Here is a 144,179-nt window from a genome sequence, read left to right as displayed (position 1 = left end):
GAAAGGAAACCTTACGCAAAGAACGGCCGCTGCAGGTCTGGAGGAAATGCCACCATTGATCAGAAGGTGTTGGACAATCCATGTGCATTGAGCAGTTCTCACTGACTGTTCTCAACCCCACCAAAGACCAAAACCAGTGGTGGGTTGTTTAGCAGATACCTTGCCTGGAACAAGTTACTCTCATCTGTTCCCTAACACATTTTTTTCCAGATGCTGTTCCAATGTGAAAATTCCAGTGGACTGTCTGCCATCTCTGAACGGCATTGGTGGTCTACGCAGGCACCGGGCAGTTGCTTTGGGATGCACCTACCCAAAATTGATATCCTGACCCATCTCTACTTAAGGTATGTTGGTTCACGTCGTGGAACAGCCTCAGAGCTTGAGAATTACCTCCTTTTGGGCAAAACAAAACTGTAAGATGCACACTCCAAGAGCTTGCCTTCTGCACTTCAGTGATCAAAGAATGCCCAGTCCACAGGGTGAGAATGAAGTAGCTCCTGTGAAGCATGTACAGCGTCAATAATGAATTCTTAGCACCAACTGTTTACTTGTGCGCTTCCACTATGCTGTAGATTTTGCCCTGATAGCCATTGCTTTTGGCTGGTGGAATGGCACCACTACCACGACTAGATGAACTGATGGTCTTGGGATTTCTTGTATTGCTATGTAAATACTAGGGAATTCCCTAATTCCTTTCACCTTGTCACAATCCTAAAAAAAGGAATCTGGGAAAATCTTCACAATTCTTAGTCTGCTTACATCACCAGACTGTATCACAAAATGTGCTAGTCCTCCTGTCTTCATATGATAAATTAACAGATATTTGTCTGTGAATTGTTAATAGAAATGAGCTTTACACAAGATTCTGTAAATTTTCATTTTCTTGCAATGGAAAAGCCATACATTGCAGAAAACATTGCACAATGTCTGAGTAAACATTTTCTATGAGACGTGCATAAGGAATCTTATTTTAATTGGAAAGTCTAACCCAGTAGGGGGTTTAGAAATGGAGTAGATTATAAAAACAAAGAATTGTTTGGGCTGGATTGTTTGCATTAGATTTAAAAAACAAAGAGGTTAGAAAAAATATGAATGTATTTATATTATTTCACTTCTCTCTTGCATTCTTTGTAAATAGTTTGGAAGCAGTATCCTGTTAACACATCCATTTGGTGTAATACAATTACCATATTAAAATTTATGTTGTTGATTTAAGGATGTCTGCTAAAACTGCCAAAGCCTCCCACTTGAACCTTCTGTCACCTTATGCTATTTAATGTGACATGATTATCTTAACTGATTTTGAAATTCATATATGGATACACAATGCATTTGGATTACTTCTTTCTTATATAGACAATTTGCATGAGATGGCATAGATGTAACTTAATTATGAGACAACTGTAAGCAAAATGCTAAACATGGACATAACTGTCCAACACTGGAGAACTGCCAACCAGAAACACCATATTTAAAAGAAGCTTAGGCCTCCAATTTATAGCTTAGTCTTTACTCTTGATGTAATGACATTACCGTGTTTATCATACCACTTTTGAGTCTTCCCGTACGGACTGAGGGCCCCACCAGACTGAGTGAGTAAATTCAGAAGAGATTATCTAGGTCTGTGTCTATAAGTAATGTAGAGAATCACGACAAAACAGTGAAACCAAGCTTACCATCATGATACATACTGGCTGCCTAAATAATGACCAACGTTTTGTAAGCCAAAAATATTTCTTACGCTTATTAGTTAATGACATGAATGTAAAAACAGACAACTAAGCATATAGGTCAGTAATCATCTTACAGTATTTTCCTTTATGGTAAATATACAGTTGCCTTATGTTTGGAGAGTGAGACTAGAATGAAGCTTGATGAAAATAAGTAAGCTGTGGTTCTTGTGAAGGTGCAAGCTGCAAGCAATAGATTCACCATCACTGATTCTGCACTGACAGCAATGGTCACAACCAAGATCGAAGTCTGAGGTTTGTTCAAACTTTGAAGCGCTTCAGAGTTAGGTCCTTGTATTTCATTTGCTCCCAGACCTAATTACGAGGGAGAACTGGTGGTCTATGTATATGCGTGTGTGTACATGTGTATATACACCAACATACAAATCTCAATATGTCTAAGTAAAGGAAGCATTTAATTTTGTCGATTATTACATGCCATTGCATGTGAGTTCATGTTTGACTAGGCAATAAGAAGGTTAAATCAATCCTATGATCCAATTACATTACAGCGATCTGTCAAAAAAACAAATATTATATGATAGAAAGAATATGCCACAGTAGAAAACTACAGGGAACACAGCAATGAACAACTGTGACTACTGTTTCAGCCTCACCCTGAATAATATCGGTAGGGCTCTGCTTCAGATATATTTAGGGTCCTTTCAACCACAGTCATTCTTAACATTTCTCATAATGTCAGAATCAATAAATTAAACTTCTCTCTTTTTTTTTGTGACACAACACTTAAGCAGTAATTGCATATTTCTCATTATCAATGTGATAACATTTGTGTGCATAAAAAAATCTGAGTTTAAAAATAAAAACATATTTATAGATGTAGGAAATACACTGACAAGCATTGAGTCAGTTAAACCTTCAATACTGTGACCAAAACTCAGAATATTAAACTTCATAGTTTTGTTTACTTTTAACATTCAATTAATGTTAATTATTCTGTGCAATACTGTACTTCTCTTATCAATGGTGGTAATATATTAATAGTCACAATGCACTTATATATCTGACACATTTGGAGAATCACATAATTAAAATGTAAGTAAATATATAAACTATATCAGATTCTGTAGGAGTTTCTTTCAAAATCAAAATCTCCTTTCTTTTTGCTGCGATCATGAGTAGAATACTATTCTCCCTTTAATCTCTAATTGGAAAGGCTTTCTGTTGTAGGCTTTTAGAAAAAAGCAGAATACATTGGGAAATTACCCACAGAGATCCAGATTTATTATTTCAAACTGTAGATAATGGCTTCTTAAGTAACATATAGCAAACGTGCTGAAGTATAATAATTTTTAAAAATCAAATTGAATATAAAATGCAAATATAATTATTCAGTGTTCAATAATAACTAATGCATCTGAGTTCTATCTTAATACATGCAACTTAATACAGGTGCTTCAGATTGACTCTTCTGTAATGTTAAGGGGTTTTTCTTTGAAATCCTGGCCTTACAATTATTGCAGTTATTATACTAATCAGAAAGTACAGTGTAACTGCTTATATTTATATATAACTAAATTAACTCAAGTACAGTGAAAATCCAGAGGACAAGAAAAATACCTGAATAGTTTCCATACCCTGCTTTGTGAAAATTTCAATTCCAAATTCATCTTGAGCAGATATGATCTACAAAGTCTGTCAAAAAAAAAAAGACCCTTCTATGAGACCATTCTTTTTTATCAGCTAGCTAACCTGTACAGCTCCTACTTTGGTAATGTTTTAAGAAATGTGATACAGAGTGGGACAGTTCTCAAAAATGATGAGCATTTTTTAGCACTGACATTTACTACGTGGACAAAGAAAATGTTCTTTTTTTTAACAACAGCGGCTGCACTATGGGAATGAAGTGTTGGGTGGATTTTTGTCAGGGAAATTAGTAAAATTTGAGCATGTTTTCTTTGAAATTAAAATATTTAGTTGAAAAGAGCTGCTGTTTTAAGTAAAGCCCGCACCCGTGGCAGAGTTTTTCCTGGAAAGGAGAAGATGAGGCACACGGGACTGATGCTGTCAGTCTGCAGCAGCAGCAGCAGCACCTTGGGACGTTTAACACTGTCAGGGCTCTTCCTCTGGTGAGTGCAACTGGTAAGAAGCCATGAGTACTTTTATTAGTGGAGATAGAGACTCTACAGAAATATTCTGGCAACCTTGATTTTTAAGAGGAATCCTGGTATACTTTGGTGAGGGTTTTATTTAAAATGTTGATCCTTGATACATGACATAGTCCTAGTAAAGTGCTGGTTATGTTGTAGATATGGGCTACAAGGCGAATATTGTGCCGATTCATAAACTGCCCTGTCCTTACTTGATTTGATTTGCCCCAAGTTCTTATGTTGCACTAAGACTCTGCAGCCCAGACATTTTCTGCAATACCATTCCCAACATTTGTGTTTTAGATGGTCTTGTGAAGAACAGTTTAGCAGCTACCCAGGGTTGAGGACTGTTGCCTCATTTGTCTCGGCTCTTCAGCACAAGCAGAAGGCAGCAAGTAATGTTCAAGCTCAGGTCTGTATCCTGAAGTGCAGCTCAATATAATCAGAGAGATTGGTAGGTAGCATTTTCCTGCTGATGCTGTGGCAAGGAAAAGCCTGGGGCTGAGAAAGAACCGAAAAAGACACAGAATGGGGATGGATAAGCAAGAGAATAGATTCACTATCTGAAATAGAATATATAGAAAAAGATTGGACTGTATGGAGGGAGGATTCACAGATACAGAAAGTATGCGGATGAAGATTGAAGATTAGGGAAAAAAACAGAATTCAGAAGAAACAGGCAAAAAAAAAAAAAAAAGAGCAGAAATCTTAGACTGCAGAATCTCTTTTAGGTGATGCCCTAAACCTCATCAGTTCATCAAGAAAACAGAAAAACCTTATATCCCCCCAAGAAAAAGAAATATTGCAGACGAGAAAAGTATTTATCTCTCTCCTCGAGAGCAGTTTGTCTTCTGCAAGACAGAATAGCAAAAAAGAGAAACAGAGCAACGTCTGTGCTAAGGTATATACTCACCAAGTATGTGTCACCTACTCCAGGAAGCATGAGGAAGGAAAACAAGAAGAGGCCCCATTCAGCCACATTAGCATTCAATTTTATATATGCTTAAGTATTCCTTCAACTTTTACAGGTTCTATATTTAAACATGCATTTTTAATTCACCCCAGAAATAATTTCAGTTTATATATAGTTTTTATAAGCCCGGGGCCTACCTGTCCTAGGCTTATTTGAAGACTTATCTGCAGAAATCTTTTATGAAGGAAGGAGGGAGGCTTTCATTTATGAAGGCCTAAATCCAAATGCCTGTTCTGGAATTTGGCTTAATTATTGATGTGCAGTTACACAGGGATTTCCCACACAACCTCCCAGCAGCATCAGATTACCTTGAAGTTACAGTAACCACTGTAATCTGAACAGGTCCCTTGTAAAGAGCAGAAATAGAGGTCTGGATATGAAAAAAATCTTTAATGCATCGCACACTGCCAGCCTGGGACTACACTAAAACTGTTCTTAAATGATGCAGGTAGTGCCCTTTGCTGCTTCAGATCCTTTCTTACCTATTTCTTCAAGGAAGAGAATCTCACAGGTTTAACTACAGTAGAAAGAAATGGATTTGCTTGGTAAAGGAAAATCACGTGCAACAGGATAGTTTCAGGCTGAGGTTGTAGTATATGGGGAAAGTCTTTGAAAGACATTTGGGTTGCATTTCCTTTTAAAGGCCCTACCAGGATTTCCAAAAGCATTTGGGGAAGAGTCCTCCACAGTATGCCTGACAGATACTGGCTTCCTTTCTGAGGCTTTAAGTACCTAAGTATCTATAAAATCTAGCCTGCAGTTCTTTTACCTCTTTGCTGGGGTCATTCCTATGCCCATACGGCAATGTGCCCACAATCTAAGGGCAGTATTCTTGATGATAGTCCTTGGAAATGCCCCGAACATGTATGGAAGACAAATCCTCCTGTTCTTTCTAGAGCACTGTTATTAGGACACTGGGAAAGGCTTCATTATTGTTACCCTTAAAATGAGCATAAACATGGGCGTTCAAAAATAATACTAAGCTATCATAAACTTGCATCTACCAACTTCCATGCAGCAAAAATTAAGTTTGTTTTATATATTGTGTTTTTTATATAGGGATCAGCTCGGTCACCTCTGGGGCAAAATTCAGCATCTGTTTCATAGTGGCAGCAATGCTGCAGAACAGTTTTAGGACATAAAGAGTAAAAGAATAACTTATCTAATTGAAACTGTGTGGGGAATTTAAGTAGGCAGAATGTAATTACTCAAGCTGGAATTTGGCCATTCAAATATTGAAGCCTTTAAAGAAATGTTAATAACTATTCACAGTTCTAGGAATATATCTTCAAATCACAATTTTAATAAGAATAAAAAAGAGGAAAATACATTTAGCAGCTTATGTTAGGGAAATATTGTATTAACTGTAGAGGATAAAAATGAAGGTAAATATTTAAATACATCTGTTATCATGGGATAAGACTTTGATGTATCAATCCTATCTACACTCAAGCCTCCTACTATAAAAATAAAACTCCCACATTGAAGTATGTTTCTGTTTTGCTTTTGCTATGATAAACAGCTATCACAAAAAAGGAAATGTGGCATAAAACATGGATAATAAAAGATGTGATTTAAGAAAATAACTTAAGGCAGTGGTTTTCATTACAAAAAGGTACAAAAGATGGAACAGAACAGTGATTTGTTTTGCATAAACACTTTTAAAAAAATACTGTCTTGTGACAGATGGCTTGTATGCTTGCTATTCCATTGTATTAGTGATTGCTAGCTGATGTGGTTACTCCTCAAGATCAAAAAAAATTGACAGAGTTAAAAATACAATTATATCAGAAGATAATTTCAGTATCTATTAGGTAGAATTAATTTACACTGATAATTTCTAGACAACCTAGTCTTCTTCATAGTTTCGCTCTGAAAGCTTATGTAGCAAAATTTATGTACGCTATCAGGCTATTGACAGTGATTAGAATTTTAGGAAGACTCTTTATTCTATTACATTTAAAAAAATATCCAAGCAATATTTAAAATGCAAGAGGAAATCTGTGTCAGTTGAATAGTTAGCTGAAGTCTAGCCAGACTGCACAAGAATCTGCAAGGTCTCCACTGGCAGTGGTGGTGCTTGTATCTTCCTCTGCTAGTGAGAGTGATACCTATTGTTACCTCTTGTCACTGATGGTGCCAAGCAAGCTCAGCTTGTGAAATCCTCCTAGAAATGCAAGGTTATGCAAACTAGTATGAATATCTTCCACGTGGTGCGGTGTGGTGCAGTACAGTGAATTCCTGTGCAATAGCTACCAGTTTGTCTTGTAAGCATCAGAGCTCTATTAGCGCAGTACTTTGTCTTAGCTTATTATGGCTGAGCTGATGAGCTTTATTGCCATTGGTTTGGTCACAATGGGTTTAGAGATCGCTGTCTGGTGCTCCAAAACACACCGTAGGCCGGCATCAAATTTATCTTAGGCTTAGGTACAATTAAAAACCAATAACAACAAAAAAACACAAAAGGAAACCCACAGTGCAGAGGGACAGATAAACATTTCTGTTTGAGATTCAAAACAGTGAGCATACCAACTAAGGCTGGCTGCAAGATATAAAACTAACACACTTTTATGCATCAGATGAGCAGTTAAGTGCTGTTCCTTCCTCATGACAAAGATTTCAAATCTCATCTTTCCAGTCTGCCCATGGCTCATCCACCTGTTCATGCTGAGACTGGGACTACCCGCTGGCCAGGATTTGTGGAGACCAGAGAAAGGGGCACACCTGTATTTGACATTGCGATAGTGTGGTGAGTCTGGGTTTGTCCCTTGGGCCAAACTGTCCTTCCCATCCTTCTGCCAGGTGAGAGTTGCGTGCATTCCTCTACGTAATCATGCTCACATGAGTTTTCAGTCTGAAATGGAAATAAGTGGGAGAGGAAACACTCAGGACAGTGAACAAGATCTGGAAGGCTGAATGTCAGTACCTTTTTCAGCCTCGTTCCCTGCAGTTGTCATCTGACTGCAATTATGTACTTTTCCAAATGCATCTGTGTGCCTGTCTGTGCCTCCCACATCCTCCAATAACTTTTGATAATTTCTGCATGGTACGTTGCAACCAGATTTGGTGAAAGACAGAGATAGATAGAGAAAGATAGAGAAATAATTACATGGGTTCAAGTTTTGTAGCCACAGACAACCTACAGAGAGAAACTGCACGTAGTCTTGCATAAATGTAATACTGGACACCAAAGAATCCTTCCTGGAGAGGCCTCCTATAAACACCTTTATGGCAGGGAAATCCTTAATGAAGATTTCATTTTCTATCACACTAAGGTAGACAACAGAAAACAAAAACAAACAAAAGAACCCCAAACAGCCAAATTTCCCTAGTTCTATTCGTCATGGAACTGCCTTTTTTTTTTTTTTTTTTTTTAATATGGCTTAATCATCCATAATTGTTGTAACAAGCCTCCCAAAAGGTAATAATGATATGCTATGACAAATTTTATACATTATGATACATGTCCTTTAGGCTTTATAAAGGCTCCTTCTGATGAGTTTGACAAGCTTCCCCGAGGCAACTGAGGCTCCTTTACATAGTTCATTAGTTGAAAAGAGAAATGGGCTTCAAGGTGCTTTAAAAAGATTAATATTTTTTCAGTTCACTGTTCATGGGGAAAAGTGCATGTAGAATAATTCAGGGCCAAATTGGCTTTAATCAGAAAAATATGTATTTTGGAGAAAAAATAGAAAGATTCATAGTTGGTTGCACAGATTGATAGATGACTGTTCATGACAACAGAATTTGGCTCAAACAAGACAATTGCTGTCCTTAATTTTAAAACAGAAGTAGTTTGTCCTCTTTGTGCCAGATGCTAACTTCACACTTTCTTCTCCAAGATCACTGTTTGCAACATTTATATCAGAGAACATTTATAATAAGCTAAGAGCATTTATAATAGGATAACCTAGGACAGGATAATGAGTGTTTCTCAGTCACTCAGGGAGAAAGAAGTAAAAAAACCTGACTCTCGTCTTCGGCTGCACTGCCTTGTCTACAGCTCAGCCATTAGTAAAGGCCTATGCCTTAACATATTAGCATAACCTTTCCTTCTATTGTAGGTCAGAGAAAACTCCCATTTAAAATCTCCCTCATTTGTCAAGACAATTCCTCTTTTGACATCATCCAGTTGCTCTTATTGCCATATCTCTACTATTTTTGCTGGAAACAGATTATGGGAGCAGCATCCATGGTCTTCCACATAATTACTCCCCTCCTGCCTTGCTACCGATCTTGCTTTTTTGAGCATTTAAAATGAACCATCAGCTTTTCCCGCAGATGTAAATCCCGCATAGGAGTCTCCTCAGTGGCAACCATTACAATATATCAGGGAACACTAATAAAACAGATAATTAATGTTTTTATACTCCTTCCTATTGCCGTTGCAAGTCTTATATTTATATATATCCTTAATAATGGTTTTATATTGATGCTGCAGGGCTTCAAAGGTAATATGACTGCAGTATTGACTAACATCAGCTGTTGCTGGTAATCAGTGTTCAGAAAGTTCATGAAGATTTATTCTAAGCAAGTTTAGTGTATCTAGTAACATGTACGTAACTCTGACATGAACTAGTAGCAACCATAATGGCAAAAAACATTCCACGGAACTTATGTATAGATGTGATTTATGAAAATATTCTGTAGGTATTAATAGACCGTATGTTAATATTCCCCATCGGGAAAAATTTAGAAATTTAGGTGCTAAATAACTGGCCAAGTTTTTGACGTCTGTTTTTTTCATTTATGTCATAACTGAAATGGCTTCAATGAAGTCTGACTTTTGGTTACCAGATAAATTGTAATCCATTCCTCTTACTTTCCTTCAGTCATTCTTTTGATATATTTTGTTAAAGAATTATAATACTGTAAAAAAAAATGAAAGAAAAAATCAGAAAAATTACAAGTTAAATTATTATTCTAAGAAATATCTCCAACTTATACAACTTGTATTTTTATTGTATTTAGAACATTAATGAACTGCATTGTTATCATATGCATGTTTAGTTATTGCTGATAAAATCAGCACATACAGGCATAACAAATCTGTGAGGGAAAATCTGTAAAGCTGGTCACACAAAGGATTTTTATCTCTGTCTCTACCAATATAGCTAAGTTAAGCCTGGTTAAAAAAATGAATACATGCAGCTTATAAGACAGACTAATACAGCCACAGGCTTTTGCATTCAGTGGGACAATTGTGCACCACTACTCAGATTATACAGCACTACATAAACAGGAGTGTCAATGGTTTATAGAGATCCCTGTCTTTCAGTTATGAATATATGCATTTCAAGCAAGATTTCTATCAAAATAAAACTTTAAGTAGCTTGCTAAAGATCAGTGACTGGAATAAAAAATATCCCGGTGTTCATTTTTTCCCAATGGCAGTTTCACATGACTTAGTTTTAAGAACTTATACAGCTAAAAATTCCTCCTTATTCGGTATTTGAAAATGTCTACATACTGTTTGTTTCAGTCCCAAATGTAATATTCTTTTAAGCACATCTGTACTACCATCTACTGGAAAGGTGAGTAACTATATATTCAGCCAGCAATCACTGTTTCCATTTGCTACTGAAACCAAACTAAATATAAAAATAAATTAAAAAAGAGATGAACCTTACATTTCTCCCACAAAAATTGCATCTCCGTATGCATTTTAAGTTGGACTGACACTAGAATTCTCTCACTGGTAATCTTTTGCAGAGATCAGGTTGAACTAAGGCTGGATACTTTTCATGAGGATATTTTTCAGCCAAAAGTGAGATATTCTCTATCATTTTCTTATGATAAGGTGTTGCACACCAATAGTTCTCTTTCAGTTTCTGAGATAAACAGAGGGAGGACAGGGAGCATGTGTCTGTGTGTACAATTACAGTTCCTAGGCAAATAAGGGAGTCAGGAAATTCAACAGGGCACAGCAGAGGCAGGTGCTGTGTGTGCTGGTTTATGTGCTTTAGGATTCCAGATCTCAGTTATGTTTTCTCATGATTCTGTTATGCCATCCTAGGATATCTTGAAACAGCTCTGCCAAGACTGGTGAATCGTATTCTTGTTTAGCAAGATGAAGAAACATCTTCAGAAGTGAGATTAGATTACTCTTTTTTATATATACGTAACAGTCTGCATTCTTTTCTAACCAGCTGTGCGTATGCTCGCACACACAAATGCAAACACAACAGGAGTTTTGCAAATACAGCTGGATACCATCAAGGGAATATGAAAGCAATCTCTACCTGCCTTGCATGTGATCAGCCTCCTAGACAATTACATAGTTTCTGCAACTGGCCACACACACACACTGTTACCTGCTTCCAGGCAATTAAATAATATTTGATACCGATTAGTGGCTTTTACATTTTTATTCAAAAACATGCACAGGCAGACATGGGGAGAGATGTGCAGGAGTGTAAGATGAGTGTACATAAATGAAAAGCAGAGGATGGCAGCAGTGTTATTAGTTTCTGGATATGAGGAAATGGCTGTTCACTGTACATCTATCTATTTAAAACTGTATTTAGAATACCGCATAGGAATTATTTTAAAGAAGGTCACTGTGTTGTTCCTAGGTGCATCAAGGACAGCTAAAATTATCATAATTTGTTCAAATAACATTTGGATGAGGAACTATTAACAATATATACTGTTATTAACATGCATTATTTCAGCACATGTAAAGCAATTTAACATGTTGCAAAGAAAACTTTTAAAAATCTACGACACTTTAGGCCAAGCCTGTAACAACTGGGATACAGTTTACCTTTGTCCTTTTCCCACCTACCTGTGAGTGGAAGAAGGAACCCCTCCTTTTCTTAGGAAGCTATTTAGAGACTCATTGTGTATCATCAGAAATCAGTCTAGCAGCTCATTTTTGTGTCTCTAAAAGCAGTAATAACTTATTTCTGATAATATAGCATTCAGGCCTTCTAAGAGGACATACAGTAAATACCTTCCATAAAGGTACCTTCATGACATCAGGACAGATATTGAATAATCTCCCTAAGTCTCAAAAAAAAAAAAAGAAAAGAAAAGAAAAGAAAAGAAAAAATCACAAAACAAGACAATTGTGGGGAAAAAGGAAACAAGCTAACCAAACACACTTCTATTTTTCACACACTTTGAATAATCTTTGAATAATCCTTGCTGGACTTTCACCTATTCTGCAGTGTCCTACCATACAGGGAGAACACAACATTTCATGATGATTAACTCTACTGTTTCATAGTCTTCCTTCAGCTTTAAACCTCATGTTTTCATGTTTCTGTTCAGACTTTATCAGTACCAGTTCCTTCTGTCCCTAACCCAAGACTTAAGAACGTTTTCTGATGCTAAAGAAAACATAGATGCCCATTCAGTCAGTCTCCTTTTGACTTTTTACCTTCTCAGCTGCGACATTTACCCCACCTTGTCTTGAATTTGTCCTTCATGCTTTCCTTTCTCTAAACTGGATTTTACCTTTCTCACTTCAGTGGTTGCTTTCTCATACAGTTGTGAGATCTTTCCTCCTTTAGTATACCTAAAATTAACTTCTCTAATTTTTAATCCTGTAAACCCCCCCTGCCCCACCCCCCACCCTGAGTCATCTTTCTTGATTAGCTTTCTTTGTTCCTATGCTAGTCATTCATCTTAGAAAATGTTGTAACATAATCTTTACTTGGAGTTGCTAAAATTCAGCTGCCTTTACCTTTCACCAGTTTGTATCATAAATATCCTATATTCCCTAAGGTTGCAGATACCAAATTTACTGGCAACAGTATTCACAGATGTAATACTGTTCCAACTGATAAATATGTCTAATACTTTCATTTTTCTTTGACTGTATTATCTGTGCAGGATATGACTTAAAAGTGTGAATTTTTTTCCTGATGTGATCTATAAAAATGATATCTCTTTCAAATACTTCCTCAAGACTCAACTCTGCCCTAAGGCCTACAAAATCCTAGCTGTTAATCATGTTGAGGAAAGTGATGGGCTGTAACAGTAATTGCCTTCCTTATTTCTTTGTTCTAATTAAACTCTCCATTACCCTCTCTCTAACTTTTAAGGGGAAAAATTCCCAACAACATATAATTAATAGATATATCAGTTCTTCCCTTTCTTTATTTACTTCAACATTGTAGCTGTATTTCTTACCTATCCATCTATTGCACCTTTTAAGACTGTAAACCTGCTGGAGACCAAGGTTTGCTTTCTCCTTCCTTGTTTGTACAGCTAGCACAACTGTTCCCTAAACCTGAGGAAGGTTTTTTAATACTGCTATCAAATAAAGGCAACATGTTTTCACTAGCTTACTTCTGTCAATTAGTTATGTTTTTGTTGTTTTTTTTTTTTAATGTTATGATAGAAGAAGGGAAGGGGAAGAACCTATCAGTTTTATTTCAGGCTAAAATACATGTCTAGTCATACTTGGGCTGGTTGTATCTGTTTAATCTGAATCATTTGACAAGACAAATTGTTTCGCTGATCCGCACAAGGGTTTGTACAGGAATGAACTGAACTGCTGTCTGAGAATGGGATTAATTTCTCTGCAAAATTCCAATATATATGTAAATGTCAGCATACTCATTTCCACCATGTAAATGGAAACATGTACATAGAAACATGCAGTTTCCAATCTTCTGACAGCAGTTTGGGGCTATCCTTCAAACTGTCCACAGATTTTTGACACTAACGTCCAGTCCTGTATATATCAGATGTAGTTTTGACCTGCTATGGGAAGGTGCTAATGTAGCAATGCAAGAATCAGTAAAACCCTACCATGTTCAGAACATTTCTTCCTTCAGGCATACACCACCACCACAACCAGCATGTTCCACTCACAAAAAACCCACACAAAAAACTTCCAACAACAACAAAACCCCACCCACCCACCTACCCCTGGCAACTTAACACCCGTTAAAGTCTAAAATGTGACTATACTCTCTAGTTGAACAGGGGGCCCAGCAGGAGAAGCAGTAGCAAAACAACACCCTACACCCCACTCCCGGGATGCTGCTGAATATTGCAAAACCATTTTAGCTTGATCAAAAGGAGAGTGAAAAAATCAAATAAATGCACTGAGTAGGAAAAAATAGCTCTCTAATCCATTCACAGTGAGAGGAGAAAAATATGAAGAGAGGTCCTTTTAGATAGAGAACGTTTGAGATTGGAATGACATGATTTTGCTTTGTCATTATTAAAATTCCTTGTTTTTTCAAATAGCACGTTTATACAGCTGTGTTTTGAGCCAGGCATGTAAAAAATGGAGAAAGCTATTCTTTAAATTACCTATTTCTGAACATTAAACCAATCCTATTTATTGTTCTTTATGTGGCAGGTGTGAGTGGATCCAAGAGTGAAGAGTGCCACCATCAGGACATCTGGCCAAATGGACACAATTTTTGTGAAGGCTGGTTTCTCCGTTCCTTCCCAACTTCAAGGTTTACTTGTGACAATACTCTCCAAAATTCTCTTATCTAATGTTCCTTGAGCAGCCAGACAAAGTTGATTGATTGGGTTATTTACAGTAGGTGGAGACTTCTCTGAAACCTTGCAGTCTTTCTGTTATTCCCTCCGTGTCACAGCACATGCGTTTTTTTGAGGTTTCATGTTTTTCCATTTGTGGTCTGTGTTGTCTTTTGACTCTTTCACACAATGACAACTAAATCTAACCCGTGTTTGGTGGTTGGGGTTTTTTGTTTGTTTTTCTTTTCTTTTTGTTTCTTCTTTGGACAACAGTTTCTTTGATTTCATTTATTGATATCAAGAGAATAATAATTGTTCTTTCATTTAGTCTTGATGGATATCAGAGACAAGCATGTTGAAAGCCACCTTAACCTCTGAATCGACAATATATTGCAAGACATCAACAAACATGGCAGTCTCGTTCTTCATATTTCTTTCATACTGAGACTATTTGAACTCAGAGGCATACAAACATTGTTTTTGTTCTTTCACAGAAGAAAAAAATAGTCAATCAAGTAAGTGGATTTCATTAAAAAGTTCATTAAAAGTGAAGCATACTGCAACAAGCTGAGTAACAAACTAAATCTTGCTTTGGGCAACAAGCAGAATTTATTTACTTTTTGTCCCTTTATCTTCCAACCCTCTCATGTCAGGCTGTGATGGATGAAGTGAAAAGAGTTTCCACACCAAAATCTGAATTCTCAGCAAATTGCTGACAGCTGGTGTCATTCCAAATTAAAGACAGACTATTACTACTGATCAGTTTATTCCATTAATTTAGTCTTTTTGACTGCTTGCAAATTATTTGTGAATTGGTTTTGATTTTTCATGTGCATTTGTTTGTAATTGATTTTTGTTTGAGATACTGTTTGTGTGGAGAAATGTTAATCGTGTGGGAAACTTGTTTATCCCTGCATGAGCTTTGTAGTATTTTTTAGATAACTCATTGTACTGTTTTCATTTTCATTCTAAACAAAAGAGGTTATTTTCCATTTAGCATTTATTCACTGACATTTCTTCAAGATTTTTTTGTGGGGAAAATTTACATTATGACAGAGAGATCTGCAATATAAACCATTCAACAAGTCTTGTTGAGCAAGTATACTCAGTTCTGCCTCTGTGAGAACATTCCTGAAAATGAAACCTGTCTATCAAATGCTTTATGACTGGACAGTAGAGAAAGGTCACTGGTCACAGCAAGCACCACAGTAAAAGCACATTTTCTTTACAAGAACATATAAAAATAACATTATGCTTCATTTGTGTAATTCTAATTCAGTGATCTCTTTTGCTTTATCGGTTTCTTTCAGATCTGTCAGCTCACTAGACACTACCTAGCAGTATCAGCAAAAAAGAGAAATTAAAGGATATGTAAAAACAAAATAGCACACCTGTTTCTTGTTTATATTATTCCTTCCTGATGTGAAGTAGATTGTGTCTTTCCTTTTTTTTTTTTTTTTTTGTTGGAACAGATAGAGATCATTTGAAGAAGCACATAAGCAGTAAAAATCTTCACATTAGCTTTTTATAACTTGCTTATTATTCACTCCTTGTCTCCGCTTGGCTCATTTTCTTAGGACCAGGATTCCCTCACATTTGATTTTATATTCAAAATCTGATGCTTCTCATTTTTGGCCAGAAATTGAGAAGCAAAGAAAGACTGAAGCAAATTGTGTTGTTCTGTACTGTTTAGATTATTATATACATGAAAGGAACCTTGCTGCAGTGCCGTGAAAAGGAACCTGATCATCTGGAAAATTTTGGCAGGGAGGAGAGTCTTCCCTCTAGCATGTTGCTTGGACCAGTTCTTTTCCTTACTTATTGTAGGACATTGTGTTCAACAGGGCCTTTAAATGCTTGTATACTATCTTTACCTTGCATTTCTCACAGCACAGAATTTGTATTCATCATTCCTGATCATGTTCATTAGGAGAAATAGTCCCAGAATAAAACTTTACGCTCTAATCTTTATTTTTTTAGTACATGGTAGTTTGGGAAAATTTTTTTCTCTCTCTTTTTTCCCTCTTCAGTTAGACCTAGAATCAAAAAAAAGCCCTTTCTATATCTAGCTCACAAGGGGTAAAAGATACCAGAGATCTCAGAAGACTTTTGTCTCATAGGAAGAGACAGGTCTGTATCAAAAGTGAATTCTATTTAAAATGGACTTCAGTTTGTGGAGATTTCATACACACATCTCTGATCAAAATGGAGTAATTGCTGCACCAAAGCAGCATTCATACAGAATATACATTTCAATGCAGCTGAGCTTGAGAGGGAAGATTAAAATGATTTCAGGAAGGGATATGCATGATTCAACACTGAGTAAAGGAATAATCTTTAGAGAACACAGAAAAGTGACTCTTCTCAGAAGTATAATTTCTCCTGCGTGCAAAATGCATTAACATGAGAAAAGAGGGTTGTGATAAGGTTCCATAATAGTGAAGCTACATTTGTTTGTTCTGATGCTCTTTGTGTGACATCAGTATTTATAGCCTTACTGATTTGCATTATATGTCAATATGCATGCATCGTTCTGGGGCTTCCATGAATCACATTGCTTCTTTCATTTTTCAGGTGCCACAATGTTAGCTGGACTTGTGCTGCCTCCATTCAAGGCTGACAAATTCAGCAATGATAAAGTCACCCTCCTTTTTTACCATGTATCCAAAATGTCTTTGCTAATTAAAAATGATTTATTATTCTAAAGCTACTTGTGACACTGATGTAGTTTTCATCCCTGTGAAAACTGCACCCCTTACAACACCCCACTGATAGAGAAATACTAATATTATTTTCATTTTACAGATGCAGAACTGTAAGAGACAGACAAAAGGACTTCTCCAAGGTTATACAGTAAGTCTACAGCAAAATGTGGAATTATCTCAGATTTCGAAGCTTCAGGCTAGCACTGTACCTATTGGACCAAACATTTGTCTTCTTTTCAAGAACATACTGTATCCTAAATAGAGAAGTGACACAAATCCTTAGAAGAAAGAAAACTAATCCTAAAGCACACATTTCAAATCTGTATATAACATTATGCCTACCATACACTTTTTCCCAGTACATTTCTGAAGCTTTAAGTGTATCAAGTATCAGACAAGCTTAGATACATGTACTAGTCTTTCCCCACCCCCACCCCAAATGAAAAAACACAAACCACAGTAAGTCACCAGCAAAACAGAATTGCCTGAGTTTTCAGAGCTTCAGGCTACCATTACAACTATTGGATTAAATATTCATCTCCTTTTTAGGAACCTTCAGCATCCTGAACAGAGAAGTAATAATAAGCTACTGCAAATGTGAAAGCAAGTAGGACTGTTGTTTGATTACTTCACTGCACAGTAAGTAGAAACATTAAAGCATGAAATTTTCATATATTTTGAACGGTGGTTGATCAGACTTCAAGGTAGGTGATATGGAGGTAGGAAAATCAGAAAGGGGAAATGATCTTATAATGTTTATTTTCATTGATTCTCTGTTTTGTTCATCTCTTTAAAGAAAAAAGGAAAGAACTTCAGGTTACTGTTACTACATAAAGGTGATGAAAGTTATTAAATTATAATCCTATTAATTTAATATATTTGCTTCTTTTTTTTTTTTCTTGAACTTCAGGAGTATTTTAGTTTGTCAAAGCAGACTGGTTCTTAAAAATGTGAAATCTCTTTTCATCAATCTAAAATGTAGAGAATAAAATACTTTTTTCCAATGGTTTTAGAAATGGAAAGGAACAGAACAAGCAAGACGCAACATGTGCTTTAAAGGAGGTTGGGTACCACTTGCAAAAGTCATGTAACACAACCTGTAACAGGCCAGTTTTATTCCTTCTTCGATTTAGTGGAAGAACTTGGGTTTTTCCTTTTAGCATGGGTGGTGTTATTTAAATAATCGGTAAGCTGGAAACTCTTTCAAACTCTAGGGTGGCTGTAACATAAGTTTTGGAAAAAGAAGAAATAAAAGAAGATAAAAATTATTATGAAACAGATGCTTACAGACCAATTCCAGAGACAGTTTAATTTTGGTCCTCCTTCTCAGATCTTTGACAGTTACATTTTTTAATGTGACAGTCACATTTGCACATCAAGGTAAAATGTTTGCTTTACATATTTAGTTCACTACTACATTTTATTGATGTTCATGTTTTAGTGAAATTCTTAACCTGTTAATGTAGACCTATATAAGGGTCTATCCTTTAGAAGAAAGAAGTGAAGGGATATGTGAGTAGGATAATTTTTTAGGATATTTATGCTGGCTGCTTCTGGCAAAAGAGAATAATAGAGGACCACTTCAGTACTCTTGGAAAACAAAAATGTTGCCTTAAAAAAATGGCAATTTGGCAGTGGTGTTTGCCTCTATGGCTACACTGCCCTACTGACGGCTCTCTAGAGCGGTCCTCCCCACACACTTGCTTAATGAATATATAATTATTTACATCAGAATGAGATTTGCTTTACTGTCTTCTGCTGAAATTATCTGTCAGGGAACTTCCCTAAAAAGTATTGCCTAGGAAGTGAGTCTCCATGGTGAACGTAGCCTTGTCTGGCTTTATAATCAGTTAATCAAACTTAATTTTCAAAATGACAGAGAACCCCTCCAGGACAGCCACTGTACTGCAGAGCACTCCTTAGGGATATGGGAAAATGGTGTTCAAGTCCCTGCTACACATCAGTCAGGCTGATTGCTTTGAAACGGTATCTCCCACTGTGGTGGGTTGACCCTGGTCGGACGCCAGGTGCCCACCGGAGCATGGAACGCTCGTGGGTCGGGGTAAGGACAGGGAGAGCGCCCACCAGTTACCGCACGGGCAGAACGGACTCCGCTTGGGGAAATTAGCGTAATGTATTACCAGCCAAATCAGAGTAGGGTAATGAGAAAATAAAAACAAATCTAAAACCACCTTCACCCTCACCCTCCCTTCTTCCCGGGCTCAGCTTCACTCCCGATGTCCCTCCCGCCTCCCCCGCACAGCGCAGGGGACAGGGATGGGGCTGCGGTCAGTCCCACACACGCGGCCTCTGCTGCCCTGTAGCCCCCCCCCGCTACCAAAACTTTGCCATGAAATCCAATGCACCCACGTTGCTGGGAGGTGCTTTGCCACGGCCGTTTGAGTACTCTTCTGTCTGCACAAGGAAAGTGTATGTAGGACGAGACGAATGGCTGACAGCCTTGTGCAGGAGAGAGCTCGCTGTCCAGAGTTGCTGCCTGTGTACACAGAGTAACCGTGGACTAATTGCTCAAGTGCCATGAAAGATCATGATCCTTTCTTTTTTATTTTCTGTCTTAAAGGATAAAGGATTCGTTCTACAGACCTCTAATTTGCATTGTGTACCAGCTAAACTTCCTAATACAGAGCTGGGTAGCAACTGAAAGTCACACGTTAGAATAGAGAGAAATCTTTGGAACTCCTTTCTTACAGGACTACCATCAAGAATAATAAAATACACACCTTTTTTTTTTTTTTTTCTTGTCCATTCCACTCACTTCTAAATAGGTTAAGGCAGCTAAATGAGACAGGTAACTACATCCATACCAAGCATCTTTTCTGAATGCTTTCTTTGCTACCAAACCAGGTTGTCAGAGATAAAAGTTGTGGACCTTCAAAGCTGCAATCACCTCAGAAGCACGTACAGAAAATTCATTCAACTTTGTTGTCTCTCATTGTGGTGTGCTGTTAATAAATTAAAAGAAACAAACACGGCTATTTTTCAAGTATGACTTTGGTTTTCAACTTCAGAAAGCATCCATAAAGAATTTCAAAAGGGGTATCAACATTACACTCCTAGACCAGAACTTAGCTATCGCTTCTTTTTAGGTCTGCCATAACTTAAAAGCAAACCATGAGGTACAAGTTGTAGTAGCCTATCAGAAAGATTTGAACCAGGTTTTTCCAAGTCACATCAGTTCTTCAGCCACATCGCAGTTAGTTAAAGCCTTGATTATTGCTTCAAGTGAGATGATTCCTTCAACAAGTTCAGTTCCTAAGCTTGTTGTAACGCACTGGACGTCTCCAGAGTCTCTTATTGAAAAAGCTATTTTCACTGATGTAAAATGGGTTTTGCTAATAGCAAACTTTGCAAAACTGCACTCAGCTGGGTTATGCTATATATAATTGAAACTATACTCTTCCTTTCAGTTTTCCTCATGTCAGCGAAGACATACCTCATCACTGTAATTAAGTCATTATAAATATACATCGATTATTCTGAAACTTGTGGTCTGATATAAAATCCCAGCATTACTGTGCTTGAAAATATTGCTTTGACATATTACTTACTATTACAGTATCGTACTCCAGCAAGATAGTAAACTATTCAGTATAGTACTCCCAAGGGAATGGGGGAGGGAAGAGTTATAAAACCAAAAACTTAGTACTGTATCCTTTACTATTGATTTTAGTAAAATGGTTTAGTGCTTTCTCTAAAGGGCTAAAATATTCACCTGCTTTGTTTTGGCTCTGAGAGTCAGACTTCTCATCTATCTAAACTACTGAGGTTAAATCTACAACATCATCTAAATAGAGTTTGCAATCCAGCACTTTTAAAAAAGTTTTCCTGTGGATTGACAGAAGCTGAGAGATATAAAATAGAAAGATGTGAACAGCTGGCAACAAAATTAATAGTGTGGGCAAATTTATAATGTGTATCATAGAACTGTATATACGGGATTTCTGTGTTTCATCTAAAGGTTTTGGCAGGCTCTTACTATCTTAACATAAACTGGGTGAGAGATACTTTTTTCTTCCTGATAACTAGTGAACAAATCAATTCTATCTTTTTTATTTCCTTAATCCAGCCTTACTGATTTTGCCATATTATTTTCAGTTTTCTTGGCATGAAGACAAGTTTCTTTACTTGAAAATTCATCTTGCATAAGAAGGCGGCCCAGAGCCTTAGTGCTGGACAACGCTGCAGAGACAAAGCTTAAGGATTAAGGCTGTTCTTGCTATGTCTGTTCTATCTATTCAGAGTCCTTGACTCGTTATGAAGTTGGTGATTTAGCTGTTATATTGTGCCATCTGTATTAGTATACAACTGCTCCATAACTTCATAATCTCACCTGTCAGTGACTCTCAGTTTTCTCTAACAACACAGTCCATTAAAAACCCTAGTATGTTCAGTTATATTCATTTGCTTTCAGTATGTATTGTGTAGAAAGGAAAACACAGTGTATTAATTATCGAAGACCCCACTGTACTGTGCAGTCACCATTACCTGTTACTAGGTGCTTGCCAGTAGTGCTTTTGTTCATCTGAACTTTAACAAGAGTTAACTTTGCTTGTCTTCAGATTTGTGAAGACTTCTGTTACCTACAAGTAAACTGTAGATGTTCCTCAGGAGGATGTGCTTGGTCACCTGCTGGGAAATCAGTAATGTGTGATTTTGAAAGAGGCTAGATCTCTTAGTGCTTTCTACTCAATGTCATTCTGACATCATCCAGAGGAGAAAGCTGGCTGGCTAGTTGCTTGGCTTCAGCTCTGTGAAATAACACTTGGCAAGGGGGCACAAAGAAGTGAATGCTGTACCTTTTAGACCTCTACTCACCACAAGAGTAGCTTGACTTTCCCTTCTGTTCTCTCTCCTCTGCCAGAACCAGTCACCTGGGGAATCACTTGGGGACATGAGTTCCTTCTACAATGCTGGCCATCAGAAAGGGTTGGCCATTTGATAAGCAGAGCCACATGTGTTAGGATCACCGGACGGATGTGATCTACTAAAGCAGAAATCTTAGCATGTTCATTCCTATGTAAATTTTAGAGAAGGATAGAAGTATAGGAAGGGACAGCTGTAGCTTTATCCAGCTCAGTCTTGGAAAATTCCAGGGATAGGAAGCCCACAACTGTTTGAGGCTGAGGTCTCCACAGCTTTTTGAGGGACTGTGTCACTCTCCTAGTAAAGAAGGTTTTCCTAATATCCAACCTGAATGTGATACTGTAAGGTTGGTCATGGAGAAAAACCCCTCTAAGACTTGATTTGAAGTTTTAGAAGGCAGTCATTCTTTATTACAGCGCTGGGGGCACAGAGGAATGTTTCCTCTGAGTGTGCTCACCAAGTTACTCAGGGGTACACATTATATACACTAGAGTACTTGCACATTCATAGGGTATTTGATATTCATTTTCATTCACATACAGGATTGGTTAGAAGTTTCTTGCTTCTGATGCAAACTACTATGCATCCTCAAATAGCACTACTGAAGATTTTTACTAACTACACATGCTCCTCAAGTGGGGGTTTGCTCTCTCTTAGGGGGGGACACGGGACACAGGGACGGGCTATTTGAGTCAGAGGTCGTGATCTCCCACTGCCACAATTACCTTTGTCCTATTTTCAACCAACTTTCTGTGAATTGCAACTTTATCAACTTGTCTCCTCTTGTGGCCAGAACTTCCTTCCTTGGAGGCTTCTTTCTGCATAAGTTAATGGTGTTCTTTTCACCATCCATTCTTTGTTTCCCATCCTTCCCAAGGCTGACTCCTTGATTAGAAGTCCCTTGTCACTTTTAATAACTTTAGAGAGACAGCCTGGCCTAAACTTTGTGCACAGATTTGCTTAACGTATAGCTAAACACTACATCAGAGTTTGGTAATTTGGGAGTTTAGACATCTTGTCTCTTATATGGCAAAAGTCCTTCAGCATAATCCTGAACAGATCAAAAGGTTAAGGCCTTCTGTGAGCCACCCAACCTCCCCTTAACAGATACTCTGATGTAAATGTATATACAGTGGTATCTATACAGTGGCATCAAATGTTCCAAGCCAAAACTTGTGGCCATCATCCATCATTTTACAGTTAGACTCAATGATCTTAAAGGTCTTTTCCAACCTAAACTATTCTATGAGTTTACCATCTGCTGCTACTAGGAAGTATTTGCCTTTATCATCTGCAGTTTCTATGAGTTAAATATTTGAGGCCAGTCCTTGCTCTCTGCCAACATTTTTTTCATGTTTGTTGGTGGTTTCACCAGCTTCTAGTCAAGCCTATATACAACTTCTATATCCATTTTGGTAATCTGGACTCAGCAAATTTGAATAACAGCATTAAAGGTAATTCATTGAACCATGTCTGGTTACAATGCTGAGTTTGGTTTGCAGCAAAAGAGCAGCACTGTGCTGGATTTTAAAAATGAGTATATCAATTTGCAAATCAGTAGAGGATGACTGATCATTTTATGCCTCTAAACATTTTTTCACTTGTAATATACAATTCTATGGTAAGGGTTAAAAAAAAAAGTTAAATTCATTGCTAACTAGGTAATTCCACAAAAGTACTATAATTATATGCTTTTAAAGCTCTGCATTATTGTGCCTAAATGCTAGGACAATGATTGCTTAAAATGTTCTTTATAAAGAAATAGGGTTATTTTCTGGCTTTAGCTGAGGGACAGACAAAGACACACTTAAACACCAAAAGATTTGAATCTAATGCAGCAAAACAGTTACGTGTGACCTTAATTCTAATGATGAATTTAATTCATAATATCAAAAGGATATTTAAATTTGGTCCTCTGATCCAGAGTACTACTTTCTTTTCTTTTTTTTTTTTTAGTACCTGATGTCTATTTAAAAGTGCTATTCTAGTGTTAACTTAGGATATCTGAGCTTTTAACTCACAGGTCTATTTAGCCTTCACTTAACATCTGCAGTAATTGTTTTATTAATATAATGCTAACTTAAAGTTGATCAATATTGAGCAATTCTACTATAAACAGCTGCTTTTTGAATTAGGATATAGCATCCTTAATGAGATCATTTACAGTTTTGGTAGTACTTTACAGAACTGAAGATGATGACATCTTTGTAGCTGACAACAAAAAGAGCAGGAACAAGAGTCATCAGAAAACTAAACAGCTAGCTTAAAAGAACTGGGATTGATAAGATTTTCAGAACGATATCAACGTTGTTCTTACATTAGTGTGAATATTGAGAGAAGTTAATTTAATACAGTAGAATTGCACCCATACAACTGAACACTACATCTTATCTCCAGACTTTCTGGAACTCTGCATCATCATTCAGACAAACCTGACTGTCTCTTTCATCCTTCAAAGGTAAATTAATTGAATATCATATAAATAACTTGGAGTTCTTACGGGAAGGAATAATAAACTTGTTTCTTTAGTATGGATAGGAAAACTTTTACTTCACTTTTTGTAGAAGTGCAGTAAAAGATTTGTAAAAATTTTGTAAAAATTATTTAATGTAAATAAACTGCTACTACCATCCCCATATATGACCAAGCAAGCTCCTGGGTAGTGTTTTGTGTGCTTCTGAGTGGTTGCAAACCACCCTAGTGATGACTTATATTTTAAGTGTGCTAAAGGCATGTAGTTTCTGAAACACTGAAATCCTTTAAGCTAAAGGGGGCTAGGTAAATCTAGTGTGCTTTAAAATACTTTCCCCTGTCGATGAATGCGCACATATTTTCAGACATGAAGCCGAGATTGCACTGGGAATTTTGCAATACTGGCAGGATATTGTCACCAGCATCACAGTGGATATTGAATAATACGCATACTAAAGAAGACAATTGAGACCAAAGGTGACCTGAAAGTGAAATTCCAAATCAGTTCATTGCAGCTCTTTCCAGGAACAGGAGAGATCCCATTATTTTGACCTGTACTGTCATTTGAAATACAAGCATACCCTTTAGTGAACCTTTCTAAAGCTGTTTATACTAAAGATTCACAGTCTGCTTTCCCTTGCAGCCCATTCAGGGAATATATGCTGCATGTGCAAGTCATTATGCTTTTTATTGAACTATATGCACTTCCATTTCTTTTTTTCTTTGCCTAAACTAATCATGTGTTGATAGGAGCTCCTATTGCAGTAGAAGAAACAGCCATGCTCTTTGTAAAGTTCAGTCATAGAAGGATGAAAAGGAAAGGAATGACTTAAAAGGTTTTGCTAAATATTTTCTAATAATTTCTATGCTTTATGAAAACTTTGCACTTCTTGAAAACCAAAGAAATGTCAATATATTCATGCCTGTCTTTGTGAAGAAAATTGTAAACTTCACTCGACAAATCTATTTTCTTTCTCTTCTTTCCCCATGAAAATAAAATACATTATCTGTTCACTTTAAACAAGATGTGTCTATTCTCTTAGAAAGATGCCTAAGGAAATCTTCAGTTACTAATCTAATTTTTCCCTTTTTTCCACGGCAGATAGGCACCTTCAAAAGTTATGAGAAAGTGCTTTAAACTCATATTTTAAAAAAGACATATTAAGCCATTGTGGTGATGTGTGCAGGTAGCTGCAATATTCTGCTTCCTGGAAACCCTTCAACATTGCTGCAAGACCTTGCAATACTGTATTTTTTAGTAGAAATAAATTAGTTGATCTGATCTGAAGATCGCGGTTTACCACAGGTTACACCGCAACTGTAATAGCTATCCTTCAGTTAACTTGTCACTCAGTGGAGGTGCTTTTTATATAGTATCTTAATGCTCAAACAATCTCCAAATACAAGAGCTGGATTCACATCATTCCTCTGCCTGAGACCTTGTAATCCTAGTTATCGATCTGTCCAAAGAATCTTAATTATTGCAAGGTATAGCACAGAGGGAAGCATCCTGCCTTTATTTTTGCTGAAGTTATTCCATTTTACTTAAAAGAATTCAAGATGTGTCATGCAAAGATTACCAGCTGTAGCTTGGCTGTATAACTAGTAAGAGTTATCTTGATACCTAGTCCTTGTTTGAATGATACCTTATCTATTCACATAAGGTCTATTTCATGTAAAAATACAAGAAGTTATTGAACTTTGGTCTCTCTCAAGTGAAAACTTCATCATGAGGCAGGAGTTACATCTGAAAGTGGCACTGTCTAATTGGTGCAGATTACACAGGCAGCATTCAGGCATCCTGGAATTCAGGATTACACCATAAGGTTATCTGTCCTCCCCTTGAAGTGTTAATTCATCTACATTATCTTTCTAGGTATCATTGAATCTCCTGTTAGGCTGTGATTTTTTATGAAGATAAAAAGAAAAAAAAAATCCTGACGTAATCCTATACTAACCCTTAAGAGGAATGGTGTGGGACTCGTCTTATCATGCTTCCTTAAAGTTCTTGGGAAACAGCCTAGCCATTTTTGTTGTTCGTGGTGGTTTTTTTTCATCACTGGAGCTGCCATTATTCTAGCTCACAGTACTAGATCTGTAGAGAGTCCCGTCGTTATGAATTGGGAGTAAAAATCTATAGTCATACACTGACAGTGCATATTTTTAGGTAGGAATAGATAAAACCAACCGGTTTGTATATAAACCTCTAAATTTATTTCACACAAAATAAGCTTTTACAGCTTTAACCACACAACTAACTTCTCTTTAATTTGATTTAAGGTTTTATATTTCATTTGATAGTCACTGAAATGTATTGTGTTGTGTCAAAGTGGTACTAAATTCTGAGCTGCCATCACCAACAGGGTGGTCTTAATTTATCCATCAGTAGTCTGAGAAGAGAGAAATACAATTAAATACATGGAGGAAGAATACTTTGCAGAGTTAAGGCGTCAAGAAGACAAAGGCAATTAGCTTTTTACTGTCACTGCTCAGTCAACAATTTGCAACCCAGAGGAGTGAGAAGTCAGTCATTGAATAGTGTGTCAACACATATATCTCATCTATTCTTGTGGCATTATCCTGCTGTTTTTACATTCTCAGAAGTGGACCTGCTACTGAAACTTATCATTATATGAAAATTAGGATGATTGAATAACAGTAGTTTGATTCCAGGGTTTTCTATGTAATTGGTTACTTTTTCTGTAAATCTTTATGCAACGCCAAATTGCCAGTGCTCAGTTTTCACTTGTAGCATGATTTTTTTAGAGTGCCTTTATTTTTTCTGGAAAAAATGGGTTCCTAACACTTATATCTTAGCTTTTTTAATTAAAGGGCTCTCTAAACCCAGTTAACATGGAGGCAGATCCGTTCCCACATATTGATGAGATAAATTATGGATTATTTTTCTAATTATTAATATAATCTAATATAAATAATTAGATTATTTAATCTAAAAATAGATTAATTATCTTATCATTAATAATAAAATATCTCAATTATTTAAAAAAATTAATTTTAATTCAATTTATAGATTTATTATAGGATTATTTTTTTATTACTAATAAAATTATATTTATTATAAGATTAATTCTCTTATTAATAATAATAATTGTATTATTTATATTATTAATGTAATTTAATATAAATAATTAATTATTTAATCTAAAAATTAAGAATACTTATTATTTTCTTTGTTTTTTAACTTTTATACAGGGTAGTAACAAAGTTAAAAGAGAATTGACTTCCCAGGTCTCTCTCTGAAGTCTGTAAGTGTTTATACTGCTTCCAGTGGGCCAAGGTTCCCTCCCCTAAAATTTACCTTGGAATAAGAATGAGAGGCCACTTTAAGAGCTAAACTGAAAGCTTCCTTACTGAGGCTAATTGTGGCACCTTTGTGATGTCCCCAGAAGCACTGTCAGAGAAAAAATATTTTGATCATTGAAGGAATTGGGCCTTCAGGCAGCAGTGACAGCTGTGACACTGTAGACACGGGTACAGAAGATAAGTGCAGTGAATTCAGGTGAGTGCTTTAACTTTAAAGCAAATGGGTGTAAAATTTCACCAAGTATGCTATTTTTGTAGAGTGCAGACCCAACAGAGTATTTTTCCTTTTATTAAAGCAGGTGGGCTATCTGCACAGACAGCACTGACAGTTGGAAACTACCAGATTTTAATCCCAGTTAACACTCAAATTCTGTCTGTGATCATCACAGGCTACTCACATTGCTTACTGTACTTATATTCTCATTTCCTAAAAGGGGCACATCAGAAGGTTGTTTAATGAAGAGAATTTTACATCTGAATCAGTTGCCTCTGGAGCAACATACAGAAGGAAGACATATTGAGAGATTATCATGTCGCACAGCAACAGTGCACGTTTTAAACTCATTAGTGGTCCAGGCAGTGCCTGGTGACCCCTGGCTCCCCACATTTCCCGAGACAGCACTGAACATCTCCCCTTCCCTGTGAACTCTGGTTTCTCTCTAACCCTGGAACCATCCAGTCAGTCTGTGAAGCAGGAGGGAGGCAGGGCAGAGGCAGCATGCTTGGAGAATGCAAGTGGATTTTCTTTGCTTGGAGAAGGCCAGTACCTGTTTTTCTTTTTGACAATATTGCTACTGCTGTGAGGGATTGGCATCCTCAGCCAGTCCTATCAGCACTGCAAGGTTCTTGGGCCTGAAAAGCTACCAAAATGGAGTGTTCAGCCTTGCCTGGCCTCACGCTACTGTTCTGTAATAAATGTTATAAATTGAACTTCAGCATACAGTCTTTGTGAATAAATGGTGCAGCTGATGCTATGATCTTTGTGTAGAAGGCCTTACAGTTTCTGTCTCACGAACGTCAGCTAACGCATAACCTGAGGTCAGCACCACTGACATCTTGCACATCTATTCCTATTTTGCCTGGTCTTTTCATCTGCTGACTGCTGTTCCCATTTGTGCTGGCCCATGCCTAGGAAAACATTTTCATTACTGAATAGGGGAGGCATGGGAATTCAGATGCCTTCTTCAGAGCATAACAAGATTGTAAGAGGAGTCATGAGACTGTTACCTCTGTTCATTGTTTGCATTAATTTAGACTTAGTAATGATGAAAATCCCTTTTCCCTGTTCAGTTACTGGATTCTTCGAGCTGTCAGCTTGTCCTGGTTGGAAACAGAATTTCAGGAAAACCCTCCTCGAAAGACTACAAGAAATGTTCCTAAGCCAACTTATTGTCATTAAACATTTATTAGGAAGATTCAGTTTAAAACACCATGAATTGGCCAACACTTCATTTAATTAACACTGATTCTGAAAGCATAATATAAATTTTAGTGCTTTTTTTAATCACTCTTTCTTTATATTCCAGTTGCACTGCTTCTAAAGCTTGTATGATTATAATCATCATGCTCAAAGTAAAAGGGATTTTTCCCATGCCTTCCATTCCTTAAATTGTTTTTAGATTTCCCAAGGGGCACATATTGTTTAAGATTATGATGATAAAGATTTTAAGACTATTATGTTTCTTTAGTTGGAAGCTGAAGTTAATGTTTTTGAAGGTTGCATTCCCAAGAGCCCTGGTAAAAACAGAAGCCATGATGCCCCTCCTTTACATCTAAGTCGACCAACTGCCAAAAACAAGGCAGAAAGGCTAGCCTATCTTTGTGAACCGCAAGTCAATTTTTCACTTAATATATCTGCTTTTGGTCGACTAGAAGATGTCTATAACAGAACATTAACAAACACTGTAATTTGCTGGGGTCAGCCAGGTCTGTAGCATTGTGACTCTGAGCCCTCTTAAATTATGCTATCAGCTTTCAAACCCTTATTAGGTTTAACCCATTTCGGCGCCACTGGCTTCTCGGAATCACCAATACACCTCTAATCAGAAAACCACAGAGAAGCCAATCTGCTGCTATCAGAAACCTCAGTACAATTTTGTGTATTAATATTTCAGAAAGCATGTAGGAACACATGCTCCCTGCTGAGCATTACAACCAGGCGAGCTACAGTAACAGCGGAGATTGATAGTCGGTAAACGGGGCTAGAGTAAGTTGCTGCTGTCTCTCTCTTGTCTGGCTGTGGATTTTGGTAACCAAAGAAGGGAAAATGAAATGGGTTATTTGGCTTGCGATTAATAAATTCCCATAACTGTCAAGTGAGACGACACACACAAGTTGCATCTCTTACAGGAACAGAAGGTCCCTAAAACGGTGTCTAAGGGATAAATTTTTGCACCGCCACCTTATGGGCTGCTCTCACAGACCTGTTGTTTTTCCTTTCTCTTCCCATCCCTGGTGAGAAGGCACAAGGTGCTTCTGAAGCGCTTCTTGAACGTGAACAGCAGCGCAGCCGCAGCATGGGTCTGGCTGATACTGGGCTGAACAGGCAGGCCACTGGCAAGGGGAAAAGCACCCCAAACCCAAAAACGGTTTTCCAGTGGTGGTAAACTAGACGCCTGGCTTTCCTTCCGTTTGCAAGTTCATGGTGAAACGCAAGGGGAACGTACTTGACCCCTGTCTGCGGTGTTCTGTATCGGCCCAGCCGCAGATGAGCACGGCCGGTACTGCGGGCGGGGGGCCGGGCGGGGCGAGGCCGCGGCCTCCTCCCGGGGCACTGAGGAGTGGCGAGGGGCATGGGCATGGCCGCGGCCCCTTGAGTATGGCGAAGGGCGGCAGCGTCAAAGCCTGAGGTCGCTGCTGCAGCAACGGCGCCTGCCTTTTCGCTCAGATGGTAACGGGCTTCGGGTCCTTCTCCTTTTCTCAGCTGGGCTGCGGCAAGGCGTGGCGGGTACCTGCCCGGCCGCCCGCGGCAGCCCCTGCCCGCCCCGTTTCCGCGGGGGTGGGGGGGCCGTGGCGCCGCGCCGGGCCCGCTCAGCCTCACGGCCCTGCCGGGGGGGACGCGGAGGGCGCCGTGCCTGGCCGTGCGAGTCGGAGCCGCCTCCTGACGGCAGGGTCTGCCCTTCCGTGTGCCGCCGGCGGTGGCGGGAGCTGGTGCTGGTTTGGTAAATTACTGTATTTTTTTTTCTTCGCTTTGGAGCCGGTTTGTGTCGTTCGAGGCAACTCCTGTGCGGGCGGGTGTCGCGGCGGCAGCTCTGCCCGCCGTTTGAGGAGCAATGGCGGTATTAAATCTAGTATTGCTACACTTCGGGCTCTGTTAAAGTACAGTGAAAGCTACTGAGGGTGTTGATTGTCCTGGGAGGGCTTAAGGCTTACCTATATAAAAAGAAAATAATCACCGTACAATACTTTTAAAACCAGTGTTTCACTGACTGCTGTGGTAGCAGGTGAGGTATTTTTCCTTCGGAGAAGGTGGCTGAAGGAAAGTGTCAGCTTATATTTGGCCCAGCTTTCACTTGCTTGAAAAAAACACCTCTGTGAAAAGCTTCCAAAGTAAGTAATTTTGCATACTACAAAAATATTCTTTCATTTGAAAAGAAATACATATGTACACACATAATTTGGAGGACCTAAATAATGCATTAGTGTTCAGTGTCATCTTGACCACTTTCGCACTAGAATGTAGAAATTAACAGTAACAGGAGTTGCTGTTAGGAAGTCGTCTTAAAGAGCCCTTCAGGACTGTCTCTTCAGGCTTTAATTTATTTGTTTGAGGTTTTTTTCCCGCTTCCTACAGGCTAGTGCACAGGACATGCTTTTGTGCTTTGGGACATTTGTAAATAAACAAGAAGAAAATAATAAGACTTTCAGGCAGAAACATACCTGTTGTACTTCATAGGTTATGGAGATGTACAGACCAAAAAAAAAAATTTGCAAAGCTACTGTTTACATTATAGTCTAAAAACTTAGCAGTTATGCTAAGAGTTGTCTTGACTCCTGGGAATCCAAATTTGAGATGGTGCCAAAACTGATCAAGATGTTAAAGCTAACAGCGTTCTACTTTTTTTTCCCCCATTCTTTCCTTATATTGATGTTAATGAGATTTAAAGGGGTTGTCCTGGGCAGATCAGAAATGCATGCGTTATTGTAAGAGCGAAACTTGATGGTGCTTTGTACTTCATAATCTGAAAATGTCTGCTGGAGCAGGTGGTGCTCTACAGTATCAAAACCTGGAATTATTTTTTTTTAGTACTCTTCTACATCTGTTTTTCAGACAGACTCTTCTCACCAGCAAAAACTTCCTCAGCTTTTGTATCTGGTTTTACTACTGTCTTTGTACCAAGATGGTGTGGTACGTGCACTCTTTCACTCCAATCTTTTCTGCTTTTTATGACACACTGATATTAGCAAGAGAGACAGATTTACCCAGACCTAGTAAGACAGCTGGGAAGTTGAACTGTTCATGCAGGATTTGAGAGATCTCTAGTTCTGGGACATACCTCTTAGGAGAGTTCCTGGACATGTTTTAAGCTGTTACATAAGAGGTAGTATTTGCACTTCTCTGCTCTTAAAAACAAGTTGACTAAATCTATTGAGTAATCTCGGCAGACAAAAAAGATCCTTCACATCCACACTACGTTGATTCATTTTGATCGCTCCGTAATCTTCCTGGGGATTTTTGGACCCCTTTTTGCCTTCTGACCAGTATTTTCATCTGGAAAGATATTTCATTTCGCTTCTTAGAGATAAGCACTGTCTTTGACCTTACCCAGTCATTTAATAGCTCATGTATATTCTGTATGCTTTCAAAGCACTTCCAACAACTCTTGAGTTTGTGTCAGCCAATTCTTTGCATATCCCAGAATGACATCCAAGATCAGACTATTTGAAAGCATATTCTTGCTGCCTGATTTTCTTTGGAGTTTTCAGAGTGATTGACAGTTTTAATGACCCTGGAAAATCCCTAATACCTAAGCAGGTCATTAAGAAAGACATATAGGGACACCGAACAGCAGGAACCAATGTGGAGGCAGCCTAAGGAGACCAAGAGCATCATGGGCTAGAATATAAAGAGAATAAGTGGTATCATATGCCCTTCTCCCCTGTGTGGGCACAGGTGAAATGATTGCTATTGACTGAGCAAAACTAGTTTTATCCACTGCTCAAAGACTGAAGGATGCAAAGAGTAAATCATTGCACATGTAGTATACTTACAGAAAGTTTTGTTATGTACTGCCCGTGATTCAGTTTTTATATCATAACTCTTCTTAATCTGTGAAAAGGATGTTATAATAATTAAACTTTCTGCAAAGAATTTTGAAGATGAGTGCTCAAGGTTTAATATTTATTATCTATTTATTGATCCATTCAGCACTTAGTTTGGTAGTGGCTAAAAGAGGAAGCTTTTAGGCACTAGTTTACAATGTCAAAATGCAAAAGTAATGCAGAATTTCTCATAAAGAGTGCTATCACCAGGAAGAAAAAAAGCAACTGTGTCTATCAGTAGCTAACTTGACATTCTTACCATTTCGTCAGTGACAAGAAAAAAACAAACCAACATATAAACACAGAAAAGGAGCTTACCCAAACAGATCTGATTTCGGGGTAACGACCTGTCTCTAGTGGTGCATTTTTTTGTCCGAGAGAAAAAGCCTTGATAAAACATTTTTTAGAAACATTTGCTAAACAAAGAAGCCAATTAACTCCTGAGAATGAGAAAGCTGAATAAACAGAACCTACTTTAATATTTAGGAATTTAGAATTGTTTTTCTTATTGCTAATAACACAGTTAAAACAGAGTTGTATCTACTGGTGCCATCCTTCTGATGAGTTGGAAAAGTAAGATTCTGTAAAGGAGAAGAGAAAGTTAATCTTTAATTCCACAATTATTCCACAGCATTATGAAGATAGTCATCTTAATACCAGTCTGACAAGAGAAAGACATAAAACCGTCTTACAGTGTTTGTGATTTTTTTTGTTCTCTAGAATGATGCTGGGGCAGGGGTAGTGGACTATAGCTTCTCACTGAACAAAGCTGAACCACCTTCTAATCTCTAATGCATAGATTCTCATGACAAGATTATGGAAATCCCCAGCTCATCCAGTTGTCTAAGGCTGGATCACAGAAATTCTCAAGCACACGAGGAACGTTACTGGCTATGATTATAATCATGGAACTCATTTCTTATGTGAGTAATCCTAATACAAGCAAGTAAACAATTTTTTTTTTTAATATTTTTCTTTTACCCACTTAGGCACCCTGATTCCATTTTAGGTAGTGGGACTGATGTCATGAATATGGATTAAAAGATCAAAGAAATGATGAAATGTATGAAGTCTCTCACCTGTTTTCTGGACAAGGCCCTACATGTCAGATTAATATCTTTGGAGAAATCTGTGTCTATTTCTAATCTAATCAGTGTAACTAAAATGATCTTATAGTGTAGACTGCTGGGGGGCTGTCCAGGAAGAGTCTTCAGCACACTTCACCCTCCCAGCCCCCACCCTTTTGTGCAATTTAAAAGGCTTTGAAGTAGCAAATATAGTTAAGGCATAAAACATTTAAATATAAGGAAGATCAGTATACATACGCACACTTGTTTACAGAAGTGTTGAGGAAATATGTTCTCCAGATTGGGGGGAGAGGGGTACAGATGTTGCTGGTGCTTGTAGTAATTTCATATTTTTGTACTCAAAAATTATCCTGATTTGATAGCAAGCTAGAAATCAAACCACTTCCTAAAATAGTCTTGAGGCAGAAAACTTCATGCCATGTAGTAAAATATATTTTTCTCAATTAAGAAAAGCATTTGCATTGCTTTTTTCCTAGCCAAAGAAGTTAGGCTAAGAGAAACACAGTTTTATTGTGCTTCCATGAGGATTCAGACAAAACCTTGCTTTGCTGAATTAAAAACCTAGGCAAACTTGCCTTTTCTTACAGCAAGAGGTAAAGGCCTTTTTCCAGATCTTGTTGAATCCTGAGAGGTCAGCATATCTAGATGATGCAATCTGCATGGGGGGCCTTATGTTTTTCCTTTGTCTGTGGTCTCCTCCAGGAACCCTGGTTCACTTCTAATAGGGTTCTTTTGACGAGCTGCTTGGCTTCATCTTCGTAGAACCAGAGGCAGTAATATGTTGTCTCTTCCATCAGAGTTTCTAAGCCATAGTATTTAATGCACATTTCAATTTTTTTTTTTTTTCCTTGCCCTCCACTTCCTGCGGTTTTATTTTGACTCCATTTGCTTCCCCAAATATCCTGGGAACTGTACTGTGTAAAGAATGATGGAAATTTCTTTCCCTACTGATTAGATATCTCTGCTGTCTCACTACCTTGCTTCCAGCAATGCAAAACTGATGAAAATCAATGAAGGTCTTGCACAGATTTACATAACATTGTTTTTCTGTCACCTTTCTGGAAGCCACATCTTACTTTTACAATTTTATAATAATATATAGGAAGTTCAGAATGAGTCTGTATTTGACTGGAAGAATGCAGAGAAACTGGTGTCGGTGAACTAATGTTTTGCTGTGGCTTTGTGTAATGCATTTATTACTTAAAACATAAAAGCTCATGTGGTGGTTGCATACTTCCTTCTGAGTTATTAGCATCTCATGAACTTTTTACAAGCTGAATTGTAGTTTGGGGGGGCGGGGGGGGAAGATATCCTGAAACTGAAAGCACTCCATGTGTGGACAGTACAGGTACACAGGTACAATGGTAATAAAATACGTGCTTTCTCACTGCTCATCACTTGTCCAGTCTTTCTGCCAAATGTCTGCATAAATAAACATTTCCTGCAAAATTGCTTTAATTTCATCAGTATGACTGCAAGCTTTTGGGCCTCTTAACTGACTTTTCTGCACCTCCTTCAAGCATCTCTAATCTCAAGGCTGTAAAGTTAACCCTTGTTTACAAAAGTGCCTTGCCAACTGTTCTCAAATCGTTCCTGATAACCTGTTTAGTGAAGTAAACATCCTGATAGAAGTGCATTTGTTAAGAAACTTCAAAAACCCTTGATTGTTGTTAACTATACTTCAGAATTACTCGTTTGGATATTAAAATTATGGTGGTGTCTAGCTATTTGGACAGAAGGTGGGAGATTAAAGGATTAGTTAGCTGTAAACCTGCCTTTCTAGATTTATTAGAATTAAAAGAGCTGAAAAATAGTCAGCTAGTAGCCTAGAGTTTTCGATTCTTAGAAAGTTTTAATAGCTAATAACCTGATAACCTGCATTGCTGGAGTCTTATTATTGGTGTCAACAGGTTCATCAGCAGTCTCTGTATATTTGGGAGACATTGGAAATACAAAATGGAAGCATCTATACATACATATCAGTTAGTACATATGCCCAGTTTAATGTGTGTTAGAAAAGTAATGCATATGGAAACAGACCATCGGCTGCTTTTCATGAAGGCTAAAAACATTTGTGGGTTGTACTGGTTCTTTCATTAAACCCATTTCTGAAGAAGGGATGTTTGTTTTCTTTCTTTAAAAGAAAGCAATTGGTTTATGTAATGCATTCAGGAATGCACCTAGGCATGATGTGATTTGTTTCTGTTTATGTGAAGAGGTTTAGTTACTCTTCAACAATTGGCTTTTACATGGTCTAGAAGTCGGGAGTATTCCGTACAGATACCTAATTTGTGTTAAGTTCTGTAAAACCAAGGTTTTTTTGTATGACTGATAAGTAAAAGGAATTTCAGGTAACAGAGAAGCATTCTTTTTTTTTTTTTCAGAATTTTCAAGAAGCTGTCAAAAATTATTTTGGTTTTTAGAGGATTAAAGTTGAGAAAAGTTTCTAAGCCACCTTTTTACACACTTGTTTTATGTAATACAGTGCCTAAAGCACATACCTGGCTGTTTTTTTGGTCCTGCACTTTACTTCTAAACCATAGTCGTTTTAAGTTTGGGGTTTTTTAAAATATGTCAATACTTAGAGGCAGATTGGGCCTTTGGAAAGGTGTTACATTTAAATAGGTAGGTAGCTATTTGCAGTCTGTTCCTGTTGTTACAACCTAACCCTAGGAGGATGCCAAAATTTAAAGACCATTCTCCTATATTTTTTCCCCCAAATAATGACACTGAAAAGCCTTCTAACATTATAGAGATTAAGATTCTTGCTTTTTAATTTTACTGTATGAAATAGTTCTTTTATGATGTAATACAATATTTAGTATTTTGTGACAATTAATTTGCACTTACACTGCATATGACACAACACTACTGCGTCTGGTAGGATGCTTTTGCATCATTGATTAGATGACCAGATTTTTTTCTGATTGCCAAATGTTTTCAATTGGATATGCTGCTTAAGAGAATTTGAACCATCACCCCCCCTGCCAAATCAACAAACCAAAGTATTTCTAGATGTCTTTTGTTAGTGTAGATTCTCTTAGTTGCTTAAATAACACAAGCAGCTGTTAATTATTATTTTTAAACTGATTTTTCCTATTCAAATATTCTTACTCCAGAACAAGAGCTTTATGTCTTGTTGAGGCTTCGTGCACATTGTTGACTTCCATTCTCATCAGAGGAAACCGAGTTGCATGCAGTACTCCAACAAAATTGTTCGGTATTATTCAGTATTACCTTAAAAGATAATATAACGAAATTTAGTATCCAGCTAAAGTCTGAATAACTGCTAATGGTATCCTGTCAGAGTGAATCAGAAACTCAATACTGGACAGAGCAGTAAGTGTTACTCATTTTAAACATTGCCAGCTGAAATGACAGAACAAATGGGAAGGTACAGCACTGTGAGTTATCTGTGTAATTGGCACCACCTAAAGCTGACCTTTAGGTTTCCAAAGCATAATGTATATATTGGGTACACAGCAAGAAGAGAAATAATGAAATTGACAGGCTGGACTCATCATTGAAAAAAATATATAATCCATTTTACACTGACACATAATTCTTTGAGATTCTGGAAGCCATCCAAAATCCATTTTAGTATTTTCAGACAAATGGCTGACACTTTAATGATCAGCTATTTAAGGTCAACAGTTTAAAACAGAGTGGTCTACTTGTTCCAAATGAAATTAATGTTTGAAAAGGAGATTAGTGTAGAGCTATATGTGCAGCATCTGAAAACATAAATTGATCTCCTAGAAGGAACATGTCTGCCTACATATCTGTTTACATGCACATCTCGTGATGTTAATAGTAATGTACACAGTGGTATGCGCATTATCTTTTTAAAGTTTTACTTTATGAAAGGCAAGCTGGTTATAAAATGTTCTGTCTGCTGTGACATATTGAAAGACACATGGTGTGTATACCCAAATCACATATCAGGTCTTGCTTTTCTAATTAATAAACATTGTGGCAAAATTTTGCTCTAGGCATGTTTTGACTTTTACTGCATATGTTTTTAAAAGTATGTTCCAAATGCTGGTCTGTCGTGTTGCATCATTCTTTATTTCATAACTTAGTAATTACAACAGATTTTTGTAGGTGTACTGCCTACTGAAAACCAGCATCTTTGTCAACAGAATTAGTTTAAATGCAGAGCAGGCATGAGCTGTGTTTAATATCATTCTCAGCATTACACATAACTGAACCAATGCTTTATTATGCTCTAGTGGTGTTATACAAAATAATACCTACATCAGGATGAGGTATAGTTCGCAGCATTGCACAGTGCTTTTAACATGAATAAAGATAAAGCTTAAGAGAATTAATTGCAACATTGGATGTAGAGCACTTTGGATTATCTTTCTTGATCATTTGATTGAAAAAACATTTCCTACACATGCTTTCTCAATACAAGATCAGAATAATTACAGCTCAGTAAATGCCTCAAAAAATCCTCTTGTTTACACTGAGTAAAACAATATGCTGAATTGCCCTTGCCTGTGCTTATAGTTTCTTCCTGCTTGCCCCAGCTGTTTTAGTGAAGAGTTTAATATGAAAAATTTGTTCAGAAAAAGCTGCTTCTCTGAGACTTTTTGGTAATTGTTTTTTGAAGTTATCAGTCTTGAAAGATTGTAATTGCTCAAGAAATAACATTATAAAAAATTGCTTGATTGCTTGGGCCAGTCATACTATAGATCACATAGTGAATGTCCAGTCCTGATTAAAGACATAATTAGAGATAGACACTAGGTTAGATGATTTGATAAATATTATTCAAGTATGCTAGCCAGAACTGCCGCCACACATCGGGAGAACACTAAATGGGGAAAAGGTGAACAGTTCCTTAATCTGCTTTCTCAGAGATGGTGCCAGATTTTCACTCCGAGCCTGGAGAAAAGTTGCATCGTGGGCCTGCCCTTGGTGTCCCCCTCTCATGGTCGCTCAGCTTGAAGTGATGGTGCTTTGAGCAGAGGGCTGAGCCAGGGGACATCCAGAAGTCCTTTCCAAACTAGATTATTCTCTGATTTTGTAGTTACCAGCTCCCACCCTCATAAACCAAAATCTTATCATTGATTTTGCTTCATTCTTCAGAATCTGCCTTTTTTTCTCACTTGCTGTTCCATTAACCCAACTTGCAAATTAATACTCCAGCGCCGCTGTTCTGCTGGTGGGACTCACAGAGGCAGTTGAGGTGGGTTAGGCTTTGTGGAAACTTGCTTGAACCACAGCAGTTACCAGCCTGTTGTTTTAAGTTGTGAAACAGCACATTATTTGTCTGAGTGTTTGATGTACTTAATTTTCGTCCTGTTGCAGCACCTGGGAGGAGTAATCATATCCTTTTAGCTGACAGCATTTAATTTAATTGCCCCATCAGGATCCTAATCGCACCCTGTAGCTGATGGTGTGTCAGCACCCTCACTCCTGCCTGTGCTGGGAACTGGGTGCGGGGATCTGGCAATCAGAAGCTCCTGCAAATGCATAGTGGTCTTGTATAGTACCTTCTGGTGGTAACTGACCTATCTGGAATTAAGGTAAGCTTTGCAAATGTATCCTTCCCAAAAGCTCAAAATAGCTCACATGCATCAAAATGCAAATGAAATGCTGCAGTAGATGGACTTATTCTTGAAGACCTTGACCAGATTAGGAGGTTACTGCTTTCAAATGGTTCTGTACTGATGCAGGGAACCTGTTTAGTTTATTAATTGCTCAGCTGGTATGAGGTAGTAAGCAGTTGTGTGTGGAAGCGTGAGTGGAAATGACCTGCAGCACAAGGCAGGAGGTACAGCACTCCCTGATAGCACCTACCTGTGACTGCCAGCAGGATGACTGCCTGCATCTTCAAGGTTCTTTAAACAAGGGATGTCTGTAGTAGGGTAAAGAGTGCTAACAAAAGCTTAACTATTCCTGTTTGAAACAAAAAACTTCTGCAACTTTCTGTGCCTTGAAGAAGCAAAGAAATGGACAGGAGAATCTTATTTCTTTTGTGATATAGAATGGATGAGTCAGCAGGTAAAAAAAAAATGAAAAAAAATGTGCAAACACCAGGGTTTGATTGAGAGGTTTTACTATCTTAATTCTTCTTAGAATATTATTAATTCAATAAAAACCCTATAGGTAGATACACAAAGGCGATGATAGCTATAAAAAAATCTTTCTTTAGCATTTTACAGTCTTATCTTTGATGTTAAATATGTTTTTTCTTTTTAGCATGACGATGTTAGCTGGGAGCAAAAGATCCATCTCCATGAAGTAGATAAGCAGGTACTTCTTTATTGTAGTGCTGGGTGCTCGGTCGAATCTCCACAAATCAAGCATGCCTGTGCTGATTTCACCGTTACATTTATACACAAAAATTACAAGGTATTACACTCCCAGTTACAATGGCTGGTTATTAATTTGCATTTAATTATAATATCTGCTGTGTCATCCTTTTTGATTGCTAAGCTTGCGCAAGGAAGGGTCTTCATCTGGGCAAGGGTCTTCTTGACCTGTGGTGTGTTCTTTAGTATTATAATGAAGGTAGTTCACTTCAGGACACCTTAAAAGTAAGTTTTGTTGCCAAGTTAGGTGACTAGATGCATGTCTTGCCAAGTTGTCCAATAATCTATCCCATAACCAATAGAACCCAGGTGCTCTGGTTATGGTCTAGAGAATAAGGACTTCAAGTAACACAGACTCAAATAATAAGTAGCGCAACAACCCATACATCACTTGTTAATAAGTGTTAACATAATGCTAATGTAGAGGCTGGCTTCTTAAAATCAAGATGTTCCTATAGTTAACTGTTTCACAAATAAACTCAAAATGTAGAAAGATTCAGTAAAACTTTTAAGACAATCTGCAACAATGATATGCAGTCTGTTTAACCTCTCAATACAAAAAGGACTAAGAACTCGTGGAAAGGAAGTTATTCACTATATTTCCCATAACCACGTATCTTCTTCAGTTATTTACACCTATTCACAGTGGATGCAAAACAGTGTTAGATTATAATTATCTCCTTGTGTGAAACAGTGCTAGCGTTTTATCATTTACACTTTGCCAGGGTGTAAATTACACGGTCAGTCCCAGAACATTCTCTCAGGAGCAGATTACATGAAGAAAACTTGAGAATGAGGTCATCAAAGTAGTAGACTCTTAATTCCTAATTTGAGTGTCAGTGTTCTACTTTTGTTGAAAATAGTGTTTGTGGTTTTTTTCCACTGTCAGTGGGGAAAAATTGAAAATGAGGGGCTTATTTGTGCTGCCTGAAGGGGTTTATAAAGAAAGGAAAAAAGAAGTTATTTGCTGGATTTGCATCAGGTACAAGTAGTTTGCTCTGCAGTTATATCCCAGTCATGCTTTATAATTGATATTGCTTCACTTTCTGCATATGGAGCTACCTCAGTGCTCCACTGCCAACACTATTGTAAGCTATAGTGAGATTCTATACGTCATAGGAGCGAATGTGTTAGTCTCACTGAATACATCAAGCAGCTCAGGGGCTGCAAAGCAAGTTGATGCTTAATTACTTAATTATCACCTTTTTTTTGTTCACCCGGACCCTGTTATAGTTCCACATTGTAAAGGACTGCTTAGGGACAGACTGTACTAAGAAAAGTGCAGATGCTGCCTTATGTCAGTGCTGTAATTCCTGTTTTCTCACCTTACATTGTAAGAAATAATAATCTTTATTACTGGAAATGCTTTTGGTCTTTGTTTTCATATCACATCTTTGATTTAAACAACTCTTCATTTGAAAAAAGGGGCTTGGACAGTCAACAGGTGTTGATAAAGGTATGTGAAGAATTCTGCAGTGTGTTCAGTGGTGGTGCTTGGTCATGGGTAAACTTGGTTGCTGTTGGAAGCTCTCTGAATACACAAAAAGGACTTCAGTATCACAGAGTTAAGTGACATGTCCATGAAGAATATGAGCAGTTCTGCTTTTGGGAATAATGTTGAGGATAAAGCTATTTTAGACTTCTGATGAACTAGTTGCAATTGAACAACTTGATCAAGGTTAGTAATTAGGATGAAAGTGATTGTGAAATCAAAGACACCATATCTAGAGAAAGAAAATCTGTAGAACAGTAAAAATTTGGATTAAATAAATTCTATGAAGTTAGTATTACTAGCTATAGTTAGTATGTATTAGTTGGTATATGAAGAATTCCCTGAGGAAGACATCCCACTGGGAGTAGAAGAACACAGGGTAGACAAATGGCAGTTTTGAAAAGGAAACATCCTAAAGGCACAGCAATGGTCTGTTCAGTGTTGAAAAGGAGAGCAAGATACCAAATGTATTTACTAAGGCCTTTCAGTCACCTGAAAATCAAAATAGAATTGTACCAGAAAATGGAAGAAGAGATGGTTAGAAATGTATATAAAATAATAATGTAAGAATGTTTGGACAGTTAATGAGTATTAAGGATTCTAGAAATACTCTGAAATCACATTTGGAAACAGGGAAAGCTAAAGGAAAGTATGGTTCCAGTGCCTAGCCAAGGGAGTAAAGAAATAATGAGTGAAATAAATGAGGCTGAAATGTTTAATGTCTTTGCTTTCTAGTCTTTAAATTATTGGTGATGTGGTCACCAGCATGATCACAAAGTTCTATTAACTATTAGGGCAATGAAGATAATACGTCTAGAATATTTAAACAAACTGCACATCTAAATCAGGGTAAAGTGATGAATTTTATAGTAGGTTAGTTGTGGAGTTGTCTGAAAAACTCCCTAATTCTTATTACTTGGAAATGATCATATGGTCCATAGAACTCTACATGAATGGAAGTCATCTGGCACACTTGGGGAGGCAGAAGAAGGAAGGTCTAAAATTCTGAACTACTCAGGCTAATGTCAATAACAAGGAAAACTTTGAAATAACATTAAGCAGTTTAAAAGCCTTCAAAGGTAGAAAAGAAACAGACCGAGCTGTTCTGTCAAAAACATTATGTCACAAGCATTCTAATTTCTGTCTTGACAGAATATTATTTTTAATGGGCCTCTTAGGGAGAAAAAGTTATGAATTATGGCAGTTAGACTATAACATTCTTACAAACAAGGAGGCAAAATAGTAGCTGCATTAAAGTTAAGTGCACAATGGTGTATTCGTAGATTAGCTCCTACAGTATAAATAGGCAAACATAAGTGGAGCATATGAAGTATTATTTTTTACTTCTGTTAGTGATTTGATGACAGAATGAGGAAAATATTCTAGTAAGAACTGAGCCCCAATACTTCTGTGATTCTTGTTAGTGTCAGAAAACCTGGGGACTCCAAATGTATAAATAACACTTGTACAAGGGAGAGAACTCTGCTCTGGTTCCCTGCCAAGGGAGTGCTACACCCCACCTCAATACTGTTTCAGCAAAAAAGGAAAGGTGGTAAACCCCAGTCATTTAGATGTTAACAAAGCAGGTATCCATCCCTGGGAGCCATAGGCTCCTGAAGTAGCTTGCTAACTGCCACAGTTGGGGGAAGGAATGAAGCAGAAGATAACATGACAATAGGGTGAGAGGGTTCTCAGTGAAGCCTGCGAGTGGCACACCCAGCTTAGCTCAGAAGTGGGGAGTTAAAAACAATAACAGATTCTTAGCTTTTAGTCAAAGGGAAAGTTCTTTTAGTGAAGATAACTTCCTAGCTAGGCCTCTCAATCTTAAAGATTAATTTTTTTACCACCGCATTAGTTAAAGCAAAATTTGAAACTTTCTATGAGAGAAAATAGCGTTTACCCTTGGGGATCTTGCCAACATAGAATACCATTTCTATCCACAACTGGAGAATTCTCTTCTAATATAAGAATATGTAGGTTTTCTGTAGTGCTTTTCCAAAATGACATAAAACTGTTCCTTCATGTTTCCTTATCTGTAGTGTAGGACAGTAGAGAAATCTGCTTTATTAAATGTAATTTATTTTTCTCAAATGGGGAGTATTCCAAAATGCAAAGAACATAGGATTACATGCCAGTAAAAACTGAGAAACTTACTCAAACTTTTTTCCCCTTCTTCCATTCTAGTTTGAATTTGTTTATTTCTGATCCATTTTTAAATTTCAGTAGGTAGAAACTCCGAGTCCCTGACTTGAGGCCTGAGATTTGTAGTGAATCCATCCATTTTTGCTTTCACTGCACTGTTATCTTGGAATACATAGGGTAGCTTAGGTCACACCTCAACAGCCCAGCACGTATTTTAAATGATCTTCCTATTATAAGCTCTTGCAGCCTTAGCGTCCTGTTGAAGCAAGAAGGATCCTCTTTCCTAAATTACTCGTCTGGAGCTCTAAAATGCAGAGGTTTGCAGAAGTTACCACTTAATACTAGGTAAGTCGAGTATCTTAGTCAATGTGAGACATTGCATCGAATGATAGAGAACATGTTTTTTATTTAACCGTAAAAATGAAAGCCTGTTTTCTTAGATACCTGTACTGCAGTAGTTCCGGCTCTTCCTTTGTTCCCTTTGAAGTTTATAATTCTGTAATGCTTCCAGTTGCCCAACCATCCCTTTTCAGCCAGTAGTCTCAGCTTGTATTTGTGTCCCTTAATGAAGAGTACATCCTTTGCCTGGTTAGCAAATCTATGTGTTCATGTTGGCCACTCAGAAGATGACCAAGTATTGATGTCACACTTGCCTTTTCATCTTGGAAACATTTAACATGGGCATTTTCCTTATATCAGTTTTTCAATCTCCTGCTGATCTTTCACAGAGCTTGTAAAAACTGTCTTTTTGACGTTTCTATCCTTCTCCCAAACTGGTTTAAAGTTGGCCAATAAATGATAGCTTACTAAGGAAAATAAGTACAGAATACAGTTCCAAAAAAGTTCTGGGAAACTGGCTTTAAAACCATAGCAAGCAGCAGTCCTGCAGCTCTATTTTAAAAGTGGTGGCAGAAGGTCCGGAGGAGAAGTAGCACCATTCCAGTTTTCCGGTTGGAAGTTGATAGATGAAAAACTTTTGCAACTCTACAGCTAAAAGTCTTAAGTCAAAGCTGAGACCTGAAACCATGCGAAGATGTGTGATTGATAAAAAGAGTGTACAGAAAAGTGCAGCCGAGAAAAACCTCTTTTTTCTGGTAGTAGATTGGTTGTGCTTGAGAAGCAGATGATTCAGTTCTTCGAAACAAAGATGTCATTTGTGAGAGCTTAAAAGAAAAAATATTTGATTGGTTCTTTAAATCATGAAGGCTAAAGCAGTGTATTCAGAACCAAAGAAGGATGTCTTACCTGCCTCCCCTTTCTGTGGGGCTTGTCCCAGTCATAACCAAGTGAACCAACAGAAGAGGCAAGAAGTTCAAGTATAAAACCATGCATATCCCATTATATCATAGAATAGAATCCCTTCAAATACTACAAAGATTCAAAGTTGTGATAAAAGCAGAAAGGAAGGAAATGAGAGAGAAAAGGGAACTTCTGACATTTTAAAGAGGTTGAGAGGGTACTCAAAAGTGACATGGAGCTGGGGAGGTCCTAACAGTGCAGTTAAAATGGAGAGGTAGTAAAGAGATGAGCAGGAGAAAGGCACCTGTGCGTTGAGTAGGCAAAACATGAGAAAATATTCTTCCCTTCCTCAAAAATAGCATTTGTTTATCCATGTCTGGTTTAACTAATATGTACAATACAAATGACTAGCTAAAATTACTGTTTATTGCCCTGTCATTCTATAGCTTTTTGGCCTATTTGGCCTAAATATCTCATGCATATGCCATAAAAATAAAAGTATTTGCTTAATATTTCTTCAGCAAACCCTCAGAGTATTATTAAAATTTTAATTTGTTTTGTCAAGCTGTGTGTTTTTTGTTTTTTGTTTTTTGTTTTTTTTTTTTTTACTGAGGTGTTAAGGATTAAGTTTAGGTAACTACTGGAAAATAGTGATAAATGGCATGCTATATTTTTAATTTTTATCTGCTTAGATTTTATATATATTGGCTAACTTGTTATTTTTCCATGGGAATAATTTTGTATTCTTTACCACTTGTATCTCTAGGTTTTCTTTTCTTCTTCTTCCAAAATAATTGTCCCCTGTAACTTCCAAGTTTTCCTGAACCATGGGGGTTTTGTAGCTTTATAAAACAGCAGTTTGTTTAATGCCCAACCAGTCTTAAAAGCACCATTGTCAGGAAATCCGAGCAATATTTTTGGGTGATTGTATTATTGTCATCTGTTAACAGTGATTTACACTTGAATGACCTACTGATCTGTTTCAGTGGGATCAGGAATACCCTGTTAGGTGTAACAATGTATCTGAAATAATAGCATCACACCATATTATGTGGCAGAAATTGTGTCTGATGAAGAAAACGGTATCATGGGATACCATGATGGAGCCAATGATCTGTTGTTGTTCATGTGCTTCACCTCTCCTAAAGGTGAAAGCCTGGTATGAAAGCTTGGTATGCCCACATAAACCTCATACCTTATCAGATATGTGAGCTTTTACATCCTATGTTCTCCAGCTTCTGCCACTGATAAACTCAGTGCAGACTCAAATATTGCTTTAAGGGCAGTTTCTCTCAGCTTTTTAACTGCTACTTGTGTCCCAGGAGAAGATGGCAATTGTATGGAAAGAAAAAACACAGAGGAGAGTATTCTGCTTCTGAACTGAATGTTCCTCATGTGTGTATTACACAAAAAAATATGGAAGTGTATAGCATGGAGTAGGTATGTCACATTGCACTTCCACAATGGATTGCCTGGCTATTTCATCATTATGTCCAATTCAGTAAAAAAGACTGTTATTAACTGGCTTTTTTATTTCTTAGCTAATATGGAAGACAGAGATTGCTTTTCCTCCTCCCCCTCCACTCTGAGTGTCTTACTGGTATGAGGATTGGGACTTGAAGAAAGCCTGCTAGGCAGTGCCTGTGCTTAGAGGAGGTAATACTACTGGTGACAAGTGAAGGGTTAGCCTAATATAGGCAAAGAGCTCAGAGTAATTTCCAGTACACTGTAAAATCAATTTTTTTTTATGCCACCTCTGTCAAACAGTAGAGCTTTAGTGAACTGGTCATCAGAGATTTTACTGGACAAACACTTTTGGGTTATGTCTGAAAATTTCATGAACTCCCCAACTCCTAACTTAAAATCATGAATGAAACAAGAGATCCAAATCTCATAAACAGGTTTATGAATTTATAATCTGGAAATTCAAGTCTTAACTAAAGCTATTTCAAATTTGATCTATAAGTATTGTAGGTTAAGAAGAACAGTTTTAGGAAAAAAAAACTTAAAAAAAATAGTCATAAGGGGTTTTCTTCTTAGCTCTTATCTAAATTTTTGGTTACATAAGCTCAGAGCTTTAAAATAATTATTTACTAGAGAAGCAAAACTTAAGCTAACTTGCTAATTTAAATATTTGGTATAAGCTCTCACATGCTTCGTAATAGTAATTCCTCATGAAGAAAAGTTACTTTTTGCAAGTGGAAATGCCTCATGTTGTTGAACAATATATTAAGGTGGATTAATACCAGTATTAATACTATGGTGGATCAGAAAAAAGTTTTCAGAAGGGGACTTGAATTTTAAGGTAATGTTTATAAGGCAGCATATAGTAAAGGAAATCTTAAGTTTTTTCAAGCCATTTTACTATACTGACCAGTGGCAGATTTATGGGATCTAGTTGGTTTTGTGCTTGTGTTTGAATAACATAATAGCTCTCATAACATGAAATACTGAGATTACTTAGGATGACCCTGTTCCCAGGCAACTGGATTTTGGCATCAAAATATTAAAGATATCTAGGCTACCATCTCCAGAATTAATCATTATATCCACTTTGCCTTTGATGTTCTAATGTTTAAAGTTCTAGATTTTTTAGTCTTCTTTAGATTTTTTAGTCCTCTAATGTTTAAAGTTCTAGATTTTTTAGTCTTCTTAAGGAAGGCTTATGTACCCATTAGATGCTATAATTTCTTATTATACTTAGCATATATATAGCGTATAATTGTACTTAGCAACTGGTATGTTTTGTTGATATCAAACAGTATGAAGAAAGTGTGATCTGTAAGAGATGATAGATCTTGGGATTATTTGAAGAGGCAAACAAAACACCTGTCTTGTCAAAGGTGCCTAAGTCAGTGGGCTGTTCAGAGGTTCCCTTAAAGGAGGTCCAAAGAATGTAAGAATGATTTTTATGAAGATCAAATAGTGATGTTTTGTTGCAACTATTATGTCTGACGGCAGCGCTTTTCTTTTATCACTCCAAAGTTCAGATCCTCACGGGGATTTATACATGTATATATATACAGTACTCATTCAGGATCAGGAATCAGGGACTCCCTAGTGTTGCATTGTGGCATTGCTGGTCACTGGAGCTTGTTTCGCTTCCCAAACTAGTCCTTGCAGCCAAGTGAAGACCTACACGATCAGTATTTTCTATTGTTCTTTGTAGATACTCAGTGTGTAAAGGTTCTGGTTTCTGTGAAAGTTGGTTCTGAACTTGGTTTCTTAGGTCACTACTTAAGTTCAGGAACAAACGTAAGTTACCCATTTGCTTTAACTCAGTCTTGATTAACATAAAGTATCTGAAAGTCTTTTTGCTCCATCCCTCCACCCCCACCCCCCAATACTGCAGAATACAGACAGTTGAAAAACTTTATACGTGTACAGATAGAGGAAAGTAAAAAATAAAACTACATACTAAATAATTAGCTCTGTTTTTTCTTCTTACTTCCTATGCATACAGCTGACAGGTTGACAGATGTTTGGCAGATGTTTTGTACTCTGATGGTCTGATTTTTTTGCAACCTTTTGATGTCAGATCTCCCTCATGGAAAGGAGTTGCAGTTTGGGGGATCCACACTTTTTAATGTATACTTTGCATATTTTTCATTTAAGAATATTTACTTCCTCCTTTCTCTTTTAAGAATGCTTTAGTCTTTAATCTTGTGAAAAATCAGTTTCAACTGTTCTTTGCAGTTTAGCAGTAGAAGCTTTAATATCCGTTGGGCATTGGTAGATGCAGTTGTCACCTGTCCAAGTAGATTAACAACTAGGCAGGCCAAAAATGTGTTGTGCAGGCAGTATGACACAAAATGCTATTTTTAATCGGCCAGGATAATGTTCAATATGAGAGTAAAGTCTTTCTATGTATTTCTGATGTTTGTATTTATGTATAAAGATGGACATTGCCAGTCAAACTTAATACAGCCGTATAAATAGGTTTAAGACAAGCGCTCCATTACTGGCTGTCTTTTGAGACATGACATGATAGTTGGTAACCAGTCATTTTGGGGTGATACCAGGGCTGAGGTTCTGACTGTTTTCCTGAGTGATACGACAGTATGTTTACTGAAATAATTTAATTTTAAAACCGCATTCACATATCAGTTCTTCAAGTGATAAAAAGAATGTTATTGCTAACACACTTGGGCTTAAAAATTGAAACCTTTGCTGTTCTTTGATCATGTAAAATGGTAACACCTTAAAGGTACATACTTACAAGTATTTTTCATATAAATATAACCTATGATATAATTGCCAATATGATTTTTATGTAAATGCTGGAGTATGATATTGAGGAGTGTAGGGCATTCAGGCAATAAGTTTTTAAAATCAAAACCGATTTCACTAACCTATGTCCCTGATTCATATAATCTTGGACATACTCATTCACTGACCAGCAATACTTAGCCCTCTATGCAATAATGAGAAGAAAATAACTGCAAAACCTCTTTAAAATTAAGTGAAAAGAAATTATGGTTTTTTGATGTTGTTTTTTATACATTAAAGAGTTTGAAGCAGAGTAACACAAAGCACCCCATGAAAAGTAAATAATAAAATTTCTTCAGTTTCTTGTTACTCAGAACTGCTGCCTTACTGCATATTGTTTATCCATGCTATAGCAAAGAGGAGCAGCAGACCAAAACTTAATTTTTAGCTCCTTTACATTTTACATTTTCTGTAACTTGGATAAAATAAAAGTTAAATAGGCTAAACTAGCAGTGAATCCTATATGAGAAAACATTGACTTTCTAGGATGCATCCCCTGTTGAAAACTTCCCATACAGGGAGACAGATTTCTGGGAGAAAATGGTAACTTAAACCAAAGTTAAAACTACAGTTACAACAAAGTAAATCTTAGTTAAAATATAAACAACTGTTGAAAATGGTAAAATTAATTAAGAATTGACCACTATCGGTATAAACATATATAAACAAATTGTTCAATGTAATAGAGTAAACCATGAATAACAGTTCAAGGCCTCCTTTCCACCTGGCTTTTCCGTGTAACACACCTTTTCTTGCATTCTGTTTATGTACAAGTCCATTAGTTTTATCACTCAGGTAATAACAACATCTGCTTCAATGTGCAAGTAGGAGGCTAATTTGGGGCCTTATGTCTGGCTTCAAAGAGGAATGGAACTTCCTTTCTATTTGGCAGTGAATGTCAGTACTTAAAAAAAAATACATCAACTTCTATAACAAGTACTGTAATTGAGTTAAGTTTGTTTTGCTAGGTATTGAAGATGTATGTGAAGTATAGATGTTTTATGAATTTGATATGTAATTGTGTTGTAGATGAGAATTGTGAAATTCAGGGTTGCAGCAGTGGAACAGTTGACCATCTATTCTGATGAAAAGTGAGTTTCCACACTGCAGTATTCACCTGTCTGAGTAGAGACTGATAAAAGTTTGAATATAAATGGTAGGATGAAGACTTAAACTTTTCCAGGGAAAATCAGAGGTATTTTCATTCTTAAAAGTCTTTAATTAGAACTCTGAAATTATTTATTTATTCAGTACGTTTCTACTAAATACTAAGAAAATATGCAAGCCATCATTATAATTTGTTGGATTTCTCATTATATAGTCGGTGACTTAGAAACCTGCTTGGATTTCTTTCTGAAGGCTATGAAGTTTCATTAGTTGCTGAAAGTAACTGTAAATCTTTAAAACTACATGCTAGCAAATAAGTAGGTGGGAGCATAAGGTTTTTCATTGTGAACGTGTTGAACTGAAGGTCCATCCAAACTCTCACCTGCTTTCAAAATTACCATTGATACCTGTTATGCTTCTACATTGACTAACTAGTGTAAAATAGCCAATAGAACTCATGATGGGAAAATGAAAGAGGGGGTTCCTTCAAGATTTCTGTGAATACATAGGCCAATGGAACAATGGAATTCCCTAAAGGAGGGATAAGCACAGGTATTGATTTAATTAATGAGCTTTCAAATGAGTAAATTACTCTTCCTACATGTAAAGTCATACCAGTATAAATAGAAATAAAGTGGAAGATATGGAATTTGGAGTGGGAAGAGAGGGGAATGTGTATTTGTTGTTCTTCAACATGAACATAGAAAATACCTTTCAGAAATGCAAACTTAGGCAACAGTATTTATCAATAATTTAGAAGCAATGATACATTATTTTTTTTCTACACTTGCAATGCATTTTAAAAGAAGTCTTGAAACAGATTTGAATTACAGAGCCAGAGACTTGAGACACTCAACCTCAACTCAGCCCTGTACTGACACCAGGAGGAAAAAGTAAATCTTATCTTCTACAATCACTTTTCTCCAGGCTGGCATCTTGGTCACTAAAAGGCTTTTATCGTGTCTTCATGATTTATGCATAGATTCAGTAATAGGAGCAAGCTGGTGCCTCTCATGTCTGTTTCTACATGTTTGGAAATATTTTACGTTAACTTTTACTGTTTTTTCATATTTGTGTACTGCTTCATCTTGCCTAAATTTTCATATTGTTTCAATAGCTTACCTTTTAAGTTATTGGTAATTGTAATTACACCTTAAGTCAAGAAATACCTTTACATTGTGTGCAACACACAGATATACTCTCTGATTACATCTCTTACATATAGTAGATACCCAGTCATGTAATTTTTGCAGGAAAATTGAATATTTTTTATATGTTGAGCATGATCTTGCTTTACTTTCAGCAGGAGCAATAGATTTTAATTGGATTTAAAGTGTTGTGATTAAGTGTGGCCACCAACAAATATGACAATCTTGAGTAGAGGAAGAATAATAGTTTTGTCTTATAAAGCAGGTTTTGACAAGTCCAATAGACTGAACTCATATATTTGCTTGTGTAGAGGAATGAAGGCTGTGGGTTAATTAACACTGATAATATGCAGCTGTGGGCTTGCTTGGGGTGGTGGGTTGATTGACATGGGTGATGTGCAGGTGTAGCTCGTTCCTCCTAAGTAGTTAAATAGCACTGAGGAGTAGAGGAGAGGTGGCTGGGTGGGGGAGGAGGGGCAGTAGCAGTGTGGTCTGACCTCTGGAGGAAGGAGAAACAGCACGGACAGTAGAATCTGATGGAAGGCAAAGTCTTGTTGCAGCCTGATAATTTGCTTGTGCTGCAGTCGTGCGTCCAAACTTGAATACATCCACTGTTAAGTCCAATGTGTGAACTCTGTATATAGCTTGCGGATTTTGAAGGATATGATGGTAGTGGGCAGTTTCCCAAGAAACAGGAGTAGCCTAATGGTATTTCTCTGGCTGTCTTTTATCTGAATGCCAGTATTGTTCAAGGAGCACCAAAAATGTCTTCCTCTTATAAACTGTGAGCTTTTTGTATTAGAAGCTTCACACGCTTTCCTTTTCAGTTTTCTTCATATAAAATTGGTTGGTTAGGGAAGAGCAGAGAAACACACTCCTCTGTCTCTTTTGTCTGAGCAGGTAGAAGATTTGAGTCCTCAAAGTGTTTTCTTGACTTCCATTCTCCAGATCTAATAGGAGGAGGGAAGATATTTTTTTTGGTGTTAAGTTGTTGCTAGCAAAGGATCTCATAATACTTGAATTAGAGAAGATTAACACACCTAGCAGCAGGAGCTCCCAGGGTAGGAGGTGGGATAATTAGAGAGGAGGAGAGGTTGGGCATTTTTCACTCTGTCCTGCGGTCCTGAGGGCCCAGAAACCCCGCTTTATGTTTTTCATCCTCCCTCATCAGCCTGAGGTCCCTGCCCTTACCTTCTCAAGGATCTTTTGGCACTTCTTAGCCATTGATAACGTGGGCCTTCTCCAAGGAGGAGCAGAAAGGGCTTTGGAGGAGAAATGAGAGCACTGGGACAAATAGAATAGTGTATAAATTAATGCATGTGATCTCATCTGTGGGTAAAACAGCAATCAGACAAATGTTGGGTCTCGTGCACAGTCTAAAAATCTATTTCTACTAAATGTATTCTTTTTATAGTGATAGTTGTTTTGGGGCATGCTATCTAATGATCTGCAGTGTGCTTGCTTACTATTTTAAAAATAGTTTTTGCAATTTTTGTAGATTGTATTTATGCAAAGCTCTGCTTCTGAGTGCCCCACTTTTAGTGCAAAAACTCTGTAAATGTTAAGACTGTTAAACACTGCTTAGTTCCTAAGGTGATATGTGTAGACCACTTCTACAAAAGAAATGGCAAATTACATTGGATAGCCCTAACTGACAAACATGATACAACTCAGATATTGCTGCTTTCCCCCATGCGCTTTATGAGGTGATGCAAAGGTATTTCCAAGTTCTGTGAAGGAAGTCTAAAGGTTTGCTAGCAGTAATAGTTTTATTTCATCTGAGTGGTCACTGAACTCACCACGTGTATTTTTTGTTTCAGCAATGAACTGTTGATAAACTAACTTAAAATAATTGAAGAGTTTCTTGGACTTCTCATAATCATTTAGTATCTTTTTTTATTGGTGAATAATCCCTGGCAGTTTTGCTTTTCCAGCACTGTGCAATGCTTCGTTTAATACCTCACAAGCAGCTTCAACTATGAAACTCCTGGTTTGCAAACTCAAGTTATGTATACATTAATAAAAAAAGCCAACTATTTTGACCCTAATATAGTACAAGTATATTTTAGAAATGTATGAAAAGTCTAGTAATAGGATAAACAGCTAAATTAAAATTTTCAGGATGGAAGTATTCCTTGTGGACTAAGAAATTGTTTTAATTTCTCCTCATTTCAAACAGTATAATTAATAGCTGTCTTGCTCTTAAGAGCAGCCTTTCTATATAACAGAGCAGAATGATTCTTTTGAACTTCACATGTATAGCTGTGACTTACCAGATTCCAAGCTAGCCTCACCTTCTGCTTTCCCACACTCCCTAATAGCTTTCGTTAAAAAAAAAATAGTGCAAGTAGAATTTAAACCAGTCTGCATGCCCCATCTTCAGACTAGTCGAGTGCTGGGAGATGGGTCAACTTGACCATCTGCATCAGATGAAAAAGCATGGTGAACAAAGGTAAATGTCACATGCATTTTGATGAAATGACAGCACCAAACAGTCTTGCTTTGTCCCTGAGAAGCTTCACATAAACATTGAACAAGAAAGGCAACAGAGTGGAATGATGAAAAACCTGCTCATGAGAGCCCTCTGGGCAGATGAGCAATTGTCGGACATCACCCTCTGAGACCTCCCGGAGAGAAGAGACCAGAGTCACTACGCTGATTTTTTGGCCATCCTTGCCAGTGTCTGCAGATGAGTCAACAAAACTTAATGGTTCATGTTAACAAAGGTTGCTGACAAATCTACAATAATCAGCGTGGAAACTTGACCTCTGTATTTTGCCAAGAGGAGATCATAGACCAATTAAGCCAATGAAGTCTTTGTACCTTACCTAGGCTGAAAGCCAGATTGAAAAGGGTCGTGGAAGTCAAAGATGCCAGATGGCATAACAGCTGTTTAACATAAACTTCTCAGTCACCTTCTTCACTACAGGCAGTTTAGACAGGGGATGACGATTGATAAAATTACCAATACTAAGCTGATATCTCAAATGCAGGTATGTAGCTGATTTTTAGAAGAATGCTGCCATTTAGCTTTCCATGTACTGATGGAAAAACTACGAGTTGATAACACTTCTGATTTTTTTATTTTTGTGTCTGAAGAATGGTTTCATCCTGTCTCAATTTACCATGCCTATCAGGATGTGGATAAAATGTCCAAAATTCTTGGACTCGATCCATATATTTCTTAGCACTGCAAATACCTTTTTTTTAAAAAAAAAAATATTTTTATGTTGTTGACGCTCTAATCTTGAATCAGAAATCTGCAGCTTACTTTAAGACCTGGATATTTATGTTAACCTGAAGGATATCTTCTGGATACCGCTTTAACTTTCTCAGTTCAGCTGGATAAATCTAATCCATCTCTTTTTCTGCCAAGGTGGAAAACAAGCTGATGAATCATATCAATGACGTATATGTTACTATTTTACCAAATCAATTAATCCATAAAATTATAGATAAGTTATGGGTAAAGTTGTGTTTGAGAAGATTATTTTTTGATGTTTATCCATCACCAGTTTTCAAACACAGAGATGCTTATATTTGAAGAAATAGTCTAATTTATTATGCTGTTACTGTAGGAAGTGAACTTCTTGTAAATAGATTCTGATGTTAGAGTATTTCTTCTGATGGCTGCTGTGATAAATAATGAAAAATTAGGTGAAATTGAGTTGTCTTAAGTTCAACACAGCCCGCTGCCATCTGAGGTGTTCTGGTCTGGAAATGTCTTTGTATAGTTGTTAAATACAGCTATTTTGCTGCACGTGCTCCAGAATTTCAGAGCTCTAGCTGATAGATACTCAAGGTCATGTAAGAAATAGGCACTTAAACTGTAATTTCTAAAGTTTAAACCTCTTTAAATCTGCTGAAAGAGTAAATTTGTTAGGCCTTGTGATCCTCAAGCCAAAACAAGCACTGACAAATAGCATTGAGTTCGACCTAAAACATAGTAAGGGAAAAAGGTTTTCCCAGCTCTTATAAAACAGCCTGTTGATTAGAAAACTTGCCCAAGAAGTAGAAAGCTGAGCTATAGAATTTCTCCAATGTGAGGGAGAAGGGACCCACCATATCCTTTAGCTGTACAGGTGTCTTAACTGCACAGCCCGTGGGGCTACAGCTTGGACCATGCTCCCTGCTTCTTCCCATAACAGGCCACTGTGTAGGAAGAAATGCAAATTAGGGTTTGAGGGCTAAGAATAAACTAGAGGAAGACTGGTTCTGTAAGTGTCAGGTCATTGAAGGCAGTCACAGCTTCAGGGATTAGTTGTGAATTTTATAGTTAAAGGAATACCTAAAATGCACAAGTAGCACTCCGAGTGTGGACCTGAAGGCAGGTGGTGGCCCTAATCCAATCTGAAGCCAGACTGATGGCCTGCTAAGGTGTTCAATTTACTGAATAATAAAGACCTGTGAAGTTCTTTGAGTTAAGTTTTGTTTCCTTACAGTTACTGTAGTGAGAGGATACCTTTTGGAAAACATCAGATGTAATTGAAGTTTTTCAGTGAACAATATGCATAAAAATGGAGAGAATTTCAGATTGCCTGCATACACTTTCCTATTCATGTGAGAATAGACTTAGGTGGTATTTAGATAACAGTTTTTAGTAAAGAAAGTTCTACCCACTCAACAACATTTTTTTCAAGGGATATTCTGCTTGTTTCTAGGCATTGATTTACAGCAGTCATCATCATCATCATCATCATCAAAAAACCAAAGAGATTCCCATGTTGGAAAAGGAAGGAGAAGAAACCTGAAAGACATTTGCTTTCCTGTCTGGTGTGGTATAGAAAGGCAAGAAAAAGTAGCAACTTGCACTCACTAGTAAGTGGAATTTTTTCCCTCTTTAGACTTCCTTCCGGGCTTTACATTAAACTGTAGCAATGAGAAGAAGTACAGGTATGTTCTTCGTTTTCTCTGGTTATCAGCGGCATCCTTGCGATGATAAAAGTGAAAAGAGTGATTCACCCTGATGATGCAGAAGGCTTTAATATGCTCCTTTTCCTTTACTTTCCCGTGGAGCTAATAGGTATCATAAAGGGACAAGAGATGAGAGCTTTTGCACATGTGCATTTATGTTTTCAGCATTGCCTGTGTGTTCAAAAGAAAAATCACTGTGGGACTCTTTTTTTTATGTGATGATCTTTTGTTGCATCAATTGAGAAAGGAAGTAATCACTTGGGAATAGCTACTTTATACAAGTTCAAAAGACTCCCAAAAGAGAAGAAAGTCATGCTTCTCTATACAATACAGCAAATGCCAGGAAAGGTGGGTCATTCTCTCTGCAAGCCATAGCATGCATGAGGCCAAATTTAACCCTTGTGTAAATTCCTCTTCAAGTGACTGGAATTGTCAGAGGGTAAAACCAGGAAGTCATCAATGGACAAACAAATAAAATATTGAGAGCTTTTTTGAATAAGTGATAGTTTCATGTTACTATACACAAAGGCTGTCAAAAGCTATTGACTTGCCAAGCATTATTTACTTTTTTCCCCTAAACGTGCTGATTAGGTACATGTTTCTTTCCTGTTCTATAAAAGTCATGGCTTCCTTACAGTTTGGAGGATATCACTAGTCCCAACGTAGGTGACCAACTCTGGTCATGAAAAGACTTAGTGCAGTGTGGATCTGGAACATGACTGAGATCTCCAGGCCGTACTCTGCTGGGAAGAATAGGTAATCTTACAAACCAGTTTTTATTGCATGCATCTACTCCGTAATGAAGTTTTATTCCTCCTTAATTTGCTCACTTCTGGCTTTATATAAGGCCTACATAAAGGCTGCTCCAAAATTAAGAGAAGGATTAGTTAAAAAGTAAATGATCTGCATACGCAGATCAGGGTAGTAATTCAGGGGCATGTAAGGGAGGCGAGCACATATATGGAGATGCTAGGTCCCAGGTTTTTACTTAAAAGTGAGACCCTGTGGCTTTTTTAATAGACCCTGCTGTTATGATAGGCTTTTCAGAGCATGTAGTAGTACTTAATTCATATTTTGATTGGAAGCACCAGGATTTTATCACTGATTTTGAAGTAAATGGAGGTTGCGTAACATGTAGTGCAAGGTAGCATACCAGTACAACATTGAAGAAAGTATATTTTTGAATACAGAAAGTGTTTCAAACAGAACATATGTGTGTGTATTTCTGGTTGTGCATAGTCAAAGGATTCTTCTGCTATGAAGGCTTTGATTAAAAGTGATTCAAACCACAAGTAAAATTGCTCAGTAATTATGTCTAGCATCTTCTCACTAGTCTTGTATGGGATCTCAGATAATGCTGCACTTCGCAAAGTCTTAATCCAGGAGGTCTCCGCTGCCTCTCTTTGTGTTGCCAGAAAAAAAGATAGGAATGTATTTAGCAGTAAGACTCAGGAGTCTGCCTTCAGACCTGTCACATACCTGAGCATGTGTGTTTCTGTAGCTTCTGATAGCACCCTTCTGCCCCTTTTGCTTCAGCTTTGTCACCCAAATGGACTCGTGCTACCAGCCTCTCACTGGCCAAAGGATTCTAGGGAAAGATGATTATATTGCATTTTCTCCCTACTTTTTCTAGAGGAAAGTGCATTTTCTAGTTCTTTTCATTAGTCTTTTAGGAGTTTTGGCTTTTTTCCCGCAGAAAGAGAGCAGTCAATAGAATGCCTTTCATAAACAGAACAATGGCTAGGTTATAAAACAAGTAGGTTCAAAATACTGGAACTTCTTGCCAAGTGTATTTTCTTTGCTAAGTTTTGTGGCATTCAGCTGCACTGTACAAGCTTTTGAAGAATTTTGCCTGTATTCACATAGGTAGTTCTGAATCTTCTCTCAAATAATTAGTTTTAAATTTTTCTGTCACTTTAAATGTCTAGTTTATTAAGTCTACCTGATGTAGTTGCTTCATTGTGCAGCATTAGTAGTCGTAAATCTGTTGCTGCTGAATAAGCATTAATTGTAGTGGATCGCATTTGTTTTTATTAGAGTTTTTAGGAGGCTCTCCAAATTTATGCTTGACTATTTAAATCATATTTACACTAGTTACAATATATTTGTGGGTTTTTTAGTCTTGAAGAAATGAACATGTTCAGGGGAAAAAAATGGTAAGCAAGGAAAGTTTGCTCAAGCTAAAGGTTTTTAAGTATTGAATTTAAATTGTAGAGACAAGATTCTGTTGCCTATTTTTGTTCTGTTCTCTTGTAATATTTGCTCTGATGGCTTTATTAATTTAATGTAATGATACAGCATGTATTGTACCCTCCTCTCATTGTGTACTGATTACTAGTTTACAATAAATTTGGCAAGTTAGTTTGATAAAATCTTCAGCCATTATTTTGATTTTTGAAATTGTTCAGCTACAGTTTTTGTCAGCTACAGATTTGTTAACGTATTCCCCAGGGCTTCCAGAAAACCATTAGCCCTACACTTCTGTATGCATGTTCTAGCAAAGGGTCTCCAACAGTAATTTTGAGTGTTTGCAATTTTCAACCCAGCTGGTTGCAGAACATCCACAGCAAGAGGACTGAAGCCAGTACTACAATTTACAATAAGAACATTCCAAACTCCTTGAGGATTAAATGTAGTCTTCCTTAATCCCTGGCTTTTACTCTGAAGTATGCAATACTGTTTTCATTAGGCAAATGCACTAGAAATTCATCCCCAAAAGTGGTGTAATGAGGGTTGGTTTTATTTGGTAGCTTTGGTAGCTCAGTCTTTACATACTGACTTCATTCTTCAAATGAGAGCGTCATTATATTTCTTGTATGATTTTGGAAAGTTAATTTCTCGGTTTGGACAAATTTATTATAATTGACATCTTGCCACTTGTGGCTCTGTTATCTGTAATACAAACTAGTGTCAACTGTGCCCTAGTGATCAGACAGTAAACTGGCAGATTGCTAATCCTTTCTCATTTGTACTGCACTTCCTCCTACCTTGGTGATTATAAGGTTTATTTCCCTGGCTCAATAGCCATCATTTAAAGAACTAAATTATTTCTCAGTATCACACTGCTCATTGGAGTAATTGTATGAGGTTTTCTTCCTCTTTCTACATGTGGGAAAATAAATGAGAACTAATTTACTTTAAGACCATAAACAGCATTTGTTGCTTCTTACTAAATACAATAATGGAAAGTTTCTGTTGCATGTGTGTGTAAAACTCATTCAGATTGTTACTCTGTGCACGCATGTACCGTATAGGCCAGTTGCTGTGTGCTCAGAGACATTCATTTTATAGTAAGTTGTTCATATGATCACAGTTAGTCACTGGAGATCATTCTGCGCTTCTCTGGGGCTGAGGTTGTTTACAAAGAGCAAAGGGAAAGCACTAATCCTCCCTCAGAGCTCTCCATCTGCAGAAGCAGATGACTGTTCATTTCAGAAATTTGTCCTGATATAGGGCAAAGAGCACATCTGCTTAATCACCCAAATGGCCCATTTTTATAAATGGATGCTTTCTTTTATAACTATTGTGCGCACATACAAATACAGACACAAACTCCACTGTAGTTTTGGTGATTGATTTGATTATTCTAATGGGTGATAATCCACATTATGGAATAACATGGATCTTTCAGGGTAAAGCTTTTACAAATGACTTTACTAGAATATGCTACTTAAAATAGTAAGAGAAAACAACAGAATGGTTACATAGGGGTGGGTGTGTGTATGTGGATTTCTTCTGAACTGACAGACACCTAGCAACTATTTATTGTAAAACATATAAAACATACGTAAGGGAAGAATTGTATATGTAGCATAATATCCTTGACCCAAACAAGAGAACACTATAGGTAGAGTCCTCTGTTTGAAAGGCTGCTGCCAGAAGCACTGTTCCAGTACCCTATGCACTTTCAGTACTTCCTGCTCAAAAGCAACCCCTTTTTCCCTGCAGGAACAATGGAGCAATTTTATACATGTAGAATTAGACTATACAGCTTTCTTGAGTCAGTACGGTTTTTAGCAGCAGATAGCTACTGGGAGAACGTACTGAAATAGAAGTGGTATGGGTTTCCTGAAAGATTTTCCATATATTGGACAAATATTGCAGTGCTGTGCAGTTTTCATATTTGGGGAATTACAGCATTGTTTTTGTATTGACAAGACAGGCCTCAGCCCTAAGGAATAATGGAGCCTCTTAACTATAGCAATGAGAGAGGCTACATGGAAAACAGTTTTCTATACTGTGACACTTTCCAGCTTTTCAGGTTCTCCCTCTGTCTGTCTTCAGGACTGAGGAAAAAAGGCTTAACGTGTGTGTGAGTGTGCATAAAAGTTGATTTTTCATAGGCAGAGAAGAGGAATATAGAAGAGAAATAAGATGAGACAAGCTTTAAAAACACCACCTCAGACACACCAATGTGTGATAGTCAAGTACCTGTGCTGACATCCCAAGTCAAGCTCTTAAATTATTAACACAGTTTGCCTTCTTTCCCGTAGATGATTTGTCAAAGCTGACTTACTTTGACTGAAACGTTTCATTTTTGAAAACTTGGCATTTTTCCAACAGCCACAGTTTCATTAAAGCTTTTCCATTAGGAAAAGAAATGGCTCAGTGATGAGCTTTTAAGTGTGGACTCCACAGTATCTGTCCTACAGCACTGGTAAGGAATGAATAGCACCTGCACAGGGCACCTGGAATGGAGCGTACCCACCAGTGCTCTGATTGAATTATATGTGGCACACAATACTGTAGAAATACCATAACATGATGAATATTTTATACCTTTCCTGGTATAAAATATTAATTTGGTTATTCATTCACCTTTAATGAGCTAAATTAGAGTCACATTTGAAACACTGTTTAAAACATTATCTATGTTGACTTGTCTTACAACATAAACACCCGCTAAAGATTCCATATATCAAGCTGTAGACCACATTTTTCTTCAGATTCCCCTCTTCCCCACAGCCCTTCTGCCAAGTTAGTGATATTTGTATCTTATATTTTACTTAGTTGTATGAAAAATCTTAAGTAGCAGGAACAGCTATATAGAAATGCAGCTGAGACTCTGGAAAACATGCAAAAACAAGTTGTCATTTCTATTCCTCCTACTTCAGTCTGGAGGAGATGCACAAAACCTGCTTTTTATCTGTTTCTTGCAGTCACAGCATGAGACCATCTGACACAGCCACTCCAAATGACAAGGAGGCCTGGCTTCATTCATTAGTTGCAACCACAATTTAGACTTAGGTGGTAATACTGAATAAAAGCACTCATTTTCCATCGAGCATACTCAGAGGAATGTGGAAAGTACAGGATGAAATTGTCAGAAAAAAATGAAGTAAAGTGAGGAAAAACATAATGGGGAATGGAAGAGTAATCAAAAAGAATGAGGGGATGCTGGGTAATTGGCCAGGTAAATGGCATCAGAATGCAAAAGGGCATGAAAAAGAAACAAAAAAGAGTAATCAAGAAGATGGAGGAAGCGTATGTTAAGACATAAGACATCGAGTACAAGTGTTTAAACATTACCTGTTCATTCTGTCAGATATATCTGAAGGGGAATGTTTTATGCAGTCATATTTCCAACTTTATGACTTAGTAATTACATAGCCTGACTGCCTCAGAAAAGTGAATTAAAATACAGTATTTAAACTACCATGAGCCGCTATCTCATCTGCCAGGTGTTAGGCATTTCATAGTAGCTTGAGGACTCTATTTATATGTATTATATGGCTTTAAATATTGTACAGATGTGAATACAATCACATAATTTTAAATGTGCACATTCAATGAGGCATCTGCGTTTTTCACAAACATCATAATTGCATAAAAGAGGGAATTGTGAATGAATCCTTAGATCTGTGATTTCAACATAAATAGTGGTAAATATTGTTAGCTCTCTATTAAAGGGGACACGGGCTAGATAAAATGAGTGGTGAGAAGAGGTGTAATTTCCAAGTGTTTTGTGTTAAATTTCTAATCAGTGTGGAAGATTCCATCTAAATCTCAGCAATATAAAATGAATAGCTTTCATTTTGTCTTTCTGCTGTATTTTTCAAAGACAACTGGAGTACATTCTACTAAGAAAAAAAAAATCACCCTGATGCCCAAATTCCGAATCCCCTTTCCCCAAGAAATAGCTTTCAATGTCGTATTTTTATTAAAGGAGTTGAATACAATTCTAGCTTAGGTAGTTTTTCAGGGTGCAGTTCCATAATGTAATGTGTTTGATGAAGAGAAATCAGGCAGCTTTTATAAACTGCTGAAAATAATTAAAATGCAGATACTTGCATTCTTCAGGAGTGATTCACATTGCATTGCTCTCACCTGGCAGCCTCTGGTAAGCACTGTTGGGGTTAAGTAGCTGCTTGCTGCTTCCTACCAGAAAGAAGACACAGACTGCATCTGCAGCTCCTTCTCAAAGGCTGTATTATGCAGGTACGGAGTTGATTGCACAGTTGGGCTGTTGTTGTTTCCCCTGGCAGGGGTATCCCTCCCAGATGAGGATAGTGTATTTCTGCGTGTTCTTTTCGGTCTGTTCTGTGCTGCTTATTTACTCCTGGTTTGTACTGGAATGGAATAGACAGAAGGACATGGTTAACTGGTTTCAGGTGGGCAGCTCCTGTGTGCTATAACTTGGCCATGTCAAGGGAAGGTCAACTGTTTATTCAAACCGTCTTTAGTGGTTTTAAACCTAAACTTGCAAACCTTTTGTTCTGAAAGGGACTAGATGTGTTCGTACTGTCAGATACAAGAAAGCAGCAGATTGAGCTGGTTTCCTTGCCTTTTTCAGCAATTAGTTGTAATCCTCTGGGTGAGACTATGTCAATGTAACTGAAGTGTAACTGCTCTGTAATTACTGTGGTTATTAACTATGAACACAACATGACAGGGTTTGTACTCAAGAGCTTGACTTCAAAATGCTGCAGACATAGCCCTTGTTGTGCTGGGTCACGCTATTCAAACAGAAGATGTTTGATTTAGAACTGATCTTTGACTAGCATACCTGCCTCTGTTCTGGAGAGAAAGGTTTGGACTAAGCTATGTGGGAATTATGGTTTTATTTGGTTCAAGAAATCCCATTGACTAGGAATGTTTTCTCATGATGTAATGATATATAACAGTACGTTTGTGCTGGCAAAGTCATCTCTATTGAGATCAGGCTTTTCAAGTGTAGTTTGTTACAAATAAGTCAGTTTTTATTAAAATACATAGTTCTAAGAGTTTAAAAAAATTAATAAATTATATATTTCAGTTTTTCCGTAATTTATATTCAGGAGTGAATGTCATCGGAGCATGGTTTTGAAAACCTGATTTCAAGCTAAATACTTCTATAATTTGATAATTGAATTAAACACATGATTTTTCTGAAATGCAAGCAGTAGAATGTGAGACTTTTTATGACTTATAGCACTGTAGCTCCAAGGATAGAGCTATGGATCAAGTTCCTGAGGTATTTATACCTTAAACTTACACCACTACCAGTTCAAGATTTTGTTATCTATTTGTTTTTTCTAAGCAGAGAGTAAAATTCCAAAACACCTCCAGCATTTTTATTGTAGGGTAATTTTTTTAAAACAAAATCAGCACATCCTTTTGAGTTACTGTTACTACTGTAAAATCATTTAGAATGCATTTGCGTGGCTTAATTGACTTGAATAATGCAGACTCTTCCACTTTGACATGAGATGGAAGGAAAAGGCAGTGAGACTTGCGTAATCTTCCTATTAAATGCAAACTGCCAAAATGAAAGGAAACTGACTTAGAAGTTGTGTCAGAGTCACTCTCCTCTTTCCCCAACAACACAAATATACAAAAAGAATCTGAAAAGAATTTGGTTAGCCCTCAGGAAGGAATAGTCACGCCAAATTTCAAGACTTTTAATAACGGCTGACATTTTCTATGGCTCCGTTTCATGGAGCTCTCCTTTATAAAGATTAAGGTTTCAGCAACAGTAGTCAGGTTATTTTAAGTTTTTAGTAAATTTTAATTTTTTTTTCATTAGAGTTTTCAACTCACCATGCTATTTCTCAGTGCATCGTACAGCAATGCTGAGTTTTATTGAGATAGCTAAGCAGCTTTACTTGTTCATTTGCTCATCCATCTGTCCAAAATGTGTAAACCAGTCTCTTCCAAAACTCTGGATGAGATTCTTGTGTTTCCCTCTAACCTGTGATGGCAGCTCCGGTCTTCAGCTAAAATTCTTCTTAAGTGCCTTCTTTGTGACCTTCATTTTTTCATGCTGTTGGTTTTCACTTGGTGGCTTTATGTAGTTACCTTAGGTATTTTTAAAAGATGTTACAGTTATGTCCAGTATTTCCCTTTGGTGCTGGTGAAAAAGAGCTTGTGGTTGGTAACTTCTGAACTGTCTTTCCTTAAATGCCCCCATCATGTTCTGGGGTATTTTTGAAGGCGCATATTTTCCTATTTAAAGCCTACAATTATGTCTCAGAACAAAACCCCACAGCTTTACTCTGATTTTAATGTTTTGTTGAGTTTAGTGAGTTCTGTGGAGTGCTTTTCTAGTTAGAAAGTTGTGATTGCCTCGGAGCTATACTGCTTAGGTGATTGTAACCACATAGACATAGTTGAACAACAATCCAAATATACGAGTTACAAGAATGCACTTCGCTAATATTTCTTTCACACAACTACAGGATCTGTGGAGTGAATTTGGTTTTCTTCTTTCTTCTGTATTACAAGGCTACCTCTTCATTTCAGCATAATTTCATGCTTTATAAGGTCTGAATATGTGTTTCTAGACTTCTCATACTAATCATCCCCTGATTTTGTTTCCTCATGTTAGCTATATTTTTTTCACTGCTGTCTTCTGTGGTCTTGCGGGTGAATAGAATCATTTATTGTATTTTCTTTGATAAAAAGCCAGCTGAATTTTTTTGTAGCAGCAAAAGCCACTGGAGAGACCGTGGAAAAACTATGGCTCCACTGCATGAAAAATATGGGAAAAGTCTTAAATGGCTGATTGGTGTTGTCTGCAAAATTATCAAGCTTTTTCAAATACTGGAGTTTCTTTGCAAAGGAGCTTTCTTTTCCACTTCTGTAGCCTTATTAGGAACTCAGTCCTGTATCAGCGCTTCAGAGTGTACTTCGCAGTTCACTTCATGGTCCTTGTACCACAGTTTTCCATACCGGAGGCTGTTTGGGACTGTGGAACAGCAGAAATCCAGTGGCCTTCCAATCTGAGGAAGAAAAAAACAGAATCCCAGCACATACATTACTTTTGCTCTAGTACTTCTATTTATTTTTCTTTTAATTTTATTGTATTTCTAATTATTGTGAGTCTTCCATCATCCTTCTGCTGACATTTGAGTAAATGTTAAAGAACAAAGATTAAAGAGCAGCCAATGCAAGTGTGACTTTAATTAAATTATTGAGCCAGGATATTTCATTCTGAATATTACTGAACTTTCATTAACTCACATTTCATTGATTAACCACATTTAAATGTAAATTTTGATTCCACATAGCCTGTATAATTTTTAATCAAGATAATGTTATCTTAAAATATGGCAATTTTTTTTTTGAATCAGAGATACTGTATAGCATTTACTCTATGATTCTGTGATTTTAGCATACTGCTTGGACCAAGGAAAAGTAAACTTTGAACTGTCCATGTTTTTTCCCCTTCTATAGATAATGTAAGGCCTTTTGGTGACGTTTCTGGATTTTTAAGCAAATACCATGAGTCTATGTAAAGTATATCTGTGAAGTACAAATAAGCATTGTACAGGACAGGAGGTTGAAATGATAGGGAATTCAAGTGTCTGACAACTTCCTTACTGCATAAAAGGAAAGCATTTGTAATACATTTAAATAATTTTTTTATACTGGAAATGGTGACCATGTGACAATGGGAACCCATGTGACAATGGGAACCATGTCAGTTTGCTATATGCAGAGCAGGACATTTGACTTCTCATTTTAAAACAGCAGGATTTCTTTGAAAATTGATCTAATATAAGAAGTGTTTGAACTCCCAAAGTGATAAACTAACCTCTTTCAAATAGAATGACATTTTTAGCATTTGTTTAAAATTACTTGGAATTGTGCTTACTTTTTTTCCTTTAATAAAAAATCACAGCTCTCAAACATTTAAATTTTAACGAGACTATCTCTTCTGTCTTCTTTACTGTAATACTCCATTCAATATGTTTTGGTATTCTATGCCAAAATATGTATCACTTGCCTAATTTGGTGACAGAATCAAAAAAGTCCATTCTTGCTACAGGTAACAAAACCAAAAACCTCTACACATTTTATATTGTGGTTGCCTGGGAAAAGAAATCAGGATCAGTAAGGGCAGCTATTTGCCTCATTTTTTTAAAAAACAGGTAGAATACAGGTGTCTCATTGCCACTTGTGCCTTTGAAAAATACCAAAAATACTGAGCATGTGAACGATGAGCAGTGAATGGTAAGAGTCAGTACATTCGCTTTGTGCCCTTGTTCCCCTCTGTTTAAGTTGATAACAGCTGATATCAGAGCTCCAGCAGCCCTAAAGTACATCACTCACATTTATGGCCAGCCTAGCAAAATGAATCTTTTCAACATGAGTTTAAGGTTAATGTTTCAAGTACGCTTACTTGTGGGTTACTGCAGCCTCTGCATCTTATACAGCTAAGTAAAAAGTAATCTCACTTAGGTTATTCCCACTTGGAACCTAACTGAGTGTTCATGCAGTTGAAGCATCTGTTGATACTTTACACTGTTTGGTGTGTACTTATAAATTATTTGATAAATATTGAGAATATCTTTACTACATAGCTTGTCTTTTGAAATTTTGGACAGGGGATGCTCGTACTGTCAGACTACCTCAGTGAGATCCATGTTGTGGGCTGATGGAAACCATTCAGAATAGGCTGGGGGGATGGCTATTGGCCACCTTTGGGTCTTCGAAGTAGGTGGTAGAATGAAAGTCAGCCAGTCAGGAAGCCTCCATAGCTTGCAATACACTTTTGTGAGACAAAATAATTTTTTAACAAGACAAAACCCTCTTCTTTAGTTGGAGTAAACCGAGTGATCAAAACAGTGTATCATAAAACGTAAAGCTAATGAAAAAATTGTCATATTAACACCTACTACATATAATATAAACTCAGCTGACAAACCATGTCAGCAATTGATAATGTATGATATAAGAACTGAATGTCAATGAACTGCAGGGGTGTAGATATGGTTTCAGTTTAAGAAGCAAATAGCCTGTAAAAGTGTCAAACCAGAAGTGCCTGTATCTTTTCTAAGCTTGCTCTGTAGATCAAAGTAAATGGGAAAGCACTGAGAATCTCTAAGCAGGGTTGTAAATCAAGAACAACTTGGACCTTACGATGTACTAGTAGCTCTTTGCGTGGTGGTCAAGGTATCATAGGACCCTCCTCAACTTTCTGTGTGGCAGTGGCATTAGGTTATTCAATATTTTTTTCTAAGAACAAGAGCAAACGTTTGCTTCTGTTACGCTTTTAAGTGTACCATTTCGTATGCCTAGTCCACTGCTATGTCTGAAGCCTTAGCCTTGCCTGTTAGCTGTAGCACCAAGGTCAGATACATGATGTAGGCTGTCTCTAGGATATTGACAATTTTGGATTTAAGTTGACTTTACTTTTCACCGGTGACATACCACCAAACTGTAGGCATTGCTGTTGTTTAAACTAGACTACTAGCTTATTATCCTTGCCACCATTTTTACATCAAATGGAGAAAAATAAGCACTTCTATGATACAGTTCATCTCATCCTGAGGTAGATGTCTGTAACAGGCCACATACATCACACAAAGTGCCTGTTTGTCCTCAACAATTTTAGAGAGTGCTCAGGGTGATTAGCTCAAAAACAGATGTCTCTAGTGCAACAGTCTAAAAGCAGGTGAGATAAATCTTAATATCCATGGGCAGCTATACTCTCCCTTAATGGCTTTAAATAAACAGACTCTCTTGGTAATTGTATAATAACTTCCAAAATATTTATCACCCTACTAAGAGGTCTGAGTAGAGAGGGATATATTTTTTTTCTGCTTTGAATGTTTAGCTTCTAGTTTTACAATACTAACTGCACTGGGATGACATCTGTAAGCATCATGTTGGTTTACATAAGATTCAAGTATTCCAGTAAACCATTTTTTACAATACACTCTATCTGCTTTTAAGGTAAGTTATCTCTTAATAATAATCTTGTGCCATCAGCAATAATTCTGTGAAGATACCTAAAAATCATAGGGCTTTTTTCTTCTGTGCAGGAACTATTCTTTCATATATATGAAAAGATGAATAAAATTCTCCCTTAAATCTAGGGGTTTTGGCAGCTTACTATTAGAAATTCAGGTTCTTGCTAACTCACAATGAAAAGAATAAAAATAAGTGAAGAGTTTTTCCTGCTGAGAAATACCTCTAGTGTCAGTGATGAAAGAATTGTTCTCGGAACTGCAGAAGAATTGCCTTGCAGCATTTGTTTAAATTAAGCCTATTTTATTGGCCTTTTGCACCTCAGAAGGATCTTTCAGATTACAGTGGGTTGAATTCTTGTCATACTGTGATAAATTCATGTGGTCTCATTTTCACAAGCACTGAACAGACCCTGCTCACATTTAAATCCATGAGAGCTGCGTGAAATAGTGCTTCTACAAATGCAGGCCAAAAAGTTGTAGTGCAGTCTTGTTATACCTAGCTAAGGTTGTGGGATTTGGATTTTTCTTTTAGAATTCTGTAGGTTAAACCACCTCAGGTTAATGGGAATGCTTGAGGATGTTGTGACAGGCCTCTCCAAATACAATTTTACACACGCTTGTGCTCACACATGTGCACATGCAGACACGTATACACAAGGCGCATAGTCTGTGAGGAGCAGAGGAATGCCCATCTGAGCATTCGCAGTGGTAATACGCACACTCATATTGTGATGGTAGATAGGACCCCCACATCTCAAGGAGTACTTTGGCGGTACATAAATAGCCTTCCTATTGGGTTCATACTGAGAAGTTTGTCAGTGGGGGGGGGGGAATTATAAATTATTATATAATGTACAAATATGTTTATATATGTGTAAAAGTACTATAAATACATAGTGAAGACTTGGCAGTCAGTAATTTCAAGCTGGCTGTAGAGTAGCTGCTGCTGAAATCAGTAGACAGCAGGGTCACTTCCATTTTGTATTATCTTGAAATGTCTTCAAAAGATCCAGTGCTCATTAGCTTTTGTTTTTAATATTCTTACCATTTTTCAGTGATGGAGTACACCAGATGTTTGCTCCTGTATGCATATATGGCTATGTGATTGCAGCATTGGATTGCTGGGAACTAGACAATATGACACATTAACACCATTGTAAACATTCAGAATTACATGTCCCCTAGTTCCTTTTCCAACACCTCTTTCACTGCTTCCCAGGACTGTATGAGGAATGGGAAGGAGGGGGTGTGTGGGTTGTGAAGAGAAGGATTTTCTTGGATATTTGATAGTTTTCCTCTTGTTTACACATAGTACTTACAAAGTCATTTCAGTTTCTCCATAAATTACAAATTGACATAGATTGTCTGATGAAATCTTTGCAAACAATATGACAGTAATGTATATAACACTTTATGTGGTGTGAGAAAAGCAGTACATCTGGGAGGAAAAGTGTTTCCATTGAGAAAGACATGCTGTGATGTGGTATAAAGATTTTCTAAAAAAATAGGCTCCTCTGTTGTACTTACAAGAAGAAAAGCTTTATTTTGTTTTTGTTTGCTCTATTAATCTTACATACTGTACTTAGTCTGTCAAAATTGCCTTTTAGAGGTATCTCCATGACCAGTGAAACATGGCACATGAACCATGAAAATCAAGACTCCTGTGTACCGAGTTATTTTGTGGTACTGGTGGTTCTTTTGTAAGTTCAGCTAATACGGCTTCACAGGTCAGCTGTGGGTTATAATTGAGTTAGATCATGTCCTTGTGGCTTTGAAACAGCAGATCATCCAGTGAAACGTTAACAGCTGTAACACTTGTAACGCACAAAACCAGTCAAGAGTAACCATAGTTTCAACTATTTTGAGTAGCATCTTATCTATGAAGGTGCTGCAAGTTGTTACTTTAAATATAGGTATGTGCTTGTCAATATATTTATTTATAGGAATAATTTTTTATAGGTAAATATTTTGAACAAAAATGAAAGAATCTGTTACAGGTTTAGAAAAGAAAAATCATATTTTGGCTAACAAAGGATTATATTTCATTTAGGCCATGCATGGAAAATACAACATTTTAATGAATGCGACATGAGATCAGGGAAGGGCTTCCTGCATTCTGCAGAAGCATCTCTGTTTCTCATTTGTGATGCTCTTTTAAGGAATAACCAAGAAGTTTCTGGCAGAAATAAGCTGTGGGCCTTGTTGAAGTCCTTCCTTCCAGGGAGGTTCAGTTCATGTGACCAGTCTTACAGATTTTGATGGATGAGTTTCACTGGTTGTTTCTAGGGAAGCACTGCAACACTGCCTCCAAATTTCCCTCCCAGTGTTGTAGTGTACCTGTAGCACAGATTGCTTAGCAATGAGAGCTTTACCTTGGAAAGCAGGAATTGCAGCACTAGTGCTCCAGGATGGGACTTCATTATGCTGCCAGAAAACGGGAGTGGGATTGTTACTGTGATGTACAGCACGTCTGCTTCCAAAGCAGCACCTTCCCTGCCGGCAGCGGGCATGCCAAGTGTCATTTGCCAGCGTGCTTCCAAACCAGGATTGCAGCCGCTGGTTTTGCAACTTCTCAGAGGCAGGAGCTTCTGAGATTGCCAATATGGCTAGGTGGTCGTGTTCCAGAGGGTGACACTGTTGATAGTTCAGTTTTGCCCCAGGGCCCGCAGGACCTCCAGGCCACCAGCTTGGCCTCCAGTGCCTGCCCTGGCGTGTCAGCCTGCTGCAGCGGGGACCTGGACTCTGCCAGGGTAGTTCATTGGTGTAATATTCGGGTCTTCTGCATCAGACAAAGCACATACCTAGCTGTGATGGAAACAGAGGTTAATTCCTTGCAACAAAGAAAAGGGTGATTGTAGTTCCTACCTCGAGGCACAGCATGGTCTGGGTTTGTATGCCAGAGCAGAGCTGCGTGGCTGTAGGCAGGAGGTCCTGATGGGCTTTGGATGTGGAGTTGTGGGGCTGACATGAATAGATAACCTGCTGTGAAGTTAGAGGCCTGCCCTGGAGGCAGGATTGTCTGAGATGAAAGTGGCTGCTGCTCTTTCCTCACCCTGGGGGTAGAGGCAAGAGGTGTCACTTCTAGCTTGACTGTAGCTCCTGGAAGCCCCACTGCATGGCCACCCTGCCAGACAGCCTTGCAACAGAAACTGTTCCCACAGTAGGGATTTTGCAGCAGTACAGTAGGAAACACTCAGCGAAGGAATACATTCTTGGTTCTGTTGAACTGTGTAGATGTAGCAGACGTGCCCCTAATGCACATGCTTCCAATTTTCAAAAATTCTGGGGGGAAAAAGAAACGTGTTTCCCCCATCCCATCTCCAAAATATTTGTTGTCTGTGTATTTGTCAGGGCGCTGTGCATGCTTGTAGGCGCAGCCTGCCTTGCACAGTGTGAACTTTGCTCTGTTATGTATGTAGCTTTTACTGGAAAAAATGACAAGTTTGAATGAGGGATATTTATTTCTACATGTATAAAAGAGGACTGCACAGTGGTCCTCTTTTGGTTTTGTGACCCCTGAGGTCACGCAGGATATTGGAGGCATCTGTATGTAGGCTTCTGGGGCTGAGGAGAATTAGTTTGTCTTTATTATGTGGTCTGTGTTTCACAAGTAAAAGCTTGTGAGGGCATGACTGCTGCTTTTAAGGTAGAAGAGAGAATAAGCTTTCCTCACCTCTCATTGCATCTGTACCATAAGGGTGTGAAAATCCTTGTATTCCAGCTTTCATTGGCATACCATTTTGGCGGTCAGAAGTGCTTAAATTACCTGATTAACTGTTCATTTGCTTCTGTGAACTGAAGAAAAATAAACCATTAAGAAATGAAGCTTAGACATGAGTTATTTTTTTTGTTTTAATATTATAAATTGATTCAGTCAACTTGAGATATAGACTAGATTTAAAAGGGGTCTGTTTAAAGTATTGTTTTGGCTGTTCCATTTGCATTATTTCAATGAAGTTTTAATGAAATCGCAACACAGTAGCACTAATCTGGATCAGAATGTTTGGTTTGAGTATGTATTTTGAGCTTGGAATCTGTGCCTAATACTTTTGATCATGGCAGTGCAGGACTGAGCCCTGAGTTGGAAATGAGTTAATAATATTAAGATCTGATTTACAACATCTTTTGTATAATTTTTTTGCTGCAGTCATAGAAGAATTGTAGTAAGTATCTAGGTCTATTAACAAAAGAAAGCAGTTGAATACAGGCTGAATTGTGCTTTATGCAATACTCCATGTATAGATACTATAGGGTTGATTTCAGGGTATTAGGGAAGTTATTTGCAGATGCAAATATTTTTCAGTCTTTTTCATTGGCGGCTAATAAAGAAGCAAGACTGTATTGTAACAAAGGGATTTGCTGATGTTTGGAAGTGTTTCAGTTATCTCCAAAAATTTTTCTCAGACTTGATTTTGAAGAATGACTAAGAAAGGTATCATTTAAGTGATGGCTCATTTATTGCCAGTCAATTGAAGTAGCAGGTCGGCCAAGAGAGACAGTAAAGACAGATGTAGAAGAAATATAATTTCATTTTAGTGACAATGTAGGGAGGATGCAGAAGGCATCTGTAATTCATACCTTTAATCATAAGGCATTGTATCACATACAAAACACAATGTATGTCAGCGGTCTTGAGGCAGTGTGTCCTCTTCCTTTAAGATGGCTTTCTGTAGTGCTCTAGGAGCTAAGTCCCAGTTGCCATAGGACTGAACTAGAATTTAACCAAAATGCTTAGTACTAGAGCTGTGTAGGGGATCTTACTTCAGTGTGAAATACTGGTGTTTGTGGGAGACTTTTTGCATATGGTAATTTAAACTGTAAGTAGTGCGATTTCAGAGACAAGAAGGAAGATGTAAGATGGACATTTAAGTAGGGGCTGTCCTACTGGAGAGAATTGAGTTCTCGTGAAAAGCACAATTCTTGTGTCTTTCAAAGGCCTTAGTAAAACCGTGGTAGATGCTTCTTTAGATTTTGTTAATGGCTCTAGCAAGAGCCAAAATAGCTTTTAAAAAAGAATAAAAGATCATCCCCAAAATTGTCTGTTTTGTGTACAAGCAAGCATGGGTTTTTTTTCTGCTCTCTACTTCCACCTGCTGAAAATGTTTCAGTCTCCAATCTAATCAGCTCTACTCCTCTTCAGACCAGCTGTAGGAAATCAAGTGGAGATAATAGTGTGAATCAAGTTCAGGAAGTTTCAAATGTGATCAGAATCTCTGGCTACATCTTACGTCAGTGCCTACAGTAGTAAGTTTCTAAAATACAGGAAATTGCACTCCTGAAAATTAAGTGTGCAAGTGATGTATCTCCATTATATATATATATATATATATATATATGTTATTTTTCTTTTTTAAACAGTGATAGGATGTTGCTCTGCATCTCTGGGTATGTTACAGCATTCTCTCCATGCATGTTAAAGTGATAAATGATTGTAGCCTTGTCAGTAAGGGAGCATGAGGTTTGGTTAGTATGTAAGAAAATATTGTATTTGCTCCTTACTATTGGATTCAATACTTTTCTCCTTGCTTGTGAAATGCATTGGTTTGGTTTTAACTGAAACTTGAACTTCTCCTGTAAATTCAGGACTCCAGTATCACAAATTATTGAGAAAGAAAAAAAATTGACTAGTGTGAGACTTGTGATAACGTTATAGTATCCGTGACTGTAAGCTAAATTTCTAGAGGAATATTTCTAGATAAATGTTTACTATATTGCTAAATAGATTTCTTAATTTAGATTATTAATGTATATGAATAGGCTTTAAAGGCTTTTTCTGTAAGTGATTTTGTCATGAAAATGAATATTAATAACAAAAATCTGTTTCAAGATTTATCTGAAAGTGTTGTTGTTGAACCTGTTATTTAGATTTGTTGTATCATTGACTAAGGAGTGGATGAACCATGCTTAATCTCCTGTGTGTGCATTGCACTAAACCACAAATGTTATCGGGTGTTTTTCAGCATATATGCCTAAAAGGGCATGTCAGATACGGGCATAAGTTTACAATTTGATTTATATAATAGAAGTAGCTTTTTTCATTAGCCTTTGCTAGCAGAGAATTGATTTGGTGCTCAGTATGAGGTATCACCTTAGTGTTACAAGTTGTCAAGATATCCTTTTTGCTGCTGTAATAATATAGAGTACTGCATATCCTATCCAGTAGTACTAGGTTTTGCTTCTGCTTTTCAGAGGACAGTACTATATGTAGTATGTAAGGGCATACATTAGAATTCAATGAAAAAGATGTCTGGACTTGTATTTTTGTGTATTTGTAAAGCTCATGACAAAGTCTGGTGAAATGATGCAATAGAGCTGTGACAATTTATGATCAGTAATGCTGTATGAACCAAATCATTAAGAAACCTATCATGATGTGTAAGTGTTCAGTTGGCTAATCCAAATGAGTGGGCTAGACTGACAGTGTCTTTGTAATCTGCTCAAGGTAATAATCATGTTTCCTAATAATACCGTAGGCAGCCAGGAACCATCCGACTATGATGTTTTCCTGGCTTTGTTGTTTGTTTGTGATAATACGATTAGTGTGACAGAAGTAAAGGCCTGCTATGCTCACCTTGTGTTTGCTGTGAATACCTGTGCTAATGACATATCCGCTGTTCAGCTCAGTTGAAGCTGGTTTTTAGGACTGAAGCTGCTCCTTCAATCTATAGAAGCATGAAATACTGTCCTCATAGCACAGGGGTCCTTCTCCAAAATACTTCCGGCATGTTTTTAAATCAAGGAGACTTGTTTTGAGTGGTGTATAAATCCAGTGAGTGATTTTACAGCTAAATGTTTCTAATGCTGATCTAGCAAATCATTGTGAATCTCTGCCTGTTTCTGTATGTTTTAAAGCGGTGAAAATACGATCTGCAACTCTGCATTACTCTCCTGCTGACAGGAACATTAGTAAGGGTCAGGGCTCATGGGTTTTTAACCTTTGTGGTGTCCTGTCTTGCCCCAGAAAGATGTAAAACATCAAAAAATTATTCATTAAGCAAAATTACATTGCCTTGTAAATGTGCATGTTGATATCTTGTTTTAAAATGTTACAAGGTGTGTAAAAATCCCTGAAATAAATTTATGGGTTTGGAGAAGTGGAGTTGCAAAGCTTCTGAAATAGGTATTGGTAAAATCCATTCAAGCACTGAAAAATCATAAGGCAAAGTAGAAGTCAGGTCTTTGGAATTGACTGCAGTCTTCATCAGCCATTTGTAAAGTTCAGTCGGTCACTGAGAAAAAAAGATAAAGTATGCTTAGTAGATATTGTCTCGTAACCCTTAATGTGTGTTCTGCAAAGCACTAGTGGCATATTCCTGCTAGATATTGACAGTGCTTTAGAAATCATAGGTATTAGAAACAAACTGATCTGTCATCCTGTCAGTGTATCCTTCCTCAATTACCTCTAAGCACAGGATTTTTCCTTTAACGTTCTCCAGCTCATTGACAATTTTAATTAGCTAAAAAAAGGAATTTCCATCATTTTTCTCCAAATAACATTTCTGATTATCACTGCAAGTTTTCTTGACACTTCATCTAAATCTACATTCTCTTAAATTCATCTGATGTTGCAGAATTTTACAATTCTAGTACCATCCAAATCTTACAGTGTCTTAGGTGTGCTTGTATACATCCACAAGTTTTGCTGTTTTATAGTCCTTTTCATCACGTGTTCAGTATTTACTGGTTTTAGATTGCAAGTAGCACTTTCCACACTTACAAATTGTGACGGTTTTGCTGCAGTTTTTGTTCAGGTTCTATCCAGATAGAATGCTTTCTTTTAGTCACTATTATTCATCCTCTGCATACCTAAGATAAAATAGTAACCTGTAGTTCTGACACCTGTTAATGCAAAATCATTTTGGATTGTTTGAAGACAAGATATGTGGTTTGACAGAGTGCAGCAAAGGGAATGAAATAATCTGGGTTTTTCCATGAAAAATATGTAGCAATTAAAAAAACCCAATTAAACGCAAGAAGCAGGTAAGTCCCATTCCTTAAGTTTGCTGAAGTTGCTGGCTACGTGTTTGTAACTGTTTTGAAAATTCCTGCAGACATGCTTTTTAACCAAAAGTGTACTTGCTAGCGTGCAGTTTTATTTAACGTTGCACTAAGGTAAAATGAGGCATGGATTTGATGCTGCTGATGCAACTGAGATACAAATGATGTTGTGCTAAAACTGTCAGAACCTGTTGTTTGGTTTAGTTCTTTCAAGCAGTAAAGCAGAGAAAGCTCTTAGCCTCTTGGTCCCAGTTCTTAGTTACATGTGACTCATCCACGTGACTAATTTACTTGTACAGATTTCAGTCACATATTTGGAACATATTATTTCTTAAGTTAATAAATTACAAGCACCTGTTGTGCAATATGCTTTGTATTTTAATTAAAAATTATAAGTCATCTATCTGTTTTCCTATCTGCTACATTAGATTGAAAATGAAGAGCTGTGTTAAGGTGTTCTGTGAGACAGAACTAAATGATACCATGGAAAATCCTGCATATATTATTTCAAATTTGATTTGTAATTTGGAGGGGGTATTACGATTAATTTCAGTGAGAGGAAGAAAAGAGATTTATTTTACATGCCCTAAATCTTTCCTCTTCATCCTCTTATCATCAGTGTTTGCATCCCCAAGGAAGAGACTTTCCATCACCTGGTGGTCAGAGTGTACTGCTTTTAAACAAATTATCCTAGCTGGGTTCACAAAGATTTTATCACCCAGTGTATTGTGCTAACACCAGCTTCTCATTGCTGGCCTAACCCACCGCTGATTCCACAGAGAACAGAACAAAGGCATTAGTTTGTTTTAGCTGTCTTCAAAATACCAACTCATGTAACTACAGTGTCAACTGCTGAAATGTTGTAATACATAATTATTAATGCCTGTGCAAAAATTAGTAAAACTTATATTTGAAAAAAAATGTGCTTTTTTTTTTTTTCAGCTGAGAAAATATCTTGGGAAATACATCAGTTGTTTACCCATCTGGCTTTTGTACTTTGCTTGAAATAATTTGTTACTTATTATAACATCCTCCTGTTCTAATTACCTTTAGTAAAGGCTTACCTCTTTATCCAAGACCCAAGCCACCATCTTAAATGTCAAATAACAACAGGAACCAATAAATAAGAAAGAAACAGATCTGTGTGTGTGTGTGTGCGCACATGTGTGTGTTTGCTTTGTGAAAACGTTCCTGGTGATTCTAAGTGACTGAATGAAAGGAAGACATATGCAAAGCTGTTTCATAAAATGACTAACCTGCCACAATAAATAAGCAAAAAAGCACCGTTTACCAGAACGGTCTCAGTGGTTTGGTGGTAGCGGCACACTAAGCCCCAGTGTGGTGTCCCCTTTGCCTTTTAGTAATACTACCACATGCCTGGTTGCTCTTGCAAGTAGCTTATCGTGGTGAATTAAAAGAAAAAAAAAAATGGATTTCATGGCACTTCTGTGCATACTGATGGCATTTGGAAAATAATTTGGTTAAACAGTGAAAGAATTAAGGACTTTATAATGAGAGGTAGACATATCTAGTTTCTCTTTAGAAAATATGACAAAGCAGCAATCGTTTTAATCTCTGTAGAGTGGTGGGACAGATCTATGTATGGCTGGTCAGTAGCCACCACCACTGTCTCACAACATTTTTCTTTTGTCCAAAAGTAATGTTAATAGTCCGCAAAGATGTTTTCAAATGAACTTGATTACTTCTTCCAGCTGTGCCAGTACTTTAAAAACACTCTGGAAACAAAAAGATCTATTTTTCAAAATCTGTTGCTATTTGATGGAAAAAAAAGCAGAAACAGCATAGCAAGTTCTGATACTGACTTTAGAATTAGAAAAAAAGGTCCTAGAAACTCATGTTATTTTCAAGTTTTAAAAATAATGCTGTTAGATAAGCATGAAAAGTTAGCAAGCAGTGAGCGTTCCTCCATCAATTTAAAATGCTAAACTCCTATGGTCAGCCATTCAAAGAATATTATATAATCAAGATGGTAGCCCCTTATTATGGTGCTTAGCTAATGGACTGCAGCTTTTATGACTAATCATTAGTTTAGGGATTTAGCTATATAGAGAATGGGCACAAAATCCTCCTTTAATCTTCTTTTTTTCACTAAAATTGTGACCACTGTAGGATATTAAGATAACATGGTGATCTTTATAATGGTTTTGTGAAAGTCAGTTTTAATAATATGAGTTAGGCAAATCTGCTTTCTGATCTTCAGGACAGTAAATTAGATATTTACAGTTGGTGAAGAAAAACCTGTTCACTGCATACTAACCTTTGTAATACAACAATGGCTTCGCTTTATGCATATTGTATATACAAAACAGACCCTTTCATATTAAAAAATGTTCTCATGCAATAGGTAACATGCTGCTTCTCTCTCTATAAATGTAAAAAATACCTTTGAATTTTCAGAACTTGTGGTTGCTCATCTCTGGTGATTACTATGTTTTCTGTAGCGGGTTTTTAACCAATCTGATATTTACATGTGGACCTTTTGTCTGTCAAATGAGAGGACAATCCAGATAATGGTCTCAGTTATGACAAATGTACATTTTTTAGCATGCTGTGAGAGATGCATATAATTTTAATTTGAGTAACATTGGCTCTGACCCTGGTAAAGATTGACTTTTTCCTAGTGTAGATGGAGAGTTACTGGAGTATATGTGTTAAACTTCATGCACATGTGTAAGCTAAAGCAGAACTAAGTGAACTTCACAGGTTTTAATTTTAAACTTTTATTGATTTTTATAAATTATTTTTATCATACTGTTTTTGCCTGCACTTCACTAGTATTAATGCAGTTTGGTTTCACTCTTTCAGATGCCTGCAGGCAGAAGTAGGTCTTACATATCTTACATGACTGTAATTACATTGTAGTTTATTTTCTACAAACTTGACAATGTAATCATAACTTCTGTGACAGGTATAAAATATTTTAAAATTTCTTATTTTCACAGAGTAAATAAATTTTACAAATGAGTTAATAATTTTAAAGGTGGCAAAAAAATCACTATTTTTAATATTAATATGATTAATAAATATAAATAATATATATTAATATCACTATTAATATGAACATGAAGAGCAAAAAGTGGGTGTTCCAACAAGTCATGAGTTAGACTTAACTTGCTCATTTTATTCAGAACTTTTCAGTCATTACGGAAGTTATACTACAGTGTTACCAACAGTAACGGAAGTATTAAATACTTAGGCATACACATCTGAGAAGCAAGCTGGTAAGCACTTTGTAAACTGTGGACTGAGAAACCAAGGAACAAAAAAAATCTCTTAAGTCACCTGCACAAAGGCATAGCTCAGTCTGCAGTAAAACAGAGTAATGGCTCATAGAAGCTACTGATAACTGAGCCTTTCTTCTGAAGCTTACTGTTACGTAGCATATACAAAATTTCCTTATTAGCATTGGAAATCTTTGTGGTGTTGTCATTCTGATGTATTTGCCAAATACTCACGTTCCTGGTTATTTACTGCGATTTACTGTCACTTTGGTCCACCAGTCCTGTTGACTTCAAGGGGCCTGTCATATAATGAAGTATGTTTTATGAGACTAGGGTGACAAGGATCTGTGTTTGCAGCTGACCATTTTTGTTGTTTGTGTCAGCTCTGTAATCAAGTATTTGATGAAATTAAGTTTATACAGTATTTGTTTACTAAACGTTGGACTGTGCTGCTCTGAATACGCTCTCTACATCCTGAATAAGTGGAAACATTTGGATAGCACAAAAGCAAGCAAGTGAAACTTTGTGTTTAAGTTGCTTAATTTATGTGCAGATGCAGAGCAATGCTCAAAATGCTTTGAAGTCTACCACTAGCTCACTAAGGCTTCTGGCATGCCTGGATGCCTTTGTTAATATCCAAGGCATGGTGAACAAAGAACAGTTCAATAAGGCTATTTTGGATAATGGTATAGTTCAGTCAAGATGAGACTTTTCTATTGGATTGGCAGAGACTGCGACTCTTTTCACTCAACGGTTCCCAGGTGTGATGTGCATGCATACTGTTCTACTGGCAGGCAGTAGCGGCAGTGCCTAGAAAGCAGTTGAAGAAGGACAGTTGGCTGACCAGAAATGTGGCTGGGCTTTTATTGTTAATATTACATGGTGTCAGCATGAAACATAAAGGTATTCTTAAAGTTTTAAAAAATAATGATAATAAAGTAATTGAAGTTCACCAACCTAAAAGTGTTAAGCTTTCAAAGAAACAGGTCAGACTTTTGCATAGTAACTGCAAAAGTCGGATGGTCCACAGCTCCGGTGTGCCAAACTTAGAACTGTGCAGGAGAATGGACTGCAAGAACTGCATTCACACTTGAAAAAAAGAGGTATGAGAGAAAATTGTTGCCTTGTTCAGAGTTGTAGTATTGTAACAATCTCAAGGAATTTTTGAGCATAATGCTTTTGGTATTGAGAAAGAAACACCAAAGAAGTTAGATTGGTTTGTAATAGAGCTGAGAATATTCACACATTTTGTTGAGTATGTATTTTACACAATGTATAATTTGGAATAGAATTATAGGGTGAACTGCAGGTCATGGAAAAAGAATTACAATGATTTGAACATGCTGTAACTCTTTCTGAGGGTGGAAAGTAATAGAAGTATCGAACTGAACAACAAAAAATGAAATCATTTACATAGGAAACTGTTAAAAGAAACCTTAAAGTTATATTCTTGTACACAAATGGCAAAGTTGCAGAATACATATTTGGCAGAATAAAAAAAGAATCTCAGGTAAATTGAGTAATTTGAAGTGTAAAACAGTTATATATAGTTTTCAGGCTATTAACGGTAAGAAATGGTATATCAGAACCTCAAAAAGAACATAAATATCACTATAAGGGGGCCTCTCTTTGTAAGTATTTCCAAGAGCAAGGGTGAGTATGATTAAGAAAAGGTTTCATGACAAAGAAAATGAAGCAAAAGGCCAGTGTTTAGTTAGGTATGCATAGTTACTGAAACTAGGTGTATAAAATTTAAGACCAAGCTTGACCTGTGAATATGTATTTTGATCTTACGTGTATTGCAAATACTGCTTTTACCAGTGTATTCAGGCACTGCGTAGAATAACTTGTGTTTGATTAAAGTGTATTTTTTAGCTAGATGTCTATTTTTTATTTGAAGATACCGAGAGGCAGAAAATGAATGACATTTCTCTGTAGTTTTTTTCCTAACAGTTAGTCTGAATTTGTCTGGCTTCGGCTTCCAGCTACTGAGTTGTTTTAAGTCTTTTCATTTAGAAACCTGTAGAAGCCCATATTTTCTCCCTTTGGAAGTGCTAGTATACTGCTGTCAAGTCACCTCTCAAATTTTCTTTGATGAACTGAGAAGACTGACATCGCTGAACATTTGTACAAGTAGCAGGGAAATGAATTTTTTACCTCCCTATGAATGGTTTGAGATCGTTCTTTTTAATACCTGTCTTCAACATAATTTACCATGCTACCATTTTTGAGGTAATCGCCCATAATTTTTTAATTTCTTAATGATTGATATGTTGCATAACATAATCCCTGAATTTAACTTCCAAGGAATCATGCTTATATTTATGTTTGACTAATGACTTTTGCTTGAAAGCTGCTTTGGGCATATATCTGCTAATCTGTTCTAAATTCAAACTAGTGTAAGCTTTGGCAGTACTGTACAGTGCTAATACTATAGTTTAAGGGCTTTTTTCTAATGTAATATATGCTAGTTAATCAAACTTACTATAAAGGTATTTTAGTTTATATCACTCTCTGTAGAAACAGAATGGACTATTCTGTATAAACCTTGTTAAATATAGATTACTTTTCTTTAACACTTATCTTCTTTTTTTCCCCATGGTTGATGCTGCACCAGTTGCTCACTATTTTCCTTAATGATGATGTTTGCCATTTAAAATCGGAACTTGCATGCACTGATCTCTAGAATATCCCTGTTATGCATGGGTTATGCAAAACTATTATTACCAAATCGGGAAGTTCCTCAGGTGACTCACTTAAAGACTCCTGAGCATCCAATAGTGAGGCTTGCTGGTCTAAAAGAAGTTCTGGATCCATAGTCACAGTATCTTTCATTCTCCTTAAAAAAATATAAACTAGAAACTGTTTCATGATTGTCAGTAATGATGTTTTGTTATGAGTCACCTGAGGCTTCCAGAATAGTTTTCAGAATTTGAAATCTTCAGTAGTGTGAAGCTGAGGCTTTTGGGTTTTTTTTCCTTCTGCATTACAGGCTGGCCCTTAAGTTCTTTATTCTCTGGTTTTCTTCAATGTTCTGTAACACAGTTCTGGTCTGTATTTGTCTGATGTGTTCTTTTAAGGTCTGTGGTTCTTTGTTATCCACGATAAAAGAGAAAAAAATAATGTGCATTTTCTACACCATGTTCATCCCAGACATATTTTAAACAATATTTTAACATTTAAGTGTTTGTCATCCAATAATTTCAAGTAGTACCAGCTTTGTCCCATTTCTTTTCAGCAGTACATACTTACGAGACTCAAGAAATGAGCCCATGTGAACCTTTGAGGTTCAGCAAGGCCAAGGCCTTGCACCTGGGTTGGGGCAGCCCCTGGTATCAGTACTGGCTGGGGGATGAAGGGATAGAGAACAGTCCTGAGGGGAAGGACTTGGGGGTGCTGGTGGAGGAAAAGCTGGACGTGAGCCGGCAACGTGCACTCACAGCCCAGACAGCCAACCGTATCTCAGGCTGCCCCACAAGAAGGTCAAGGGAGGTGATTCTGCCCCTCTGCGCTGGTGAGACCCCCCCATCCCAGCGCGCTGCATCCAGCTCCGGAGCCCTCAGCACAGGAGAGATGTGGGCCTGTTGGAGCGGGTCCATGGGATGGCCGCAGAAATGAACAGGGGGATGGAGCACCTCTCCTATGAGGAACAGCTGAGTTGGGGTTGTTCAGCCTGGAGAAGAGAATGCTCCAGGGAGACCTTACTGCAGCCTTTCAGTACTTCAAGGGGGCTTGTAAGAAAGATGGGGACAGAGATTTTAGTAGGGCCTGTTGTGGTAGGACAAGGGGTAATGGTTTTAAATTAAAGGTGGGTAGATTCAGGCTAGATGTAAGGAAGAAATATTTGGAGATGGTGAAACACTGGAACATGTTGCCCAGAGAGGTGGTAGATGCCCCATTCCTGGGAACTCCAAGGTCAGGTTGGATGGGGCTTTGAGCAGCTTGATGTAGCTGAAGATGTCCCTGTTGATTGCAGAGGAATTGGACTAGATGGCCTTTAAAGGTCCCTTTCAACTCAAAACATTCTACGTTTTTTGTATTCTGTGATTTTCTTATTTGGGCCAGATTGTAACAATTGCTATGAAAACAATTTTTTATTTTTTTTTTTTTTGTTCCTGTCCTTTCCAGGTTTGCTCATAATTCCCGAATGTACTACATTTGCTTGCTTAACACTCTCCTTTTCAGATGTTGTAAATTGTCAGGATGTTTTAACTAGCATTTGGTTTAGTAGAACAGCTTCTCTGTCTGTCTGTGGATGCTGTTATAGCCCCTTCTCAATTAGAATCTTGAGCTCCACAACAGATAGGCATCAGCACATCCAATTATTTTTTTCGTTCTACTTTGACTGTAAGGATTTTCAAAATCATTTGTTTCTTTAGCGTGCTCTGAAGAGTTGTATTTCCGTGCTATCTTACCATTGCCTGCACTTTTCTATCACTATCCTGGATGTACCAGAAAATTGAGTGGTTACGATGCATCTTGGGCACACATCTTGAGCTTTAAGACCAAAACAACCACTGTATTGGTTTGGACAGTAGGCTCATCTCTCCTAATACCTCTTCAACAGCATCCAATAAACAAACACAGAAGAAGAGCAGAGCAGAATGATCCTTTCCTCACGTGTCCAATCAATGGCATTAGCAATTTCCTGAGGAATTGCATTCCAGATCGTTGTGCTTAATAGCTACTAATGGATTTATCATAGAATGGTTTGGGTCAGAATGGACCTTAAAAGATCATTTAGTTCCAACCCTTATCACTTCTTTCTGAAAGCCCTTAAAACATCTGGCTGTTGTGGTGTTCAGTATGGTATTGTAATCATTCACAGTTGATATTGTATGACTTCTTCAGATTGGTAAAAAGTAAAAAAAAAAATGTAGCATATGCTTTCTACTTCTTGTTAGTATTCATTTTTCAGTTTAATGGGAATGCTGATATGACCTTTCTTAATAATTCTGTTAATAACAAGCTTACTCAACAAGTCGTATTCTGGATTAGCACTTAATTTATTTCATTTATTTATTTGTGTGTGGGTTTTTTTTTGTTTTTTTTTTTTTATTTTATTTTTTAAGGCAGTGAATGGGTAGGAGTCCATCCCGCTGTGATGTTTTTAGTTTTTAGGATCTATAAAATCTTAGAGGTACTGAGGCAAAATGGAGCTCCTGCGCCCACAAAAACAAGTGGCTTTGTATTCTTTCTGGCCTAGAAAAACAAAACAAATGTAATGTACCCTTTCAGTCTCCTTACTCATGGTATTTTACTGACCCTTTCAGTGTTTTAGGGAGGAATTACTGAGGAAGCAAGCAAAACAAGTGCTTAAGGAGGTAAGAGGGCAAATGGCACTCGGAGAAATCTCTTGTTGCAAATCTGGCCTCAGACTTAGTCCTCTCTCATGCTTGGAATTACAAGCAATAAAAAGAGGCAATAAAGGAGCCTACCCAAAGGCATCTTCCAGCAGTTTGAGATTTTGACCAGTTGCCTCACAATGATAAGAACAGTCCTACTTAAGATTAACTGAAATTGCCCGAAAATCACCAGAAGTGTAATCAGAACAGCAATAGTGATGGTAGTAAATCTCCCCAGGCTGCACAAGTAGTGTGAAAGGTCCTTTCGGGCCTTTTAACAATCACAGGATGAGGAAAATGGGCAGGAATTTGAAAGACAGTGAAAGTGGTTCTATTGGTGCCTTTTGATACAGCTACTCCAGGTACTGATGCTCTGTACAGCTGTAAAATTGCTTCACACCTGTCAGCGGTTGACTTTGTCAAACCGCAGTTTTGGCATCCTTGCCTTCATGAACTCTCCTTAACCTCATTTTGAAAAGAGACTGTACTCCTGTGCTTGAAACGAGACCGATGCTCCTCAGTTAAGGTTTCTGAGTCTCCTGATGGTAGCACTCTGGTTATTATTACACCTCTGGAAAAATTAATCAGTAACAGCTTCTTCAGCTTTGTTGCCCTACAAACTAATTCCAATTCTACAGGTAAACTTTAGCCAATACCAGGAATCTGTTGAAGCCTGGAAATGAAAATCGGGTACTCGGAGCTATTTTACCAACTTTCAGTTCTCTTCTGTAGCTCTTGCTAACTACAGCACTAATTTTATCCCTTGCTTTCTCAGATTCCAATCCCAAACCCAGCTTTCATTGAGGTAGAGGAGTAAGAACTAAACTAAAAATTAAAACTAAGGCACTTTTATCTCTTGATGTCAGCTGTCAGCTTTGCTCTGCCGACCTGACAGGATTTAGCAATGGTTCAGGCTGTGCAACCCCAGTCTTTCTAAATCTGAACATTAACCTCAGTTCTAACTCTAGCGCTTATCTTTTAATACAGACTCGGCATCTACTGCTGCTGCCTAAATGGAATATAAGAAATTCAAATCAGCTAATGGTTAACAAATCAGTCTCTATAGCTCTTATTTTCCTCAGGTTTTCTCGATCTTTAGCTACAGTGACAATACCAGCTGAGAATCTGGTGTGTCCAAGTTGTGTTTTTGAAGTTAGTAGCATTGTTTTGTGGTATTTTGAAACAGCGGTTACTAATGTCTAGTGCTAATGCTGTTCGTTTGCTTCCTGTTAGTGTCATTAGTGGATTTTACATTGGTTTAATCTCTCTACATCCTCCAAACTGAACCTTTTTTGATAATGAATAGCTTTCACAAGTTAAGGAGTTACTTTGGTCGTTGCAGATTGCATTGAAAGGATGGCATTTTACTAAGTTCTGTCAGTTTATTACTTACGTGTGCTGCTGTGGCATCTGTATCTTGAGCTGATTTTTACTTCAAAAAATAGGTTTTTGCAAGAATTTTGAGCAAATAGCTGATTTTTTTCTGCGATGCTCTATACTTAAAAAAAAAAACAAAACTAATCCACAGTGCCATTTACTGAATTGCAAACTGCTAGGTGTTGCTGTAAACAGGAGCTCACAGATCAGCCATATCCAACTGTATCCATAGGTACAGCTCTTGCCCTGCAATGTTAAGGAGGTCTCTGACCCGCTGGGTTTGTAGCAAATGCAAAGCACTGCATATGCAGTCAGATCTTCAATATTTTGTTTTCCTCGAAGGTAGTTACAGTACTTGCTCGAATGATGTGGAAAGTAGAACTTTCTATGTTCAATTATAGATATTAATATGGAGGAAAAAATAAGTCAAAATAGAGCATAAAAATATATTTACAGTTTGTGAATATGGATTTGAATGGAAAATTTATGTTGTACCCAAGGACTGGGTGTAACCAGTGTTATCCAGTAACAAATTGTTATTCTGAAGAATGCTGTGCCTTTAATCTCTTTTAAACATACAATTTATAAAGGAAAAAAAAAATCAGATAGTGGCAATGTAACTAGATTTTACTTTGCACTTTTGGGAAATACACTAGATTTATACATTTCTGCTTTTAAGTTTTATATACTTTCATTTTTATTACTCATAAAACAGGATGTTTGTTTTCTCTGAGACAAAAATAGTATGTCAGTCATTTTATCTGCAAACCGGGTTAAGAAGATACCTGAAATGTCAGTGAATTGAAAGTGTCATCAAAATATGTTGTCATAGATGAATGATTTCTGGTCACTCAAAGAATCACCTTCAAAAGTATTAGTAAATAGTTTTAATATGAACTTATAGAAGTGCGACTTGGAGTGAACCTTGTCATCAAATTTTATCAGTTGCTACATGGATGGAACATACAAAGGAAAATCAAGCCGGAATGATTTAACACAGAGACTGGAGACACCAAACGTTAAGGTACGCCCTCGCATTGAGCCATGAGGTTCAGAGAGGACCACCTTGCTTTCTAAACTCCTGATGGAGCTTAGGTGTGGCTAGGTCCAGTCGTAGTCTCAGACTTGGATAATGGTTTATGTCTAAAGGAATTAACTACATGGATTTCATTAGTATTAGTTTAGCATGCTGTCAGTTGCTCTACCAAGGATCTGTTGTGAGTAAGGAGTCTCTCTGCCTTGGGTAAGGATCTCTTTGTGTCAGGTAAGGAATCTCAAACCTTGAGAGGCATCCTAGCTCAAGGGGAGAATCACTGGTGTGCAGTCCAGTTGCAGTTTGGAGAAAGCTTGAATTGGACTCATCCGAAGATCTGCCATCAGTAAAAAGGTCTCTCTGTCTCAAGGAGCAACCTTGAGGGGCATCCCAGCTCAAGGGGCGATCACCGCCATGCAGCCATGCTGCCTAGCAAGGAGAGCTCAAAGTAGGCTCACCAAGCTGTCATATCTATGGGATAGAGTGGTTGGCTCATGGTCAAATTGCGTACAATGGGAAGGTATGCATGAGACTCCTCGTACACACAACTTCCTTTGTTCCTTGATAAATGAGTCTTGGAAAAACCACCTGCTGTTCATGTCCTAATGGCAGGGTTGGTGTTCCAAGCCCATAAGCATCGATGCTTACTGGATCGCTCTGCTCCTTTGTGGGTTTCCTGGAGGAGTTCTTGGCCCAGCTACGGCTCAGACCTTTACCTCCTTTGGAGTCTGTACCAAACTACTGCTAGTTTGCTTGGGGGTGTCGAGGGCATCCGTCACATGTTTTGAAAATGTCAGTGCCAAGTTAAAATGAAGAAATAGTACTTTAGCAAAATGAAGTCACATTACATTTTTTTAATGAAAGTTGCCCAGTGATGTCAATTTAGCATAAAGAATTACCACTTCAACTTTCTAGACTTGAAAACAAAATGGAAATACTACTTTTGTGAGAAAAAGCATGCATTTTTTTTTCCAAAGGATTTTTCAGTAGCATTCTGTAAAAGGTATGAAGAACAGTATTTGCAGTACTAATAATATGTAAAATACTGCTAAAATTGTTGTTTTTTTACTGAAAATACATGCAAATTGAAAAAGTAATGCTTTTTGGTATGGAAGTCTGTTTTTAATTGAATAGGATATCCTTCTCAAAAACCTTGACTGTAAAAAGTAATGTTTAATTTCTCGTTGGAATGGATTTCTTTCTAATTTTGTGATTCGTCTCTCACATTCTTTATCTGTTTCCTTCAGAGTGTTAGTATAGATGAAGAGAAAAAACATTCCCTGGAAATAATAAGTTGTCAGATTTTGCTTTTGTGTTATGTGTGGCATATGGATATGTTTAAAACAAAAACTTAATACTGCAGGAATACACTTTTAGAATATAGCCAGATCAGACTTAAAACAGTTTTGAAAACTAATTGAGTCCAAAGTGTGCAAAGATAGATGGGTTATTCTCAGATTTTATCTTCTGGAGCTTCATAAATTCCACTAGCAAACACAAAACTGCATTGCAAAGGATTGGGGTTTCTAGTAATAAGTATCTATCAACGCAAGAGATGGCAGTTTGATAGCAAGACCACTTCAATGCTGAAATAGAATGCGGGGAACTGATTTTAGGTATATTTTTTCTGAATGTCTTGACTCTCGCTCTAAAGTCACTCTATAAACATCTGCATCCATGATAAAGAATACTTCAGATAAACAAGTATCAGTCCATATGAGGAATTTTAAACTTAAAAACAAAATTCCCTCATTATTTATTGTTACCATTTAGTATTGCTAACAGTAAAACCTTCAAAGGCATCTTTTCAAAACAGAAAAAAAGCCGCACAAAAACTGCAGAAGGAAATATATGAACAAGCCACCATTAATCCAGTAGTAATGACCTAAAAGGTATTGTAATTGCATACATGCTGAAGTAGATAGCACAAATGAAAAATACCTAATCATAAATCAGATTGAACGACCACAACAGATGATAATCCTCACTGGTTTTGGATTTTCCACACAGAGATTCTCTTATCTCTTTCATTTTTCTTTTTAGTGGTTTAGACCCAATTTTTCTGCTGGCAGATATCTGTCTCTTGAATATGTCGAGTACAGCTCCTTTACTTTTGCCGAATATGGGGAATGTAAAGAAAGGAAAGGAGGTCGTTCTCTTCCTGCTTGTGAAGAAACTATTGCATACCACCATCTACCAGCTGACTGAGTCTGGGAGACAGTGTCAGAGCTGGCAAAGCATTTACTGGATCCAGCTTGCACCAATGAAATTTTTGCTACTATTCAGCAGTAGCCTGGGAATATATATGCAAGGTTATTTGTAAAATAGGTTGCTTTCAGACTTGTGTGAATAGGAACATCGTGAGACCTTCAGATGTTTTGCTTTAATGTTGTAGTGCAATAACTTTATACAGAGCATGTATATTTCAAACAAAAATCAAGTGTGCTTATGATTATCAAAACAAATTTCTTGATGTTTTTTCTGCTAGGGAGGAAAGTTCCCTGGACTGGATTGAGGATACAGTTAAGGAGCTTGCTCATTTTATGCCCAGGGACTGTGACTTTACTACCTTGAAGTCGAACTTCATGATGTTCCTAATTGACATGGACAGCTTAAACTACTATGATCTGTGGGTTTGATGAAGAAGACAGTGATTATGCCAAATGAAACAACAGTGAATACATCATTCTGTTCTGTAAGTGTCTCGGTTAACTTGAAGAAACAGCTTACAGGGAGAAATGGGATACAGAGAAAAGCCTGACCCATCTGCAGCTAAGGAGAAGTGTGGCAAGAAATGCTAGATAAAGCACCTTAAAAGAGAAGTAAATTTATGCCAATGAGAGGCTGGGGGAAAATGACAGTTAGCTGTCTGTTCTTCACACACTGAAATGCACTTTTTCTTGCTGTTGAGGGAAGAGATCCCAAATGATAGGAATAATGAGCGGTTATGAGAGAACTAAGAACAAAAGCACTTCGGGTCCAGGTCTCATAGAAGCTGGCATACAATTTGAAATACTCTTTTATATGGCAATATTATTTGGGAAGGGTTGGGGCTGACCAAGTTGTGATAAAATACGGAGTGAAAAGCAGAAAATGCATGTGATAGTTTGGTTTGGCTGTATTATGTTAGGGAACCATGACATCAGAGTCAAGACTGAGCTTGGAGACTTAATGATACAGAATTGAGTTAGCAGTTAAAACTCCTGCTCTCACACCTATACACAGTTACAGTGCACAACAGTGACTGCTGGATAATTCAGGTAGGAAGGGACCTCAGGAGCTCTCTGCTCCAAGCTGCTGCTCGCAGCAGGATCGGCTCTGAGGTCAGACAGGGTTCTTCAGGGTTTTATCCTGTTGGTCTTGGAAAGTCCCCAGGATGAAGACTGCACAGCCTCCCTGGACAGGCAGCTTCTCTTTGTGACTTTGTAATCTTATTGCAAAACACATCTGGCAAGTATGCTTGACACCAGTGGTCTTTATTGGAAGGGAAAAGAAACAGGTAAAGGTTCTATATGGAACTGTTAGATGCAGTGTTGCAAGTAGAAATTTGAACCCAAAAGATGCATTTGAATGTTGGTACACCTGCAGATTCCGAGCAGTATAGGAGTGGTAATACCTGACCTTCCAGGAGTTTACCATCCACTGTTTGCAAATGTCTCCATCTGGTTTGATGCCAGGAGAGTGCCAAGAAAATAAAGGTTTATTCACCATCTGTCATGCCCACAAGGTGCTTTTGAGTTTGATAACACTGATTCACAGCTTAGTCCGGTACATGAGTCTTTGTGAAACTGAGGACCTAGGACATAAGTAGCAAAATACAATATTAACTTTTTTCCTTGTGTTTTTGACTTGTGGAGTTTCCAGTTCCGAGGTCTCTCTTTTTCCCGATAAGGAAGCCTCTAGATTGTGAGATATTTAGGATTAGGAAGTAGTAGCATTATGACTATATTTGATTCAGTTATGGATATGCTGAATGCAGAGCAAGACAAAATATGTAGCTTGGCATAGAAAAATCACATCTTCAGAACCTGATCAGAATATTAACTGAAGGGATCTCATATTCTGTGGAACAACTGCACACACTGCAAACTTGAATTTAGAGATAAAAAATTACCCCAAAATGGAGCTGCAGAAACTGCAAGTTCTGCTCAGATACGGGAGGGTGTAGCACAAGGCAGAGCTGCTGTGCTAGATTTCAGCAATCCCTATTAGGATCTTAATCTAGGGTAAGCTTGGATATCACCAAAGATAAAACATTCTGAGAGTCTTTTCTCATCCTGTTAGCACTAAGAAAGTACTGGGAAGAATTTGCTCACAAGTATTCTTTTGTTTGGCAAGTTACTACACACTCTAGGTCTCGTTTGTTAAGGTGTGACTGTATCCACTCTTATCAGGTCAGCTAACAAGACTCACTTTCTGCTTTGGGTTTTAGTTTCACGAGACTTTATTCTGGTGTATTCTGTTTGAATTTAATAGAAGAACAGTCCTGAAAGGTACAGGTATTTAAAGAATATCCTGAAGAACAAGTTTTTATTTACATGGGATAGCTAGATGATGTTGTTTATGAGCTTTCTGACAATTTTAACTCCCGTAAATAGTTTTACTTCTCATAGCAGTTGTAATAAGTTTTTTTTCTTCTAATAATTAGGGTGAATAAGTTTAGCTATCATAAGCCTTCTTAAGTAAAGCTGTTGAAGTGAAAATCTGTAATGATTACATGAAATATTGGATTCCTTGAAGAGAATCTGCAGTATGGAGGAGGCTTGTATTTGTCTGACACTCAACTGCTGCATCCCAGTCCCTGCACTTAAAATTTTGATAGCTCTGACATAGGATAAGAGATCTCTATAGATTCATGAGAATTCAAGACAGGCAGATTACTGTCAGACAGCAGTGATGAGAAGGTATCTGTGCTTTACGCACTGTCTTGGTGGTTTCTTACTTTTTTTTTCTTGGCATTTGCATGACAGGGTTCTATATTCACAATATGGAAATTCAACATCTGTAGTACTTTGCAGATCCATTTCTGTTCTGGGATGATACCAGAGGTAAGTGGAGTCTCTCAGTAACAGTGCAACAAGAGGGCCAAGCACTGTGTTCTCAGAAGAGACTGTGAATATGTGAAACCAAATGGTAACCTGCAGAGGTTAGTTAGAGCCAGCCTTGCAGCAGCGAGTACTGAGGTCAGTCTAATTTGAGTTCGCGAACAGGGAACGGACACCTTCCAATCTGCATTGACCCACGTGTCTTTCTGCATTACCAGAATGGTCCAAAATTGAAGCAAAAGCCTTGAATATACCTTGACTAGAGAGTTAGAGCACCATAATTACGCACAGGGCGTGTGCATGTGTATACATGTTTGAACTTTTATACACACATGGTTGCAATTAAAAGACAGCCTGCATTTTGAATTCTGCTTTTCTTTCTTCCTAGGGTAGGAGGGTCTGGGTCAATTAGCTCTCGGTAGTCACAAGTATGTATGGATGAAAATGCTATTTAAATAAAAGAAGAACTGATGCTCAAGGCACTAGATTTTAACTAGCAGTCTCAAAATGCCACCTTTGTTAATAGATGTCATGTGACCTTGAGCAAACTGTACTTATCCCAGGTGAACTGTGCTTAACTTTACATACAGGCGTCCTCATGAAGTTTAACTGGACTCTACTTTCATGATCAGTGTGAAGAGAATTGTCATTGAACAGAGATGAGGTTAAACAATTGCTCACAGTTTAAAGAAGAAAAAAATTAGTATTTGTTCATATTCTCTCAATGTTAAATACCTATGGCATCCCATCTGCAAGGTGTGGAAAAAAAGCACCTTTTTTTTTTTCTTTGTTTTGCCCAGTCAGATTCCAGTCTTGCTACTTATATCAGCCAAAAATATTTCCCTACAAAATTTGAAGACCTATTAAAGTCAAGGGGTCCTTACAGGGTCAGGTGTTAATTTGTGAGACCTCAGCAAATGTATCATGGCGAGCGACTACTTAATACGTGTATAAGACTAGACACTGCTGCAGTGGAGCTACATCTATATTTACAATTTTAATCCAGGTAATACTTCAGCTCTCACCTGTACAATATAATAAAATTCCAAAGAACAAGCTTTGTAAAAGAACAAAAATCAAAAAACAGAGCAAAATGCACCTAAGTTTATTCCTGCTGGAGGAATGTTTTCATCTCCTAAAGAAAGAGGTGATTCACAAGGGTCTGCAGTAGTCATGCCATGAAGAAAACTACCTGTAGAAAAAGTAAGAATGTGTATTTTACTGCATGGCATCTGGTTTACATTCTATAGGCAATCTCTAGCGTGTGTTATTGTGGGATTTTTTGGCCCTGAGTTGGTAAAATCTGTTAAAAATTGCATCTTAATTGAAGCCTCTCAATATATGTTAACACTTAACAGAGGAAAGAGCAGGTTCTTGCAAAAAATTTAGTGTTCTTTTGATGAGTGGAAATTTGTATTTTCTTGACACTCGGAAATTTTCCTGGAAAAAAAAAAAAGAAAAAAAAATTGTGGAAAACTCTTTCTGAAATGGACATGCAGTGATATTTTGAGTCCAGAGCAGTAGTTAATTTTGTTATTTCCCTGAGGAGGATGATTTGATGAAGTAGTTCTCGGAGGCAGTTGTAAGCCTGTTTTGTTTATGACACTGCTTGTTCTTTCCAGCTTCCCTAAAGCGTGCCTTTTTGACCTGTACACTTGTTCTTCCCTTTATGTGGATCTTGGAGAGATTTGTAATGCCAGCATACATTTCAGTGATAGGAAAAGTTGTCAGTTTCCAGATGAGGAAACATAATAATACTTCATCATATTATGTTTGGTAAGCATCCAGCTCCTAGGGAGATGCAGCTAGCACCATGAAGTAGAAATGGAATATTTGTGATCATGCTGAAGTGCAACTCCATGAAATATACCCGGTGCATAAGTACTAATAGTTTCTGTGTAAATGTTTGATTCTGCTTGCTTCATCAGAAGAGAATAAAGGAAAAAAAAATTTTCAGAGCCTCTTCAGCTGTGATAAGGAGCACTAGAAAGAGAGGGTAGGAGAATAGACTGTTAATGAGTAACCAGAGATAATTATTAATTTAAGAAAAATCTAGGTGTTAAAATCTTGGCAAGAAAAAGTGTTGCTATAATATAAATGGCAAGAAATGAAGGTCAAGAATAAGATTCAGACAATTCACCATGGTGGAGTGGGTCATCGCTGAATTAATTGTTTTAAATGTGGCCAATTTAACAATTAAACATTGTTGTACACAATATACGAAATCCAGTAAATTAAATACTCCAAGCATACTGTTGAAAACCCTGATACTGTTGAAGCACTGGAAAATGCGAAAGGGAAATATATTATGAACAAAAGGCTAGATATGTGTTACAAAATAATAGATATGTGTTAATGAAGATAAATTGTATAAGATTTTCAATTTGATAGTGCCCTTATAATGTTTTTCACAACTTAGCAGGATATGCTACAGGCTTAGAACAAGTAATTAGATTTTTTTTAGATTTATTTCCAGGTCAATGTTTTCCCAGGGCTGTGCATTACTTTATAATGCATTGCTTTGCCCTATAACTCTTATTGTGGGAAGATGTAATTATTTTAGTTTGGTCTAGCATTGGGGTACCAGCATTCTCTGTCTTGCGTCTCTTCTGTTACTATGTAACATAATATTACATTACAGACTTCTGATCAGAGTGGGTTTTGGTAATTTCTGTCGGTCTTCAGGCTGCGTGTTCTAGCAGCCTTGACTATATAATTGCTTTCATTTTTAGAGACCTTTTCTGCAAAATGTTTGAATCCATTAGTTTGTGGACTATGGCTATTGCTACGTTGGCAATACCTTTCATAAGTTGCATTAAAAAAAATATCTTGATGTGGACAGTACCACAGTTAGCGGCGACTTTAAAGCAATATCTGCTGCCTCAAAAATTCTAAGTATTTGCATGTCCAAAGGTCTGTCGACTAGTGTCTCAAGGGAAATCGCCATGTGAGAAGAAAAACAAATTCAGAAAAAACAATTCATTGTGAAATAAATCAGCCTGTGAGAGTTTTTCAAACCTTATATGCAATTATGGTCTTTATTGCTGTCTATAAAAAGAAATTAGTTTGAGGCTTCATGTGTCATAAATAATTAAAAGTTATTTTTATAGACACCTACCCTCCCCAAGTCAAAGATAGGGTTAAGTATTTTGTGGACTTCAAAGACTGCTCTGGTAATCACTTAAAAACAGTTTCTGCGTGGAAAAATATAATTATTATTCTTATTAACAAGACAAGTATGCATATGAAATGAACTTCCTTTAGACTATTACTGCTGTTAAAAATTGATTTTTTTTTTTAAAGTTTGTTTCTAGCAACCTGGATGTGCATGTCAAACTGTTTCTAATTTAACATCTTTTAGAGGAGAACGCTTTTTTGAAAAATAATTTGTTGACTTTTTAGTATACTCTGAGTCATTAACTGCAATGAGAGGTTGTCTTTTCTTGCTTTCTTGCCTCACTGAAGAATATTTGTACCACAAGGTTAATGCTCCCTGATGTATGTCAGTCTCTATAGTATACCTTCAGACTCCCAGTAGGTAAACCCCAGTGTTATTCAGTCTAACTGTGCAATTCCTATCATACGAGTTTTACAGGAACGTCACCCCAGGTGACTGTTAAAGGGAAGACTGAATTCAGGATTAAAATATTGACTTTCAAGGTGCTTAACTTTGCCTCCTGAACAAATTTCTGACTTACTAACCTGTATCTACGGTGGCATATTTCCAAATTCTTTGCTTCTATTTGGTAAGACTTTTAAAAAACTTTTGAGAATTTTTTTCCCCTCCTGAATTCATTAAAGGCTTTAATGTCATCATATTTAGCATTTTTGTGTGTATGTCTCTTTGAATCTCCCAGAAAGCCACTATGAATTAATTAGAATCATACCATGTACTACTTTCCTTAATCTTTTTTTTTTTCCTTAGCTATCACACAGGAGCATATCAGTTTTAATGTTATATTGCAGTCCTTTGGGGAATCTGCATTCAAGCACTATTTTCTTACAGTTATTCTTGTACTTCATCCACATTTCCCAAAATCTATTGTATACCTTCAGGAAACCACAGTAGGCCTATACTATTAGATATATATGCAAGACTCCAGCCTGGTTTTCCTTCTAAAAAACACAGAAATTTGTTTTATTGAGTTTAAAGAGAAAATAAATCCTTATGGTTTGGAATCATTACTACAAGATTAAGGTTAAATTATTTCTGTATTTCCAGAGGCTACATTAATTTCTTGTGCTGTGCTGAATGATGCATAGTTCTTGGAAATGGTGATAGAATTATTTAGAATCAACCAGAAATTCATATACAGATGAGAAATGATGCATCAGAACCTCATGATTCTTTTCAGAAAGAACTGAAACTCAGCTGGTTTCTTCAACAAATTCTGGGTTTGCGTATCATTCTCCTATCTCTTTTATCTTGCCTTTTCAACTAGAGACAGTAATTTTTTAACCTCCAGTGCCAAATTACAGTCTTGCTGTCTGCTGCTGTGCAGGTGACGGATTCCTTCTTGGCTATGCTTCAAGAGAGGACAAAGCAATAGCATCATTCTGTTCTTAAAGAGGTTAGGGATTATTTTAAAAATCTTTCATATGTTTCTGTTAGAATGTGTGGTGTTTCGTAGTGTAATGCTAAACAACCCAAGCACCGTCAGCTATAGATTGTACTTTACAACCTACATACAGAGAGCGTATTGTGGTGTGCATCTTATGTCAAAAGGGTCTGTCAGTCCTTTATGAACAGTGGAACTGGTTAGTTTAACATTTCATAGGAACAGTAGGATTCTCATAGTTTGCATCTTCTTGCTGACAAGTTTAACAAGATGAGGAACTGAAGTCAGTACTGTTCAGTAGCCTGGAAGTAACATGTTAGAGGTTATATTCATCATGGTACACTATGTCAAAAGGCTGGAAGTTACAAAATGTCAGCTGACAGAATGTAAGATTGTGACAGAATTAATTAGGGCAAACTATGCTGGTTATGGCTCACTGCAGATGGCATTGCTGGTTAAGTTTATAGAATCATAGAGATAAAGGTGACAAAGTGCAAACCTATCCAGGAACACTTTCTCATCTCCAGATTACTTCTGCTCATCCTTGATCTGGAGTGGGAGAGTGTCTGTGCTGTAAATCTCCTTCAAGGAAAGTTCATCTAGTAAAAAAAGTTGGATAAAAATTAATGTATAGGCATTTTATGATGCCTAGTAAAGATGAGGTGCTCTGAAATTAGACCACGTAGAGAAGATCACAAGTTATATAATAAAAATCTGACAAGAGCCGTCACTGGTATAGTATCGGAGTTTTGGAAAACAAAGTTGTTTGTTTTGGGGTGTGGGTTTTTGGTTTTGTTGTTTGGTTTTTTCTGTGGAAAAAAATTGTGTTTCTCTGGTTTGGAGTAGGTGGTAGATTTTGATTGTTACGTATTTCTGATTTACTGTACAGAAGGGTTTAATTAAAAAAAACCCTCTCACAGCAGCAGGTAGGATTTTCAGCTCTCTGAGGTTTCCTCAATTAAGAACTTGGGTATGAGGAAACAAAGATGCTTATAAACTAAATACGTCTAAACTTTTAGCGCCACCTTTATCTCATCTCGTCCCTTCCTCACTGGAAGGTAGACTGGTTTAGGACCGTAAAATTTACATCGGTTGCCAAGGGCCATCCATCCACAACCTGGGTCTTAAAGTGTCGTGACAATGGGTGAGCACAGCCAGTGTCCCAGGATGCTTGCACATAGTGCTGTCTACAAACAAGAGAGCATTTAAATGTTCCCAACCAAATTTCCTGAGATACATTTACTGTGAGGGTGGTGGGATACTGGCCCAGGCTGCCCAGAGCAGCTGTGGCTGCCCCATCCCTGGCAGTGCTCAAGGCCAGGCTGGACGGGGCTGGGAGCAGCCTGGGCTGGTGGGAGGTGTCCCTGCCCGTGGCAGGGGGTTGGAACTGGGTGGTCCTTAGGGTCCCTTCCAACCCAAATCATCCTATGATTCTGTGTTTCTCTATATGCTTCTACTGAGATCTTTCCTTCAGGCTTGGCATTAATGTTCAAAATCAAAATGCTTTATATAATCTTACACAGTGTTATTAACTCTACAGGGTTTTTTTCCCCCCTCTGATTTTGTGATGATTTTAAAGCTGGCTACCGGGAAAAATTAATGTTTGATGTTTTTTGTTTTATTAAAAATGTCAATCTGAGTTTTCATCTGAAATCTCAGGGTATATTTTTAGTGCCAAAAATTATGGGAAGGTAAGCTGCAGTTACCAGTGCAAAACTCTTCCTTACTCTAGTGCAACTAAATCCAGGTTTGACAGCTTCTGCTGATAACACGGTATTTAAAATAGTGGTTTGAGTACTTCGGTGTGATGAGGCTATTAAGCACAAAAGATTAAAGCACATGAACAAGATGTTCCAGCAGAAATGCTAAAAGTTACTTCATATCATATGTGCATTTATATTAACAAAACAAAAAATGAGCAAAGAGTAACATTCTAAGGAAAATATGATTAGAAGAAACAGAATACATGAATAATGCACAGAATTCTTAAGTAGCCTGGCGTTGGTGTTAGAAAAAAATGTTATTTATTGGTACTTAGATTTTCAGCAAACAGAACAAAAAATAGTCAACAACATATTATATCACAATGGTGAAATTTACATATGACAACGATGTTTGAAAATGCGAGTCAAAAAGATTGTAATGAGTAATTTTTTATTAAAATTCTGTTAATATTTACAGCCAGTCATATAAAGTTGTAATGAACAAACCAACCATTAATATTTAAAGTAGTTTTGACATACATATTTTTCCAAGCTCAAGCATTGCATAATTGTTCAAGCCTATTCTTTCAATCTTATCCCTGTTACCTTTTCAATATTTTACACTATATTATTATACTATAATTTACTTTGAGAATTATTTTATATATGCACCTGATCATTGATACTGCAGGAACAAGTGTTTCATTCTGCCACTTTGATTAGTCCAAATGAGATGAAGTGTGTAAGTATTAGGGCCCTGGTTTTAATTATTATTACTTTAATCTTCTTGTGGCCTTAATAAGGCAAAAGGTTTATTGTCTCCAGTTTGGCTGCACCCTTTAAGCACTAGCATGGTAAGGCAGCTGTGTGGAAGAAAGGTCGTAACTGGAGCGCTCCCAGAAGATAATTTCCAAAACCCTGGATGTAATCCTCCTATCCTTCTTTCTACTATATCTGAAGGTTCTCAAAACATTTATTCTATCTTGTGTTTGTTTTGCTTTTCCTTTCTGCTGTACCACTAAACAATTTTAGTGTGGCAAATTACTGTGGCAAGTATTCAAGTTTTGGTCATCATTTCAGTCAGAGCTGTCTTGTTATAAATTGTAATACACATCATGGTCTGATTAAAAGTATTCAGTGTGTTGAAATTCACAAAAAGAAGTTAGGCTATACTGTTTGCTTAGAAACCAGGAATATGTTTTGTCTGCTCCCTTCAAGGCAGTTGCAGAGAAAATAAAAGCAGTTGTGTGTAGTTTATCTTACTTAGGAATAGATGATTTTGAAGTCGGAGCTGAGTGGAATTTATCTCCAATGGATGTTTCCTAGTTTTTTATTAAGCTCCTGAAATGTAAGGAAATGGAAACTGTTGACCTCAGGAGGCTAGCTAGTCTTCAGCTCGATCACAAAGCAACATTAATAACATGCATGCAATACATTACACATGGTAGTCCAAGTCCTCAGTAACTTTTGCAGTTAAATCTCATCTATTTTTAGAAAATTGAAAATTTTTTTTGAAGTTAGAAGTGGGAATTTTGCTTGGCTTTTTTTTCCCCATTCCTCATTTAGTTTAAGTGTTCTTAAATTCCTTAATTCTTGAACCACTCACCATGGTCACTGAAGACATAGCATGTTCCTTTCCTCTATGGCCTTTTGGTATTTTTGAGTATCAGGATCTTCCCTATTGCTCTTTCCTCTTGTTATGAATAACTCCAGTTTGTGCAATCTGTAAGAGAGATCTTATTTTTAGACCTCTGGTTTATTTCCAGTGCTTTTCTTGGACTCTGTCCGATTTGTTTGTATCAGTCTTGAAGTGCAGTGTCCAAAATTCAATGCAATACTGAGATGAGAAAAACAGAAAGGAATACCTTCGTGTGTTTTGAAGAACTCTGCCTGAACATTCAGAGAAAAGTTTTTGCCTTTTACACTACAGCATGTCTCACACGTAATACATTATATCCCGCAGGTAGTTTCCTGAACAGAAATTGTCTCTTAGGCTCTTGTTTTTCACCTGACATCTTTGCAGTTTGTTATTCTGGCCTAAATAGTATAATTCTTCTGGCCAAATTGTCTACCTGTACTACTTTAATCTTTGCATCTCATTTTTCATGTAGTCTCTCTGATTTGGGGTAATGCAGAAACAAGTTTTCTAAAAATCTTTAAGAAAACTTCTGAGGATCAAGTATTGTAGAATTAAATTTCTTTATATGCAGAGATACTTGCTTGGAGATTGGCTTTTCCACCCTATTCATGATGGGAGATCAGCCTTCCTTGACCTTGTACTGCAGATACAGTACTGGAATTGCACAGGTTGCTTTTGCTGAGCTGCATATGTCTGAAAAATCTACTGTTCTCTGCCCTCTGTAAATACTTTTTTAGCACTTAGATCGTACTTCTGCCTTTCAAAAAGATGGGCATATGGTATGAAAATAGCTCAAAGCCACTTCAAAATCAATCTCATTTGACCTATTTCTACAAAAATTTCACTGGAGGGGGGGAAAATTGGTGTATGTTAATAATCTCTAATTATCCTTCCTTATCGTCAAAGACCCAAAATCTTCCTATCTATCCCTTCCCCGTCCTTTCCCCTGAAATAGCCTTGTAGTTTTAAGTTATTTCTAATGATGAATATGATTATTTTTTTTTTGTTACTAGCAGTGATGATTAATGTAAAATGTGACAGGGAAAAATGTTGCTCAAGTGTATTTGCATTTTAAGAAGTTTTCAGAAGGGCAAATGACACCAAAATTATTAGATGTTAAGCTAGTGATTATAGGTTAAGCCACTGTTGTGAACATACAGTACAAGTAATATACCTGGATGAAAAAAAGTAGGAAATTAATTTAATGTGATGTTCATTTTGCTTCAATAAAATGCAAATTTTTCGATGATGTGTAGACACTATAGAATTTCCAAGCTCATACTCATTAAGGAATGACCATGCATCTAAATGTACAGTTTTTCTGGGTCTCTTTTATACCTGGTTTTATACTGTAATACAGCTTACTGTACATCTAACATCTGTGCTTTTCATCAGTTTCTGTTCAAACTTTCAATACCCCACACAAGAAATACAAAGATGTAAGTAGGCCTGAAATGGTTAAAAACATGATCATACGAATTGATTAATGAGGTTTGGTAAATGAATTGTTCCCAAAGTTGCAGTTAAACCTTGGTTCATGTATTTCCTGTGGACATTCAGTGCGTGTATTCAGATCTTTTCTCAACAGTCTCAATATTCAAAATCGGAACTTGTGTTGTGATTCAGGGCAAGTATGTAGTGCTCCTAAATTTGGGTTCCAGATCTCGAGGGGTATAGACTGTTTTAACCTTGTGAATGTCATTTTAATTTATTTTTAGTGGGCTAGAGCCAGATAAAAAATACTGTTATGAAAGAACTTCTAAACATAGATAACACAGCTGAGAGAACTCATTTGCATTCATTTCTGATATATGGTAAAACTTGGCTAGTGAATTTTCCCTGCCTAGCGAGTTTAATATTTATTTTTATTTTTTGTAACAGGTGGGTGAACAGAATAACCGGACTCAGTTAATGCTTTTTCCACACTGTCTAATTTGGGAAGCCATCGGAGCTTCAGAATGTGAAATTAGGCATGTTAACTAGCATAGCCCATCAAGCATAAGGAAGAGCAATAGTATCCTCACTGTTAGTGTAGATAATATATTCAAAGCCTGTCACTTTCTGATCAAAGAATATGTTCATTTCATTTTTGTGCAATTCTATCCATTTAAATTAGCTGCAGGTTTTAGTCTTCGCTGCATGAGCGCAGGAGTCATGAAGGCTTCCATAGACCTGCAGCCCTTCTTACCTGCTGCCTTGTCCATAGAGTTACACTAAATTAGGGTATATTAAAATTACTGAATTGTTATACAAATATAGAGCTGGTAAAAATTACACTACCTTAAAAAATAAGCATTCCTAAGGAGTTGTAGCCAGTTGAAACTCAGGTAGCTGATTTCGATGTAAAGTTATTTACTGTAATTAACTTGGTAATATTAGGATGTGAGGCTGACTTAAGTATGGTTAGAAGAAATAATTCCAGTGTTTTAGGAACTAGATATTTTCGTGTTGTGGTTTTTTGTTTTTTTTTTTAATTTGTGCTGGTTATTTAAAGCATCAACAACGGAAATACAAGTGGATTTTACTGGATTTTTTGGTTGTCTGACTTAAAAGTAATAAAAATTCACTGTCTTAAAAAATCTGGAAATTGATGGAAACATCTTACAATGATAAATTCTGAAATCTAGGAATAAATGAATGCGACGCATGTATAGAGAGATTTCCTATTAGCCACTTATGCATATTTACAGAAGATGCTATTTTAAGGTCAGATTGATGCAATTTTTTTGGGGCGGGGGGGTGGTTTAAGAAATTGTCATTTTATATTGGTTGAAAGTTAGTTTCTAGTTCAAACTACAAATATATATATTTTTAGACAGGATATTGGGGAAATACTGTTGTGAAGTTTTATTTGAATCACGGAATTTAAATCTGTGTAATGCAAGTTACTTTTTGGATGGATAGATTTAAGAATAAAATTTGTGGAGACTGATGTGTTATTTCCATTATATGCTGTATGAGGAGGAAAAAGGAATACTATAGAATATTTTTCTGTTTAATTAAATAGTGTCTCCCCTGTGAGGTTTGGCTCAAGCATAAAATAGATACTTTATTTTGCTAAATAAAAAAAAAACACTTCAGTAGATAGTGCTTCTTTTTCATAAGCAATTCACATTGATGAAAATATTTCTTTTCAATTAGGATTTTGGCAAGATCATATATTTCCATACAACCACATGAACCTGAAATTAAATATATATATAACCTAAAGTTTTAATCTGTTTCAAGAAGAAAGCACCTGTTTCAAATGTTAAATCAGAGATAGCAGTAGCTCAGTGTAACAAGGCCGAAGCAATTAACACTACCTAAGCAAGAGTAAGCTGCAATGTTAATATTTGCAAGATCCTTCAGATTCTCACATCTCAGATCAAAAGACATTGAAAGGAGAATAATTATGTGATGTGCTTGTTTTGTTAAAATACAACACCTAACTAGCATTTGAAACTATGCTAGCTTTTTAATCTGATTTAGCAGCTGTTGAGAACTTCAGAACATTTACCATACCATTGGATCTTCCTGTTGGTGAGTCCTTGCGTGTTGTGTGGCTACCCTGATGAGGACGGTTTTTAAATAAATAAAACCATCAACATAAAAGATTTTTCAAGGTTGCTAAATATGCGCTGCTGCTGACACAGAACCCTAAGGACTTCACAGTGGAATATTGGAACCAGGTAGCCTGTATGTCACTGTATTCAGTTACAGTAGTAGAGAATAAAATTACTATTCATAATGCAAGCACTTTATCACTGTTCTTGCAAAAAAACCTACCATGAACTTTGAGACTTTGAAAACTAAGATGCCAGAAACAATCGTGGAGAGATGGGAAGTTAGAAAAGGTAATTATTGAGCTGTTGTTAAATAAAACCCTTTTGGGTCCCAGTATCTGGAAATATATATAAAAAAAGAGAGTTTTCTAGCTGGAGAGCTATCAGAAAAATACATTTTAAGTCAAATCATTTTAGACTAGAGAGAATATAACTTGAGGGTTCTCAGCACTTCTAGTGTTTTTATAAACAGTATCAAGTGTTTTGTTAAAATAAATAAATAAAGCTATTTCAGCTAAACACTTCCCTTTTCCCGGGGGAAATTATTTGGTATTCGCTAAAGCAGGGAGTGGGAGATGGTAGAGGGGTAAGGAAAAGGTGGGATCAACATCCAGCATGCCAGGTTTTTTTGACTGGCAGTAATCTGAGCAACACTCTGGTCATAAAACTCATAAAAGCAAAGTTACACAACTAGAGGTATGGGAAACAGTTCAGAATGGTTTTAGTTGGAAATGGATCTCCTTTAGTTAGAGGATCTTCTCTTCTTTTCTGATGCTCATTTTCCTCCTGATTATTTTGCAGCTATTTCCCTGTTTTCCCAGTTCTTAGCTCTCCTCTGTAGTGTCAGGCAGTTATGTTCCCATTTCTTATTTTTCTTCAGGAGGGGAATACCCAGGACATGGCAGCTGTGTGAAATGAAGCAAAGTTCAGAGGCAGATTTGAATGGAGAACAGAAATGTATTGGTTTTGCTGGGAGAAGATGACTGGCTCTGTGTAGGTGTTTCACTTTCACCTTGGCTCAGGAAACCCTGGAAGAACGTCTTCTGTGTTTCTAGCAGGGGTTATGTTTGTTTGTTTGTTTTTGTCTGGCTTGAGCTATCATCTCACAGCGGTTTGTGATAGGGGTCAAGAATCCATTTCATTTTTTGCAGACTTGTGTGCTTAAGCACATGCATTCAGGCCACGTTTCAGATGTGTGTGTCTGTGTGGGACACAAAGTAAGAAATACCATTAGGGAGCCAGGTATTGAGAAGGCATACTTTGATGTTTTAAATCTATACTGGTTTTATATTTTACGATGTTTGTAAGCTGGGGAAGCGTTTCAGTTTTCCACGTTAAAACACTATGGCTAATAAGATGTCTTATGCTGTTTTGAAATCTCTTTCGTTCTATTAGAAAGCCGTGTCTTGTTGCGTTTAATTTTTACCTTTGCAAATGCTGGAATTGTAAGATCCTATTAGAGAAACATGTAAAGATATGATTAAAGTCTACCTTGCAATCCTGTTGGCCTTAGTGACCATAGCATGGATGAAAATATTGATAAATGGAAATATTGATGAACCTTCAGTGAAAAATTAGAAGAGCAAAAGATTTTTTTGGAAAAAACCACACACATCCTACTGTCAATATTACCTTGCAACCAGGGCTTCAGGAAGCTTTTCAGATGAATACAGCTTCTGTTGTTGCATGTTGCAATCTAAATGGGGAAAGAGTAAGCACAGGAGTTCTGATAGGATCCCCATCTTTATGTATCTTCAAATATTTATTGATCTTACTGTTTTAAACTGTACTCGGGAAGAGAAGGGGATCTGCATTTTCAGAATACAGATCCTCATTGTATTACATTTCAAGCACAAAGCATGCAAGCACACTGCCATGCTAAAATTACTTGCTGTTTATGTTAAAGCAAGAAAAAAATTAACCACTTAGATCAATTCTCTGCCTTGAAATGCCCTCTAATTTAACCATTATAGATTTATATTTGATAGTGGCTCCATCAAATGAGCTACTTTAGAGATGAGGAATGTTTGTGTCAATTAATGGTCCGGTCACTTGTGCATCATCCATCTAAATAAAAATACAAGCACTGGATTTCAGCAAAGTTATTATACAAATATTTGTATATGTGTTAGTTTGTATTCGAGGACTATGGTTCTGTCTATGAATGTTGAGCATATCTTTATAACCTCTTCAATAAAGCTTTAAATTAGAACTGCTGGAACACAATCAATATTTTAATGAAGAGACTGATGCTTCAGTAAGATCGGTTGGGCCTAGCAGGAGAGTGTGAAGACTTTGTAATTGATAGTTGTCTCAAATCCGTGCTATAGTAATTGTCAAGTCAATTAAAGAATGTAGCAATATGTAATAAAATGGAATTTAGGGATCTTTTATCAGATGTTTTGATGAATGAACTATTGCTTTAAATGTATATATGCTTTTAGGTTAAGTTGGCTTTGCTTGAAACTGTTCTGTTTCTAACAAATGCCAAATTATCACAGCGCTTGATGGACGTGGCTCAAAAGTGGATGGGACTTGTGGGTGCTGATGCTTGTCCAGTGGATTAATAACAGTCAGAACAAGAGCACGACCATGCTGTATTCACCCTTCGTCCCCTTCCCTCCATGCTGTGTAGTGTGCTGTCTTTTCTGATCTGCTGTGAGTTACAGTGCTAGGACAGTAACAAAGCATGTTGTTAGTGGCAAGTCTACTTAACTGCTGAAGGGTAGTAACAGTGCTTTTGCTTTGTGCAGCCGCTTTGCTTCTTTTTGCCCTCTCACCCTTGTAAATAATGTTTTGCATCATCTCTAAAGAGGCAGAGTTAACTGTGTATCCTGGCTGATTAGTTTGAAAACATCCCACCATACTTGGCATACCCTGATGTTTCACTTTCTTCCTACAACATACGTATATTGTATATCTGAATGCACATTCAGAAGCATCAGACAGCCAAGGTAGGGCTGATCTCATCTAATTTTAGCCATGGAAAAGTCATGCAATCATCCAAGCAGTTCTAGGCTTCATGCCTTAGATAGCAGAATACTCAGTTGTCCTAAAATCAGTTCTCAAAATTGGAGGACCAACCTCTTTGCTGAGAATTCACGTGTAACTTTTACACAAAGAAATGTGAAAGACATCCCATTATGCAAAGCAATTCCTCTGGTAGGTACTATGCACCTGCTTTTGGGTAGCTTGTTCCTATGGGTGAAATTTCTGAACACATATGAGACAATATTTGTGTGTAGCCTCTTGTGAGATTACAAAAAAAAACCCAAAACCAACAGTTTTCTGAATTGCCTTTTGTTTGTTTGCGTTTTGTCTGAGGTTCAGAGATTGACTTCATTGGCTACATAGCAATAACTGTTGTGTTTGCTTTGTGTGGTTTAGGAGAACTGCCTAGTAATTGCCTTGTGACAATTTCTTGTACCCTTACTGGTCCACTACACAAAATCTGCTGTCTGAAGGCTCGCACTGGTGATGCTATTTTATTAGTGCTGTGTAGTTCAGCTTGCAAGGGAGAAAAGATGGCATCAAATACACAGTGTGACTTGCTTTATTTGCACTTAAATTACAATGTTATTAAAAAAACTTTTTAAACTAAAAAGTAATCAACAGCTACCATTTTGAAAGATAGTAATGAGCTTGGGACCTGTTTAAAACAGAAAAAAGTAGTGATAAGCAAAAGAAAACCATGTAAACCTAAAATGAAATTTCAAAAGTATAGGGGAGAAAAAGGTCCTTTATTTTGGGCGAGGAGACCACGCTTTTGCTCTGTGTTCCAAGGAGTACGTGTGGCACTGTGCATGCTCTCTTTCTTACGTAACGTACTGTTGTAGGGGGGATAACCAAGGTACCTTTTTGGATAATTGGCTAGAGACTGTGATTGCTAAGTAAGGTGCGTTCAGTGCTTCACAGCAGTAGACCTACAGTGGAATTTTTATGCTGTTGAGATTTGCTCTGATTTAACAAAAGGAAAATAGTATTTGTTTCAATTGTCTGTATATGTGTGTGTGTATACCTTAGTTTCTCTGCTTCAGACCAAGAAAGAATGACATTGAGTAAATCCATAGTATTCAAAAAGCATTTTCTACGGCTTGTCAGATCTTGTGTCTTGCCCTAAGTTTTATATGCTCAGCTAAACCTTTTATACGTTCAGTACTTCTCATTGAAATTTTCCCTTTGTATAATCATCCATGGTAGAGAAATACATGTAATAGTTTAATAAGGGTCAATCTCAAGACACGTGCATTGCTTTGGTACCTCAAGCTGAGGATTTACAAAGAAAAACCCTTTAAATTTACCATATACTTCGTAAAATATATAATTCTTGGTGTTTGTCACATGAAAGCTGTTGTTCAACGTAATATATATATGAGTGGTATATTTTTATTGGAAAATATCATGGCCTACCAGCCTGAATCAAATAACTTGGATAAATGCAGTCGTAATTAACTTACGTACATGGTCATTGTATCTATTTTTTTGCGGCTTTAAGCAGAGATCAAACGTACTCGAATGAAAAGAGAAAATGAAGCTGTATTCAAATGGCCTGAATTCTGCTGGTGTTTCTTTACTTGCTGTTTCCTAATTGTATCTTGATGGCTCCCATTTTATCTCAGTAGTTTATTTAGAGTGTCTGGATTGCTTTTTAGAGGCTCTCAGGAAGTGTTGACCTTTCTCTATTGACCAGATATGTGAATTTACAGCAGTATTTCCCAGTGTGAAAGCAACAGGAGTATTGTGGTCAGCTGCGTTTACATTTTTACAGGTTGTCTTGAGTATTGCATCCTCTAGACTGAAACTTTTCAGTGATGCAGGTATGTCTGACTTAATTAACTGTTGTAAGGGTGCTAGGGTCACTTTATTCTGTGCCTGCAGGTTAAAATACATCTCTATCCAAACACCTTCACAATGCTGTTTACTCTTCAGCCGTAACTTTATTTTCATAACTATTGTGGCTCTATAAACCATTGTACCTTGTGACTATATTTCTGCAAACTGCATAGGGTGAAGTGATTCTGTCAGGAGGTAGCTAAAGGAAAGTTACTGGTAGAAAACATTTGTTTCAAGAGTGGGATTAGTATAGCTAGAGTGGGCTACAATTCCATTTAGATAGCGTATGTTTAAATTTATTACTTCTATAAATTTGTCCAGGCTTTGTCCAGGGGAAAGGAATGTTATTCACAGTAAGACTAACCTGAATTTTGCATATAGGCTTATGATACTGTACTTAAAAAAGCAGTTGCCCTCTTCAGAAAAGCATTAACTGCAGCGTATCCATACTTGAACCATTTAGTGTGGGGATGCTCAGCTCCTTCATGACTGAGATTAGGTTGAGTTATAGAGTTTTCGTGGGTTACAGATGTTGATGAAACATTGCATTGCAGCTGGATGGAAACGTCCCAGGCCCAGGGATCTGTAGGTAATTTTGATATGGAATATCGAGAAGATGAAGAATGGAATTAGCAATGTATTAGGATGTAAGGGTAATAGACTCAACTCCTTGCTAGTGTATTTGATCTTGAGGACGTTTTTTTTCCCCCAGTTACCGTATTTTTTTTCTCACTTCTTTTTGATGTTATTCTTGTTACAGTGTGTGTTTAAAATAATGATTTGTTGAAAGAAGATGTTTGTATGGAAGGTGGTGATTTTGACTAATTCTTGAGAGGTACAAGATTTCTGAAGAAAGCATTTTATAATTATTTAGAAGTCTCATCTAAATTGGATCATTGGTATTATAAGAATCTGATCTTTTTTTAACATGATTTAGAAAATTTCCCATTGTTAGAGTTTTAGCCTTTGATTTGGTATGGTGCTGTCCTGGTTTTGGCTGGAATAGAGTTCATTTTCTTCCTAGTAGCTGGTACAGTCCTGTGTTTTGGATTCAGTATGAGAACAATGTTGATAACACACTGATGGTTTAGTTGTTCTTAAGTAGTTCTTACCCTAACTCAAGGACTTTTCAGCTTCTAATGCCCTCTGCCTGTGCAGAGGTGCACAAGAAACCAGGAGGGAGCCGAGCCAGGACTTGGACTAGCCAAAGGGATGTTCCATACCACAGAACATCACGCTCAGTATATAAACTGGGGGGAGTTGGTAGGGGGCCACCAGTCGCTGCTCAGGGACTGGCTGGGCATCGGTCAGTGGGGAGTGAGCAATTGTATTGGGCATCACTTGACTGTCTTGGGGTTTATTTCTCTCTTTTCTCTTTTTGTTGTCTCCTTTTTAATTGCAATTATATTATTATTATTTATTATTAGGATTATGTTTTATTTAAATAATTAAACTGTATCTCAACCCACAGGTTTCACTTTTTCCAGTTGTCCTCCCCATGCCACCAGGAGGAGGGAGGGAGTGAGCAGCTGTGTGGTATTTAGCTGCTGGTTGAGGTTAAGCTGTGACAGGTGGTTCTTATTTGTTGCTTTTTCTTTTGAATGGTGTGAGGAAAAGATGAGTATTAAGACATTAGTTCTTTTGATTCTGAGTGTCTGTTTCTGATTTAATTCATTGAGGTTTTTTAGCTCATCAGTACCTTTTCTGCTAATACACACACATCAGGAAAACATCTGGTGTTTATGAACATCTTCCTAATGTGGAGTTTTAGCTTATACTTATGTGTGGTCTTTTGTTCAGCTATTTCATTAAAACATTGTTAGTAAGTAAAATGTTTGTTTTGTTTGCTAGTGCTGCGTCTACATGTGTGTAGGCACAGGAGCTATCTGGATTTAGTTTGCATATGGGAAGCACTCTACCTATAGTAGCTTATTTCTCTGGAATCTACTTAAAATCCCTGCTTATTTCACAAATGAATGCAAGTGTATTCTGTATTTTTTAAAATTATTTTAGTAACTAGGGACAGTATTAAATGTTCAGGGTGTATGTAGCCGTATAATATTATTTTTGTAAATTTTCACTTTTCATTGGAAGTGTCAGATAAGAATGCTGTCATTTTAAAAAATTAAAAGCATAAACCCCTTTTTATATCAAATATGCCTGTGTAGTCTAAAAAATAAACCACTTTTCTCTGTGCAGTAGTTGAGAGAAACAATAATTTTAAGCCACATTCAAAACAAATCCTATCCACCACTTCTCATGTTTAAAGTCCTTTAAACCTGCCTGAATGTTCCTTGAAGGCTGCTAGCCTTTTGGCTCTGCAAACCTTGCGATTATGGCCTACGATACTTTCATCCACAAATCAGAATGCACTTTACAAAAAGCAATCAGTAATACTTCATGCAGGTATTTTAGTTTTTAGTAATACTTATTTGAAAGAAAATAGTAATGATAGGAGGTGATACGTTACGCAGAGGGTAGATAGTATTCTCCTGGAAGTTTTTCAAACCTGCTGATTGCTGGAAAAACACTGATTTTCTTGGAGTTACTTTAATTTTCAAGAATGCTACAACTAATAAAACTCGCCACTAAAACATTTTTTAATATTTTTTTTCCAAATTCACAACTGAAAATATATTTTAATCTTTATAAATGTATTAAAAATGCAGGATAATTTTAACTACCTAACTTGATTTAATACCTATTATTCTTAACAGTTTGTGTATAAAAATGATTTATCAAAACAGGTGGTATTCATGTGGAGGGGGGTGAAGGGTGCAATTTTTTTAAGTAAACATTTAGAATTATTTAAGATCAATAAGTATTAAAATATGTAACGCAGTAACAGCAATAGCTTTACGAGAGTTAATCGCCACACATTGTCTTCTCATGTCTATCCAAATGACAAAATTATAATACTGATGAGTTAGTGAACCATGTTATTCAGATGAGTATTACATCAGTAACATTTTCCATGCATAGGGGAAGCAGACTACTTCTGTTCATTAGTTGTCGCCCAAACCCAGAAGACCAACAACTGAAGTTCTTCACAGAAAATGCTTTTCAATAACTATGTTTTCTGAAGCATACTATCCCACTTTCTCTTGTTAAACATAGTTCAGTAACGTTTTAATTACATGGAATTCCTATACCTAAGAAAGAAGCTCCTTACTTGTTTCGAGTATACCTTGCGACTGAATTTGAAATCACATTTTCTTTAATACTTCAGTGTTATTCCTAACTTGGACTAGCATACATTGCCCTTTGGGGAAACAATGTTGAAAATGTTATTGATGGAGTTTGGATACTAAAATCAGTTTATATTAAACTGACTTGAAAAGTAATATATTGAAACAGGCATGCACAAGAAAGCACGATTTTTTTCATCCTAAGAGCTTTTTCAAAAAAAAATTTAACATGACAGTGTGGCTCAGATGGCATCATACCTTAAGGAATATTCTGAGTTATTCTGATGAATTTCAGGTTTCCTTCCTCAAGTTCGTCTGACTTCAGTTTGGTTTTGGTCTAGAAGTATTACCCAAGTGAGTGCTACTTGATCAAGACATTCCTCAGAAAAAGCCTTCCCTAGCATAAGTACCTCATTGCGTTTATGGATTCACATGTACATGTGTACTTATATATCATCTCGGAAAAGTTAGGCAAGATGATCTGCTTTCCTGTGCAGTAGAGCGAGGAAAAATAGGAAGGTTCAACTTCCAGAGAAGGTTGGGGGGATGTTCATGCAAAATAAGAGGCCTAATCTTTGGGAAGTGCAGAGGCTTGCTCTGGCAGAGAGAGTGAGGACTGGTGAAGTGATCCATTTGGAGAATACATTTTTGTCACAGGTTATATTCCTAAAGAATACAGAGAAATGGTGCGTGAACAAGTTCTGTGCTTGAGTCACTGATAATACAGGCAACATTGCCATCTACATTGTAGTGAATTGTATTTTTTCAAGGTTTGTGTGCTGTATGTCTGCATGGGTGAGACTCTAAGAATAGTGAAGATTACAGGAGATCCATTACTATAAGTACATTTCCTTTGCAAATATTGATGTAATTTGAAAATTCAGTAACCACAACACAATTATTCTATTCTGTATCTTACCCCTGTCCCCAAATAATGTAGTTAAGCTTTATTTTAAATCTCAGCTATTTAGATTACTTACCAAAAGGAAAGTTAGAAAGTTAAATCAAGGGTTAAAAAGAGTATTGCTCTACTAATTATTAAGAATTAAGAATTATTTGGGAAATGTACACATATAGACAAAGGATTTTTTGTTTGTTTAATAAACTGTTTAATAAGGGTTTGCAGATAGTACACTCAAAGCTATTAAATAATTGAATTTATATTCAATATAAATACTAGGTTGCCATGACATTATAGATACTTCAGAGAAGCTTTTGGTACCAAAACTGCTGCTGTTAAGAATGTGTGTTCTGAAAAGAATTCCATTTTCCAGATGACAACAATGAATTTTTAGAACCTTTTTAATTAGTTTTTTGAACAATTTTTACAGTAAAGTGTCAAATACAAGTACATGAAATATAACAAAACAAGTTAGAATTATGTGTATGCACACAAACACTAATAAGGAAGAGCAAGGTTATAAAGAGTTATGACATGAACTGACAAAGAATTAAAGGACAGGCTCATAAATTGTCTTATTAAAAGGCAATTTTTTTCTTTCCCTTCTGTGGAGTAAAGAACTCAGAGTGAGCAGTCATGCTTCTGGCAAAAGAGTAACTACAAAGGCTCCCTGAAGGCCTGAAACCGAAGAACCAAAGCTTTATAGTTTTAACTTTATATTATCTCTTGGTTTAGAAATCAAATAATTCAGAAACCCTTTAATGCCAGGGTAGAAATGACTAAATGACAATGATGCAAGAAAGTATTTTTTTATTATTACTTTTTAGCCCAAACCAAATCTTTCTGCAAAGCCAATTTTATATGGTATCATTTTAGAACTGTGAGGAAGGTAGTTTTGCTTATTTTGAAGGTCGGACCTCTGATGAGATAGTGTTGGTCTTCTCCAATGTGCTTTCATTTACAGCACTTTCCAACAAAATACCAGCTCAGGGCTTCCTGAGTGCTGTGTGCCTGTATAGTTTGACAGAGTTAGTGTCACTGATGAACCTGTAACGTGTATGGTCTTGGGAACATCAGAATGGATCCAGGGTCATCCCTTTGCCTTTGATCAGCTTGAGGAATACTTTCCCATAGCAAACATCTTTAGTTTTATTGTTGCTAAATCTCCATCTCAGCATCCTCCTTTCACATTTCCCCAAGATTGGGGTGACATATGCTATAGGCACAGGAATTTCTATGAGACATGTTGCTCTGATAGCTGTGAAGGGAACACATTGAGCAGTGTGCCACAAATCCTTCTCGAAAACTGCAGGTTTTGGTGGCAGATTTTAAAAATCTGAACTTTTTTCCCCTCATCTCTGGATGAAATGTGAATTAATGTGCATGTATATTTCTTTGTGACAATACAAGTGATGATGCTGTAATCTAAAGGCACTTCTCAGAGTTCAGGACTGTTCAGGAGCAGCACACCTTTTGCAGATGCCAGTTCTCCACTGACTTGTGTTGGTCCCATCTTTATACGGGTGGTCAGTGCAAAACTGCCTGTGGAAAAGGGTTCTGGCTCAAGCGTGTTGCCTAATGCTGCAAAATCGGTAACAACATAGCCAATCTTAGTGAAAGACTTTACAGGAGGGGAATGGGAGTCCTTTTTAAACACAACTGATGTGACTCATCGGTCCTCACCCACATACTCCCAAGCACTAGGACACGTGTCTGCATGCCCTGGCTTGAAGGTCATCATCCCTGGGAAGCCCCATCGTCCCTGTCCTAGGGCTCCTATTAGCACTCTCTGTAAGAAAGCTTTTCTTGCTGCTGAATGCCATGTACTGATGGTTTTCTAGTTAGCAGCTGCATTACGCTGCTGTATTTGCAAACCTCACCTATGTAGTTTGCTAATTCTTAGGTTAGTGATGCAGCAGCTCAGCTGAAATAGACAGGGAATGACCTGTGGTGGAACACACACCTGAAGACATGAGTCATGCAGGCTGGACAGGTCTACCATTTTGCTTGGACTGGTGTCTCGTATGCTGTCTTTTAGTGTCTTACAACTGATACCAGATGGACAATGTGGGCTGTGATTCCTTGCAGAAGGGCTTACCTATTGTGGGGAGCAATGGCAGCTAGGATTGTTTGTAGTCCATGTTCAGCTGTGATTTGAGTGAGACTGAGCGTGCAAGTGTGAGGCATTCCTGGGACAGACCAGCTCAAGTATGCACAGATGAAATGCAGAAATTTATTTTACCTATGCATTAGCTTTATCTCTTTCTTCAAAGTCTTTTATTTTTTCATTCTCTGTATAATTGTAGCCTGGCTTTGCTCCTGAGCCCTGAAATCTTCTTTTGTCTCACTATTAACTGAGTAGCCTGGAACGTTCTTAGAAGGGCCCTTAAATAAAGCTGAATTTCTTTGTGTTTTGTAAAGATGTTAGTGGATGATTTCTCCTTTAGCATCATTTTTTGGCATTTTTATGAAGGTTTCAAGCAGCCTTGACCTTCAGCACTTCTCTAACTTCCTGAAGTTGGATGCTAGAACTGAAAGCTTCTTCCTCTGAAGTTGTTTCTCTCTTTAGTGCCAGCTTAATAGGAACTTTCAACAGAGCCTGCTGTTATGAGTACATCTCTGTGGAGAGGTTCGTTTTGGACAGACATATCACAGTGGCTACAGCTGAAATCTTTGTGCTCTGACTGATAGTTAATCTAAAAGGAGGCTTTTAATCCTTTTTTTATTATTATTATTATTAATTTTTAAAAAAGATCTGTCCCTAAAAGACATGCTCATTCATTGTCCTAGGCACACAAGAACACAGTCAGGATGCAAGGGGTATGATTTAATTAGGCTTCGGCTGTACTAACTCATCTGGGAAGTATCCAGCACTAATTCAAACAGGGTAGGTCATGATTCTTCTCTGGTGGAAGCCTGGATTGTTCTGATCAGTGTTATTGTCCACCTGTTGAAGAAGCGGCCTAGTACCAAAAGCCTTGCATACCACCTGGCTGTTGGTGCTCCTTAATTACTGATGCAGCCGATCTCTGTGTCAGGGTGGAGAGAGGGAGGGAAGGAGAAGGTCGTTACGATGGCGTTGTGAGGATTAGATTTGTTATTTTGGCTTGAGAAGTTAAACAAACCAAAATCAAACTGATATTCTTGCTTTAAAAAGCCACTCATCATTGCTTTATTAGAATGCTTAGCAATATTTCCAAACATCAAAAAATAAAAGCCAGTGTATGCAACTTTGCTGTAGGGAGATTAAACCATAACTGAAACTAACACCAAGGTCCTGATAATATGTCTTTGGCAGCCTCGAGCCTGTAAACAGAAAATAGACATCCCCTAACATGTCTACTTTTTCCCTCGGTGTAGCGCAGCAAGTAACTGCTAGGTATTTGTTTCCCTGAAAGAAACAGTTATTCTGTTCCTGTGGTTTCTGCAGCCCTACAGCTGCTTCTGGCTGAACATTTCTCTTAAATGAAGTAATTTCAACAGTGGCTAGTGTGCTTGGTGTGTGTGCTGATAACTGATACAAAATACATAAAAATTATAGATTTTGTTGGGGGTAAGAGGGAGCTGCAGCAGATGGTGGCTATGAAAAAGATCTGCTAAATCTTAACAGCAGTTTTGCTAAATGAAATAAAAAATTCGGACAGAGCTGAACACTCGCTAACCTGCACAGGATTAAGGCATTTTGTATTGGCTTCAATTACATGGCTGGTTTTTTATAAATTTATGAAGAAAAACTTGTTCTTTCCCAAATTACGGTAGATGATGTAGTGTTACACAAAACATTGAGAAGGAGAAGCAGTGTTTTCTATTGAAACAAAAGTTTCAGTTTAATAAATGAAAAGACTGTGCATTCATTGAGTTCATAGAACTCACTCAATGGAATTCCTATAATGAGAATGTTTGCTTTCTACAGAACTTTAGGAAATATTTTCGTTCATTGGAGATAACATCTGGTCAGCTGTAAGAAGATTTTCTTAATTCAAAAATGTTTCTATAGGAGACTCCGCTAATGCAGATATTTCCACTGGCAACTGGTTCTAAACAGAGGATAATGGATTCATCTGTCAAGGGAAATGGTATATGTATTCACCAAAGTTATAAGGATTTCAACGGAATGTGAAAAGAAAGGAGTATAACAGATGACTTCAGGCTTGTTTAATGCTCTTTCTCTGCCTTTTCAACTCCAGGCATATGAGAGTTTTGTATATTTAGCTTCTAACATTGATACATATTTTAGCAACTCAGTATACAATAGATTCTACTAAAAAATCCTGTCAACCCTTCTGTTATACATACTGGTTTTTTTGAGAATGATGTTTCATTTATTCCTCTGTTTGAGCTAAAATGCCCAAGATAATACTACCAGTCTCACACACATACCTGCCTATGCCTGCTGCTGGAGCACTTAGCTTGGTAATGGGAGAGAGAGGTACATCGGATTCAGTTTTTAATGTTTCATCCATTGAGATCCAGCTTTCCAGTCAGTGATCTTGTCTGTGATTTTAAAGGTAGCTCACCTTAAGAATATCAAATAATCTGTCAATTAGATAGTTTCCACTGATCCTAAAGACTGGCATGCTATTGAAAAATACGATTTTTTAAAAAATGTATCTTATGGTTGCTCTTTTTGGTGGATGTTCATTTCAGCAGTGGTTTGATTTTGTTGTGCTGCAGCTTTTTATTTTTTCTTTTCTTTTTGTAGGGTTTGTTTAGCCTGTCACAATTGTAATTCAGTCTTCTGCTATTTTCATTGCTTCCGTAGATTTATTTTACTTACTGTCACCAAACTGGTATTACAGCAGAAAGGATTCCATTTTGTATCCAGCAGCAGAGATTTTTTTTTTTTTTTTTTATTAAGTAGAATAATTTGTATGTATACATGTAATATACAGAGATACACATTCAGGGAAGAGTATTACGACACTGTTATTAATGTAGCAAAGTAACTAATTTAAAGTGTAGGAAGTACCAGAATGAAGATTTTTCCATGTAAGCTTAATTGATCTTTCCATGTATATTGTCTTTCTTAATTAGATGATCACTCTATTTTTCACTTTCAGAGTCCATGCGCAGGGCACACTGCGTTACTGTATGTGCAGATATTCGCAGTATTGTCATTATCATCCCACAGACATAAAGGATGATGCTGGTTTAAATGTCAGGAGCTACAGCTTGGTAGGGAATATGGATCCCACCCTCATGGGGGGTCAGATGGCTGCATCACGAACAGAGGAATTTGGTGGGGAGCCTGGCATGTTGTCCGTGTGGGGCTTCACCTGCAGGGATGGGTGCAGAAATAAGCATGCTTGTCTAAAGGAACAGCATCTATTTCACCTGCTTTGATGTGTTTCAAGGCTGACAAAATGGCACGTGCTGCTGGGGAACAACAGGAAAGCAATTTCAGTGCAGAATTTCTAAGCAGGTTAATGTTGCCCTCATTTTAGAGATGTAGAAGTGAGATGCTGAGAATTCAGATGGAAAATTTTGGGTAAAAAAGTTGGTAAGTCAGAAAACAGACTTGTCTGGAGTATGATTTTGCATGCTTAAAGAACCACCCCTCTTGTCTTCCAGTGTAACTGTGAATAGTCAGTTTGAGCAAATCTCTACCTCTCAGAGTAAGCACCCTGAAAAATGAATTAATGCATACTTATAACAACTTTGATTCATATACCTACCTGGTATTAAGTGGCAAAATTGTGGGATAAAGTTTAGGTTTTTAATGTAGCACTTGACTACACTAATGTTCTCGATGGCAGTGCAGAAGTCTGTGTGTTAGATAAAATGGTGTCGGTAATTCCATTCTATGCATTTCTTAATATTGCAGGAAAAAGGAGCATGTTTTTCTGCTGAGACCAAAACCCTATTTTTTAGGTAACAGAGGAATGGCATGACTCTTGAAACCCTGTGAAATTTCAGAGTCTGGAATAGACATTTGCTGTCTGTAGTAAATCTCTCTTACCATCTCATCTGCTGATGTTCTTGACCTCATCCTGCCTCTGCTTTCTGCTCCCTTCCTGTGTTCCTGTTGACTTTGCCTTATGATTCCAGTCCCATCCTTTCCCTACTCCATCTGTTCCTTAAATTTACGTTAATGTTGTTTTTTTTTTTTAAATACATACACTCCTGATTTTGCAATGAAATAGGATTGTTAAGATTCAATAGAAAAGGATAGGATTTTTCATTGTCATTTTCTGCTTTACTAATAATTTCTCAAAGCAAAATTCACATGCTGTTTTTCAGTTCTAATCTGTATTTATCAGTTTTCATACTAAACTATTGCTTTGTGAGCTTTACAGTCTTAGCACGCTGATATTCTATGTGCCTCTTTCTACTCTTCCAGAGGCTAACTTTCCAAATGTAACCATGAAGAAACACAAGAAAGATACACTAGTATAATTTTGAAGAATACCTTACTTGACTTGTCCCTTTTAATATAAATGAGAAACTCTTGTGTAATTTTGGTGTTTACTAAATGATACCTCGTGAGTAAGGCTACCTGGAAAAATTGGTTTATCATTAAGTTCATAAGGAGACAATAGAAGTATAATTTTGCTCTGAGGGTTTCAGACTTCTCTCCTTCATGGCACATGCTGCATTTTATAATAGTGTGGTGGTGTTATCTCTTTTCACACTGTTTCAGAACACCTAACATTCTCCCACTGAAAGAAGACAGAAAAAAACATTTTTAATTCAGTTCAGTGGAAGGCAAAAGGCAGCCACCCCCCCACCCCCCACCCACCCCCATTTTTTTTTCTTCCCTTCTTTTCCCAGAACAGTTTTGATGTCAGACACAGTGGACTCACTTTTCAGTTGAGAAGCATGAGTACAGCAACCTGAGATATTTTGGAATTATACTTGGGTATGTGAAAAGGATGACATTTTCCTACACTTAACCTACTGTTCTTAAGTAAACATGAAAATTGCAGATGTTTCTAGTATGTGTGTAAGTTCACACTTGTATAGTTTATGCCTCTTTCTTCAATTTCATTAGTAATATATATTAATTGAAAGACTCCTTTAAGTACAAAATTAAAATGAGGATCAAATATACCTGACTTCTGGCTCTTCAAAGTTATGCATTGCTATGTTTCCCTAGTAAGTATTAAGCCATAATGTGAAAATCAAGAACAGTGTATTAGATGCATAATTTTCTCATACAATGTGTGTGTGTGTGTAAGAAGTAGAACACTATATAATCCTGAATGAAAGCATGGTAATTGAAGATTGTTGTTTATGTTTAACGATGGCATGGAGGAAAGGAAGAACAAAGGTGTGTGCTCTGTATTTTCTTTATTTTTCTAAGACTTAGAAAACAACCTAGATTACCAGAAATTCCTGCCTTCACTTAGACTGCCAGCCCTCAAAGCCTCTCATGAAGTGGACCACCATCATCTTTTCTTCTCTTTTTCCTACCTCTTCTTACCCTGAAAGAAATGAACAAAAATGATTTTGCAGAGGAGGTACACAAATTCTTTGTGCTTCCTACTTTAGATGTACAGGTTTGTTTCTGCAGCTGTTTGCCTTTCCCCAAGCAGATCATCAGTTTACTGGTTATAGTTGCACGGTGTATCCATTGCTCCTACAAGGGAGGATTAGTAAAAACAGTTGATGCTCCTTTTTGTTCATTCAGGTTTTTTTAGTCTTTCTTATTCTTCTATCTGCTTTGAACTTGTGCCAGAAGTATACAATAGGGTGTTACATGCTTGTCAGACAAGTTACTGTGCTAAATTGTGAAACAGCTCTAAGCAGGATTATCAAAATAGGACTCGGGACTACCCCCCACCCCACCCCACCCCACCCCCAACAAAATCTTTACTACAGCTACTGTTGGGGGGCTGTTTCACATTAGCCAGAAAAATCTGGAATGTTGTGCTAAAGTGTGGATTCAGTTTGGTGAGATGAATCCTGGTGTCTGCTTCAGAAGGTTTATTGCCTTTTTATAAGTAGCCTTTCAATCTGTTTGAAGTATTTAAAATGATTTCTTTCCCTTTAGAAATACATTTTGCTGCTGAATTGTGTTATACAGAAGTGAGTCAATTTATGTAAATGACTATTCTGCATGTTGGAGATAAAAATAAATATATAAATAAATTAACAGTTTCAGACATCTGTGACAGAATTTCTAAATTAAACAATGGGAATAGTTAAACTGAAAAATTTGAAAAGTAATACGTGCTCACCTTTTAATTCTTTAAATGTAAAATGCTACTTCAAAAGGCAAGAGTAAATCTCACACCTTTGGAGTTTTAAGTCACTGTTTTGCTTTTAAGCATGTCAGTTGTTTGTGTTAATTAGTTTAAATTCCTGATTTCTTATTTAAAAAAATGCAACTGCACAATGGAGTGTTATTCCTGAGCAGTCCATGCCGATAGAAACTACCTCACCATGAGAATGTTGTATTTAAATATTGACACCTTTAAACAAAATCAGGCTGGTTTTGTTTAAGTAAGAAGTTCCATGTTTGTTCTCCTGAATTCGGTTCTGTGGGACTTTCTTTGAAGGCAGACTTGAAGGTTTCCGAAAAGGTAGAAGTGCCCAATCTGGGACGTCAGAGAAAGTCTGAGTGTTAAGAGAAAGTACCTAAATTTTCAAGGCTTTGCATAATGGGACAAAGCATTTCGCTCTGTGTTTTGAAGATTTTTGAGGTGTTTGGAGGGTGTCTGTAGTAGGACACCCAAACTGTCTTGGAAAGAGGTTTGGAGATCCAGATCTGGTAGTAACATAGATATGTAAAAGGAGTGTGCTGTGCATGCTGGTTGGCCCTGATAACGAGGGTAGATCATTAATTCAGGCACAGCATTGCACTAGAAGAACCCATTCAGTCTAGAAGCCGAGATGGTATGTCTGCACACTCCTGCGCTGTGACATGTCACTCAAGACAGAGCCGACACATGATCAGCTCTGTGCAGTATAATGCAGGTGTGTCCTGAAACTGGAGATATATTGCACCTAAGCATCCAAGTCCTTCAGGACTTTAGGGTTTAGCCTTTTTCTTGGGAATCGGCCCATTATTTCTTCATCGGTCTTTTTGCTGCTGATGTTTCATTAGCAGGAACTTTCTCTCTTGCTGATTTTCATCTAGAAATGCTTTTTCAATTATGAGTGAGACAAGCAACTAGAAACCTATGCGCAGCAGATTCTGTTTCTGCGTATTGGTATGTGTGTTTTCCTGCACTCTTAAGGAATTCACATACACACACAGATCTAGTCCAGAATATGTCTGATAGTGCTGTTAGCAGATTATTTTTTCTTGTTTTCCTCCTTATTTTCTTCTAAGCCGTAAAAGAAGGTCTCATTAAAAGCTTTCTCCACATAGAATATATTTTTGGCAAATAATGTCTGCCTTTAGTCCTGCAATGCATAATTGAAAACTGAAATTGTGATCAATAAGTTCTCAACAGTTTCAGATAAATACAGTAAGAATACTTTCTCCTTTCCCTTCTGAATTTGATTCAAATTGTTTCAATACCATCTCTCTGAAAGGAAAATATCTTTTCAAAGAGTTCAGTTTTCAGGCCTGATAGTTTATGTAAGTGAAAGCATCTGAAGGTAGAAAATTTGCATAACCACAAAGCTGTATTTCAAGATCTGTAGCTGTTATCTCTCAAGTGTAGAATAAGCAGTACTAATATCGTTGTTGATTCTGGCTTACATGTATCTATATAATATTTTATTAATTCAATGTTAGATTAAAATTTTTCTTTTTAAATTCAAGGCAGGAATAAGGTTTGACTTCCATTCTCACCCCTGTTACGCATTGCTTCTTGTTCATTGTCTTTTCCTTTTGCAACATACATTAATGTAATAAAGTGGGTAAGGAGTATAAAGAGTCCGTGCTTTTTGCTTATTTCCATTACTTTCTAGCTCTTTCATTCCATACAAACTAATTTTCCCTCTTACTATTTTAGGTGTATTTTTTTAATTAAAAAAAAAAAAAAGAATTAGTTTGCATAAATGTAAAAGTTCAACTAAAAATTCAGTAGAGTTGAGTTTTGATCAGATTTGTTACATTGTTTCTTAACAGCTATACAGCTATTTGTGAGGCTTTCTTTCAGTTAACTCTGAGGAGGAAAATGTAAAATTCTTTTTAGTACACTGAATTGTGCTAACATGGATATATAAACATTACTGTTTGGGAGCCTTGAGTTAGCTTTTTAAGTCTATGAAAGTAACTTGAAGTCAGGTTTTAATAGAACTGGTTATTTTTGGTTAGTAGATCATTTTGCCTAAACCACAGTTGAAGAAGACATAAGGTTAGTAGGGAAAATAGTGTCGCTGCTAAATGAGCTAATATGATCAGGAAAAATAAATGCAGGCAGGTTTTCAGGACCGCAAACTCTCTTTCCTTCACCCATGACAGTGAAAGTATTTATGGTTAGCATTATGCCAAGCAACCTGCATAATCTCTTTTCTTGTATTAAAGCGGGTTTCATGTTTTATCTTGTTATCTTGAACAATTAATATGTGTTCTTTGTTTTAGCAGGATTTGCAGTTTATCAAAAAGTAACAGATGAGGGGACTACTTGAATCAGAGGGTTTGACCATACTAAAATATATAGTCAGTGGTGCATACAAAGTGGTTTAGGTTGATTATTCCAGTTATTGAAGGTCGAAAGGACCAGTTGCCTCTTTCTGTAGCCCTGAGCGCTACTGAAACATGCACGTTTACTTCAGGCAGTCTAGAAATAGCGTAGTAAAGATTTCCAAAGAAATCTTCAATTTCTCTAGTTACATCACCTTCCCACACCAGGAATAAAGAGCAGCAATGCAAGTTAATAACATTTTCTTTTCCATCAAGTAATGAACAGAGTGCCCCATCCACTGCCAAATAGACTGCAAGACAGCAAGGCCATTAAACACCTCTTCTGTGAGATAACCCATCTTCAAAATAATGTTGTTACTCCCGCATAAACCTTGAGAAGACTAAAAACTGTACGATCAGTTTTTTAATTGTTTTACCACCTCCAAATGAACAGAAAAGTAAACCCAACCATTTTCAAAAATACTGAAAAAATCCTTGCAAATAGGTGAGTACAGTTTGCATGAAAAGCTTTTGTCAGTCAACCTGGAAAAAGTGAAGCAGTGTTTAATAATAATGATTGCATCCTGATGTAATGACTGTGCTTTTCAGACAGTGTAGATGAGCTAAGATTTCAGACGCATAATTAAAAAAAAAAAGTATGTAGAAGCTACCAAAGCTATAAAGATAGGTTAGACTTATTTTGGTCTTATATTTTACTAAAGTTAACATTTTACTAAAATTAAACATTCTACATGGCTAAAAAAAAGGGGAGGGGAAAAGGAAGCTACTATTCCCTGTGTTACTCCTCCAGGCTACTATTCCCTGTGTTACTCCTCCAGACAACAGTGTGGTGTGACTGCTCTCTAGGAATCTTTCTGGAAGTGAATAATACATACAGCAAGGTAAATAAAACATGGAAAATGCAAGATGTTGCAGTCACAGTTCAGGTTAGAAGCAGTAACTCTTCTGGGAGTTTTTATTTTGTAAACCAAACCAAAACAAAAAAGAGATCAATTTTTCTTTCAGCTAAAAATAGGCTGTTAAAAGGGTGAGGATTTCTCATGTAGACAGAGAACCAAAAGCTACAGACCTGAGTCAGGCAGACCTGTAATGCGTGCTGGGCTTGGCATTAATCACCATCGCTGGGATAGTTACTAGAGGAAGACCTGCGGAATCAGTGTAGAGCGAATAAAGCTTTAGGCTGGAACAGGCACTGCAAAGTGGCTACAAAACTGCTGCACAGTCTAAGAAGGGGAATAAAAAAGTCTGTTTGTTTATTATGTCTGTCTGTCTTTCTCACTGCACGTTATGGTTGTGAGAGCGGTTTGGTAGGGCCTGTTTCAGTTCTTAGCAACAAAGTGTTTTTTTCTTGGTATTAATGTGCTGGTGGTATCTGGGTTTGGGGACATGCGTGTGCCACACATAATCGCTCAAAGGTTCCTAAATTTGGGCTGGCGTTACTTCGTTTTCTGATGAAGGTGAACAATTCCTATAGAACAGGTACCACCAGTCAGAGAAGACTCGTGTCCTTCTCTGTTTGATACAAAGGTCCTTATTCTTTACATGTGGACTCAAAAGCAGTGACACAGTCTTTTCACAGGGTCACTTTCATAAGGGAAGATGGCTGAAGTCAGGTGAGAGCAACATTTCCCTTGTCGGCTTTATGCCAGTTTATGAAATGTGATTCGTAGTGGAGACTGTCATGTCTTAAATGCGGATGAGAACAGGGCTGAGCTTGTGATTAACTGCTGTTGTTTACCCTTTCACGTTTTATTTCAAACCGGTGGTGTAGGAAATGTGAGAGGACTTGATGGGCATAAATCAGTCATCCCGAAAGGGCAATCCCGCCATCGTCTCTAGCAGCTAATCGCAGGAGCCTAGCAGGGGTGAGCAGCCCTGAACAGCCCGTGGGCAGCATAGGCTCTGTGGCTGGCACAGCAAATACACAAGGCACCTTTGTCCAGCCACACTGAGCAGGTTCAGCTTAGCTTGTGGAGATTTGAAAATTTTAATCTAGATAAAAATGAGTGCCTGCCTGTGAAGCATGGGAAATGGCAGCATAGGTATTATAAAAATGATAGAAATAAGAATACCTTTTGCAAATGTTGCTTGGGAGGATTTATCTTCACAGTTAATGAGAATTTTCTTACTTCCTACTTCTGTTTTTTTAAAGTAATGTTAAATATAAATAGTGGAAGACAGGAGAGGGCACATGGAGATGTCATGATGTAACTGTCTTTCCTGTTGCGTTTAAAGATTCCAAAGTTGTGTGATTTTCACTGGGAGCAAGCAAGCATGCCTTCAGGTGTTTTTATTATTTTTTTCCTGTTTGCTTTTGTTTTCATTCCTCCACTGAAGCTCTGAATGTTATCAATGGATGATGGTAAATTGCAGACTTTCCACCACCCTATTCCTATGTGTCATTTATTGCTTCAACAGGTTTTCTATCTTTCTTCAAAGATTTGTATTGACTAGCAGTGATGGGAACTGAACTGCATTTTTTACTTTCGCAGAACGTCATGCAGATGCTTACTACTGCTTAGAGCTATGCATACTTCAGCATTGGTTCTGTTAATAATGGTGTTTAAATTAACAGTGCTATGATAACTAAAGCCGTAAATGCTGGCCTAATAATTATATGCTACCATCTAGTTTATGGGTTTTATAGAAACTGCAGTTAGAATGTTACAAAGAATTATACAGATCTTTAATTGCACAATCTTTTAAATTATGTAGTCCATGAACACAGTTTTTTCCAGTGCCTCATACTACAGCAGTTGATTTTATATCCCCATAGTTCTGGAATCCAAAGAGTTTCTTTAAATAAACAAACTACTTTGGTATCAGCCAAGTTCTGAGGTTTTCTGATTATTATTTTTTTCTTGAATGTTTCTTTCGTAACTAAGTTCTGGAAGTGGTTATATGCAAAATTACCCTCAGTTTTCATTTTCATAGAAATCTAAGCGTCCTACTAGTAAGAAGTTACATGTATTTTGTTTGTGGGGAGAGAGAGAGAGAGAGAGAGAGAGAGAGTGTGATTCAGTAGGTACCAACAAATGATATTGAAGGTACATCTCCATGGCTGGCTGAACAACTCCTTGAATTAGAACTCCAGGGTTCGATTCTTGCATGCTACAACTCCAAAGGTGAGCTCCCTAGTTCATGTGCGTATCTCACAGGCTTGAGCTAAGTGAGTGTTTCTCTTCTTTTACATTTAGTGACCGAAACGCAACAGAATAGTAGAGCCAAGGTGGCACAGATACTGTGTTTAGATGTGTGTTTTTTCTATGCTGGGAGTTCTGGTGCATTTTGAAAATAAGCAAAACATCAACCTATACACTGACTTTTGTAATGGCAGAAGAAAGTGCTGTAACTGTAAGCCAGCTGTGGTACAGAGGAATTGTACCAGCATCATTTGGAAGGTTTCTGCTGTGAGAAATTATCATCTGATCTGTAATGACCCCCATGAAAAAAGGCAAAAGGCTTTCTTTTTTTCACCACTGATACATAGATTGCAAGTGTTTGTAGCTCAGAAATTACCAAATTTGGGTTTTTGTTTGTTTTTTTTTTTAAGTTTTATCCATTCTGTTATCTCTTTTCAGGTATGAAATGTAGGTCCTAATGTGTTTAAGAAGAAAGGTTTATATTTGCTTGCCTTTCTAAAAATATTATCCGTGCTTGATTTGTTATGGATTTCACGGTTAGTCAGTTCTGCAGAGCCAATTCCCAGAGAGGACTAGGGGTCAGTCCAGGGCTGAGCTCATGCACGTTTCTGGGAAAGAAAATGACCTTTAACAAGCAATATCTGCATTACGTTATAAGTATACCCTACTGTGCAAACTGGGTAAATTTTAATTGTATGTTGGCATGTATTTTGGGATACAATACAAATATTTTTCATATGCAAAAAGAGCCTGAAAAACATTGTATTTCCAGTGTGTGTCAGCAAGAAGTGAAAGGGGAAGGGTACAAGCACTGGAGATAGCTTATATATATTTTTTGTAATACCCAAGAAAATGTGATTAGATTACATGAATTCTCTTAAGAATCTGTTCCTCTTTGTGTCCCACCTTATCAATTATGCATAGAAGTGCCTGCAGTATGTATACTTTCTGTACTGAGAAAGTGACCCAGAGGATAACTACATTTTCCTTGGGAAAAGAAGCTAAAGCCAAGCAAAATATAGTTTACCTCAAGATGGTTTATACTTTGCTGAGACTGGGTGATGATGTACTCGGTTGTAGGTGATGGGGAAGAGAAATCACTGAAAATAAACTCATTTGAAGGACTGCAATGACAAGCACCAAAAAAAAAGAAAAACAAAAAAAGAAAAGATTACAGAATGATGATGCTTAAATTGACTGTCCTCTGCTTTAGCAGCTATGGCCAGCCTTCCTCCAACACATATTTTCAGTTACAATCCACAGAGGAGGAAGGAAAATCCTTTCAGTTACGTTCTGAATTCATTGAACTGTAATCTCAGAATAATATATTCACATCTCGATCTAGGTTTTTGTGGGGTAAAAAAAATCTTCTCCCGAGTATCACTTCTGTGTTGTTTCTTCATTGTAGAAAGGTAGACCAGGAATTTTAAAAAGCTGAGGTTAGAAAAATGCCTTTGAGTGAAAAACAACAACAGATGTCTGATTATTCCATGGGAACCTTATTGTCATTCATTCGAAATCTCTATAATTGATGTAATTTAACATAAATAATTCAGAATAAGTAAAATAGAGTATGAAAAATGTCATTTGACAGATAAATTTATAAAGTAGTTGGAAGTGGTGTCAGGATTTTGCTTAGCTGAATTAGATGTTTACTGCAAGTATATGGATGTTTCATCTGAAGAGGAAAAGCATATTGATGTTTTTATCATTTATATGTATCAGCATAAACATACAATTCACTTCCCCAGTCATAAACAGAAGTATGTAACAATTGTATTCTAAGATGCTGAGTCAATACCATGTGATACATGAAAGAACAATTCCTATTGCCTTCAAGAAATCCTATTAAATTTCAGTGACTTTTTGCAGGCAGTGATGCAACATACATTACAGCATCAGAGCAAAATTTGCATCAGAAACCAAGTGAATCAACAGTATTTTTACTAATGAATATTGAGGGATAGTCAAAGTGCTAGAAGTGAGAGCAGACTGTAAGACAAAAGGAAGCAAAAGTAATAATATTCTACAGAAATAGCTTATGTTACATTATTAGTTCAAAGAAAATGAAATTATTCACTGATACTAAGGGTTAGACTTCAATTAAAGTTCCATTTATTCATGCCTTTAAAAATTATAGTAAATGGTTAATGACTAATAATTTTCATAAGTACATTAGTAACTAATGATGTGACTTGTACATGTAAAAGATTTCAGCTGAATCTAGCGAGAAACATTAGCATCTATCATTTCCTATTTTTTTCTGAATTCTTTCAGGGGAAGTGTTACATACTTGCATACAGTGTAAAATTTTATCAGTCACATTTGAAAATAATGAAGAAGTTTGTTCACTGGACTAGAGATACCAGGCTTGGTTTACAACGCGCTGAGATTCATATTAAGAGATAGGCTAGAGTTCAATTATACTTTCTGACTTTATTGATAATATCTACAGTTATTTATGTTGGCTGTTAAAAGGTTTACATTGATTTATATATTTCACTTACTTAAAAAACCTGTTGTATGCTTTTTTTTTCGCTTGGTAAGATACTGAAATACCTCTTGAAGAGTTGAAGATCACTTTCATTTTTCTGCTTTTATCTTCCTCTACAAAAAGATAGTAATTTGAATCCCAGTATTAATTCTGCCGTTAATTTTAGGGACTCTTTCTATGGCTGTTTGTCATGACTTAACCCCACCCAGCAACTAAGTACCATGCAGCCACTTGCTCACTCCCCACCACTGGTGGGGAAGATAATCAGAAAAGTAAAACTTGTGGGCTGAGATAAGAACAATTTAATAATTGAAATAAAGTAAAATATAATACTACTACTAATAATAGTAACAGAAAGAGATAACAAAAAGGGGAAGAGGCAAAAAACCCCACAGAAACAAGTGATGCCCAATACAGTTGCTCACTCCCCACTGACCGATGCCCAGCCAGTCCCTGAGCAGCGACTGGTGGCCCCCTACCAACTCCCCCCAGTTTATATACTGAGCGTGATGTTCTGTGGTATGGAACATCCCTTTGGCTAGTCCAAGTCCTGGCTCGGCTCCCTCCTGGTTTCTTGTGCACCTCTGCACAGGCAGAGGGCATTAGAAGCTGAAAAGTCCTTGAGTTAGGGTAAGAACTACTTAAGAACAACTAAACCATCAGTGTGTTATCAACATTGTTCTCATACTGAATCCAAAACACAGGACTGTACCAGCTACTAGGAAGAAAATGAACTCTATTCCAGCCAAAACCAGGAGACTATTTATGTTTCTTTTAAATCTGCAATACTTTGCAAGAAAATAGTAGAATGTGCTTCCTGAATAAGTTGGTTATGTCTAGATCCACTTGGATCACAGGAAAATTTGAATGAATGAATGATTGGGTGTGGACTTTAGGGACTAGCTCTTGGTCTTTGGACTTTGATTTAGGCACCCAAGTCTTTTCATGAGCCTTATTGTGTCTGTACTTTTTATCTGGGAGAGAGGAATAATAGTGTTTCTGTACCTTTCAGGATAAATAATGAAACTCTGAGTGTTTTTACACTTTCCTGCAAAAAACTTTGTACATGTTACCTGGAGTATTTCTACGTTACCTTGGCTATTCACAAAAAGGAAAGCAAGGATAGGATAAACTCAATGTTTCTACCAGCAGGGTTTTTCAAATACAGATCCTTCTGAATTGTTGTGTCTGCTGAGCTCAAACTGATTCTAATAACCTTGTTATATAAGCTGTTCTGTGTGATAGTCTGCATCCTATATGCTGTGCTGTCCCATTGCTCTGAGCAAAACAGAGGTGATGCATTAGGTATTCACTAAATGAGGTTTGCTAGAGGGTAGAGTGCTCTGGTTTCTTTCCGTAGCATCACCTTTAAAGAGGCAGAGTTTCTACACACTGCATCTTACTCTCTGGGGTCACTCAAAATAAAGGTGAGACAATCCTGTTGGCCATGGACCACACTAGAGTGCTTTTTTGTGTATATCTTAAACAGGTTAAAGAAGTAAATAGGATTTTATAATTCACAAAATTTTTACAATGTGAAACAGCTATCAAGCTATTTTTGAGATATTTATGCCATATTATGTTTCCTTTTATGATATTTCATTTAAATAGATATGTAGTTTAACTTACATTGATTTTGATATTTTATTTTTTTTAAAGCTCAGGCCTAGCAGTATTGTAAAGCTTAAAACTTTCAAAAGGGGGAAACAGTTCCCTTTCGTTTGGAGAAGATTTTAACTGCACTGAAATATATGATACAGAATGTAAAAACAAAAACAAATTCCATATAATACCTTAATAAAATTTTTAATGCAGGGTTCCATTTTCCTAGTTATTTCTTCACGGAAAAGGAATAAAATGTGTTAGAACTCTTCAACGCACTTTGCAGCTTCAATAGATGGAGTTGAATAGGTTTCCCTTAACCTGGATTATCACTGCATGGGTATTGAAATCATGTTCCTTGTGAACTGAAATTTCGTCTTTGTTAACAAAGGAACCGGCAGAGCTTTTTAGAAGTTAGCACCATTATTATAAAGCCTCTTTCTATCTTAGCATTAAACTACTAGAGCCAATTATGACATGACCTGGTTTGTCAATTAATGCTTAAAACAAATACTTGAAAATAACTGACTTAAGAATATGATAGTTATCTGTTAGTATTTTATTTTTCCTTTTAGTGATACCCTAAAAATGAATCCTTAAGGACTTAAGAAAGTGCTTGGTTACTATTGCTTTTAAGTTATGTCTTGTATCAGAGGAGTCCCTGGCCCTGAATAATGATTCCACCATAAAGCAGCATAGCTTTCATTAATTTCAAAAGTCTAGTTCCATCTATTGTCAGCTTCTGTGCCACCAGACTGTAGCTTCCTAGGAATATTAAGTGAGAGTGGATGAAAATGTGCAAAAGTCACAGGGGTATGCACATAGCTCTTAATTACAAAGAAACAGTTCATAAACGTTGCTGAAAAGGAGTTGAGAACACAATAAAAACTAGTAAAAGGGCAGGTCCAGAAGCTGCAGGCTAATGAAGGAAAGTAAAGTTGAGTGTTCTTACTCAGACAACTTTGCCATATATACTCTTGGTACATGAGGCAAGTGAGCATTTGTGGGTTGGCATCTTTTACTGTAAAATCAATGACTAAAGAAATGGAACAGTTTTATTATTAAATGTGTTTTCTGTTTAGATTTGTATTAGAACAATGTTTTGTATCCTTCAAAAAACTTCCAGTAGTATTTGAGAATGATTTTTCTATTTCCTGATGTCTTCTATTTATTACTTTGGTGCTAGATCAGGCTTGTACTGTAAAAGATGAGGAAGGAGCAAATTTGGTCAAAGCCAAATACCTGAGGTATCAAGGTGCGTACAGGATTTTGTACATTGAAAATACGATTTTTGCAACAAGTGGGAGAACAACAGGAGGAAATAGGATCTGCCAGTCTGGGAAACAAAGCATGTTCCTTGTTCAGTATTGACTTGTAAATTTTTGCAGTTCAAATTGCAGTGATAAGCATTAAATTAAAATTAGAAGTGCAGAATGTGGCTGACAGCCTTGAAGAAAGTTTGCTCGTTTGTGAGCGTTTGGTGAAAATGGGTTCAGCATGAAGTGTGTGTGGCATGATATCCCATAAAATATGGTTAAAGCTTATTGTTTAACTACATCTAAGACTCTTTGATAGAATCAAAGCTTAACAATCAAACTTGTTTAATCCGCATGTAGCAGTTAGTAGAGCTAAAATTGTAAACCTGTGGTTTATTACATCTCTTCATTGGTAAATATTAAATATGGATTTGTGAGAACTGATTGAAAACCTTCAGCTTAGATTGTGTGAAAATTTGAAGTGGAACATTGATTAAATAGGTGTGTGTTAAGTAATTTACTTGATACCCTCATTTCTTCTTTCTCCAGTCTTCTCTCCAATGAAATTCAGCACTTTTCTACCTTCTGACTGTTGAAACTTGGCAGAGAAAGCAGCACTTGTTTGGTAGCAATCAGATGACTGAACAGTGTGACATTGCTTCCCTGGTTTGGTGGGTTCTCAGATTAAAAGATAGTTGAATTTTATTTTTTTTTTTTTTCTGGGTTGTCTCCATTTAGAATATGTCTGAAAAATAGTTTAGAATAAAATCTTCAAGCAGAGGTCCAGGCTGCAGTCAGCAAAATTATTTTGAAGGGTAGTGGTGTAACTTGAAGGACAGGCACAAACTGAGGAGATTTCAAAGGACTGGGAAAGGTCACAGTAGGGGGAAGGGGCTTACAGGTAAAAAAGACAGAACAGAAGGATGAACTGGGGAGGTGAAGAGGACAATAGTTCTGTGGAATACAATACATAGTGCAAATTGAATCCATAAAAGATGGAAAGCAACACTGGAATAATAAAGCTATACTGCCTGTGCGCTATGGTGTCTGATGAAAAAGGGGAGATTCTTTCAGAAAAAGGCTATTTGAAGACAAGGTGAGGGTACAGAGAAAATTTTTGTAGATCATGATCAGAAAGGTTAGAAAATGTGGGAGGAAAAAATAAAAGGGAAGCTGTGGAGTAATATAATTGACAAGGTTGACAGCCTCCTTACCAAACTGAAGAAGTTAATGAGCATGTGGAGTTACATATTTTTATATCTGTTGAACCGGTGTAATACTTGAGAATGCAAAACATATTAGTGGGCTTATTGGTAATGCCACTGACCATGGAGGATTGTAGAAGGGAAACATTGCCAGAAAAATAAAGCAAAAAGTCTTTGCTTTGTAAGAGCATAACTCTTACAAAGAAGTTAGGTGGCTGACTTTTTGAATTTGTCAGTGTTGGTTAAGTACATTAAAATGCTCAATGATGCACAGATACTGAAAAATGGTAATTCCAAGTACTTGCATTGAGTAGCCCCATACAAATGGGGAATTAGGCACATAGAGTACACTAAAGCAAAAAAGTGATTCATATAAATTAAATTTTAGAGTACATTTTTTTTTTTTAACACCGAGGTAGGTATTACCATTAAGCAGTCAAATGCTTTTGTCTGTGACTTTGTTCAGTGATGGTCTTGAGAAATAGTAAAACTTGTGATGTTACTTGTTGAAAACAGTAGACAGTGTGTCTCATATCAGAGAAAGATACAGGATATTTCCTCTTTTGATATGAATCCCAATCCACTGGGGCCTCTAAAAAGGCTGATTTTGATGGATCTGTTGAGAGTGTAAAGATGGGACTAGTTTTGTGGGTTTTTTAAAGTGCTGCCCAGTGACAGGACAAGAGGCAGTGGGGAGATGCTGAACCACAGGAGGCTCTGTGTGATCCCTACTGAGACACTGGAGGTATCACTGAGATTTGTTTACGTATAAAGGTGATGTATAATTTTCTTACTAGCATTGGCCTATTAAAGTGTATCGGCAAAGACTTGTGTTTGTAGGAGGGTTAACTTTGCAAACTCATTTTCTATGATCAACAGATCAGGGAACATACGATTTTCTATTCAATGAATGAAGAGGAATTTAGTATCCAAAATGTGTTTATACCAGCAGCATCTGGTTAATCAATCTTACACCGGTTGAATGTGGTATCAAACAAAACCGATCTATAATATTTATGATGACACTACTCCATTTTTTCATTTTCAGAGCTTTAAGTTGACCTATGTTACCTCATCACCTTTGAAATCACAATGGAACCTAAATTCACAGCTAAGGCTAAATATTTTTGTAAGGGTTTTTCAAACAGAGGTGGTCTCTCAAACTAGCACGTATGTGATGATGAAGTACTATTCACTCTTGACCCTTTTACTTGATTTTTTTTTTTCTTCTTTACAAGGTGCCTAAAATGTTAACTGCTCTTAAGAATTACTTGTTGATTTCATCCTCTAATAGGTAATACCAGAATATAAAGTGAAATTCTTCTCTGAGACTTCCTAATCGTCAATTTTCACTCCCTTTTCCTACTGTATTCTTTATTTCTATCCACATCCCTAGAGTACCTAATCTTGATGGAAAATGTTCTTCATCTCTAGTCTCTGAATGCCATGAATCTTAGTCATATTGTTCTTTTTTGATGGTTTAGCCTTCTTAATGGTTATAAATATTTAACAGTGGGTGCTATTAGACTAATTAGTGGTATATGCTCTAATCACTTCACATGTGGACTCTTACAAAATTTTCCTGTTTAATAATTGGCACTTAAGATCTGTTAAAAAAACCCACAAAAGTCTGTTCTACAAATATCAAGCTATTGTGCTAACTCTCACCTGGGCCATCTACCAGTACAACATCAAGATTCGAAAGATGTGTCTTCAAATGTAAAATCCAGCTTTTTTTCAGCAGCCAGCTGAAAGTATGGATGTTAAAGCACAGAAATATGTCTACAGGCTATGTCTGTGAGTTGTGTAGAGAGTAGACTGTTATTCTCCAGGTGTTAACACTGCTGAGTATTGATGTAGGTCTACTCAGGTGAACACAGTGTGGGCCAACAAATACACTTTCTTGCCGCTCACTGGTGTACACTGTAAACTATTAATCACTTGATTTGCTATTAGCTGCAGCTATGGTGAAACTTTTTACTCATATGTGGGATTTTTAGGGAAATTACTAGCTTGTGTAGTGAAGCAACTGTTGATATGAAAATTTTGATACAAGACTAGGACAAAGTTGCCTGAAAGTAGGACGATTTAATCATATTGCTGAAGAGATGTATCCTGATACGGTTTCCTGTGTGCTTCACTCATTTTATCTGTGTGTTTCACTGTGCTTCTACACAGCACATGTGGAAGCTAGCAGGAATTAGTCAGTAATTAGTCAAATTAGCATGTTAACACTATGCAAGATGGTCATCTCCCCTTCCCCACCAAGAGTCATCCATCAGGATCTTGCCTGAGGCCATCTGCTTCTTTTAAACTATTGAATGCTTTTATTCTTTTGTGTAAATAGAATAAGCTTGTTCTAGATGTACCTTTTGTGCCATATGCGGTATCTGCATGACACTAAAAAGACCAGTCAGAAAGTAGTCAGCTACTTATTCCTCCATGTTTGGCTTTCAAAATAATTTCTGACCTTTTATAACTGAATTCAAGTGGCTCTTTGCATAGTCTGCTTTAGTAAATCTCAGCACCTTACCTCTGTTGGGTGAGATAAACCAAGCAAACACAGTTTTCCCTGTTACGGGCTGGTGAAAACCAGCTGGGATTGTCAGAAGAGCCATGTGGAAAGGATGGGAGGTCTGCAAGGTTGTAACAGGAGAGCAGGCAGAGTCTGGACAAAAGTGACGGTAATGTATCATATTATAGGCATTTTGGAGGGATCCAGGATGCCTCTAAAATGTCACATGTGACTGTTTGATGCATAGGTTTTCATGCTGTCTTTTCTCATGTTTCAGTCTTTTAAGAATCCCTGTGCTGTCTGATCATGCATTTTGCATGCCTGCCTTATCTTCGTTCCCGTAGTAGTGCACTTTACTAAGACATGAAGACCTTATGAAATCAGAGCTGTAAGTGTCATTACAGTGTGGCTTTCTCAGGTGGCAATTTCAGTTATCACTAAATATTTGTGAGATAGGAAGTAATCCGAGGTTATATGTGTCAGGTACCCTAGAACTTTCTATCAAAAGGACAAAGACCTTGTGCTCAAGAGAGACTTCTTGGGAAGAGGCTGAAATGATAAAATGAACTTCCATATAAAATAGGGACAGTGGTAGCCTTTTTCTAATTCAATTCAGTCTTATCCTATTTCAATGTGTGCAATGATAGAAAGACTCAGAAAATATAAAAACAATTACAAATATCCTGTTAAAACCCTTCTGTAAAAGCATCTTTTCAAACTAGCAAACTTATTTCAGGCTTCCTTATGAACATAAAAGTTACCAAACAAACCCCACAAAACGAACCACCACTAAGAAAAAAAATAAGCCTTGAGAATAAGTGGGCACTTTAAAAGAAATGAAGAATTGACACCCCTCTTTTTCCTGTGGACTTCTCTGTTACAGAATATTCCATCAGCAGTTTGGAATCGTTCTGTGAATATTATGCTTGCATACTTGCGAACCCCATAACCATTCAGTGAGTGGTCTGAGTGCATTTTAGTGGCAATAAAAAGAGGAAACACAATGAAAAACAGTGAACCTACCATTAAGTAAATAAAAGTAAAATCCAAGTTGTCTTTTGTTACTAGGACTGATGAGGCATGAAAAATGAAAGAATGCATTGTGAGATGCAGATATCAAGCTTAGTTTTCACAGATGACAGATGAAAAAATCCTTAACAGATATCAAACAAAAGCTTGTATAATTTTTTGTTTGAAATTCTTAACATGCTGACTAGGTTACTAGACACCCTCTGCTCTAAAACCATGATCAAAGTTTAATGTAGGTTTTGTGTCATTTTTATCAAGTATTTTTCCAGTTTAATTTCACAAAAAACCCTCAAACTCAGAATTGTGACCAAACCACATAAGATTAAAACAACAATAAATATTCTATAGAGATGGCAGAGAACATTTTTTAAATTATGCGTCTACCGGTAGGTAAGATCAACACTGACAACTGAAGAAAGAAAAAAGGGAAAAAACCCAAAACCAAAAGTAATAGCAAATATCAATATTACTGAAAGGTACCGATTTCAGAAGCACCTACTTTTTACTAGGCAACTTAATCCTGGTTTCAGAGCCCTTAAGGATCCTTACCACATGGATTTTCAATATCAGTTAGGGCTAAGTTACACAGAGAAGTTGCTTTAGGGCCATATGTTACCAAGCCTCAGCTGCTATGCAGTAATTGCCTTCACTTTGCAATAATTGTGATTTAGTCCGTAGCAAATGCACGGCCTTCTGAGATAATTCGGCCCACAATTAGAACGCTAAGGGGACTTCACACATGATGCATGCAACAATTGCCAATATCAGTGGTATCCAGTAGCTACTCTGCGTGTCTTGTTTGTATATACTAAGTGTGTATCGAAAGAATTTCCATTTCAAACGTGCAAATAGGTAGCAAATAGAACTTCTTAAAGCCGAGCTCATAAATATTCCTTCTAGGATCAATAGGTAAGTATCTTTAATTGGTTTTTGAAACCAGGATTTAAAATCAGATTTATATATTACAAAAGTTCATTAATGTTTCCTTTTAATCCAAGTATTTTACTCACCGTGTATGAAAAGGAAGAAGTCCATATGCAAGAATATAAGTACCATTCAAACGTGGAAGATACGTTTTCGTACTGTTTAACATCGGTTGCTTAAATCTATATTACTAAAAACAGTTAATACAAGCTTCAAAGGACAAATCTACGAACTTCAAAACTTAGTAAATTTAATCTTCCCATTGTATAATCTAGAGAAAGAAAGTTTAGGCTACATTAGGAAAAAAAGTATTTTTTTCCATCATAAGTTACAAAACTTTTTTTTCATATGGCTTTCAGCAACCTTTTAGCTGTAGAGGGTTTCGGGTCTTTTTAGAAGCAAAGCCATCAATATTGAAGGTTTTATAATGATTGATTTAAAGATTAATGCTACACTGTATGCGTTTGATTGTGGAATATAAGTGCTAATGCTGAAATGGGAAGCTCCAGAATCATCAAAAACATTGGAGAAACCAAAAAGACTGAAATAGATTGTCCTGTTACAGTACAGGAAATATTTAGAAATACCTCTTATCATGTGATATTCTAAGGTTTGTTTTTCCAATTTATGATAGTTATTTCACATAAGAAAATGTTTTATTTTTTCTGCATTCTAAATATGGGGTGGGTTTTTTGTTGTTTTTTTGTGGGTTTTTTTTTGTCTATGCCACTTCCAGTTTCCATGCGCACTCTGATATAATGCCTGAGAAACCACATCAGTAACACAGGGAATAGAGCTGCAGTGTAATAGTTTTTTCTAATTCCAGTTCTGATTCTTGATTAATGGTTAAAATGTGTTCCAGAAAAGGCAAGTAATAATCCCATCAAAAGTCTTAAAGTACCCAGCTTCATGTATGAGAAACAGTCTTTGGGAGTGGGGTTTGCACATTTTTAACCTGTCACTATCAATCAGGGGAGCAAAGTGAGAGCTTTGGGTTCCGTTCACCACGTTACTGCCCCACGCAGTTTGAGTGAGATGTGGTGTGTTGCATCGGCTGGGTTCTGAATCTCTCCCCGGCCACAGTTAAAGGCTTCAGACAGAATTAAAACCCATCCTCACGCAAGACGGTAAAACGATTTTTAGATCATCATTTTCTCACGTTTATTCATATAAGGAGTTAGAAAGCCAAAGTATGTCTTTAAACCCTCATTTGGATTCAAACAGGTGCAAGTTGCAGAAGCAGCTTTCTGAGGAGTGGCTTTCGGACTGCTGGTTATGTTGGTGGCAGCTTTAGCTATACTAGCCCTTGTAGGCTCCATCCTTGCCTGACCTGAGCCTTTGTGTCAACTGCAATTAGATTAATTACGGTTTCTAGAGAAAAGCAAGAGCTTTAAATACAGAACGCTTAGTGAGTTCATGTAGCGATATGACAGGGAAGCTGGGATGAACCTATGTGCGTTTTGACAATAATTGATGTTCTGTCTTAGTTGTCAGCTATCTCTCAGTTTAAGCATATGGCATATGACTGAGCTAACAGCAAGGCGATACGTCACTGTCAGCGTTTGGGTGTGTCTTTTCTCAGTGCATGGCGTACCTGATGAGACACCACCATCAAATTACGGTAGGCTTGGGAGCTGATTCTCCTCTTGATTAATGACACTAATTGAAGTTAAAGTCTGTGCGCACATCAAGGGCAGAACAGAACCTTCTTAATTTGTCTCTTTCTACACAGCTAACACCCACTCTTGGTGGAGAAGTTCCAGTGAGCGTAGGCTTAGAAGCATTTAAGGTTCTTGCTTTCTTGTCATAGGTTGCTAATAAATCCCACCAACATATCAGTTTTGATGGGAATTATTTGTGCTCTGTTTTTATTTGATTTTGTTTTGTTTTAAAGAAAAGGTCTAGGATCAATGTACTGCATTCTGCTAATCATGTCTTAAAAAATAATCACAAAGCTTTATAATGGCAATAGGAGTGACAGCTACTAACTGGTTATGTTGAAACTCAGAGTTTGGACGTCAGCATACTGAACAGGGTTCTTAAACCTGTCAGTAAGAACAGATCAGGTTTTCTGTTCTGTTTGTGGGTGATTTACTGCTTTTCTGGTTGCTGATGAAGAAAGTGCATGTCTCTGTAATGATTCTTGGCTATGACTGGAAACATGGAACAAACACAGTAATTGTGCTGTTTTGCTTCTAAATTTGGAGTCAGTCTTGGGGCCCTAAATTAAAGTTTGGGGAATTTATAATTGCTGAAGAGAGGTGAGCTCTTGCCAGCTCAAAATTGATGAAATTTATATTGCTCTGATTTATGCTACTTACAAAAAACTAAATAAGCCACAAACAATTATCTGTCATTTAAAAGGAAAAAAATAAATAGCTGATAATGTCTGGGTAGCTTGAAATCCTTGCTATTGTACAGTTCATATCTTTTTTTACAAACTTCCTTTTTTTTCTGTAACAAGTAGTGAAGACCTTTCACAAAAAATTTTGTAAAAGCTTTAAGTTCAAAACTGTTTAAAATAGTAACTAGTAACTGCTGTTAGCATACATTTGAAATAAAACTAGAACCTGTTAGGATAAAATATTAGTTGCTTCTCAGCCAGTTGAAAATATAGCTTTTTGATCTATTCTTTTGGCTTACCCAAAGGAACTCCAGGTTAGTTTGAAGCCTGTGAAGAGCATAAATCTGAGGCCTCGTAAAGGCATTGGTAAACTAGAGTTTGAGGAAAAATATGGTTCACAACTTGACACAGTGGAGAAGGAGTTTGAGGGGAGGATACCTCTGTCCCCTGCTGCAGTGCTTATTTTTGAGTGATAACCATGCTGCTGTGTTTGTGTGTCTGTCCAGTCTGTCTAGATAAGTGGCTGCTTGTGACACCTTTGTAAATAAGGCCATGGGATAAGCAATTACCTTCTCTCTTGTATAGCGTTAGAGATTGGAAATATATCTGCTGAAAGACAGAGAATTAACAGAAGATCCTCGGAGACTTTTTAGAGGTTCTGCAAGTTCCTGAGCATCCTCTTCCATGAACTGAAGTGGAAACTGCCCTGGCACAGCACCACCTTGACCGTTTTAGTCTTCATGAGCTGCAGGTACTGACTGTAATGGGCACTGCCAGAACTGCGGTGCTGCTGGACATGCTTGTGTACTCTTGAGCAGCATTTGCTGTGACACAGGACGGAGGTGGTGATCATGTTCCCAGATAGCAACTGGGTTTAGCCTGGTTTTTACATGTTTCTGGGCACAATGAAAACTTAATTTTCTTTTGGTTCCCACTGCAATTCTGCAGTAAAATTATGGTAACAACCTGCCCACAATGGTTTGCTCTATTATTATGCCAGTTGCTTCTAATTAGCAATGTGTTTGACTTCACGATTTCAGATTGAATTGCAGAACTGGCATTTAGAAACGGGAGACAAGTCAAAAAACCATAACCCCAAAGTAATTGCTTTTTGTGCTCCAGTAAAACAAAAACTTGAGTCACCTTTGAAGAAATTTTTTGCTAGAAGAGTAAAGTTTTGGGGACTCTGTAGTATTGGATTCTGGCCCAAGCACTACCACAGTATTGCAGGTGTGATAGGTTGGATAGGCCATTTCCTCTCTTTTCTCCTTGCTAAGGTGGGAAATACCGACCTCTTTTGTAAATCACCCTAATAGCTGTAGTCAAAAAGTTTTTGTTAAGATTAGTAGTAGTACTACACCAACCCTATGTACTTAAAATGTCGTCTAGTCATCCACTTATAGCATAGCAGGTAAGCTATGAGACGATGTAGGTGAGCAATTACAAATTGACAAATGACTGTGGAGCCTGGAGAAGAGACTCAGGGGGAATCTTGTCAGTGTGTACAAATACCTGAAAGAAGGGTACAAGAAGAGGACAGAGCCAGGCTCTTTGCAGTGGTGCCCCGTGACAGGGCACGAGGCAATGGGCACAAACTAAAAGAGAGGATGCTCCATCTGAACATCAGGAAACGCTTTTTCACTGTGAGGGTGACTGGCACAGGTTGCCCAGAGAAACTGCAGATCTCCACCCTTGGAAATATTTAAAAGCCATTTGGACACGGTCCTGGGCAACCACCTCTGGGTGGTCCTGCTTGAGCAGAGGGGTTGGACAGTATGCCCTCCAGGGGTCCCTTCCAACTTCAGCCATTCTGTGAATAAGTAAATTATGTCAAATATGTTTGGAGAACCTTTTTACCTTTCTGAGAGGCACTTCTCCCCACCTCTTTCTGTAGCAAGAAAACCTCTGTAGAAAGAGACCTACTCTAAGCATAGAATTTGAAAGAGGAAAAGTCTTTGCTACATTATTTTGTCTTTCATGATGTAAGCATGGCATTATATCAATGCTACGGCCATTCTGTTTCTCTTTTTTTAAGAACAGAAGGGATTGCTATTTTGATGTTCACTGTAATAAGTCTTATTGTACTTATTTCCATATTATCCCTATTCTGACTGGGTAAGTAAGACTCTACAGAAATTAAAAGTCATTTTTTTAGTGCTTCAAGATGTGAAAAATCACATTTCTGTAAGTAATTAATTTCATTGGTATTTTGTACTGTTTTCAGGACTACCAATTGTTCTTGTAACTCTTTGAAAAACATACAACAAATTTATGTGCTTTCTGCAAGGCAGATCCAAACACGGGACACTATTTTAGTAATAGTATGATTAGTAGTGGCATTAGTATTCTTTTCCAGTTTAATATGTTAATGTTCATTGCCTACAGCTTTATTCTGCTGCTTAAAAATGAGAATTGTAAATTTCCACACACATTAATGTTGGTTGTTGGGCTTTTTTTTTGCACATTAGGAAGAGATTCAGTCTGGTATTGTAAAGACCACTAGGTGAGAGAGGTTGTGGAGCTGAAGGAAGTTTTTCCCGTGCTAGGAAATGTGTCTGTTATTAGGATGTCTGGGTGTTTTATCAGACAGTTGTTAGGAAGATGTTACTATATATAAAAGTTAAAGTTTATTAGAAATACTTTTGTAGCAAGATTTTAGTTAGATCCTAAGTTTTTTTTCTTGATAGTTATTGGAAACTGGTGAGTTGAGATTTTTTTACTGCCTTCTATATTGACAAGACTTATAAGGAGTCTGAGAGAAAAATCAACATTAAATCATGTGTATTGAGGGACTAGAATAGTTGGACAACATTGAACCTGAACAGTGTGGAATGTGAGTTAATGGAAGTGGGTAGGGATTGTCCAGTTTTCATTAGTGCATCCAAACAACTTGATAAAATCAGGTGTCTTAATCAGAGTAGTATGTACTCCTGTCTGTTTAAGGACTCTTTTATCTATCAACCTTGTAATTGGACTATTAAGTGGCAAGAAAAATAATCGCCATGCTTGCTGCTAAGCTTAGAAGTAGAATCTCATTCAAACCCAAGTCAGAAATAACAAGTGCCCTGAAATGCCTGAAACAGCAATAGTGTCCCCTGGGTTTGTAGCTCCCTGCTTTTGCTTTTAAAACAGATGGGAAGCTGCACCCTGCATTTTTCACAGAGGTGGGCTGATTATCTGGCCAGGGAGCCAGGGGTGTTTCAGTGCCACTGGTTTCTAGGAGAGGAGCAGAAGGCGATGTATAGGTTCCAGAGGGACTGTATTCATCAAATGTCTTTGTTCGCGTCAGGCCATATTTAGAGAAGCAGTCTGTTGGCTATGCATATATGATTATACAAATGAGTTGGTTCTATTGCTAGAGATAAATCAGTTTTTTACATTGTAAGCTGCTAAGGGTAGTCTGCTTCAAGAATTTAGTATGTGATGTGGTATGGGGCAAAATTATTTTACTGGTCATTTTAAATTATAGCACATGCCCACACAAGTGCAAGTTTCCTTGTGAAGACCTGTTCACCCACCTGCACTGACAACTGCAGACCCATCTTTTGCAGGCTTCAGGTGTGCCAGCCCTGCAAGCCTGATGCAAACATGATGTCTGTCTGGATTCACAGTACTGGACATGAGCAAATATTTGTAAGATTGAAAAAATTGTATACAGTTCATGGAGGCATGGCTGCTAAGCCTGGATGGCCCTATGTTATGGAACAAATTTACTCAAGTTCTCTACTAACTTCAAGATTTCTGTGTTGTGCCTTGTTCTGCTCTGTTTTGGAGAACAAAGTGTAAGTGAGAAACGGTGCACTACAAATTCAAATCCAGTTTACTGAACATTAAGTTTTCCTACACAATAAAGAATTTGATTGTTTTGGGGTTTGGGTGGTTGTTTTTGGAATGAGACTTTATA

This window comes from Falco biarmicus, chromosome 1, assembly GCF_023638135.1.
Source record: "Falco biarmicus isolate bFalBia1 chromosome 1, bFalBia1.pri, whole genome shotgun sequence".
Taxonomy (NCBI): Eukaryota; Metazoa; Chordata; class Aves; order Falconiformes; family Falconidae; genus Falco; species Falco biarmicus.
This window is presented reverse-complemented; position numbering follows the sequence as displayed.